Here is a 144,179-nt window from a genome sequence, read left to right as displayed (position 1 = left end):
GTGACACTCAGGCTTAGTTGATCTGAGGCATGTGGGATCTTCCCGGACCAGGGATTGAACCTGTATCGCCTGCATTGGCAGGAGGACTCTTAACCATTGTACCACCAGGAAGTCCTTCAAATAAACTTTTTTGTGCTCTCTATCATTTGGCTTTTAAAATTTCTCAGTAAGAGCTAAGTGTAACTCAACTTGTTTTCAATTTTTGTCTGTATTTGATTTCCACTTTGTTGCTATTTGGCATCTGATTTTGGTTTTACTGTCAGGCTTATATTCGTTGTAGATAAACAGCTAAAAACAAGAATAAAACTAATAATCAGAGTGCTTTGTTTTATCAACTGCAAGAGTCACATCATTCATATTTTAAGAACTCTGAAACTGGAATACATCTTTACCTGATTCAGTTCAGTTCAGCTCAGTCGCTCAATCATGTCCAACTCTTTGCAACCCCATGGACTGCAGCACACCAGGCTTTCCTGTCCATCACCAACTCCTGGAACCTACTCAAACTCATGTCCATTGCATTGGTGATGCCATCCAACCATCTCATCCTCTATTGTCCCTTTTTCCTCCCGCCTTCAATCTTTCCTAGCATCAGGGTCTTTTCCAATGAGTTGGTTCTTCGCATCAGGTGGCCAAAGTATTGGAGTTTCAGCTTCAGCATCAGTCCTTCCAATGAATATTCAGGACTGATTTCCTTTAGGATGGACTGGTTTACTTGATGGCAGTTTACAATCTCTCTTAGGAAGGCAGCTATTGTGAGGTGGTTGGCATCATGTATACACGCAGTCAAAGTGTCAGCAGGCATGGCAAAACCCACTATAATACTGTAAAGTAATTAGTCTCCAATTAAAATAAATTAATTAATTTTTTAAAAAGTGTCAGCAGCAAAACCTGCTGAATGGGTGTCAAAAGGTTGCAAGAAAATCCTGGAGACAGGAGTGGAGTACTCTTTCAACTGCTAGAAATCTATTTTTGTTCAGACTATGGGCAATTTCTCCACAGCTAGAGTCCATGAAGACTGCCTCTACATAGCTACAAAACCATGTTAAGGAAGGCCCTCAGAAAAGGCTTTTTATGATTTTAGTAGTTAATTTAGAAGTAAAGTACTCTTCATGGTACTGAGGGATAACATCATGGGAAGAACTTGGATACTGATGACTAAGTGGAAAAGTGATGAAGATTATAGCTCTGAATTTTGAAGTAGTTTTAGGAATACCTTAACCAATTTATTTCACTTACATTTTCTTTTAATGTATACACAAAGGTGATTTATGATAAGGAAATCTATATTTCATTAAGTGAAAAGTATTCTGCCAATGCATATAAAATTTTAAGGGATAAGAATGCCTTAGGTTACAGTTTAATTAATAGCCTTCCTTCCTCTTTCTTCCTTCTTCTTTCTTCCTCACCTTCTCTTCCTTCTTTCTTCCTCTCCCTCTCTCTTTCTTTCTCTTTTCCTTCTTTCCTTCCTTTTCCCCCTTCCTCCCTGCCTCTCTCTCTCTCACCAAAACAATGGAGTTTCTTACCACTGAAGAACTCAGATCCCATGAAATGAAGTTAGGATGCTAGATGTTACTGCGTCCTCACTGTGTACCAGACACTCTGCAAGCATGTCACATGTATTAACTCATTCAGTTCTCACAGTGCCCTGTGAGATAAGTGCTGCTGCTACATTCATCGTACAGAAAACGAGCAAAGTCTCAGAGGTGAGAATCTGCCTCTTGATGGCTTTTTAGATTTGTGACCCAGGATGCTCCTCTCTCTGGTAGTTCCTTATGAAATGGGCATAAAAAAGCCCACCTCACAGTACTGATGTGAAGATTAAAAAATGGTCTAAGGAAGACCTCAATTCCATGAATTATGATTTCTCTTTCTTTCACTAAGAAAATATTAACATAGTGGTCACTGTTGGTCACCTGCACAGCTTCTATTATCCACTTCCCTCACAGCAGGACTCAGATTTTATTAAGGCATCTGCCACCTCTCCCTCCAACTGGTAAGAACTCTAGGAGGGATCTTTGTTTCAAACTACTCATAGCACCACTCTCTTTACTAATGATGGGTTCAAGAATCCGCTTCCCTGGTGGCTCAGACGGTATAAATCGTCTGCTTGCAATGCTGGAGACCCGGGTTCAATCCTAGGTCAGGAAGATCCCCTGGAGAAGGAACGGGCAACCCACTCCAGTACCTTGCCTGGAAAATGCCATGGATGGAGGAACCTCGAAGGCTAAGCTAAGCTAAGTCACTTCAGTCGTGTCCGACTCTGTGCGACCCCATAGACGGCAGCCCACCAGGCTCCCCCGTCCATGGGATTCTCCAGGCAAGAACACTGGAGTGGGTTGCCATTTCCTTCTCCAATGCATGAAAATGAAAAGTGAAAGTGAAGTCGCTCAGTCGTGTCCGACTCCTAGCAACCCCATGGACTGCAGCCTACCAGGCTCCTCCGTCCATGGGATTTTCCAGGCAAGAGTACTGGAGTCGGTTGCCATTGCCTTCTCCACCTCGAAGGCTAGCAACAAGTAAATAGCAGGAGCATTTGACTCAATGGGGCATAAAAAAAATTTGTGGGTATTTATGGAGAAAGTCATAGGAAAAAAACCTACTTGTTTCTTCTAGACATTTTAGAACCCAGATCTGCGATATAGCCATTTAGCTAGCAGTCTGAGGATGAAGTTGACACATGGTAATGAGACTAGAATTAAGGTAACTGCAGAGAAGCAGAGCTTGTTGGAGTTTTGGATTAAGTCAACCCTGCAACCCACCCCGATTTTGGATTTCCAGCCTTTGAGCCAATTCCTTATTATTCAGACCACCTTAAGCTGGAATTTCTGTTATTTGTAATTGAAAGCATCCTAAGAGAATGAGTAGGTTCAGTTACTTTGCTCTTTCATGTTCCAGGCCCTTGCTAGGTCCTTGGATGGCTAATACACATCCCTGTACTACTATTTTTTTTTTTTTTTAAGCTGAGGAAATGGAGATCAAGAGAACAGAATCAGAAGGTGGCACAGATAAGACATGGACTCAGAATTTCCTCCACTTTTTGTTTCAAAATAAATAATCATAACTGCTATATTCTTCTGAAACTTAAACTTGATATAATTTTACAAACTGTTAAAATTTTGTCCATGGAGGTGTGTTTTGTATGAGGGATGTTTGCTTTTGCTGAAACTGTTTTTACCTAAATATTTAACCTGATTTTCATTTTACCTACTTCAATATCTTCTCCCAAAGTCACTTTTTTTTTTCTTCCTTCTTTATTTTTAAATTTTATTTTATTTTTAAATTTTACATAACTGTATTAGTTTTGCCAAATATCAAAATGAATCCACCACAGGTATACATGTGTTCCCCATCCTGAACCCTCCTCCCTCCTCCCTCCGCATTCCATCCCTCTGGGTCGTCCCAGTGCACCAGCCCCAAGCATCCAGTATCGTGCATCGAACCTGGACTGGCAACTCGTTTCATACATGATATTTTACATGTTTCAATGCCATTCTCCCAAATCTTCCCACCCTCTCCCTCTCTCACAGAGTCCATAAGACTGTTCTATACATCAGTGTCTCTTTTGCTGTCTTGCATACAGGGTTATCGTTACCACCTTTCTAAATTCCATATATATGCGTTAATATACTGTATTGGTGTTTTTCTTTCTGGCTTACTTCACTCTGTGTAATAGGCTCCAGTTTCATCCACCTCATTAGAACTGATTCAAATGTATTCTTTTTAATGGCTGAGTAATACTCCATTGTGTATATGTACCACTGCTTTCTTAGCCATTCATCTGCTGATGGACATCTAGGTTGCTTCCATGTCCTGGCTATTATAAACAGTGCTGCGATGAACATTGGGGTACACGTGTCTCTTTCCCTTCTGGTTTCCTCAGTGTGTATGCCCAGCAGTGGGATTGCTGGATCATAAGGCAGGTCTATTTCCAGTTTTTTAAGGAATCTCCACACTGTTCTCCATAGTGGCTGTACTAGTTTGCATTCCCACCAACAGTGTAAGAGGGTTCCCTTTTCTCCACACCCTCTCCAGCATTTATTACGTGTAGACATTTGGATCGCAGCCATTCTGACTGGCGTGAAATGGTACCTCATAGTGGTTTTGATTTGCATTTCTCTGATAATGAGTGATGTTGAGCATCTTTTCATGTGTTTGTTAGCCATCTGTATGTCTTCTTTGGAGAAATGTCTATTTAGTTCTTTGGCCCATTTTTTGATTGGGTCATTTATTTTTCTGGAGTTGAGCTGTAGGAGTTGCTTGTATATTCTCGAGATTAGTTGTTTGTCAGTTGCTTCATTTGCTATTATCTTCTCCCATTCTGAAGGCTGTCTTTTCACCTTGCTAATAGTTTCCTTTGATGTGCAGAAGATTTTAAGGTTAATTAGGTCCCATTTGTTTATTTTTGCTTTTATTTCCAATATTCTGGGAGGTGGGTCATAGAGGATCCTGCTGTGATGTATGTCAGAGAGTGTTTTGCCTATGTTCTCCTCTAGGAGTTTTATAGTTTCTGGTCTTACGTTGAGATCTTTAATCCATTTTGAGTTTATTTTTGTGTATGGTGTTAGAAAGTTTTCTAGTTTCATTCTTTTACAAGTGGTTGACCAGATTTCCCAGCACCACTTGTTAAAGAGATTGTCTTTAATCCATTGTATATTCTTGCCTCCTTTGTCAAAGATAAGGTGTCCATATGTGCGTGGATTTATCTCTGGGCTTTCTATTGTGTTCCATTCATCTATATTTCTGTCTTTGTGCCAGTACCATACTGTCTTGATAACTGTGGCTTTGTAGTAGAGCCTGAAGTCAGGTAGGTTGATTCCTCCAGTTCCATTCTTCTTTCTCAAGATCGCTTTGGCTATTCGAGGTTTTTTGTATTTCCATACAAATTGTGAAATTATTTGTTCTAGCTCTGTGAAGAATGCTGTTGGTAGCTTGATAGGGATTGCATTGAATCTATAGATTGCTTTGGGTAGTATACTCATTTTCACTATATTGATTCTTCCAATCCATGAACATGATATATTTCTCCATCTGTTAGTGTCCTCTTTGATTTCTTTCACCAGTGTTTTATAGTTTTCTATATATAGGACTTTAGTTTCTTTAGGTAGATATATTCCTAAGTATTTTATTCTTTCTGTTGCAATGGAATATTCAATTCCGTTGCAAAGGAATTGTTTCCTTAATTTCTCTTTCTGTTTTCTCATTATTAGTGTATAGGAATGCAAGGGATTTCTGTGTGTTGATTTTATATCCTGCAACTTTACTATAGTCATTGATTTAGTTCTAGTAATTTTCTGGTGGAGTCTTTAGGGTTTTCTATGTAGAGGATCATGTCATCTGCAAACAGTGAGAGCTTTACTTCTTCTTTTCCAATTTGGATTCCTTTTATTTCTTTTTCTGCTCTGATTGCTGTGGCCAAAACTTCCAAAACTATGTTGAATAGTAATGGTGAAAGTGGGCACCCTTGTCTTGTTCCTGACTTTAGAGGAAATGCTTTCAATTTTTCACCATTGAGGATAATGTTTGCTGTGGGTTTGTCATATATAGCTTTGATTATGTTGAGGTATGTTCCTTCTATTCCTGCTTTCTGGAGAGTTTTTATCATAAATGGATGTTGAATTTTGTCAAAGGCTTTCTCTGCATCTATGGAGATAATCATATGGTTTTTATTTTTCAATTTGTTAATGTGGTGTATTACATTGATTGATTTGCGGATATCGAAGAATCCTTGCATCCCTGGGATAAAGCCCACTTGGTCATGGTGTATGATCTTTTTAATGTGTTGTTGGATTCTGATTGCTAGAATTTTGTTAAGGATTTTTGCATCTATGTTCATCAGTGATATTGGCCTGTAGTTTTCTTTTTTTGTGGGATCTTTGTCAGGTTTTGGTATTAGGGTGATGGTGGCCTCATAGAATGAGTTTGGAAGTTTACCATCTTCCGCAATTTTCTGGAAGAATTTGAGCAGGATGGGTGTTAGCTCTTCTCTAAATTTTTGGTAGAATTCAGCTGTGAAACCGTCTGGACCTGGGCTTTTGTTTGCTGGAAGATTTTTGATTACAGTTTCAATTTCCGTGCTTGTGATGGGTCTGTTAAGATTTTCTATTTCTTCCTGATCGAGTTTTGGAAAGTTGTACTTTTCTAAGAATTTGTCCATTTCTTCCACGTTGTCCATTTTATTGGCATATAATTGTTGATAGTACTCTCTTATGATCCTTTGTATTTCTGTGTTGTCTGTTGTGATCTCTCCATTTTCATTTCTAATTTTATTGATTTGATTTTTCTCCCTTTGTTTCTTGATGAGTCTGGCTAATGGTTTGTCAATTTTATTTATCCTTTCAAAAAACCAGCTTTTGGTTTTGTTGATTTTTGCTATGATCTCTTATGTTTCTTTTGCATTTATTTCTGCTCTAAGTTTTAAGATTTCTTTCCTTCTACTAACCCTGGGGTTCTTCATTTCTTCCTTTTCTAGTTGCTTTAGGTGTAGAGTTAGGTTATTTATTTGACTTTTTTCTTGTTTCTTGAGGTGTGCCTGTATTGCTATGAACTTTCCCCTTAGGACTGCTTTTACCGTGTCCCACAGGTTTTGGGTTGTTGTGTTTTCATTTTCATTCGTTTCTATGCAAATTTTGATTTCTTTTTTGATGTCTTCTGTGATTTGTTGGTTATTCAGCAGCGTGTTGTTCAGCCTCCATATGTTGGAATTTTTAATAGTTTTTCTTCTGTAATTGAGATCTAATCTTACTGCATTGTGGTCAGAAAAGATGCTTGGAATGATTTCTATTTTTTTGAATTTACCAAGGCTAGCTTTATGTCCCAGGATGTGATCTATCCTGGAGAAGGTTCCATGTGCGCTTGAGAAAAAGGTGAAATTCATTGTTTTGGGATGAAATGTCCTATAGATATCAATTAGGTCTAACTGGTCTATTGTATCATTTAAAGTTTGTGTTTCCTTGTTAATTTTCTGTTTAGTTGATCTATCCATAGGTGTGAGTGGGGTATTAAAGTCTCCCACTATTATTGTGTTGTTGTTAATTTCTCCTTTCATACTTGTTAGCATTTGTCTTACATACTGCGGTGCTCCCGTGTTGGGTGCATATATATTTATAATTGTTATATCTTCTTCTTGGATTGATCCTTTGATCATTATGTAGTGACCATCTTTGTCTCTTTTCACAGTCTTTGTTTTAAAGTCTATTTTATCTGATATGAGTATTGCTACTCCTGCTTTCTTTTGGTCCCTATTTGCATGGAAAATCTTTTTCCAGCCCTTCACTTTCAGTCTGTATGTGTCCCCTGTTTTGAGGTGGGTCTCTTGTAGACAACATATGTAGGGGTCTTGTTTTTGTATCCATTCATCCAGTCTTTGTCTTTTGGTTGGGGCATTCAACCCATTTACGTTTAAGGTAATTACTGATAAGTATGATCCCGTTGCCATTTACTTTATTGTTTTGGGTTTGGATTTATACACCGTTTTTGTGTTTCCTGTCTAGAGAATATCCTTTAGTATTTGTTGGAGAGCTGGTTTGGTGGTGCAGAATTCTCTCAGCTTTTGCTTGTCTGAAAAGCTTTTGATTTCTCCTTCATACTTGAATGAGATCCTTGCTGGGTACAATAATCTGGGCTGTAGGTTATTTTCTTTCATCATTTTAAGTATGTCTTGCCATTCCCTCCTGGCTTGAAGAGTTTCTATTGAAAGATCAGCTGTTATCCTTATGGGTATTCCCTTGTGTGTTATTTGTTGTTTTTCCCTTGCTGCTTTTAATATTTGTTCTTTGTGTTTGATCTTTGTTAATTTGATTAATATGTGTCTTGGGGTGTTTTGCCTTGGGTTTATCCTGTTTGGGACTCTCTGGGTTTCTTGGACTTGGGTGATTATTTCCTTCCCCATTTTAGGGAAGTTTTCAACTATTATCTCCTCAAGTATTTTCTCATGGTCTTTCTTTTTGTCTTCTTCTTCTGGGACCCCTATGATTCGAATGTTGTAGCATTTAATATTGTCCTGGAGGTCTCTGAGATTGTCCTCATTTCTTTTAATTCGTTTTTCTTTTATCCTTTCTGATTCATTTATTTCTACCATTCTATCTTCTACTTCACTAATCCTATCTTCTGCCTCTGTTATTCTACTATTTGTTGCCTCCAGAGTGTTTTTAATTTCACTTATTGCATTATTCATTATATATTGACTCTTTTTTATTTCTTCTAAGTCCTTGTTAAACCTTTCTTGCAGCTTCTCAATCCTTGCCTCCAGGCTATTTATCTGTGATTCCATTTTAATTTCAAGATTTTGGATCAATTTCACTATCATTATTTGGAATTCTTTATCAGGTAGATTCCCTATCTCTTCCTCTTTTGTTTGGTTTGGTGGGCATTTATCCTGTTCCTTTATCTGCTGGCTATTCCTCTGTCTCTTCATCTTGTTTAAATTGCTGAGTTTGGGGTGTCCTTTCTGTATTCTGGCAGTTTGTGGAGTTCTCTTTATTGTGGCGTTTCCTCACTGTGTGTGGGTTTGTACAGGTGGCTTGTCAAGGTTTCCTAGTTAGGGAAGCTTGGGTCGATGTTCTGGTGGATGGAGCTGTATTTCTTCTCTCTGGAGTGTAATGAAATGTCCAGTAATGAGTTATGAGATGTCTATGGTTTTGGGGTGACTTTGGGCAGCCTGTATCTTGAAGCTCAGGGCTGTGTTCCTTTGTTGCTGGAGAATTTGCTTGGTATGTCTTTCCCTGGAACTTGTTGGCCCTTGTGTGGTGCTTGGTTTCAGTGTCGGTATGGAGGCGTTTGATGAGCTCACATCAATTAATGTTCCTTGGAGTCAGGAGTTCCCTGGAGTCAGGGTTTGGACTTAAGCCTCCTACTTCCAGTTATCGGTCTTATTTTTACAGTAGTTTCAAAACTTCTCCTTCTATACAGCACCATTGATAAAACATCTACATTAAAGATGAAAAGTTTCTCTACTGTGTGGGTCACTCAGAGAGGTTCACAGCGTTACATGGAGAAGAGAAGTGGGAGGAGGGAGATTGAGGTGACCCATATGAGATGAGGTGGAATCAATAGTGGAGAGAGTGGGCTAGCCAGTAGTCACTTCCTTATGTGCACTCCACAACTGGACCGCTCAGAGATGTTCACGGAGTTATACAGAGACGAGAAGAAGGAGGCAGGAGACAGAGGTGGCCAGAAGGATAAAAGGGGGAAATGAAAAGGAGGGAGACAGATCCAGCCAGTAATCAGTTCCCTAAGTGTTCTCCACCGTCTGGAACACACAGAAATTCACAGAGTTGGGTAGAGTAGAGAGGGGTTAGGGAGGAGATACAGGCAACCTGGTGGAGAAAATGGAGAGCCCAAAGGGAGAGAGAGCAGTCAAGCCAGTAATCTCGTTCCCTAGTGAAAAATGGGTCCTGAAGATTGGATTCTTAAAGGTACAAAATTGGTAACAAATACATAAAAGCAAAAATTAAAAATCTAGAGTAGAGTTTGGGATTTCAAAAATGTGATGTTAATGAAAAGAAGAAGGAAAAGAAAGAGAGAAAAAACGAACAAAGAAAAACAAACAAGGTCACGAAAATTATAAAGAAACTACAGGTACAAAATTGATAACTAATACCAAAAAGCAAAAGTTAAAAATCTAGAGTAGAGTTTGGAATTTCACAAATACAATGTTAAAAAAAAGAAGAAGAAAAATAAAGAGAGAAAACAAACAAACCAACAAAAACAATGTTGCAAAAATTATAAAGAAAATACAGGTACAAAATTGATATCAAATACCAAAAAGCATAAATTAAAAATCTTGAGTAGAGTTTGGAATTGCAGATATACGATGTTATAGAAAAGAAGAAGAGAAAGAAACAGAGGGGGAAAAAAAAGTCACAGAAATTATGAAAAAAACTATAGGTACAAAATTGATAACATATACCAAAAGGCTAAAATTAAAAATCTAGAGTAGAGTTTGGAATTTCAAAAATACAATGTTAAAGAAAAGAAGAAAAATAACAAAACAAAACAAAACAAAACACGGTCAAAAAATTATAAAATATATATATGAAGTTTGCTGAAGAAGAAAAAAAAATAGGGTTTTTTTTTTTTTGCAAAGTAATAGTTACAAAAGTGAAAATTAAAGGACAATAGAGGACTTAAATTTTTTTTTTTAATTAAAAAAAAAAGAAAGAAAGATTGATCATAAAAATAGTAAAAATATATCTAGGTCTTTCTCTGGTTTTGTTATGAGTATTGTGGGTTCAGTTCATTTTTGGCTAGTTCCTTTGTCTGACTTATATTTCTCAAGATCTATAGGCCCCTTCCTATGTAGTCCGTAGTAACCACAGGGTTTTAATCTATGGCCTGTAGCTTCCAAGACGTTTCCCTCTGTTATAGCTTCTTCTGTTTGCTGGTCTCTTCAGTGTCTGGTTCCCGCCCTGACACAAAGGGGACGGCGGAGGACACTATTTTTTTTTAATTTTATTTAGGCTCACTTGTTCAGCTGCGCTGTGGGGAGGGAGGGAGGGATGCTGCAAACAGATAACACTGGCATGCGCTCGCAGTGCCTCAGCCACACTGGGTCTGCCCCCGCTCACGGCGCGTGTAGCCTCCCTGCCCACACTGCTCGGGCTCTAGGTTGTTCCGCCAGGAACAATCAGAGGCCGGCCCTGGGCTGAGCTCCCAGGCCCAAGCCGCTCAGGTTCAGGCACTCGGGTAGTCCTCAGAGGCGCAGACTCGGTTGGGCCTGCGTTTTGTGCTCTTCCCAGACCTGAGCAGCTCAGGTGAGGAGGTGTTTGGCGGGCGCCAATGCTGCGACTTATCGCCTCCCCGCCACTCGGTTATCTGGGTGTAAAACCGGCGCACCTTCTCAGGCAGATGTTGACCGTCCAGACCCCCAAGAAGTTTTAGTTAGCAAAGAAGCCTGCTTACAGTTTTATAGATAGTGTCTCTCTTGGGCTGCGATTGCCCCCTTCCGGCTCTGGCTGCCTGTCACCGGAGGGGGAAGGTCTGCAGCCGGCTATCTCTGTTCAGTCCTTTGTTCTGTGCGCGGGCCTGGCGGTGTCTTAGGTTAGGGCTGGCTTTCCGCGTGGTAGATGTCCCACAGTCTGGTTTGCTAGCCCAAATTATTTCGCTCAGATAGCGCTCAGGACATTTGGGCCCGATTCTTACTCTAAGGGACACAGCCTGCGCCCCGCTTCCCTGCCCAGCCCCCGCTTGCTAATGCCGTGTGCAGGCGTCTGCGCTGCTTTTCCGCTGGGGGAGTTACTGTATGGCTCACAATCTGCGATTTTTAATTGTTTATTTATTTTTTTCTCCCTTTTATGTTGCTCTCTGTGCTTCCAAAGCTCGGCACAGATTCAGCAGTGAGAAGGTTTCCTGGTGTTTGGAAACTTCTCTCTTTTTAAGACTCCCTTCCCGGGACGGAACTCCGTCCCTCCCTCTTTTGTCTCTTTTTTTGTCTTTTATATTTTTTCCTACCTCCTTTCAAAGAGTTGGGTTGCTTTTCTGGGTGCCTGATGTCCTCTGCCGGCATTCAGAAGTTGTTTTGTGGAATTTACTAGACGTTTAGATGCTCTTTTGATGAATTTGTGGGGGAGAAAGTGTTCTCCCCGTCCTACTCCTCCACCATCTTGGCTCCTCCTCCAAAGTCACTTTTTTAAAAAAAACTGCAGAGCCATCTACATTTTATTGTTGCTCCTGTGTGGATAGCACAGTGGGTGTCAGGCTGCCATTACAAGATACCACATGCTGGGCAGCTTAAGTGGTGGAAATTTATTTCTCACAGCTGTGGAGGCACAAAGTCCAACATCAAGGTGTCAGCAAACTTGTTTTCTCCTGAGGCTTGTCTCCTTGACTTGCTGATGGCTGTCTCTTGCTGTGTCCTCCCAGGGTCTTTCCTCTGTGTATATGCATCTCTGGTGTCTCTTCCTCCTCTGAGAAGGACATGAGTCCTAATGGATTAGGGCTCCACACTTAAGACCCTTATTTAACCTTGATTAACTCTTCAAGTAGCCAATCTCCAACTACAGTCATACTGGGGGTTAGAGCTTCATTATATGGATTTGAGGGGGACATAGTTCAGTCCATAACACTGGGCAGTCGTGGCACCCTCGTGACCTGGAAAGTGAGTGTCCTGTGGGAAGTAGCCACTCCTTGACCTCTCAGTTCTGCCACAAGGATGGCTCGGCACTGTCAAGGCTGACTTTTTGATTCATGCTTGGAATACAAACCGTTAAGAGAAATTTTCCAATTTTAAAGATCGGCACTAATTCAAAACTATGTCTGTGGCTGGCTACTCGTTTGTGAAGTAGGCAATCACAGTAGATTTATAATGGTGGCCTGTCCCATTAGACTGTCCTGCTCCTCACATACTCCATCCCTAGGTACCATTTCAGTGGAAATACTCATAGAGCATTTGAGTTGTACTAAATCAGTAGCCCAGCCCCTCTCATCCATGGGTCAGAGGTCATTTAGTTGTCATTCATTATCTCCCAAGTCCCTGAGATTGAGTGAGTTGAGTTTTGAGGAGTCAGCTATTCTTCAACAGACTTATAAACTGTAATTGGTTCCACTGAGATAGAAACATATACTATATTTAAAGAATCAATAGTCTCAGTCAATTATTAAAGTAGGTTAATAGCTACTGCATGTCCAAGGACTAATGCTGTGTATGCAGTGATCCATACCCTACTTTAATTATGATTGGTCTAGGTCCTTAAAACACAGGGCATTGTCTAGATGAAGTAAGTAATGACTTCCTAATGATAAAAAGTAATGTGTATATACAGGGACAGTGAGAAAGAAGCAAGTAATTAAAAGAAAAAACTAGTTCATCACAGAAATGCACCTTAACAAAGAATGTTAAGCTGGAGAAGTTTTTCTTTCTTTCCCAGTTTAATGGTCTTGGCTGAATTTTGGGGTTTCAGGGTTTGGGGTATCAGAAATTAAAAAAGGTACTTGGTTAGAGAGACCTGTCTGAAAGATGCAACAGAAGGTAATTGGCAGGTGTCCAGGCAAAGATGTTCATCATGATGATGTGAAGTAAGAGAGTAGGCAACTTAAAGAGAACTGAAAGCCAGGTGACAGGATGTACTAGAATAATCCTGGGTCAGCAAGATCCCCTGGAGGATGGGCTACCGACTCCAGTATTCTTGGGCTTCCCTGTGGCTCAGCTGGTAAAGAATCCGCCTGCAATGTGGGAGACCTGGGTTCAATCCCTGGGTTGGGAAGATCCCCCAGAGAAGGGAACGGCTACCCACTCCACTGTTCTGACCTAGAGAATTCCATGGACTATATAGGCCATGAGGTCACAAAGAGTCAGACAGGACTGAGCAACTGTCGCTCACTCACTCACTCACAGAATAGTGTGGGGTCCAGGACTCTGAGTTGATAGAGAGGGTTGATGTGGGATAATAAGTGCTCCGATCCTTTGACTTAAGGTTAAACAATGCTGAACAACCATTTCAGCTCTAGAACTCCCTGCATGTTGCCAAGACTTTTGTTGTTACTTATGTTCAGTAATTCTTTTTGCTCAACCAATTTCCTTTTTTCTCATAGACTTCAATTTTGAGTTAACTCTGTTCTGCACAGAATCATCTTGGTCTGTTTCCAAGGTAGCCTGACCTGAGATATTTCTCTTCTCTTGCTGATAAGAGAGGTAAGTGTTCCAGGTGATACAGCTATGAAATGGCAAAGCCTCAGTTCATCTGGGTCCGTGAGTGGAACAGAGCCTTGTAGATCTGAAGTGGACATGTGAAATAAGTGAGAAATAAACCTTATTGTATTAAACCACTGAGATTTGGGGTTACTTTGCCACTGCAGCCTAACCTTGCCTGTCTTGACTAATACATATATTCTCAGTATTACCCATGTCCTTAGTCCTCTGGGTGGGTTTCTGCCTGAAGTATCTGAGTCCCTGTTTTCAGGCCATCTTCAAAATGTTCCCACTAGCCTTTGTCAGTCCCAAGACAATACAGAGATTAAATAATAGAGCCTGTATATAACTCAGTTCTGCCATGAGACTTCAAATAATTTTGGCTATAATTTTCTCTGTCAGTAATGTGATGATCTACTTAATAGACAAGATCACTGCAGGCCAACAAAGTATACCAAGGCTCTTTGTCTGTTCTATATTCTGTGATTCTCCCAAGTTTGTTGGAGGAAGGGGATAGGTGGAGAAGAGGAGAGAAATAGGGCAGTTGGCTCCCTATGCCTCAATGCTTACAGCATCTGACTGTCAGGATTTCTTTATGAGTTATCTGTAGGAAGAACTTTGATGGCCTTTCACCCGAGTGTGGCAGAAGTCATCCCCAGTGTTTGCAGTAGGGCTGAATTCCTGAGCAGTACAGGTGGGGTATTAAGACTTAATATATCTAATTTGGCCTTTGTTTCACACTAAACTAAGTAATAAGGAAAAGCTTGCAATCTTATTAGGGTGTTCCAAGGGAATATACCATCTGGTTTCCCCCACCCACAGTTCTTCCTTGTATAGCCTTGGTGAAGCCAAGCTGTGTTCTCTAGAAATTCCATTCTTGTCCCCTTAAGGAAGGACTACCTATTCCAGGTAGAAGTTCAGCTCTTTGGTTCTTCTTGTGTTTTGTAAACCTTTGCATTTTAGTCTTTTCCTAGGTATGAATGGTTGCTCCAAAGTAGGTAGATGGGAGAGTTAAATCCAATAGGAAGATTCTCTGATTCCAGTATGGTCTCTTCATCAAAGACTTATAACTGGGCTCTACGTGAGCTATTTGGAATCAAGTACATTTTACCACATGGATAATGAAAAAGGGAGAGTCCTTATGTGAATTTAACTTTGACTCCTCTCATTTGAAATAATAACCAAAGAATTACTGGATTAAGGAAGTCTGATTACTTCCTGATGACATTATAGAGCTTCAGACTAGGCCAAGAAGTTCTGAGCTATGTGAAACAAATGGTATCAACTCCAAAGAGATTGATTATTTTTCTACATTCAAATATTTCTTTTGATGAGGTGTTGGGAATTCATTCTGTTTCAGCAACAAATGTGTACATTACAAATTTACACATTTGTAACAGCTTAGGCTACAAAATCTTCATTTTTCCCCTGGATCTTTAGTAAGTTAAGAAACAATTATAATTTTATTTATTGAGTAGTTGCTATCTTCCAGGAAGTTTGTGTGTGTGTGCTCAGGTGTTTAGTTGTATCCGACTCTTTGTGACAGCCAGGCTCCTCTGTCCACAGAATTCTCTAGGCCAGAATACTGGAGTGGGTTGCCATTTCCTACTCCAGGGGATCTTCCCAATCCAGCGATCAAACTCTAATCTCTTGTGTCTCCTGCATTGGCAGGCAAATTCATTACCATTGTGCCACCTGGCAAGTTTACATACACTTCACTATTATATACACACAGAAACTCATTTTTACAGATGGGAAAAACCAGAGGTTAATTAAGTTTCTTAAGGTCACTCTATTATTCATTGTACTCAGCATAGTGAGTGTTAAAACGCATGTCTCTCTTATCTACTAATCAATCCTTCTCACCATTATACCCACTCACCTCTCTGTAATGAATAAAGTTTGTAGGAATCACTTATCCTTTAGAGATTTCATTATTGATGTCTACATTAAATGGGATTGCAAGTTATTTCTCAGTGTGAGAAGTACAATTACAGTTACTCAAACATGAAGCAACTTACTTTAAAACTATTTTTATTTATTTATTTTTTATTTATTTTTTTTTTAAATTTTATTTTATTTTTAAACTTTACATAATTGTATTAGTTTTGCCAAATATCAAAATGAATCTAGAATGTCATAGGACAAAAGAGTATGTACAGAAAAAATATTGAGAAAAATCTGAGACTTCTAACTGGACAAATACCATCAGCTGCATAACTTTCACTTACTGAGCTTTTATTCTGTGGCTAAGGCTGTGCTAAAGGGTTCTTATGAATTGTCATTTAATTATCAGGACAATCCTAGTGGATAAGAACTGCTATTATTCCCACTTTACAGACAGGGAACTGAGATACAGCGAGTTGAATTATATAGGTCATATAGCTAATAAGGGGTTTTGCAGGTGGCTCAGTGGTAAAGAACCCACCTGTCAATGCAGGAGGCATAAGAGATGCAGGTTTGATATCTGGGTCTGGAAGTGGCAACCCTGGAGGAGGAAATGGCAACCCACTCTGGTATTCTTGCCTAGAGAATCCCATGGACAGAGGAGCCTGGCAGGCTACAGTCCAGGGGGTCTCAAAGAGTCGGACATGACTGAAGCAACTTCACATGCATGCATACAGAGCTAAGAGGTGGACCCAGAATTGAACTTGGGCAGTCTAACTCCAAATATGTGCCCTTAGTTATAAGGAGCTTTTGTAGGATAATTGTACAAAGAAATTTAAAAGTGCTTTGGTTTTTAAATCTAAATAATGGATGGACTTTCATCAACAGTAATGTATCAATATTGGCTCATTAACTGTGACAAGTATATACTAATATACACTACAAAGGGGGGGGGAACTGAGTGTGAGGTATATGGAAACCCTCTGGATTACCTTCACAATTTTTCTGTATATCGATAACTGTGCTAATGTAAAAAAGTTTATCAAAAATTAAATTCCTTCACAATAAAATGCAGTCTTATCTCAGAAAAGAAAAAAGAAAAGTTCTTGTGGATACATAAGAAAGATTAAGATACTGTTGGGCAAGCATGAAGAACAAAGTGACTCCAACAGAATCTGAGGATTTTTGACAAGGGATGATGGATAAACGAACACTCTGGAACTTCTCTCTCTTCCCTACACATGAAATGAATCATGGCTCTTTTGAGAATGTATCTCACATTTGATGTCCTAAAAATAGAGGATTAACTAAAATTCAGGGCTTCCCTGGTGGCTCAGATGTAAAGAATCTATCTGAAATGCAGGAGACCAGGGTTCAATTCCTGGGTTGGGAAGATCTCCTGGAAAAGGAAACAGCAACCCACTCCAGCATTCTTGCCTGGTGAATTTCATGGACAGAGGAGCCTGGTGGCCTACAGTCCATGGGGTCGCGAAGAGTCAGAAATGACTGAATGACTTTTACTTTTAGCTAAAATCAGACACTCCATTTCTGAAACCAAATTTTGTAGAAGGATGGGTTTGTTACACTTGGTCCTTGACTGTCTGGAAACCCCAGAGACCCCAGGATCATCTCTCTGATGCTCTTTTTCATCTTCCTGGGAACTAATTGTTTTCACGTGTGTGTGTGTGTGTGTGTGTGTGTGTGTGTGTGTGTGTGTGTTAGTCACTCAGTCGTGTCCAACTCTGGGACCCCATGAACTGTAGCCCACCAGGCTTCTCTGTCCATGGAATTCTCCAGGCAAGGATATTGGAGTGGATTGCCATTCCCTTCACCAGAGAATCTTTCTGACCCAGGGATTGAATCCTGGTCTCCTGCATCGCAGGTAGATTCTTTACCACTTGAACTACAGGGAAGTCCTATGTTTTCACATAACCCATAGAAATATCCGTGTTATTTTATAAGATTTGTCTATATGGCTAGATGTAAAGAGAAGAAAGACAGTGAGGGAAATTCATGACAAGAGATTGCTCAGCAAGGAAACTTAATCCTGCTGAGAGAAGAGAAGGGTTCCTTCCAGGGCTCCACTGCAGAGAGGAGTGTGTTAGTTCCTGGGGAGAAGTTAGGAAAAGGGAGTTGAAAGCCTATACACTTGTGACATTTTGGCCATTTCTCTCCAATAGTGCACACCTGTGGCACCCCACTCCAATACTCTTGCCTGGAAAATCCCATGGGCGGAGGAGTCTGGTAGGCTGCAGTCCATGGGGTCGCGAAGAGTCGTACACAACTGAACGACTTCACTTTCACTTTTCACTTTCATGCATTGGAGAAGGAAATGGCAACCCACTCCAGTGTTCTTGCCTGGAGAATCCCAGGGACGGGGGAGCCTGGTGGGCTGCCATCTATGGGGTCGCACAGAGTTGGACACGACTGAAGCGACTTAGCAGCAGTGCACACCTGCTTTAAAAGTCCATACTCCATGCTGTAGCCAGAGTGAGTTTCCTAAATAACAAATCTAATCACATCCCTTTCCTTCTTTCATCCTTTCAGGAGCTCTGCCTTGCTCTTTGTATAAAGTCCAGTCCCTCTTAGATGACATCGAAAGCTCACTTCTGCGGGCATGTCTCTTATCTCTCACCTTCTCACACTTTATAATCCACCATAGTGATCTCTTCGGATTTTCTCTGATATGCCTTTCTGTCTTTGGCACCTCGCTCTCTCCACAGGCCAGCATCTGCAGCTGAACAATAGAGAGACTGGCCCATCAAACTCCTGATGCACTGAACTACAGAGTAGGACCCCACCTAGGGTGCTCCTTTAAGTGACTGATATGCTGAACTACAGAGTAGGACCCCAGTCAGGGGGGGCCCTCTATGTGCTTGATAGGCTCAACAACAGAGAAGGACCCCAGGCAAGGGAGCCCTCTAAGTGCCTGAATAGGTGGAGCTACAGAGAAAGACTGGCCAAAGAGGCCTTCTGATCGCCGGCTGCAAGAGGCTCGAAAAAAGGCTCTGATAGGGCCAGAACTCCTGTGGTGGAGACAGCCCACGTCGCTGCACACTTGGTGTCTCCAGGGTCTTGGCAAGCCAAGCAGCTGTGCCACCTTTATGCTCAGCTCTCACTGGGGCAGAGCTACCGCAGGCAAAAAAAATGTCTTCCATCTATGCACACAGGACTGCTTTGGTAGTGTCCAACTCTTTGCAACCCTGTAGATGGTGGCCTGCCAGGCTTCTCTGTCAGGGAGGGAGGTTCTCCAGACAAGAATACTGGAGTGTATTGGCCAATACTGGTTGCCATACCCTTCTAGAGCACTATATTTCCTGCTGCCCTAGCTGCCACCTCCCCTGAGTACCAGGTGCTGCCAGAACCCCTGAAACCTAAGCAGCTGCACCACCTCCACACCTGACCCTCACAGGGGCAAACCCAAGTCCTCCAGGGAAGCCTCAGGAGCAAACCCCAGTGGATGACAATTGAAACCCAAGGACAGCATGGCTAAGGAAGAAGACCCATAACCTTCCCACCAGCTGTACAAGCTGCAGATTAAATCCACACGATCAACTAGGCAGACTCTGTACCTATGGAATATATAAAATGTCATTGAGTACTCCCACAAAAGAAAACACACTAGTTCTGATAGCCGTGGAGGCATCAGCTGTTGGAGGCAAGAACATACAGGAGTAGGACCAGATTAGAATCTGAGCTGCCCCCACAGCAGGTCCAGAGATCAGTACAGTGTTGGAGGGCATCCTAGGGAGGTGAGGTGGACTGTGACTCCCAGCCAGAGAAAGGACTCTGACAGCAGGGACTCAAGAAAAACATTTATTATTCTTATGTTTTGAATTGTTCTAAAGATTCTTTTGGACTTTTTTTTTTCTTTCCTCCCCTCCCCACCCCCCACCCCCGGCCTCTGTTGTAGTTGTCAATTTTATTGCCACTAAGAAATCTAATTAAGCTTACATTTTCTATTGTTGTTATAAACTTCTGCCTCTACATTGGGCTTTTGCAGTTCTGTGGAGTTTTACTTTTTTTCTTTTTTCTTCTCTCTGTTTTTAATTTTAATTTTTAATATTTAAACCTATTATTATTTTTAATACATTTATGCCTGTGTTTGCTTTTATGATGCTCTTTTCCCCTTCAAGTTAATCTTTAATGTATATAAATCTTCTTTACCTACCCCTATTTAACTTTGCATATTATTCTTTCTTTCTTTCCTTTCCTCTCAACATATTTGTTAGTTTTGCTTTCATTGCTTTATTCCCCAATTGGCACCTTGCTTTAGTTTTGTTTTGCAGTTTGTGCTTTAGTTAGTTTTGTTCTGGTAGATATAATTTTTGGTTTCCTTAGTTTGCCCAGTCAATCTATTATACTTTATTTTTGTTTGGACTGTTTTGATTTTGCTTATGGGTGTATATGTATATGTGTATATTCAGTCACACCTTTTATTGTTGTTATAAACCTCTGCCTCTACATTGGGCTTTTGCAGTTCTGTGGAGTTTTCCTTTCTTCTTCTGTTTTTTGTGTTTTTTTTTTTCTCTTTTCTATAATTTTAATTTTTTAAACCTATTATATTTTCCTACATTTATTCCTTTGTTTGCCTTTCCTACTGTTCTTTTCCCCTTTCAGTTAATCTTTAACGCATATAAATCTTCTTCATTTACCTCTATTTAACTTTGCATATCTATTCTTTCTTTCTTTTCTTTCTTTCCTTTCCTCTCAACATATTTGTTAGTTTTGTTTTCATTGCTTTATTCCCTACTTGGCATCTTGCTTTAGTTTTGTTTTCCAGTTTGTGCTTTAGTTAGTTTTGTTTTTAACTGGTAAATATAATTTTTTATTTCCTTTGTTCACTGGGTCAATCTTCTGTACTTTATTTTTGTTGGGCTGTTTTGACTTTGCTCTTGGATGTATATGTATATGTGTATATTCCATTATTTTAATTATTATTTACCTGATTTCGTAACTGCCATTTGTCTGGGGTTCATCTTTGGTTTCTCATTTTTGGATATTTGCTTTAATCTCACTTAATGCCATAACAAACCACTTGTGGAATCTTCGTTCCTGACCAGAGATCAAGCCCTGAGCCTTTGGAGTGGCAGCACTGACTTCAAGACCCTAGACCAGAGAACTAACCCTAGGGAGTGTCAAATAGTGAGAACTCACACAAAGGAAACCACTTGAATACAAGATCTGGCATCACCCAGCCATCAGCAGCATCCTGTCCAGGATGCCTCATCTAAACAACAAACAAAACAAAAATACAAACCCAATCATCATCAGACAGGATTACCACCTCACTCAGCCTTGCCCATCAGAGGAAAGTCAAACAAACAAACAGAAACTCAGGACAAATCTCACCCTATACAAAGCTTACACAAACCACTGAACCAACCTTAGGAGGACAGAAACCAAAAGAAAGAAAGAATTCACCCTTGCAGCCTGGGAAAAGGAGACCTCAAACACAAATAATGAAAAGCCAGGGAAATACTACACAAATGAAGGAACAAACTAGAAACACAGAAGTCCAAATAAATGAAGAAGGAATAGGCAAACTACCTGAAAAAGAATTCAGAATAATGATAGTGAAGATGATTTAAAAAAAGCCTTGAAAACAAAATGCAGTAAATGCAAGAATCAATTAGCAAAGACCTAGAAGAATTAAAGAATAAATATACAGAGATAAACAACACAATTACTGAAATTGAAAAATACTCTAGAAGGAATCAATAGCAGAATATCTGAAGCAGAAGAACAAATCAATGAGCTGGAAGATAAAATGGTGGAAATAACTTCTGAAGAGCAAAATAAAGTAAAAAGAATGAAAAGAACTTAGGATAGTCTCAGAGACCTCTGGAACAATATCAAATGCACCAACATCTGAATTATAGGGGTCCCAGAAGAAGAAGAGAAAACGAAAGGGTATGAGAAAATTTTTGAAGAGATGATAGTTGAAAATTTCCCCAACATGAAAAAGGAAATAGTCAATCAAGTCCAAGAGGCACAAAGAATCCCATACAGGATAAACCCAAGGAGAAACATGCCAAGACACATACTAATCAAACTAACAAAGACTAAACACAAAGAAAGAATATTAATAGCAGCAAGGGAGAAGCAACACATAACATACAAGGGAAACCCCATAGACTTAACAGTTGATCTTTCAGCAGAAACTCTGCAGCCAGAAGGGAATGGCAGGAAATATTTAAAGTACTGAAAGGGAAAAATCTACAACCAAGATTAATGTACCTGGCAAGGATCTCATTCAAAATTGATGGATAAATAAGAAGCTTTTTAGACAAGCAAAAGTTAAGAGAATTCAGTACCCCCAAACCAGCTTTACAACAAATGTTAAAAGGACTTATATAGTCAAGAAATACAAGAGAACAAAAAAGATCTACAGAATCAACTCCAAACAATGAAGAAAATGGCAATAGGAACATATATATCAATAATTACTTTAAATGTAAATAGATTAAATGCTCCAACAAAAAGACACAGACTGGCTGAATGGATACAAAAACAAGAACCATATTTATGCTGTCTACAAGAAACCCACTTCAGACCTAAAGATACATATAGACAGATTATACTACAAAGCTACAGTCATCAAGACAGTATGGTAGTGGCACAAAAACAGAAATACAGACCAATGGAACAAGATACAAAGGAGGCAAGAATATACAATAGGGCAAAGACAGCCTCTTCAATAAATGGTGCTGGGAAAACTGGACAGCTACATGTAAAAGAATGAAATTGGAACACTTCCTAACACCATACACAAAGATAAACTCAAAATGGATTAAAGACCTAAATGTAAGACAAGAAACTATAAAACTCTTAGAGGAAAACATAGGCAGAACACTCAGTGACATAAATCAAAGCAAGATCTTCTATGACCCACCTCCTAGAGTAACAGAATCAAAAACAAAAGTAAACAAGTGGGACCTGATTAAACTTCAAAACTTCTGCACAGCAAAGGAAACTATAAGCAAGTTGAAAAGACAACCCTCAAAATGGGAAAAAATAATAGCAAATGAAACAACTGACAAAGGATTAATTTCCAAAATATACAAGCAGCTCATACAACTCAATACCAGGAAAACAAACAACCTAATCAAAAAGTGGGAAAAAGACCTAAACAGACATTTCTCCAAAGAAGACATACAGATGGCTGACAAACACATGAAAAGATGCTCAACATTGCTTATTATTAGAGAAACGCAAATCAAAACCACAATGAGATATCACCTCACACCAGTCAGAATGGCCATCATTAAAAAGTCTACAAAGAATAAATGCTGGAAAGGGTGTGGAGAAAAGGGAACATTCTTGCACTGTTAGTGGGAATGTAAATTGATACAGCCACTATGGAAGATGGTATAGAGATTCCTTAAGAAACTAGGAATAAAACCACCATATGACCCAGCAATCCCACTCCTAGGCATATACCCTGAGGAAACCAAAATTGAAAAAGACACAAGTATCCCATTGTTCATTGCAGCACTACTTACAATAGCTAGAACGTGGAAGCAACCTAGATGTCCATTGACAGATGAATGGATAAAGAAGTTGTAGTACATATACACAATGGAATATTACTCAGCCATAAAAAGGAAAACATCTGAGTCAGTTCTGATGAGGTGGATGAACCTAGAACCTATTATACAAAGTGAAGTGAGTCAGAAAGAGAAAGTTAAATATAAAATTCTAACACATATATATGGAATCTAGAATAATGGTACTGAAAAATTATTTACAGGGCAGCAATGGAGAAACAGACATAGAGAACAGATTTACAGACATAGAGAACAGATTTACAGACATGGGAAGAGGGGAGGAGAGGGTGAGATGTATGGGAAGAGTAACATGGAAACTTACATTACCATATGTGAAATAGATAGCCAACAGGAATTTGCTGTATGGCTCAGGAAACTCAAACAGGGGCTCTGTATCAACCTAGAGGAGTGAGATGGGGAAGGAGAGGGGAGGGAGGTTCAAAAGGGAGGGGATATATGTATACATATGGCTGATTCATGTTGAGGTTTGACAGAAAACAACAAAATTCTGTAAAGCAACTATCCTTCAATAAAAAGTAAATTAAAAAGAAAAAAAAGAAAAAGAGTCCAAGGACAGATGTAACCTTTCTAGCTTTAAGAGTCCAAAGACAGAACGTCAAAGCTTTCTTAACATGCCCCTAGGTCCCCTTTCCTTTGTGTAATTTATCTTCAAAGAGTACTAACAAAGCCGACGTTGGGATGAGGGAGTGTGTCACCAAACACCCACTAAAGACAGGGACACGGTTTCCTGTACAGCAGCTCCCTTTACTTTTCAGAAGCCTTTTATTCCCCTTTGCTAATAAATATTTCTGTGGCTCCCAGGGAGGAAAGTTTGATTTACAGCCAGCGCCCTGCCTCCTTAGCTGGTCTTGGCAGTCTCACAGCAAAGCATATGGTAAAACTCAATAAATATTTGTTGAATTGAATTATCTTGGTGGTAAGGGAAATGAATTCTGTAGAGCTCCAAAAGCCACATTGGTTAGGAGGTATGTTTATATTTAATCAATTTAGAACCCTTGGGACTGGAAATATGATGGGTAAAAATTGGCCACAGCAATCTCTTGTCATGTATTTCCCTCATTGTCTTTCTCCTCTTTATCTCCAGCCACATACACAAATCTTATAAAATAATGAAGATATTTCTAGGGGCTATGTGAAAACAATACAGTTGATTAGAGTTTGGTGGTCATTTGGGGCTGTTTTGGTCGCTACCATACTGTGTATATTATGGAGCATTAGACTGAGCGCTCACAGGGTTCCCACGATGACCGGTAATGGGGTTCAAAGAACTATAAAAACCTAAGAAATCTGATTATACATTTTTTGCTCATTTACTTCCCTGTATTAGCCAATCACCTATGCTGAAATGATAACAGATTGGGGAAAGATAGGATGACCCATTGTTCTTTTTCTTTTCAGTTTCCTTACTCATCCATAATCATCTATAGCCTAAGGTAGAAGTTGGTAGAATTATAACAAGGAGGGAAATAAAAACAGTTGAGTTCATTCTGTGAACAATTTCCACTGTTCTGTTAAGAATAAAATACAAATGCTTGTATGAGCTACAGAAATAGGAATTGTGCAATTTCAGTGATTCTATGTATGAGCTAAATGCTCTTATATTTGTGTTTTAAAACTGTCATTGCACCATAAAAGATAAACAGTAAAATTCATGCAAATAATTTCGATTTCAAATTTTTCTTTGCTGAGAACAAATTAAGTAGCAAATAAACATCATGACAAAGTGAGAGAGAAGACAGGTAGAAAGGGACTTTGCCATCTGGTTTTCTAACTACAGACCCCATATTTTCATTTTACGCTGGGACTTTCAAATTTTGTTGCTGACCCAGGTAACTAGGCTGGTGATGAGAATGGTCATTCACTCAACAGACATTGAATGAGTGACCACTAGTGCCCAGACCTAAGGAATTAGATGAGAGAGAGAAGGAGAACGGAGTCTACGAAGTAGAAAGTGAGAAACTGAACCTGGGGGGCACAAACAAGTGTCCTTAAGGTGAGAATCTGTCATAAGTTGGGGTGGCTGCTTCTGTTGCCCCTGGGAGACACTGAGGGAAGATTCGTATGGATGCTACCTGGAGCAAGGCTCCATTTAGTGTTGGAATCTGTGCTGAGTCTCCTTGTTTGGAACTGGCATGAGAGACCACTTACCTAAATCACTAGAGTCTGTCACTGATTATTCTGGGTTCTAGTCTACTCCTAGTATTGCCTGCCACCCCCCTGGTAGATATGTTTCAGATGTCTCCTAAATTAACTGAAGGTATCAAGGTATCAACATGGGCTATTGATCCATCTCATTCCTTCCTAACCCATCCTTACAAGGAGCTGATAGAATCAAGCTCTTAATAACATGCTTTTGAAAAAGGACAGGATCCTGCTTCCTTTATTATTATTATTATTATCGGCCACACCACATGTGGGATCCTAGTTCCCTGACCAGGGATGGAACCCATACCCCCTGCATTGGGAGTGCAGAGTCTTAACCACCAGACCATCACGGAAGTCCAGGACTCTGCTTCCTCAAGTTAAATAGTCAGCCTCCTCTCTGTCCTAATCTCCTTGTGAGAAAGGCTGGGATCTGGGACCTGGGACACTTTGCTGCAGTGCTCGCACCTGGACAAATGTCTTCTGGTACAAGAAAATACAAAGAAATCATATGGGACTAACAATAGCTGTGTGCATGCCCGGTTGGAGCAAACTATAGACCACAAAATACAAAAAGAGCAAAAACCCAACTGCCACAGCACAAGCAGGGTACAGTGCCTGCCCCCTGTACATGATACCACCCAAGGGGTTGGCAAACCACCTAAACTACCCCTTCAGCCCAACCCATGGATCCGCCGTACCCTCACCCATAAAAGGAACCAGCTCACTGTGCCCCTCTCAGGGAACAAGCAAGGGAACCTGTTGCTTGTCTTTGTTCTTTCCTGCTGCAGCAGTGGCCCTACAGCTTTGCCTGAATTATTTGTCTGTCTCCTTGTCAATTTCTATTAATTAAGAAAGGTCAAGAACTGTGGTCGGTAACACTTAGTCATGAGGCAAGATGCTCTCGTGGCTTTGATATCCTCCTGTTAGGATCAAAGCGGCTGTGACAGCTACACGACCCTCAGACTGTGGCTGACGGTTGTGAAATCCTTGACTCAGCAGCTTACTTATTAATAGAAAAAAAATTCAAGAAGTTGAGATGGAATTTGAGTCCTCACCAAATAAGCTGAACATGTCCCCATTCTTATCAGTCCTATCCAATCATGCTTCTTCTAGAATATTTCTCTCCTCAATGGCCCATAGGCCCCAGAGTTGTTGACTCAGATGCAGGAACTTATATTGCCTTATATATTATTAAAGTTTGATCATTGCTAGTGGTGGACTATTTTCTATTAGCTGCTCAACTGTTTTGTCCTATTAAAATAATTTTCAGTAATACTAAGAACTAAAACTTTCTCGGGACAGGATATACTGTTAGAAAAATGCTCCTATTTTTTCTTAGAAGGGTACTTGCTTGGTATAACCACACTTGGCATTCACTCTGCTTTCCTCCCTTTTTCAAACTGAGTTAATCACAAGTGAATCAAAAGACAATGACGCTGTACAAATGATGTCCCATGAGATAGTGAGAGGGTCAGAAGCTCTCAGCAAGCATTTCTAAAATTCCATTGCTTCATTCATTCATTTAGTCACATACTCAATATTTACTGAGGGCTCGCTGGGCAGTGAGGTGGAAAGTATTCAGACTCTATCAGAGCTTTATAATAGAGTGTGGATAACATTCCCATTGTTAACATGAGGGTAAGGACAAAGAGAACAGGGTGTACTGACTTGTCCTGGTTGATCTGAATGCATGTTTATGAACTTATACATGATCAAACTATTGGAACACCTTGAGAAAACATTATCCCACAAACCATATATTCATAAAAAAAAATGTGACCATCTTCAGCTCAAATTCTACTCTCCAGAAAAGTCGTCATTAACGAGATACTCCAATTTTAGATTAGATCTCCCTGTCATTCTCTCTCTTGCACTCTTGTTACTGAGCTTCGTAGAAATTATGTACCTTTTAAATTATGTGTTTATTTATTTAATACCTCTTCCTTTTCCAAACTGCCAGCTCCATGAAGGAAAAAACAGAATCTATTTTATTCACTATTTTCCTTTACTTCTCTCCCTCTGCATGCACTAGAATGAGAGTTCCCTAAAGACAGGGGCTAGGATAATTTTCTTTAATATCCCCAGTTTCTGGTGGCCCTGGAAAAGCAAAGAGGCCAGAATATCCACGACCCCCTGGGTTTTATGTATGGAAGGGAGGTGTGGAGAGGTGCAGGCTTCAAGCACAAGTAGAATGTGAAGTTAAAATATTGCTAAGAACTCAATGTCACTAATTATCAGATCAGATCAGATCAGTCACTCAATCGTGTCCAACTCTTTGCAACCCCATGAATCACAGTACGCCAGGCCTCCCTGTCCATCACCATCTCCCGGAGTTCACCCAGACTCACGTTCATCGAGTCAGTGATGCCATCCAGCCATCTCATCCTCTGTCGTCCCCTTCTCCTCCTGCCCCCAATCCCTCCCAGCATCAGAGTCTTTTCCAATGAGTCAACTCCTCGCATGAGATGGCCAAAGTACTGGAGTTTCAGCTTTAGCATCATTCCTTCCAAAGAAATCCCAGGGCTGATCTCCTTCAGAATGGACTGGTTGGATCTCCTTGCAGTCCAAGGGACTCTCAAGAGTCTTCTCCAACACCACAGTTCAAAAGCATCAATTCTTCGGCGCTCAGCCTTCTTCACAGTCCAACTCTCACATCCATACATGACCACAGGAAAAACCATATCCTTGACTAGACAAACCTTTGTTGGCAAAGTAATGTCTCTGCTTTTGAATATTCTATCTAGGTTGGTCATAACCTTCCTTCCAAGGAGTAAGCGTCTTTTAATTTCATGGCTGCAGTCACCATCTGTAGTGATTTTGGAGCCCAGAAAAATAAAGTCTGACACTGTTTCCACTGTTTCTGCATCTATTTCCCATGAAGTGGTGGGACCGGATGCCATGATCTTCGTTTTCTGAATGTTGAGCTTTAAGCCAACTTTTTCACTCTCCACTTTCACTTTTGTCAAGAGGCTTTTGAGTTCCTCTTCACTTTCTGCCATAAGGGTGGTGTCATCTGCATATCTGAGGTTATTGACATTTCTCCTGGCAATCTTGATTCCAGCTTGTGTTTCTTCCAGTCCAGTGTTTCTCATGATGTACTCTGCATATAAATTAAATAAACAGAGTGACGATATACAGCCTTGACGAACTCCTTTTCCTATTTGGAACCAGTCTATTGTTCCATGTCCAGTTCTAACTGTTGCTTCCTGACCTGCATACAAATTTCTCAAGAGGCAGATCAGGTGGTCTGGTATTCCCATCTCTTGAAGAATTTTCCACAGTTTATTGTGATCCACACAGTCAAAGGCTTTGGCATAGTCAATAAAGCAGAAATAGATGCTTTTCTGGAACTCTCTCGCTTTTTCCATGATCCAGCGGATGTTGGCAATTTGATCTCTGGTTCCTCTGCCTTTTCTAAAACCAGCTTGAACATCAGGAAGTTCATGGTTCACATATTGCTGAAGCCTGGCTTGGAGAATTTTGAGCATTACTTTACTAGCGTGTGAGATGAGTGCAATTGTGCGGTAGTTTGAGCATTCTTTGACATTGCCTTTCTTTGGGATTGGAATGAAAACTGACCTTTTCCAGGCCTGTGGCCACTGCTGAGTTTTCCAAATTTGCTGGCATATTGAGTGCAGCACTTTCACAGCATCATCTTTCAGGATTTGGAATAGTTCAACTGGAATTCCATCACCTCCACTAGCTTTGCTCGTAGTGATGCTTTCTAAGGCCCTCTTGACTTCACATTCCAGGATGTCTGGCTCTAGGTCAGTGATCACACCATTGTGATTATCTGGGTCATGAAGATCTTTTTTGTACAGTTTTTCTGTGTATTCTTGCCATCTCTTCTTAATATCTTCTGCTTCTGTTAGGTCCATACCATTTCTGTCCTTTATCGAGCTCATCTTTGCATGAAATGTTCCTTTGGTATCTCTGATTTTCTTGAAGAGATCCCTAGTCTTTCCCATTCTGTTGTTTTCCTCTATTTCTTTGCATTGATCGCTGAAGAAGGCTTTCTTATCTCTTCTTGCTATTCTTTGGAACTCTGCATTCAGATGTTTATATCTTTCCTTTTCTCCTTTGCTTTTTGCTTCTCTTCTTTTCACAGCTATTTGTAAGGCCTCCCCAGACAGCCATTTTGCTTTTTTTGCATTTCTTTTCCATGGGGATGGTCTTGATCCCTGTCTCCTGTACAATGTCACGAACCTCATTCCATAGTTCATCAAGCACTGTATCTATCAGATCTAGGCCCTTAAATCTATTTCTCACTTCCACTGTATAATCATAAGGGATTTGATTTAGGTCATACCTGAATGGTCTATTGCTTTTCCCTACTTTCTTTAATTTAAGTCTGAATTTGGCAATAAGGAGTTCGTGGTCTGAGCCACAGTCAGCTCCTGGTCTTGTTTTTGCTGACTGTATAGAGCTTCTCCATCTTTGGCTGCAAAGAATATAATAAGTCTGATTTCGGTGTTGACCATCTGGTGATGTCCATGTATAGAGTCTTTTCTTGTGTTGTTGGAAGAGGGTGTTTGTTATGACCAGTGCATTTTCTTGACAAAACTCTATTAGTCTTTGCCCTGCTTCATTCTGTATTCCAAGGCCAAATTTGCCTGTTACTCCAGGTGTTTCTTGACTTCCTACTTTTGCATTCCAGTCCCCTATAATGAAAAGGACATCTTTTTTGGGTGTTAGTTCTAAAAGGTCTTGTAGGTCTTCATAGAACCGTTCAACTTCAGCTTCTTCAGCGTTACTGGTTGGGGCATAGACTTGGATTACTGTGATATTGAATGGTTTTCCTTGGAAACAAACAGAGATTATTCTGTCGTTTTTGAGATTGCATCCAAGTACTGCATTTTGGACTCTTTTGTTGACCATGATGGCCACTCCATTTCTTCTGCGGGATTCCTGCCCGCAGTAGTAGATATAATGGTCATCGGAGTTAAATTCACCCATTCCAGTCCATTTCAGTTCGCCGATTCCTAGAATGTTGACATTCAGTCTTGCCATCTCTTGTTTGACCACTTCCAATTTGCCTTGATTCATGGACCTGACATTCCAGGTTCCTATGCAATATTGCTCTTTACAGCATCGGACCTTGCTTCTATCACCAGTCACATCCACAGCTGGGTATTCTTTTTGCTTTGGCTCCATCCCTTCATTCTTTCTGGAGTTATTTCTCCACTGATCTCCAGTAGCATATTGGGCACCTACTGACCTGGGGAGTTTCTCTTTCAGTATCCTATCATTTTGCCTTTTCATACTGTTCATGGGGTTCTCAAGGCAAGAATACCGAAGTGGTTTGCCATTTCCTTCTCCAGTGGATCACATTCTGTCAGATCTCTCCACCATGACCCGCCCATCTTGGGTTGCCCCAGGGGCATGGCTTAGTTTCATTGAGTTAGACAAGGCTGTGGTCCTAGTGTGATTAGATTGACTAGTTTTCTGTGAGTATGGTTTCAGTGTGTTTGCCCTCTGATGCCCTCTTGCAACACCTACCGTCTTACTTGGGTTTCTCTTACCTTGGGTGTGGGGTATCTCTTTACAGCTGCTTCAGCAAAGCGCAGCCATTGCTCCTTACCTTGGACGAGGGGTATCTCCTCACTGCTGCCCTTCCTGACCTTCAATGTGGGATAGCTCCTCTAGGCCCTCCTGCGCCCACGCAGCCAGAGAAATGCAAATCAAAACTGCACAAAGGTATATCACCTCACATTGGTCAGAATGGCCATTATAAAAAAATTTACAAACAATAAATGCTGAAGAGGGTCTGGAGAAAAGGGAACCCTCTAAGACTAAGACTATTCCCTCTAAGGAGGGAATGTAAGTTGGTACAGCCACTATGGAGAACAGTATGGACGTTCCTCAAAAAATTAAAAATACAGCTACCATATGATCCAGCAATCCCACTCCTGGGTGTATATCCAGAGAAAACTATAATTCAAAAAGATAAATGCACCCCAATGTTCATTGCAGCACTATTTACAACACCAAAACATGGAAGCAACCTAAATGACCATCAGCAAAGGAATGGATAGAGAAGATGTGGTACATATACACAATGGGATATCACTCAGCCATAAAAAGAATGAAATCATGCCATTTGCAGCATCATGGATGGACCTAGGTTGTCACACAGAGCAGTAAGTCAGAAAGAGATAAATATCATATGATACCTCTTTTATGTGGAATCTAAAAAAATGGTACAAGTAAATCTGTTTACAAAATGGAGAGTCGCAGATGTAGAAAACAAACTTATGATTACCCAGGGGGAAAGGGGGTTGAATAAACTGGAGACTGGGATTGACAGATACACACCGCTATATATAAAATAGAAATAAGGACCTACCTTATAGCACAGGGAACTCTACTCAATACTCTGTAATTGTAGTACTCTGACCTATATGGGAATAGAATCTATAAAAGAATGGATTATATGTATATGTATAACTGACTCACTTTGCTGTACTGTAGAAATGAACACAGCATTGTAAATTAACAATATTCCAATAAAAATTAATTAAAAAATACTGATGAGAAAACTCTGCCTCTGCTTACAGGACAATACGCTTCACTCTTTGTTACAGTTCTGCCTTTGGCCCCCACTCTCACTGCTGCCTGGCAGTATTGCCCTTTCTCTCACGATAATTTTACTAATAATGATGAGAGTTTAAACTGACATTTATTGTTCTTTAATAAGTATTTGTGCTATGTGCTCACTCATGTACAACTCTTTGCAACCTCATGGATGGTAGCCTGCCAGGCTCCTGTGTCCATGGGATTTTCCAGGCTAAAATACTGGACTGGGTTGCCATTTCCTTCTCCAGAAGATCCTCCTGACCCAGGGATGGAACCTGTGTCTCTTGCACTCCTGCACTGGCAGGCAGATTCTTTACCACTAGTGCCACCTGAGCCCACTTTATGTCAATTTAATCAAATACTATTCTAAGTAGTTTATACTATTAATTAAATAACATGCTTGTGTTCCCTGGAGGCTGGAACTGTGTCAGAGTCTGACTTCCAGAAATCTGAAAGAGATTTCCTTGACCTGAAGATTAAATGACTCCTAAGTCAGCAGTGTACCATGACATTAGAAGCATCCATTTGTCCCAAGCTTAGATGGAATCAATTGTGTTCCAGTTTTCCAGTAAGGTAGAAATGTGGGATGTGGATGTGACCTAGGCTTTATTCCTTTTTGACTCTAATTATTTGGAAGCAACAACCTGGGCATTGTAAGAATCACTCATCTCAGTTCAGCAGGAATAAATACCTCTATTGATTAACAATGTCTGCCACACACGTGGATGAGGACGACAGCAGTCTCCTACTGCATTCACCAAAACTAGCACTTCTGCAGAGAAGACAAATTCTCCTTCCCAGCCACACAGCGGGAAAAGGGTGGAGTTCAAACCTTATCTACACAGAAGAGAGAAGGTAACAGCAAGACTTCCCTTCCCTTTTTCCAGAAAGTGAAAGTGAAAGTGAAGTTGCTCAGTCATGTCCAACTCTTTGTGACCCCATGGACTGTAGCATACCAGGCTCCTCTGTCCATGGGATTTTCCAGGCAAGAATACTGGAGTGGACTGCCATTTCCTTCTGTCCATGGGATTTTCCAGGCAAGAATACTGGAGTGGACTGCCATTTCCTTCTCCAGGGGATCTTCCCAACCCAGGGATAAAACCCAGGTTTCCTGCATTGCAGACAGAAGCTTTACCGGGTGAGCTACCAGGGAAGCCCTGGCCAAAAATATGGTAACAGAGGTAGTATAAGAGAAAGAGGTGATGATGAAAAGATGAGCTCAAAAATGTACAAAAGAAGAACTGAGAGTTGCTTTCTCTACAGTGGCTTAGTATTTTTAGCTTGTCACACACCCTTAGGAAAATTTTCCCTGAACTCTCTTTGCTCTGCTAGTCTGACCTCATATTCAATAATTCTATGATTATTGCTATTTAGTTGCAAAGGCATGTCCTACTCTTTTGCAACCCCATGGACTGTAGCCTGCCAGGCTCCTCTGTCCATGGGGATTCTTCAGGCAAGAATACTGGAGTGGGTTGCCATGCCCTCCTCCAGGGGATCTTCCCAACCCAGGGATCAAACCTGTGTCTCTTACATCTTCTGCATTGGCAGGCGGGTTCTTTACCACTGAGCCACCAGGGAAGCCCATTCTATGATACTACAGGATTTTTTTTTTTTAATATACATTTACTTTATAGAACTAAGCACAGTTTGTAAGTATTTCAATTTAAGATCAGTTGAAAATTTTATATACCTCCCACTAGACTATGAGCTGACTGAGCTCCATGAAGGCTGAAACTCTGTTTGCATCAGTACTATTTTAAACCTTTGTCCTCATATGGAACCAGAGTCTTGGGAAAGGACATGGCTTCCTCCCTTCCCCAAACCCATATCAGGGCCAAGCTGCTATTGAAAATACTACATGAACAATAACTGCTCAGTAATGGTCTTATGGCAGAGGGTACATGGCATATTGTAATCAAGGAAACATCTGGATACATAATTGAAATATAATTTAGGTTTTACATCAGGGCTGTTTTGGTTATCTGTTGGGAGAGATCCATGGTAATGGTATAAACATTTGCTGGGAATCAACCCACATGAATCTCCTTCTATTAGTGAAAGCCATATGGCCACCTTTCAAGCTTACCAATGCCTGGACATAAGAAATCCTCAAATAGTGCTAGCTTGCCTCTTTACCCTTTACTGTTTAGCTCCCCCTTGTATTCATTTATATATGTATGAATATATCTTTTCCCCAGGTATAACCTATTACTTACAGACTCTGAGAGTGGAAAGGGGCCCCCAGGATCATCTAGTCTAGTGGTTTATAAATTATATTTTTGAGGGTTTCCAGGGACTCATGTAGGACTATCCAAAGGATGAAGAGATATATGGACTGACCTGTCCCAAATCCAAATTCCAACAGTGACATTCTGGTCTATTGAATTCAACTGGGATAGCCTATGAATGTGTCACTAAGAAACGTTCAGTGCTAAAAGAATGTTTGGAAATCACTAAGTGTTCCAGCCCTTGTTTTACAGACGATGAAACAGCAACAGAGAGGGGAAATCAGCTGATCAAAGCCACACAGAACACTGAGACACAACCCAACCCAGGCCTCCAGACTCCGAGGCAAGACACTTGGAATTCTGTTCTCAAAATGTTCTGCCTCTGGCTTCGAACTCTTTCTCAGGAAAACAGCTTTTCTAGTGGATTTTTGTCTGAGGGACAGCACAGTCAAAAATTTCTGATTCTATTCATTTAGGATTAGATGCTTAGGTTGGCTGGATTCTCTAAGACACTACTGAATACAGAAATAATTGAGAAGTGTCTCTAGGCATAAAATGGCAGAAAGTATGGGCAGAATTGAAGTTGAGCTTCAGTTCGAAAAAGTGCACTACCACCTGGGGAAAGGATGTCTGAAATAGACTATAAGTGGCCAAGAAAAATCCTGGAAAGCTGGCTGCAAGAATAGCATGCTAGTCAAGGGCAGAAAACCCCATTTGTGTTTGTCATGGGATCCAGTCACGGAAAATAAACAGTGTGCGGGATGGGGCACAATAAAACTCCAAGTCACAGCACCCTGGGCAGACGGTCCCTCTGGTCCTTGGCAATACTCTTCTTAGAAAAAATGCTGTTCCATTTGTCAGCTCAGCAGCAGAAGGATGGAGATGAATTGGGGGACCTTCTGAGCAGAGCGATGAATGAGATGAATAATTGGCTTCTAGGGGAAAAGGTGAAAATGTATAATGCTTTTGAGGGACTATCATAATAGTTCCCTGTTACAATGCTAGAAACCAGGGACACACACCTAGTGGGGAGTGAAATTACTTGGATGCACAGAGATTTGGTGGAAAATGATTGTATATGATTAAAAATATCAGAAAATAGGTTACACTAGCGCTAAAGTTTTAGTAGAGAGAATCAATTTATCAGCAAATTGAGTCACCATGCTAGACATAGGAGCAGCTTCCTACAAAGTATAAGATATGTACCTTTTCTCATACACTTTCAGTTACAGGATGCCTCCAACCAAACCATTTTCTTTTTTCTCAAACAATATTTGTTCTCTCCTGAGTGCACCTGCTGTTTCTTTTGTCTAGATTAGTCCCTGTTTATCTCATGCTTTTGAACTGTGGTGTTGGAGAAGACTCTTGAGAGTCCCTTGGACTGCAAGGAGGTCCAACTAGTCCATCTTAAAGGAGATCAGTCCTGGATGTTCATTGGAAGGACTGATGCTAAAGCTGAAACTCCAGTACTTTGGCTACCTCATGCGAAGAGTTGACTCATTGGGAAAGACTCTGATGCTGGGAGGGATTGGGGGCAGGAGGAGAAGGGGATGACAGAGGATGAGATGGCTGGATGGCATCACCAACTCGATGGACATGAGTTTGAGTAGACTCCGGGAGTTGGTGATGGACAGGGAGGCCTGGAGTGCTGCGATTCGTGGGGTCCCAAAGAGTCGGACACTGAGCCACTGAACTGAACTGATCTCATCTCCCTCCCCATTGAGAGACTGGCTCCTTCTTCCTATTCAGGTCTCATGCTTCTGTGAAAATGTCACCTTCCCATCTTTTAAAATGAAGCTTTGAGTGGTTGAGTAAGTTGAAAAGTATCACACAGTGTCTCACTCTGCTGCTGTTGCTGCTGCTAAGTCGCTTCAGTCATGTCCAACTCTGTGCGACCCCATAGACAGCAGCCCATCAGGCTCCGCCATCCCTGGGTTTCTCCAGGCAAGAACACTTAAGTGGGTTGCCATTTCCTTCAATGCATGAAAGTGAAAAGTGAAAGTGAAGTCACTCAGTCATGTCCAACTCTTCACGATCCCGTGGACTGCAGCCCACCAGGCTCCTCCATCCATGGGATTTTCCAGGCAAGAGCACTGGAGTGGGTTGCAATTCCAATCTCAATGCTGGTTTACTCCATAAGAAATACATAGTAATATTTCAATTAAAGAAAAAATAGTTTATTGATATCATAGGAGACAGAGATGTAAGACCCTCCCATCATAAGTCTGGGAAAGGTCAACCAAAAAGAAAGTGTACCTGGAGACCACAAGTCATCATCTGAGGTATCCTGAAGAAAGCTTTATGGCAAAAATAAATGGGGCCCTGTGAGAGCCACCAGTTTATAGAATGCCAAATGGTTGGGCTTTCTATAAGTTTTACCAAAATAATTATATATAGGACTTCTAAGGGCTAATCATCAGTTTCTGATATAATTTTTGGTACCAGGAAGTGGGTCAAGTATGAAATAATCACATACATAATCATATCCTATATTTATGATGCTATGTATATGCTATATATAATGCTAATATATTTTTATACATATAATCATAACCATTTACATATCTATATATCTATCTAGCTATCCACTTTATTTTAAGGAAAATAGTTCATATGATTGTGTGGGAAACCTGAAATCTATCAGGCTGGAAACTCAAGCAGGATTTCTACACTGCAGCTTTGAGGCAGAACTTCTCTGGAAAATCTCCGTTTTTGTTCTTAAGGCCTTTTAATTGATGGGAAAAGGCCCATCTACATTATTGACAATAATCTCCTTCACTTAACATCAACTGGAAATGTTAAACACATCTGCAAAACATCTTCATAATACCACTTAGGCTAGTGGTGATTAAATAACTAGGTACCAGAGCCTACCCAGGTTGACACATAAGACTAACCATCATATGTGCTTGTTTCTATACTTTCTCCATTTCCTGCTTACTTCTCTTAACTCTGAAAAAGGAAAAGCACACATGACAGTTCAGGAGTGACTTCATCAAGAATCTTAAGAACAGAACACGAATTTCTTTCCATTTTCAATGCACATCATTATTTGGGGGATATTTCTTCAGAGGTCGCTCTTTTGGGAGCTGGTATTGGTATTGGCTTTTCTTCATCTCTCATTCTCTCATATATTCATTCTATAAATATTTATTAAATGCCACCAGGCTCTAGGGGGTGGAAAAGTCTTCATAAGTCAGTGCTTTCTGCAATGCTGGAAGTGTTTTAAACCCATACCATTTAATATAGTAGCCACTAGCCACATGTGGCTATTGAACATTTGAAATATGCCTATTTACGACCGAGAAACTGGATTTTCATTTCCATTTAATTTTAACTAATTTAGATTACATTCAAATGCCCAGATGAGATTATAGCATTAGGCAGTGTAATTCTAAATTACTGAGTTTCTTTTTACTAAGATCTATGCATAAACTGGAGAAGGCAATGGCACCCCACTCCAGTATTCTTGCCTGGAAAATCCCATGGATGGAGGAGCCTGGTAGGCTGCAGTCCATGAGGTCGCTAAGAGTCGGACACGACTGAGCGACTTCCCTTTCACTTTTCACTTTCATGCATTGGAGAAGGAAATGGCAACCCACTCCAGTGTTCTTGCCTGGAGAATCCCAGGGACGGGGGAGCCTGGTGGGCTGCCGTCTATGGGGTCGCACAGAGTTGGACACGACTGAAGCGACTTAGCAGCATGCATAAACTGGATTCTAATTTTTGCTCCAGAGAATGTCAGAGTTAGAAGGGACTTCAGGGGTCATTTGGCCAACCTGCTTTTATAGATGGGATACAGAAGTCAAACGAGTTGCTGAAGATTAGAGCTTGTTAGCAGCAGTGCATAACCCAGAGCTTGAACTGACTAAGTCTCAATCCAGTGTTTATTCCCTTCGTCTGCACTATCTCTCCATCTAATTAGACCATTTGATTTTCCACTTTCAATCTCCAGTCCATTTTGACTATAACAAATGCTTCTAAAAATGTAATTCAACCACACACATGGTTTCAGAATGATTACATTTTGGAATGATTTGGCACTTTATCTTTCAGAAGCCAGTTGGCTTATGACATATGTATTGCCTCTGCACTGTTGCCAATGGGATGTTCTCCCTAGCCATGTGTGACCCCTGTACGCTTTATTGAAGACAGAAAACCATTCTATTTGCATAGAACTTAATCTTCAGTATTTTCTTTGGAGGAAATGCTACTTGGCCCACATGACACAGTTTTTGACATGGTACTTTCTTTGATAAATCTCTAAGTAATAGAAAAAAACAGATTTTTTCTTTTTGTAGATTCTCCTAAATTTTTTTTCACTTGGCTACTGATTGACCTTTGTACTACGAATCTTTCTTCATTCATTTCCACTGTGCAAAGTAGACAGATTTACACTGATAGATACCTTTGCCTGGACACCATCCTTGTTAAAATAAACTAGAAAATATTTTGCATTGTACTGCTCAGATATGCAGATGACACCACCCTTATGGCAGAAAGTGAAGAGGAACTAAAAAGCCTCTTGATGAAAGGTGAAAGAGGAGAGTGAAAAAGTTGGCTTAAAGCTCAACATTCAGAAAATTAAGATCATGGCATCTGGTCCCATCACTTCATGGGAAATAGATGGAGAAACAGTGGAAACAGTGTCAGACTTTATTTTTTGGGCTCCCAAATCACTGCAGATGGTGATTGCAGCCATGAAATTAAGATGCTTATTCCTTGGAAGGAAAGTTATGACCAACCTAGATAGCATATTAAAAAGCAGAGACATTACTTTGCCAACAAAGGTTCATCTAGTCAAGGCTATGGTTCTTCCAGTGGTCATGTATGGATGTGAGAGTTGGACTGTGAAGAAAGCTGAGCACCAAAGAATTGATGCTTTTGAACTGTGGTGTTGGAGAAGACTCTTGAGAGTCCCTTGGACTGCAAGGAGATCCAACCAGTCCATTCTGAAGGAGATCAGTTCTGGGTGTTCTTTGGAAGGAACGATGCGAAAGCTGAAACTCAGTACTTTGGCCACCTCATGTGAAGAGTTGACTCATTGGAAAAGACTCTGATGCTGGGAGGGATTGAGGGCAGGAGGAGAAGGGGATGACAGAGGATGAGATGGCTAGGTGGCATCACTAACTTGATGGACGTGAGTGTGAGTGAACTCCAGGAGTTGGTGATGGACAGGGAGGCCTGATGTGCTGCAGTTCATGGGGTCGCAAAGAGTCGGACACGATTGAGTGACTGAACTGAACTGAACTGAAAGTGGGGTGTCATATTGACTCTGCATTTAATGTATTATCTAAGTAAAAATATAGGCCACAAAGCATCAGAGGAAAGTCTACCTCATTCTTTTTAGATAAAGTAAATAAAAAAAAATAATGGCAATCTGTAGTTGCAAGAATGGACTCATGTCTTGGAATGTGCACTGGATTAGGGAAGCAGATGGACCATGTCTCTGGGATGAGACCGATTGAATAATATCATTTTGAACATGCTTTGCCAACAAGAGATTTTCTGTCATCCAAGATCCATTCAGTTCAGTTCAGTTCAGTCACTCAGTCGTGTCCGACTCTTTGCAACCCCATGAATCGCAGCACGTCAGGCCTCCCTGTCCATCACCAACTCCCGGGGTTCACCCAGACTCACGTCCATTGAGTCAGTGATGCCATCCAGCCATCTCATCCTCTGTAGTCCCCTTCTCCTCCTGCCCCCAATCCCTCCCAGCATCAGAGTCTTTTCCAATGAGTCAACTCTTCACATGAGGTGGCCAAAGTACTGAGTTTCAGCTTTCTCACCGTTCCTTCCAAAGAACACCCAGAACTGATCTCCTTCAGAATGGACTGGTTGGATCTCCTTGCAGTCCAAGGGACTCTCAAGAGTCTTCTCCAACACCACAGTTCAAAAGCATCAATTCTTCAGCACTCAGCTTTCTTCACAGTCCAACTCTCACATCCATACATGACCACTGGAAAAACCATAGCCTTGACTAGACGGACCTTTGTTGGCAAAGTAGTGTCTCTGCTTTTCAATATGCCATGATCCATTACTGAAGATGAAATTCTTATATAAGCTAGAAACAAGGATTGTTATTTAAGGGAAGGAGGTGATACTATCTGTCGGTGCAGAGTTTTATGATTTGGGGCCAGACTTCCAATCCACTATCTGTGATTGACACAAGGATTTGAGTTCCTTCATTTCTCTGAGAGGTGAGTCACCCATCCATTGCTGTCAGAGAACCAAATTTATACTAGATATTTGAGCCATAAGCTCAACTCCTCCAAATCTGCTCTTCTAAAAAAAAAAAAAAAAGCAATAGTTAATACCAAAAAAAAAAAAAAAAAAAAATCTATGGGATGAGATAAGTCATTACAAAATCAACTACAATTTAGACAGTGGTTTGGAGTTGAGATAACTATTTTTATTTTGTTTTTATGCAATAGTCTCAAGAGTTATAGTAGTGTAGCAAAACCAAGTCAATTCAAATGACCTCTCCTTCACTCTCATCACCTCTACCATTCCATCACCAACAGTTTCAGTTCAGTTCAGTTCAGTTGCTTAGTCGTGTCTGACTCTTGGCGACCCCATGGACTGCAGCATGCCAGGCCTCCCTGTCCATCACCAGCTCCCAGAGTTTACTCAAACTCATGTCCACTGAGTCGGTGATACCATCCAACCATCTCATCCTCTGTTATTCCCTTCTCCTCTTGCCTTCTTCAATCTTTCCCAGCATCAGGGTCTTTTCAGATGAGTTAGCTCTTTGCATCAGGTGGCCAAAGTACTGGAGTTTCAGCTTCAACATCAGTCCTTCCAATGAATATTTAGGACTGATTTCCTTTAGGATGGACTGGTTGGATCTCCTTGCAGTCCAAGGAACTCTCAAGAGTCTTCACCAACACTACAGTTCAAAAGCATCAATTCTTTGGTGCTCAGCTTTCCTTATAGTCCAATTCTCACATCCATACATGACCACTGGAAAAACTATAGCCTTGACTAGACAGACCTTTGTTGGCAAAGTAATGTCTCTGCTTTTTCATGTGCTGTCTAGGTTGGTCATAACTTTTCTTCCAAGGAGTAAGTGTGTTTTTATTTCATGGCTGCAATCACCATCTTCAGTGATTTTGGAGCCCCCCAAAATAAAGTCTGACACTGTTTCCACTGTTTCTCCATCTATTTCCCATGAAGTGATGGGACCAGATGCCATGATCTTAGTTTTCTGAATGTTGAGCTTTAAGCCAACTTTTTCACTCTCCTCTTTCACTTTCAGCAAGAGGCTCTTTAATTCTTCTTCACTTTCTGCCATAAGGGTGGTGTCATCTGCATATATGAGGTTAGTGATATTTCTCCCAGCAATCTTGATTCCAGCTGTGCTTCTTCCAGTCCAGCATTTCTCATGATGTACTCGGCAAATAAGTTAAATAATCACAGTGACAATATACAGCCTTGACATACTCCTTTTCCAATTTGGAACCAGTCTGTTGTTCCACATCCATGTCTATCTGTCGCTTCCTGACCTGCATACAGGTTTCTCAAGAGGCAGGTCAGGTGGTCTGGTATGCCCATCTCTTGAAGAATTTTCCACAGTTTATTGTGATCCACACAGTCAAAGGCTTTGGCATAGTCAATGTTTTTCTGGAACTCTCTTGCTTTTTCGATGATCCAGTGGATGTTGGCAATTTGATCTCTGGTTCCTCTGTCTTTTCTAAAACCAGCTTGAACATCTGGATGTTCATGGTTCACTAACTGTTGAAACCTGGCTTAGAGAATTTTGAGCATTACTTTCCTAGTATGTGAGATGAATGCAATTGTGCCGTAGTTTGAGCATTCTTTGGCATTACCTTTCTTAGGAACTGGAATGAAAACTGACCTTTTCCAGTCCTGTGGCCACTGCTGAGTTTTCCAAATTTGCTGGCATATTGAGTGCAGCACTTTCACAACATCATCTTTTAGGATTTGAAATAGCTCAACTGGAATTCCATCACCTCCACTAGCTCTGTTTGTATTGATGCTTTTTAAGGCCCACTTGACTTCACATTCCAGGATGTCTGGCTCTAGGTGAGTGATCACACCATCATGATTATCTGGCTGGTGAAGATCTTTTTTGTATAGTTCTTATGTGTGTTCTTGCCACCTCTTAATATCTTCTGCTTTTGTTAGGTCCATATCATTTCTGTCCTTTATTGAGCTCATCTTTGCATGAAATGTTCCATTGGTATCTCTAATTTTATTGAAGAGATCTCAAGTCTTTCCCATTCTATTGTTTTCCTCTATTTCTTTGCACTGATCAATGAGGAAGGCTTTCTTCTCTCTCCTTGCTATTTTGGGGAACTCTGCATTCAAATCGGTATATCTTTCCTTTTCTCCTTTGCTTTTTGCTTGTCTCCTTTTCACAGCTATTTGTAAGGCCTCCTCAGACAGCCATTTTGCTTTTTTGCATTTCTTTTTCTTGGGGATGGTCTTGCTCCCTGTCTCCTGTACAATGTCATGAACCTCCATCCATAGTTCATAGGCACTCTGTCTATCAGATCTAGTCCCTTAAATCTGTTTAACAATTTGCTCTGAAGTAAATATTTAGTGATGTATAAGGTGCCTGACTTTTTAGGGCAAAAAGATTTAAGGGAATTTATTCTTTAATATTTATCAGCATCATTTTATATTTGTATAATGTTTTATTTTGATAAGTAAAACTATCTTTCTCCCTAAACCAACCTTGGGGCACTGATGGAACAATGGAAACATTTAAAATAATCTTCAGCAGTATGAATAAAATATAAACCACACCTCCTAACAATATTTAATGTTTTAACTTTTATTTAAGTTAATGGAAGTTTTGCCTGCATAAGGACTGCTGGATGGGAAATCTATAAAGGAGGCCAATATTTAAACAGGCTAATTAAAATCAAATGCTCCCAAATGAGAAGAATAAACAGAATGGTGTTTAGAGTGATATGAAACAATGGCCACAGCTGGTGTAATATATTACATGAAGCCTTTTCTTGTTTAATTTAGATAGAAACTCCAGAGATGGCTTCAAGGAGTGAATTGTTAGTACTGCTTTAGCAAGAGACTGGAAGATGCTCAAAGGAGGGGCCCTGCTGAACTGATGAATGGAGAATGACCCCTCCCCTCACTGTCTCATTAGATCCTCAGAGCTGCCCTAAAAATGTTTAGAAAACCACCACTATCCCTCCTTTAGTGATCATGATGCCAAAGTGAGGATCAGGTAGGTAGCCTGCCTCAATCATACAATTTCTTTGGGACAGAGGATTCCAAAAGCTGCTGAGAAACCTTAACCCTGGGTGGATAAGGTTGGACCTCTGATATTTAGTACTATTGGCTCCATGCATGAAGATAAAACAATTGTCAAGATGTTGAGCCACATTTCTAAGAGTTGAGCAACATGAGATTTAAAATGTCCTTATGGACTCCACTAACAAATCAAACATCTATTATGAAAAGAAAAGCCCCTATTTCCTGGTGTCAGTGTCAGCACTTCATTTGACAATTCTCTTCCGTCTATATCAGTGTCACTCTCTGGCAGGCCCTCTCCATGAGGCGGCAACTCTCTAATTTCATTAGAATGGGGAAGGAATGATTCCCCAAAGAAAATTAAGATATCGTTATCAGAAAAAGCAGGGAATAATGATGCGACAGGGAACAACTGCCCTCTAGAGGTAAGTTAAAACAATCTTCATTTTATAAATGAGAAAAACAAAACTCAGAGGGGTCAAATAGCTTGACTAAGAAAAAGACAGTGAGGATCAGTAGAGACAAAGTCCTTAGTACTAAGGACCTGATCGCTGAGGCCCTGATTCCTGAGGTTAAGAAAAAGTGTTTCATTCACCTTGGAAGAAAAGCTATGATGAACCTAGACAGCGTATTAAAAAGCAGAGACATCACTTTGCCAACAAAGGTCCATATAGTCAAAGCTATGGTTTTTCTAGTAGTCATGTATGGATTTGAGTGTTGGACTGAGCACCGATGAATTGATATTTTTGAACTGTGGTACTGAAGAAGACTCTTGAGAGACCCTTGAACAGCAAAGATGTCAAACCAGTCAATCCTAAAGGAAATCAACCCTGAATATTCTTTGGAAGGATTGATGCTGAAGCTCCAATACTTTGGCCACCTGACGTGAAGAGCTGACTCATTGGAAAAGACCCTGATGCTGGAAAGGATTGAGGGCAAGAGGAGAAGGGGGTAACAGAGGATGAGATGGTTAGATGGCATCACCGACTCAATGGACGTGAGTTTGAGCAAACTCTGGGATATAGTGAAGGACAGGGAAGCCTGGAATGCTGCAGACCATGGGGTCACAAAGAGTCAGCCATGACTTAGTGACTGGACAACAACAACATCTTTTAAATCCATGCACTGAACATAGGAAAAAACAAGAGAAATAACTAACCAGATTTTATAAACATCCAGGAGTCCCTAATTTATTTTGGCTGAAAAGTTTTTGTTCACCATGTTTAACGAATGGCCTCTTACTTGACAATGCTGAAGCACTCATTTAAACTACAACATCTGTATTTACATTTGCTGAAGCCACACTGTTATTAAGTTGAAAAACTGCTATCTCCACAGTCTTGAGTGCTTTCAACTTTGCCTACCAAGGTAAAAAGTCATTAACAGAAAGCCTTAGTGCTGTTAAGGACAAATACTGAGAATTCAAAGAAGACATTCTTTTGAGGGGATAATCTAAGAAGAATTACCACTCTGGATATCATTCAGAAAACAGCTTCATAGAAGAGCCAGCTCAGCATTTATAGTGATTAAGAAGCTTAGAATTACCCTTTCTTTATTGACTTTTCCAAACCCTCTCTGTTTTTGAAAAAAAAAAAAAAAAAAAAAAAGCTGAAGTGCAAAGCATTTTGTTCACTTAAAGAATTTCTGAAAAATTTTTTGTCCCCATTACAGTTTCTGAGATATGTATACCTAGTAAGAGTCTTAGAATAAAAATATGTTGATTAAAACCCTCCTTGAGAGGATGATAGAAGACCTCGCAAAGAGTCAGACACGACTGAGCGACTTCACTTTGAGAGGATGACAGAAGACCTGGCTGCTCCTGATATCTGGGGTGGGCTCCAGAGAGAGATGCTGAGACTTGTTCAAATTCTCTCCTCTCCTCTGAATTTTATAGGAATTCAGCAACATTCACTTAAAGAAAAGCCATAAAATTAAGTGGAAACAGTAGTCTAACCATGTGCATACTCTCATTGTTGCTCATTCAGGGTGACAGATTTGAGGACTTCTTTCCAGTCCTTCTTTCCAGCTTCCCTGGTGGCTCAGAGGGTAAAGCATCTGCCTACAATGCCAGAGACCCAGGTTCGATCCCTGGGTCAGGAAGATCCCCTGGAGAAGGAAACAGCAACCCACTCCAGTACTCTTGCCTGGGAAATCCCATGGACTGAGAAGCCTGTTAGACTACAGTCCATGGGGTCGCAAAGAGTCGGACATGACTGAGCGACTTCACTTCATTTCACTTCCAGTCCTGAGTGCCAAAGAATTGATGATTTTGAGCTGTGGTGTTGGGGATTCTTGAGAGTCCCTTGGACTGCAAGGAGATCCAACCAATCCATTCTAAAGGAGATCGGTCCTGGGTGTTCTTTGGAAGGAATGATGCTAAAGCTGAAACTCCAGTACTTTGGCCACCTCATGCAAAGAGTTGACTCATTGAGAAAGACCTTGATGCTGGGAGGGATTGGGGGCAGGAGGAGAAGGAGACAACAGAGGATGATATGGCTGGATGGCATCACCGACTCAATGGACATGAGTCTGAGTGAACTTCGGGAGTTGGTGATGGACAGGGAGGCCTGGTGTGCTGCAATTCATGGAGTCACAAGGAGTCGGACATGACTGAGTGACTGAACTGAACTGAACTGAACTGAACTTCCAGTCCGATGGGTATAAATGCCAAAAAAGATAATACAAGTAGGACCAATGACATCAGGTTAGCGCGTGTGCCTGTGCACCAGGAGGCAGAGCATGGTGACCCAGAGAACGACAAGATGCTCTCCCAGGTGTGGACAGCACATGTGCAGAGCAAGAATGTGGAAAAAGCTGGGAGTGAGGGATCTTCAGGAGGCGACAAGACGCCAGGACATGGACGAGGCACACAACAAAGTTTCCCCTCTTAGGGGATAAAGTACACCAAGTCCCAGTGCTTCCAAGAGGATCAGGGAACTGGCTGAGAAGTGTGTGTTCTTGACAAAGCTCAAAGTAAGTGACTATGGCGACTGATGTGGCATATGTGTTTCTATATTCAAATTTACACCCATTTCTGCAATTTTGCTTGACTATTTAAGGAATAATCATAATCACAAAGCTACATGTATATCCCCTTCTTGGAGCTTCATGATAGCCCTGAGAGATAAGATAGGCAGATCAGGGCAGGTAACACCATTCTTACTGTACAAGTGAGGATGCCAAGGTCTGTTAACTGATGTTAACAGATTAACTGACATTCACTGATTTGCCAGCATTAACTGCAGACGAGTCTATGAAATGTAGTCAGGAAACATAGCATAGTGATTAACTGCTTAGACTCTGAAATGAAGTCTAGAATCTAATTGCTTAGACATTATGTCCTGGTTCTCCCATAACTGTCATGTTGCCTTGGAAAGTCACCTCAGTGTGAGCCCCAGTTGTCTCAACTAAACAAGGGGTTATAATAAAACACACCTTCAGATCTGCTGGGGATAATACAATTACATACATATTGCACTTAGCACAAAGTCTGGCCTAAAGTGAGTATTTGGTCAGCATGACTAGCTATTATTACTGTTGTTTTCAGGCAGGTTAGCAAGGTAGGATGGAGAAGGCAATGGCACCCCACTCCAGTACTCTTGCCTGGAAAATCCCATGGATGGAGGAGCCTGGTAGGCTGCAGTCCATGGGGTCGCTAAGAGTTGGACACGACTGAGCGACTTCCCTTTCACTTTTCACTTTCATGCATTGGAGAAGGAAATGGCAACCCACTCCAGTGTTCTTGCCTGGAGAATCCCAGGGACGGGGGAGCCTGGTGGGTTGCCATCTATGGGGTCGCACAGAGTCGGACACGACTGAAGCGACTTAGCAGCAGCAAGATAGGAAAGATAGGAAAGATAAGGAGTCAGTTATCAGAAATGGTGTTCAAGTTAGGGCCTGGGGCTCTGGGATTTGGGAACAAAGGAGAAACCGAGTTATCAGAAGTCAGGCAAAATATAAGATCAGACTAAGTAGAAGGCCTCTGTTGCTTGCCTATTCAATATCTCTTCCCTCTTCGTTCAGTCACACTCCCCAGGTTTTTTTAGGGTCCTCCTCCTTCAACTTCTTGGTGGCTGTGCTTCAGGGGGGTTGGATACTCCCCGAGACCCGACTACATAGAAACCACACTCTGGCCCTGATGGGTTTAACCTTGAGCAGGTGGATGAGACTGAGGGGAGGAAGTGGTGGGGGCAATGGAGGATGAGATGGTTGGATGGAATCATCAACTCAATAGACACGAGTTAGTGCAAACTCTGGGAGATAGTGAAGAACAGGACAGCCTGGAGTGCTTACTTAGTCCATGGGGTCACAGAGAGTCGGACACGACTTACCAGCTGAACAGCAACAGGTGGATGAGGCTAACCCAATTAGAGTGAGTCCTGAGACTTTCTTGTGAATGGATAGAATAAGAGGCCTTTTTCTCCCACTGGGGCTGCTGAGCAAGTACAATGCAGGTCTTGCCACCTGAGGGGACACTGAGTCCCAGCTACACAGTTGGAGGAATCTGGACAGGAAACCAGCTCTGCTCCTGGTTGAGGCTTCTTTTTCCCCTTTACAATTGGAGAGTTTTTAATTCTCAGTTCCAAAATGTCTTTCTTGCATAACATCTGGAAATGTCATAGATAATGAGGCTAACCTGTGCCCAGGTGGGTGAGAGGAAGGCTGTGGAAGTTAAGCAGCCAGCAGCAGCTGCCCTGGGTCTCTCTGTAAAGAGTGGGCAACTTTCCTTCCCCTCCATTCTAGTTATTGTCCTCCCCCATCCCTGCCAACCCCACTTCCAGAAAAATGTACCTGCTACTAAGCGTTTGCGAAAGTAACAGTGTTCCTGGGTTAATTTATAAATGGCAAGGGCTTTTTATAAATGATTTCCTGAGGCAGAGTCATATCGAGAGAGTGTCCTGTGCCCAGACCTTGAGAGATGGGATTCTTAGAAAATGTTTTACTGTGGTTTCTGTCGCTCTATCTCACCAACTGTTAAAAACATTTTAATTAAGCTCTGTTGTATGTATCCCTTCTCTGAATCAAGCCTTTTTTTCATAGTTCAGTTCAGAACAATTAAATATTTCATTTGAAGTGCAATCCTCTGTTCTCCACCTTGACTTAATAGGAAATGAAAGTGTTGGAATGGAGGAAAAACTCCGAGAGACTCGGCCAAGTGTCATGATCTGGTCTGAGAGGCAGAAAGCCCAAGCTCTAATGTCAGCACTGCTTGAAAGGCTGGGTGCAACTCAGACTTCTTTTCCAGAGTAAAAATGAGAATGCTGAAACGGGTTTATTTCACTGAGCCTTGGCAGGGGGTATTAGGGAGACAGAGTCTTCAAAGCACACAAAGAACTTGGGGAAAAAAATCTTCATGTTACTTAGGGGGTCAAGGATATATTCTGACGGATGCAACTATGTGAGCAAAATGTGTTATTATGGACTCACAAGCTATCACAGGCTGAACACTGGGGTGTCCCAGGAAAGCTCCTGCTCTGCAAGTCCTTTATTTTTTCATCAACTATGATCACATGGAGTTCCGCACAGTCAGCACCTTGTTTCACTGCTAGATTAATTCATTAACTTACTGCTTATTTCCTGCGTGTTTAACTATTTGTGTAGCACTGTGCATGCTAAGTTGCTTCAGTCATGTCTGACTCATTGTGACCCTATGGACTATAACCTGCCAGGCTCCTCTGCCCATGGGGATTCTCCAGGCAAGAATGCTGGAGTGGGTTGCCATGCCCTCCTCCAGGGGATCTTCCTAACCCAGGGATCAAGCATCCATTTCTTATGTTTTCTGCATTGATAGGCTGGTTCTTTACCACTGATGCCACCTGTGAAGCCCTTCAAGCAGCACTAGAGACACCAAAAGTGGGACAGGAAAGGTTGGTCATTCCTTATTTCATTAATGCAACAAATATTTATTGAGCACCTGCTATGAGCCAAGCAATGGAGATATAAAGATATGAAGGATGATGGTATCAATATCCCCTAGGAGTCTGTCAGAAATACAGAATTTCAAGTACAACCTCAGACAATATTAACTCAGAATTTGTGTATTCACAATATCTGCAGGAAATCTGTGTGCTCATGAAAATAAGAAAAGTGCAGCATTAGGAAGGTGTATGTCATAATGGAGTTTATTGGAAAAAGAATGGACTAGTAGTCTAGAACCCTGGGAGCTAGTGGTTGCCAACTTTCTGCTCTGATGCTGGCTATTGAACTGAAGCCAAGTCACTTATCTATGTTATGACTCAATGCATTATCTTCAAAATGGAGATAATAATATTTGCCATTCCTCTCTCTGGAGCTATTGTGAAGATCAGATGAGAAACTAGTTTCAAAAGTGTTAGTGGCACCCAAAAGAAAAGGATTGCTGTTGTATACAACATCGAAGGTTTAGAGAAGTTTCTGTGGATCGTGCCCGGCTGCATTGCCAGAAACTGGGATTTGATTCTGATTTAACAATTGCCTGCATTATGATTCTCCGTTAAGGCATTCTTATCTCTCGGATTCAGAGATGTGAAAAACGGGTTTGTTAAGGCGCCAGCACATTGTCAGGTTTTGGTGCTTTTTAGCTATGCATTTATGGAGATAGTCCTGGTAGACATTTTAGGTATTCAACTCAGTTTAGTAAAACTTTTTAAGGACTTGACTACTGGGAAAAACTCTTGGGTAATGCAGGCTTGGTTCCCCCTGCACCCACAAAAAGTTTGTTTTAGTATGATGATATAATATACAAAATCATTAAAATTCATGGTACAATAATGTAGTTGCTCCGGGAGAGGGTCAGACAATAGGTGAGGACATTGGTAGAAGAATAAAAGCAAAGCGATTTGTAAAACCAGAACACGACAGATTAGAGAGACTATATTTTTCTCATTTGCTCCCTTAACAAGCTCTCAGCACAGCTGGGGCACAGGACATCCACAGGCAGTAGAGTAATCCATCCCTAGATCACTAAAAAGTGATGACCCAGTTCCAGGTGGGAACACACACCTTGTCTAATTCATCATCAAATTAGAGAATTCAGACACAGAGCACTTAAAAATGGGGGCTCTTTTCTTCCTCTATGTTTCATAAAGTTTCCCAGGGAAGTGCTATCATATTGCCTGTCTACAGCTAGAAATAATTGTTAGGGGAAATTAAATTAAAATCTGGATGAGAAAAACAATGTTCATCTGACAAGGACTATCACGGAACCCCTGTATTCAGGGTACCTAATGTGATTGCAGCCATGAAATTAAAAGACACTCCTTGGAAGGAAAGTTATGACCAACCTAGACAGCATATTAAAAAGCAGAGACATTACTTTGTCAATAAAGGTCTGTCTAGTCAAGGCTATGGTTTTTCCAGTAGTCATGTATGGATGTGAGAGTTGGATTGTGAAGAAAGCTGAGCACCGAAGAATGGATGCTTTTGAACTGCGGTGTTAGAGAAGACTCTTGAGAGTCCCTTGGACTGCAAGGAGATCCAACCAGTCCATCCTAAAGGAGATCAGTCCTGGGTGTTCATTGGAAGGACTGATGTTGAAGTTGAAACTCCAATACTTTGGTCACCTGATGCGAAGAGCTGACTCATTTGAAAAGACCCTGATGCTGGGAAAGATTGAGGGCAGGAGGAGAAGGGGATGACAGGATGAGATGGTTGGATAGCATCACCAAGTCAATGGACATGAGTTTGGGTAGATTCTGGGAGTTGGTGATGGACAAGAAGGCCTGGAGTGCTGTGGTTCATGGTGTCGCAAATGTCGGACACAACTGAGTGACTGAACTGAACTGAACCCTCCCCACTGGCCCTTCTTCTGAATTGCTAATCAGATTCCACAGCAGGGCACCAGAACCCAAGGGAGTATACTTGGTGGAGCAGCAACGATCTGGTGATGATAGAATCTGGAAAATCAATCTGGAGGAATTAAGTATTATGACTGAACACTTAAGCTGTGGGGTAATCACTATAGCGAATTCTCCCATCAAAGATTAAGCTGACCCCTGTCAGCCTTAAATCCCTGGCCCTCCCATTAAACAGTGTTTCATTTTTTAAAAGTGAATTAACTGGCTGTTTCCCGAGCCAGAGGCTCAGGATTCTGACTTCAGCAGATTCTCAGCCACACGAGCCCTCGAGACTGGGGGCTACTAAGAAAATGAGTAGGGACAGAGTGACAGAAAGCTATCCTTTTGTAGGTTATGCTTCCCTGGCCACGGAATATCCCATAGCTATATGAAAATGACCAAGTCAGTCCTCCAGAATGACTGCCAAGGAAGCATCAGAAATAAGAATGAGGACATTTGAATTACATTCTGGGCTGTATAAGATAACCACCATCTTTGGTGATTTGTAAGTGATCTCTAAGTGGAACACCAGCAAGAGGGCCTTCCGTAGCACTGCAGGCAGACTTGTAAAATAGCTACAGGTTATCTTTGCCAAGTATCGCCCCGACTTTGCCCTCCCATCAGTCTTCTGTTCCAGTTCTCTTGGTTCCTTTTAGGGAACTTACTTCTTCCCTTGTGCACCCTTCACCCTGGATCCTTCTGGTCACACCCCCAGGTCTTTCAAGAGCCTTGTGCTATTTTTAATAGCAGTGTGTGTTCATGTCATATGCATTCTTTCATGATTGTCGCTTTCCTTTGCTCCACAGGTAGGCATTGAGCACCTTCTATGTGTTAGGCAGAAGACAAGGTCCTTTCTCTCCCTGAGATTCTTTTTGGGTAAGGGAGACAGATGCTAAATAAATAAACAGATGAAATCTTTTCATTAGCAACAAGTAGAAGGACAGTTCTATAGCTACTGAAGATGTGATAAGGGTTGGGAGTGAGTTTCTAGACTGTTGGGTAAATGCTCATTGAGGCTGTGGGAAATGAACTGAGAAGTAAGCGATGAGAGGAGGCCAAGTATCCTGCGATTTGGAGAAAATCCTTCCACACAGGAATGGCAGGTGCAAAGCCTAGGACACTGCTCCCTGTCCCTACTACTTTGTAGATTTTAGGCTCTCAAAGATTAATGTTGGATCATTTTAGAAATGCTTAAGGAGGGTGGGATGAATTGGGACATTAGGATTGATACATGTATAGATTACCATGTGTAAAACGGATAGTTGGTAGGAAGCTGCTACAAAGCACAGGGAACTCAGTTTGGTGCTCTGTGATGACCTAGATGGGGGGTGAGGTGGGAGTGGCGAGAAAGGGGAGGGGAACAGAGGCCAAAGAGGGAGGGGATATATGTATACATATAGATGATTCACTTCATTGTACAGCAGAAACTAATACAATATTGTAAAGCAATTATAGTGAAAGTGAAAGTCACTCAGTCATGTCCAACTCTTGGCGACCTTATGGACTATACAGTCCATGGAATTCTCCAGGCCAGAATACTGGAGTGGGTAGCCTTTCCCTCCTCCAGGGGATCTTCCCAATCCAGGGATTGAACCCAGGTCTCCCGCATTGCAGGCAGATTCTTTACCAGTTGAGCCACAAGAGAAGCCCGTAAAGCAATTACAGTCCAATAAAAAAGGAATCACCCTCCCCAAATAGTTTCATAAAACAATGGAAAACCATTTTTTAGCTATCATCATGTTTGTCCTCCTAGAAGGGTTTTCCTTTGGAGAATTTCTCATTCATGTGAAACAGAAAGGTTCTTCTGAATAACACAAAACATAACAGTTAAAATAACAGCCAGCACCTAGTGTTTTCTGTTTTCCAGGCTCTATTCTGAGCACTTCATTCATATTGACTCATTCAATCCTTGCACAACCATGTGTAGTGGGTAACTGCCCAACATCGTTTTATGAATGAAAAACATGGAGGCACTTATGTTAAATTCCAACACTTGTAAATGGGTGGATAATCTGGGAACTCTGAATATGTAACACCACCTCCAAAGAGTTTCAGACATGGAGTCACATTCCAGAGGATAGGATTTATTAATAACTAAACTCATTTCTGCAGAATATGCCAACGGCTTCCATTGTTTGGGAGGAGGATGCCTTATCAAGAAAATTTATTCTCGATAGAGACTGCTATAAAGCCACAGAGAGGTTTTTGACTTTTAATTATTAAACAGTGAAATAGAATTTCAGATGAATCCCTCAGATGTAATTTATATTGTAATGTTTTATATTGCTTTATGTACAGATGTCAGGAAAGATGGCTCTAAATGAATTTTATAAGATGAAAAGGAGAACCAGAGGTCTCAGCTTAGAGATGAAGACCCCTCTGGTTTTATCTCAGCAGGGAGCCACTAGCATATCAAGAACCATGATGATGAAATCTTCATTGAAACCTAAAACGGTCAGAGGTAGAAGGCCTTTCGACCTAAATATTTGGCTTTTACGGTAAAATTGTAAGTTAATGCTACCAGCAAGGTATCTCTCATTTTTCTCTTTTTATTACATTTGCCTTTTCCTTATGAACATGAGCAAGAATTCATTTGTTACAGGTTACCAAATTGTGTCACTACTTTTATCCTACCTTTGTAAAGAATTTTAGCTCTTGCAAATTTAACTCAGAAACCTTCTGGGTCCAGATATTGTACCCCCTCTCCTTTTTTTCTCTTTCTCTCACAAAAAAAAACCAAAAAACAAAAAAAAAACACCTTTCAAAACAACAGTTGCTCGCAAATTGAGTAAAAGCAACTGCCCATCTGTTATTATTGGTCTTAGAAAACTATAAGTTGTCTTTATAATTTCTCTTCAACTTTTGACATACAACTCAAAACATCTTTTCACAGACAGGTTATGTGGTTCTTTCAAATACTGTCTAAAAGCTCTATAAAGAGATTTTATTAAATTCAAAGCACAGACAACTGATCCTCTTAAAATAATTGCTGCCTTAGTGATTCAACATGTGAGCCCTGCCATTTATTACACTTTTAAGTGAACTAATCTAAATTAAAATCTTCTAAGATCAATAGCTCATTTTTTTAAACCTCAGAGCATTCTCAATGCATTACCAGACTGGATAAGTCATATTTTCAGAACTTGAAAGCCTACAGCAACCCTCAAACTAATGTAGATTTGGAGTAGTATTTCACTACACGTTCCCCCTCTCTTTTTTGTGCAAACATATTAAAAGAGATCAGTCAACCAAAGTGTAAATGTCTCCAAACATATCCTGTTCATTCTCTATGCATACCTTCTCACTTGAAAGACATCATCATTTTCTTTTGATGTGTGAAGCTATTCATCGGCCTGGTCTTTTATTACCTGAACAACAATCTAAGTCATTCATCTTTTCGCTGCTATTAGGTGATGATAAAATTCTGGTGAATTTATATAGAGAAAATAGTGGAAACAATTCAGTTAAAGTTGAAACTCACTCAGAGTTTGGAAATCAGGCAAGTACCTCTGAGGCCCAAAGTCATGACAGGCCCAGTGTCATGGGGAGTCAGAGACGGTAGAAGACAAGTGTGGCCCTTTCCTTTGGCTTCCATGGCAAGTAATAATGAAGCCCTAACTTGAAAAGGACAGATCCAGTTTTGATCACCTTTATCAGTAAGAGTGTTCTGGAAAAGGTTCCAGGTAGGCTCTACTTACAAGCTAAGACACTTTATGCTAATGAAACATTTGAGACCAACCCTGAGCTAGAATACTTTGGGAGTCAGTTCACACTGCTCTTTTCCATCTTCATGATTTGTTTTTATTTATTTATTTTTATTTTTGGCTGCATTGACGCACTTCGGGTCTAGAGTGCGCCAGCTCAGTAGTTGTGTCGGGTAGGCTTAATTGCTCCACAGCATGTCAGTTCAGTTCAGTTCAGTTCAGCCGCTCAGTCCTGTCCAACTCTTTGGGACCCCATGAACCACAGCATGCCAGGCCTCCCTGTCCATCACCAACTCCCAGAGTTTACTTAAACTCATGTCCATCGAGTCAGTGATGCCATCCAACCATCTCTTCCTCTGTCGTCCCCCTTCTCCCAACTTCAATCTTTCCCAGCATCAGGGTCTTTTCCAATGAGTCAGTTCTTCGCATCAGGTGGCCAAAGTATTGGAGTTTCAGCTTCAGCATCAGTCCTTCCAATGAATATTCAGGGATGATTTCCTTTAGGATGGACTGGTTGGATCTCCTTGCAGTCCAAGGAACTCTCATGAGTTTTCTCCAACACCACAGTTCAAAACCATCAATTCTTCAGTGCTCAGCTTTCTTTATAGTTTAACTCTCATATCCATACATGACTACTGGAAAAACCATAACTTTGACTAGACATATCTTTGTTGGCAAAGTAATGTCTTTGCTTTTTAATATGCTGTCTAGGTTGGTCATAACTTTTCTTCAGCAGCATGTGGGATCTTATTAATACTTCCGTAACCAGGGATCAGACCTGTGTCCTTAGTATTGCATGGCAGATTCTTAACCACGGGGCCACCAGAAGTCCCTCATCTTCAGAATTTAGACTGAGTTTGCAAACAAGAAAGAAGACTTCTGCCCAGTGTCAGCGTTCTGGCTGCTGAAGTAACTCTGCATTTGCAACTTTCAGTTTAATCAAAGAGGAAGCTAAGGGAAATGTGAGAAGAATACATTCTCTCAGGAATTGTTCTACCATCTTAACCTGACCACCCATTCAGCCCTTCTTCCTTCCTCTGTATTGCAACCTTCCCTGCTCCCCACTCTAATATCACATCATCTGGTCCTAAGTGAGGTCATTAAGCCTAAGTTTCATTCTGCATGGCTAATACCCCATTCTTAAGATGCTCTCAGGAGGCCTAGTGTCTGTAGAGGTGGTAGAAGCTACAGTACTAGGAAGGCATGGTGCTATCTGAGCATAAAATGCCAGGTGTTTTTACAGCATTGTCTATGGTATGTGGGCTTTTACTGAAATGGAAAACAGGGTGTCAGAATTTCCATTTGCATCTGATGCTGCTTCATTGGGTGTTTATACTCATGCTAGTTACTTTTTAGTAACTAAGGCTTAGAAGCAGTGATGAGACTGGCTTTTGTGTGGCCTACATACTCTATTTGGTTTACACTAGGGTCTTAATGTGGGGGAAATGAGATCAAGAGACCTATTTGCAGCTGCAAAGATTGGGCCCTGGCACCTTTAATAACAGGTAATATATTTTGAGGCGAGTTAGGCAATATTCTAAGTACTGTTCATACATTATCTCATTTAATAATCACAACAATTCAGTAAATTAGATTCTGTCATAATCACTGACCTTTTACAGCTAAAGACCTTGATTATACCACTTGCCCAAAGTTCCTTAGCTCATGCAGGGCAGAACTAGGATTCCAAGCCAGGTTTTCTGCTTGTATGACTCATACCCTTAACCACTGCCATACAGCCTTTCCTTGTCTATATCATCATAGCCTCCAACAGCTGGCTCACCATCTCTGACTCTTCATCAGAGGTCCGACACCCACTGAAGGCCCCAGATGAACTCATAATTGAGACAGGAAAATTTGAAGACTTTCACGCTCTCATTTATTAGGACTTGGTATTAGGTTCTACACAACACTTGATCTCTAGGTGCTCTCCTAATCACTCATGGAAGCCCAAGTCTCCCTTCTGACACGTGTGGACCAAAGGGCCTTGCAGGGTCCTTGTGTCCTTAATGATGATCACAGTCTGCCTTTATCCCATAGAGGACCTCAGTCTCCATTCTCCTCCACAGAGCTCTGCTCCTCTGTATGGGAATCCTTGAATCACTTGCTCCCTAAACCATTACTGAGATTGCCAGGGTTTCTGAAATGTCCTGGGCATTTGTCTCTACCATCAGAACACACACTGCACAGCACAGGGGACTGGTGGACTTGGTCACCACTGCAGCATCAGCAGTGAGCATGGTGCTTGGCACAGAGTTGACAGGCAACAAACATTTGTCAAATGAATGAAAGAGAAGCTTTTGCATCTTCTGTCTCACTTTAGAGGGCAGATTTCAGGTCAGGCTCCATCTCCTCCACCTTCACTATTTACTCCTTGCCACTGAATAATTAACCACCCTCTCCTGGGCTCAAATTTTAATATGTAACAATAGAAATGATGCGCCAACTTTTAAGCTTTCCCATTTACTCAGATGACATAGAGACTAAAGGTCTCTTCCCCTGACCACCAGCCTTCATGTTTTAAGAATATGGGGAACACATGTATACCTGTGGTGGATTCATTTTGATGTTTGGCAAAACTAATACAATTATGTAAAGTTTAAAAATAAAATTAAATTAAAAAAATAAAAAAATAAAAATATGGCTTCCTGATTTCATGCAATGAATAAACAGACATCGGAATTAGACTAATGATACTTATATAAACAGACCATCAATATTAAAATAACACGATGGAATCTTTACATGTAAATTAATTAGAAACCTGAACTAATTTCATTATTAGCCACTAATGCCTTGGGGAGATGATCATACTTCTTGAAATACTGAAATGAAAGTTTATGGTATTTTTTGTGTGTAAAGCATCATGAAAATGTCATAACATAGAGCAGTATTTGGTTTTCAAAATTATACTTAAAGAAATATTTCACTTCATCATGTTTAACAGATTTTTTGAGGTATGATTTATTACTTGTTTTATGTGTTCACTTCAAGGCTTTTTAGTACATTTATACAGATATGGAATATAGTCCCTTTCTAATTTAGAACTTAATGTTTCATTCTTAATATACCTCACATACAAGATAGTTGCTTATTTTAATTTCTCAATTCACTTTGAGATGTAATAGTACAGACCACTGAATTGACACTGAAGATACTGGGAACTATCAATGAGGAAAATGAACAAAGAACCCGCATTGGGTCTTGTTGGCCAGTAATCCTGTATATTGACTTGTCATGGGGAAACCTCCCCTCTGTTTGCACTTGAGAATCAAGTGTTTGGTTAGTTGCAAATTGATAGGCTCTTGATAGGCAATGTCCAAAGCAGAGGCAAAGCTCGGGAAGCCAATGGATGGGCAGAATGATCCACTAATTCCCATGAACAAATTCTCCAAAAATGATGTGTTTTCAGGCTGTGAGACTCAGAGAGAACACTGTCAAAAGGTAGAAACTGTTTTTGGTGCTCAGTCCCCTGAGAGTAAAATATGGTAGGGGATGTAGTCTTTTACTGGAGGGAGAAGTAAGTAAGGATTGTGCCAAGCCTTTGTGATAAGAACACTGTACAGTAAGCCCCCTACATATGAACTTTCAAGCTGCAAACTTTCAAAGATGTGAATTTGCATCTGGTTCTAGCAAGGCGCCAGAACCTGTGCCATCGATGTCAGGCATGAGTGAAATTTCACCTTGGCCTCCATCTCCTATTGCTGACCATATACTGTCTCCCACCTCCTCTCCCTCTTCCAGTCAGTAACTCTTCTCACTTGTTCACTTGATGCCAGCCCCTGTATGCCAGCTGTTGTACTATACTACTATACTTTTCAAGGAACTACACTGTAAGATTTTAAAATGTTTTATTCTTTGTGTTTGTTTTTTATGTGTTATTTGGGTGAAAAGATCTTCATGACCCAGATAACCACAATGGTGTGATCACCCACCTAGAGCCAGACATCCTGGAATGTGAAGTCAAATGGGCCTAGGAAGCATGACTACAAACAAAGTTAGTGGAGGTGATGGGATTCCAGTTGAGCTATTTCAAATCCTAAAAGATGATGTTGTGAACGTGCTGCACTCAATATGCCAGCAAATTTGGAAAACTCAGCAGTGGCCACTTTTTCAGGACTGGAAAAGGTCAGTTTTCATTCCAATCTCTAAGAAAGGCAATGCCAAAGAATGCTCAAACTACCACACAATTGCACTCATCTCACACGCTAGTAAAGTGATGCTTAAAATTTTTCAAGCCAGGCTTCAGCAATACGTGAGCCATGAATTTCCAGATGTTCAAGCTGGTTTTAGAAAAGGCAGAGGAACCAGAGATCAAATTGCCAGCATCTGCTGGATCATCAAAACAGCAAGAGAGTTCCAGAAAAAAAATCTATTTCTGCTTTATTGACTATGCCAAAGCCTTTGACTGTGTGGATCACAACAAACTGTGGAAAATTCTTCACGAGATGGGAATACCAGATCACCTACCCTGCCTCCTGAGAAATCTGTATGCAGGTCAAGAAGCAACAGTTAGAAGTGGACACAGAACAACAGACTGGTTCCAAATCGGGAAAAGAGTATGTCAAGGTTGTATATTATCACTCTGCTTATTTAACTTATATGCAGAGTGTATCTTGTAAGATGCCAGGCTGGATGAAGCACAGGCTGGAATCAAGATTTCCAGGAGAAATATCAATAATCTCAGATATGCAGATGACACCACACTTACGGCAGATAGCGAAGAAAAACTAAAGAGCCTCTTGATGAAAGTGAAAGAGGAGAGTGAAAAAAGTTGGCTTAAAACTCAACATTCAGAAAACTAAGATCATGGCATCTGGTCCCATGACTTCATGGCAAATAGATGGGGAAACAATGGAAACAGTGAGAGACTTTATTTTGGGGGGCTCCAAAATCACTGCAGATGGTGATTGCAGCCATGAAATTAAAACATGCTTACTCCTTGGAAGAAAAGCTATGACCAACCTAGACAGCATACTAAAAAGCAGAGATATTACTTTGCCAACAAAGTTCCATCTAGTCAAAATTATGGTTTTTCCAGTAGTCATGTATGAATGTGAGAGTTGGACTATAAAGAAAGCTAAGCACTGAAGAATTGATGGTTTTGAACTGTGGTGTTGGAGAAGACTCGAGAGTCCCTTGGACTGCAAGGAGATCCAACCAGTCCCTCCTAAAGGAAATAAGTCCTGAATATTCATTGGAAAAACTGATGCTGAAGCTGAAACTCCAATACTTTGGCCACCTGATGTGAAGAACTGACTCTTTGGAAAAGACCTTGATGCTGGGAAAGATTGAAGTTGGGAGAAGGGGGACGACAGAGGAAGAGATGGTTCGATGGCATCACTGACTCGATGGACATGAGTTTGAGTAAGTTCCAGGAGTTGGTGATGAACAGGGAGGCCTGGTGTGCTGCAGTCCATGGAGTTGTGACGAGTTGGACAGGACTGAGAGACTGAACTGAACTGAACTGGGTGAAAAGTATTATAAACCTATTACAGTACAGTACTGTTTAGCTGATTTAGTTGGATGTACAAACATGCAGAACTCATTGTAAGTGGGGGACCTACCTGTATAAGTTAGAAGAGGCCAGGTAATGCTGCAAAAACAAACAAGCCACGGATCCCAGATGCTCACAGCAGCAAAGATTTGTTTCTCCTTATTTTATAAATCTAGTGCAGGTCAGGAAGGAGGGTCTGCTGATTCACTGTTGTCTTTCAGGCACCCAGGCTGAGACAGATTCAAGTTATACACAGGTTTTTATGGATGTCACAGCAGGGCAAACAGTACTGGGGGACCTCACACTGGCATTTCAATATCTCAAACAGAAAGTAATTCACATGACGTTCAATCTCAGCCCATTGCACTGAATTATCATCCAGTCTCTAGGGGGCAGAGAAGTCTACCCATGTGTCCAGAAAGAGAGGAGAATCAAATATCAGGAAATGGCAGTAAACATCACCACATATATAGCACTATTTAATGAAGTGAGAGGGGAAATATTGTAATACTAAAATTCTAGCATCAGAATTACATTCAGTAAGAAAATTCTTCTCATTTGGGAAAATACCCCAATAAGCATCTCAGTGTGAGGGTTGAGAGCTGACTAACCAGGCAACAGAAAATAATCCCTGGATTACTCCAAGTGTGATAAATTTAAGAATTTGCTATGATTCTATGAGGAAGAAGAGGAAAAAAAAGAATAAAGAGACAGATGTCAGCAAGATGCAGAGACAGATGAGATGTGTAAAAGTTCATGGAAAACCTTAAACCCTTTAGTAAGATAACTGAAGTCATGAGAACAAGGATGACTACTGTTCCAGGTTAGACTTTTCACATGGCTGCAATTTAACTCCTTCATCTTTGTCTTCAGTCTTCAGTAAGTCTGTTACCTTCATCTATGCACTGTATGCACAGATTTCTTCTGTGAAAAAATGAAGGGGAGTTTCTTTTCTGGTTTAACACAAAAGCAGAACCTGAAGGCAGACATTCTCCCATTCTTCCTCATGTCCTTTCTGTTCCAAGAAAGTTGCCAAAATAAAGGGAAGATGATTTCCATTAACTATGGAATTGGGGGTTAAAGCCAAATCTTTTAAGGAGCCAGGAGATTCCCTGTTGGTTATATCCACATAAACTCAGGATTTTATCAGGATAAAAAATGTGGGTATTTAAGAAAGTTTTTTGTTGCATTTATTGAGATTCTTGGACCTGGTCCCCAAATCTAGAAATGTAACTTGGTTTTACAGGTTATAGTTCTTTCCTTTTTACTTTTTCCATCCTCTTTTACTTTTCATTATTCCTCTCCACTTCACATGAAGAGACACCACCTCAGATTTTCATGATTCTAATGTGGTCAAGTGGAGCAACCAGGAGTTTATGCCACCATTTTTTCATCATTACTTCTGGAGTCTTAGATAACAGGTATATTTTAGGAGTTTCTTTTCAGCTCAAAACAATTCACCAAATGCTGGTATAACTGGATACACACCTGGAAAACTAGTGCCATCAATGGGGTGGCGTTATGGAGTAACGACTTCTATCACCAATGGCTCCCAAGACTTGAGAAAACAACTTGGCTAGGACACTTGGAAATGCAAAGCATCCTGCACCAGATTTTGGCAGGTAGCTGTGCCCTCTTTTAATTTCAGCTGCAATTATAAGGATAGTAAAATGGAAAAACAAGTATTTGTGCAATGAATGGGAAAAGCCAATTAGTTTTGCACCAATGAGAAATAATGCAGAGCTCCTCATGTCATCTTATAAAATTGGCTCTTTCCACATATATTTTTAACATGTGTATATACTGTCCAAATGTACTTAGAATTTAAATAGCACTGGAATATTCTGTAAGTTTTAGTAAAGTAAAGGAAATAAGCAATAAAGTTTCTGAATTTTAAGAAGAAAATTATAATATAATCTAGGTGTATAGTAATTTAGTAAATATCAGAGTTGTGGGTTTTTTTGTTTCCATAAATATGTTCTTCATGATCTTCTCTTCCCTCTTTCTGTCTCCATTTGCATCCAAAGGAAGTATAGATATATCTAAGATTTACCAGCTAGCAGTGCAGTTTCAAGTTTTAATACAAGAATTGATGATTTTTAACTGTGGTGTTGGATAAGACTCTTGAGAGTCCTTTGGACTGCAAAGAGATCAAACCAGTCAATCCTAAAGGAAATAAGTCCTGAATATCATTGGAAGGACTGATGCTGAAGCAGAAACTCCAACACTTTGGTCACCTGATGAAGAACTGACTAATTAGAAAAAAACCCTGATGCTGGGAAAGATTGAAGGCAGGAAGAGAAGGGGAGAGGATGAGATGGTTGGATGGCATCATTGACTCCATGGACGTGAGTTTGAGCCAGCTCCGAGAGTTGGTGATGGACAGGGAAGTCTGGCGTGCTGCAGTCCATGGGTCGCAAACAGTCGAACACGACTGCGTGGCTGAACTGAATTAAACCTTTGGCAGCTCCAGGTTTTTTTTTTTTTTTTTAAGGCAGAAAAGTCCACTCTATTGTAGCTTTTTTCCATCCTAGTTGAAACTTGACAACTAGATCTGAAAGTACTTTGTGATTTTTTTTCATATTTGATAAGGCACAATTGCCTATCTGATTACAGGCTGATTTTACAAATGAAGAATTAATATGGATATCCTTTGTTCACTGAGAAATTACTATTAGCTTTAAATGTGAAATTCGTTTATTATAAATAATTGAATTTAATCTTTATAACAGTCCTATGAGAAAAATTTTATTGTCCCCATTTTATAGATAAGAAAACAGGTTCATAAAGGTTATCATGGCCTGGCTAGTGAGTAGAGAGATACACAAGTCTACATGAGTTCAAAAGGCTTACTCTGGGATCGACATGTACACACCACTATATTTAAAATAGATAACCGACAAAGTCCTACTGTATAGCACAGAGAACTCTGCTCAATGTTATGTGGCAGCCTGGATGGGAGGGGAGTTTGGGGGAGAATGGATACACATATATGTATGGCTGAGTCCCTTTGCTGTCCATCTGAAACTATTACAATATTGTTAATCAGCTCTACTCCAATATAAAATGAAAAGTTAAAAACAAACAAACAAAAACTAGCAGGCAAGCAGAGTTCCCAGAGATGGTATCATGCAAATTAATTTTAACTTCATCTTCACATGAATTAAGAGAACCCCAAAGAATCTGCCTGCAATGCAGGAGACTCAGCTTTGATCCCTGGATCAGGGAGATCCCCTGGAGAAGGGAATGGCTACCCACTCCAGTATTCTTGCCTGGAGAATTCCATGGACAGAGGAACCTGATGGGCTACAGTCCATGGGGTCACAAAGAGTCGAACATGAATGAGCACCTAATACTTTACTTTCAACACTTAAAAAAAAAAAAGGCTTACTCTGAATCACAAGTAATTACAGTACTCTGAATGTAATTCTTATTTGTATCTTTCATTCATCCATCCAACCATTCATGCAATCATTTATTTTTCCATTCATTGAATTCTAAAAAATCTTATTATTCACCCACTCTCCCACCATAAACCGGATACTGTGTACCAAGAATAGGGGATACAACAGTGTGAAACAGCAAAGTCCCTGATCCCCCAAGAGCTTACATTCCTGTAGCAGTAGATGAGACCTGAAATAAAGAACAAAGAGGGTAACATGCATGGTGAGAAGAGCTCTGAAAGGAATGAAGAGTGCACTGTGAAGAAGAGAGATTAGGTGTGGCTGAGACCCCACCGCTTTTCACAGGGAGGTCGGAGAAGGGCTCTCTGAAGAGGGGCTAACTGAGCTGAGACCCTCAAGATGAGAAGGCGGCATCCACGTGCATGGCCAGAAGGAGCAGTGTTCCAGAAGAGCAGGCAGGGTTGGGGAGGTGTCTAGGAGGGCCAATTCCAGGCAATGGAAGCTTATTCTTATGAGTGCCCATTTAAAAATCCAGATAACTTGTTCAGTGGAAAGTATCCACAATCAATTCTACACCATGCTCTTTTCTAGAAGACAGGTCACTGAATGTGTCCTCTAGTTTTTGTTGATTAAATTAAGACCACCATTACATCTTCAGGTGTTCACTTTAGATAACTCTCAAGCCTATTTATGTATGTACCACATTTATTTTTGAGACCTAGGAGAAGGGAGCCTCATGTGGGAGTTCTTAGGGGAAAATAATGGGCAAGTCACACATCTAATTAGTTTTTTCACATTATTTAATGTCTTAGTTACTTTTTTTTTGGTAGCCTTCCCATTTCCTCTCATCTACTGAATAATAAGTTGCTGAGTGTTTGTAAACACTGTGCTGAAGAGTAATAACTGAAATTCTCCATAAAAGAGATCTGCAGTGTAGAGTGGCAGGGTAATTTTGCCCTCAGGGTGTTGGAAGAGATACTGCATCTTGAGCACTGTCGTTACTCCCACAATTAGAGGAAGCCAGACAAGATCCGCCTTCCTGTGACATTCCCCTGAAAGACAGGAACATATTTGGATTCATATGGCAAAATAAATGTTTCACTTGAAATGGTCTAACTCTTTCAGAACAATGTTATAAGCATCAGTGTCTGTCATTACAGGCTCTAAGAGAGAGATTTTCTTTTCAGAGCTATAAGCAACTGTAAGATAACGCATGATGTGTGGTATTATTTTTGATTGACAGAGCCAGATCTGATAATCCAAGAGGCCAAGATAAGAGCTGCTAATTTTTAATGTTGGTGTACAAAATGACTGGGGATGGTGATATTCACTTTAATATTCACTCTGTTCAGGTTTTGTGGGAGAGTATTGTATATATATATACACATACATAGTTAGTAAAGTCCAACTATATATATATATATATATATATATATATATATATATTAAAGTCTCTCTGTTGTGTCTGACTTTTTGCAACCCATGGACTGTAGCTTGCCAGGCTCCTTTGCCCATAGGATTCTCCAGGCAAGAACATTGGAGTGGGTGGCCATGCCCTCTCCAGGGAATCTTCCTGCCCAGGGATCAAACCCATGTCTCTTACGTCTCCTGCATTGGCAGTTAGGTTCTTTACCACTAGCACCACCTGGGAAGCCCATGATACACACATATATTCAAGTATAAATATGTCCTGGGATGTGTTTGCTGGTTTGTAATGACTATGGTATGTCACCCAGTACTGGACCAAATGGATTGCTTTTTAAAAAAATTTTTCTGATGTGGACCGTTTTAAAAGTCTTTATTGAATTTGTTACAATATTGCTTTGGTTTTATGTTTTGTTTTTTTGGCTGATAGGCATTGGGATCTTAGTTCCCCAATCAGGGATCAAACACGCATCCGCTGCATTGGAAAGGGAAGTCTTAACCACTGGACTGCCAGGGAAGTCTCTGGGTCGCTTTTCAAAGGCAGTTCTCCCCCAGATTATAAATTCTTAGAAAGCAGGAACCATGTCTGTCCAATTCACTAGAGCTTAGGATGAGCTTGGGGCTTAGCCATTAGCAGCAGAAATTTCATCAAGGCTTGGGAGGGAGAGGAGGATGAGATGAATGTCAACTGTTGGATTGAACAAAGAGTTGAGTTGTCTCTGGGGGCCTCTGGCTGTCTTCTTTTACTTTTCTCCTAATGAAGAGCAACTGCTGTGAACTTTAGCCTGTTCAGTTTGCTGGTAAACAGAACATGAGGTGGGATGTGGAACTGGACTTGCTGGCTCGTGGAGGTTGTGGGACAGCAGCCACAACTATTAGATTGTCTTGGTCCAGTAGGGAGAGGACAAGCCTGGGAGTCTCCCAGCAAGAGCAAAAGGAAAGACAATAGCTTTATTATTGTTGCAACCTTAGTATTCACCAGATAGCACTCTCATAAAAACCGGGTGAATTTGGTTTAAAAAGTGTGTGTAGGACTTCCCTGGTGGTCCAGTAGATAAGAATCCACCTGCTGATGCAGGACACATGGGTTCGATCCCTAGCCCAGGAAGATCACACATGTAGCCGGACAACTAAGCCCCACATTGCAACTACTGAAGCCCGTGGGCCATAGAGGCCTTGCTCCACAAGAGCAGAAGCCATTGCTATGAGAAGCCGGGCACCACACCTAGAGAGCAGACCCCACTCACTGCAACTAGAGGAAGTCCAGGTGAGGCAATGAAGACCCAGTGAGGCCTAAAATAAATAAATACATTAATCTTAAAAATTTAAAAATAAAAGTGTGTGTGAAAGAACTTTTAGGTCAGTGAAACTGTGTATGTTACTATAATAGTGGACACATCCCATTATACATTTGTCCAAACCCAGAGAACGGACAACACCAAGAGTAAGCCCTAATGGAAACACTTTGGGTGTAAAACAGATATGCCCCTTTGGGAGGCATGTTGAGAATGGGGGAGGCCTCTCATACGTCGGGCAGGGGGTGTACAAGAAATCTGCACCTTCCATTCAATTTCTCTGTGAACCTAAAACTGTTGTAGAAAAGAAAAAAAAAGTGAAGTGAAAGTGTTAGTTGCTCAGTCGTGTTCGATTCTTTGTGACCCCAAAGACTGTAGCCTGCCAGGCTCCTCTGTCCTTGGAATTCTCCAGTCAAGAATACTGGAGTGGATAGCCATTCCCTTCTCTAGGGGATCTTCCTGAATCAAGGATTGAACCCAGGTCTGCACTGCAGGCAAATTCTTTACCATCTGAGCCATCAAAGAAAAGACAGTCTATTAATAATTAAGAAATGACATGTAAATAATCAACTGCTGACAAGCTTATAAATCATTCCTCAAATACACATGAATTTGGACTACAAAAAAAGTTTGTGTATGTGTGCCCATAAATGCACAAAAAATTCCATGAAGATATTCAGAATATTCTTAAACTTGGTTTATTCCCTCTATCTTAGCCTAGGATGTTAGGTAGGAGGATTTACCATCCATTGTCAATCTTCTTGAATTTTAAAGATGTTTTGTTGTGTATATATATTATTTTTAAGTTAAAATATGTTAAAATTTTTTATATAGGTGGTATTTAACTTCTGGTATGTTTTACTGCTTTTATCCATAAACGACTTCTAATGTATTTAAACATATTAAAAACTTTGGAAGTGTTTTGTTATCTCTGAAGGAAGAAAGGGATTATTTTTACTCAGAAGAGTCTTATGAAGTGGGTTAGTACTATCATTCAACATTTCTGGCTAGGAAATTGGGGTAGAAAGGAGCAAATGTATTCACTGACATATTGAAAATTTGTAAAAAGGACAGAATGAGAACTTGCAGCAGCTAAATTTACAAACTGGGTGTATTCAGCACAACAGTATGGTCAGTGTAGCAGTGAAATCAGTTAAAACTGGGTGGCTGGGCTGGATGCAGGTGTCAAATAAGCTAGCCCTGAGGGCAGTATCTTCTCAGAAGAGGGTAATGCAGGTGAGTATATCTTACTGTCTAAGCCATTAGCTGGAAATTAAATTGCATCTTCAAAGCAAAGAGTTTGAATTAGTAGGAAATAACCAAGTGGGATGCCCGAGGCCTGTAATCTGATCAGCCAATATTGGAAAGGGTATATTTGGGCAGACAATGACTCCACTATGTTCAAATATTAGAACTAACCAGTATACCTCACCTTAGTGGGGGGGTCTGGTCCTTATTAAAAAGAGAAATGACTATTTCATATTGTTGTTGTTTAGTCGCTAAGTTGTATCTGACTCTTTCGCGACCCTGTGGACTGTAGCACGCCAGGCAAACCAAACGAAAACAAGCATATAAATACAGAGAACAGAGTATGGGTTACCAGAAGGAAAAGGGGGTCAGGGAAGGACAGAATGGGTAGAGTGGAATTAGCTATATAGTGCAGAATGAAAGCTAAATTTGGGGGTGATAAGCATGCTATAGGATATACAGAAATAAAAATATAATATTAGGGGCTTCCTTGATGGCTCAGTAAAGAGTCTCCCTGCTAATGCAGGGTACACAGGTTTGATCCCTTGTCCAGGAAGATCCCACATGCTGTGGAGCAACTGAGCCCCTGCACCACAACGATGGAGCCAGTGCTCCAGAGGCAGGGAGCCGCAACTACTGAGTCCACGTGCTGCAGCTACTGAAGCCCTTGCGCCCGACAGCTCATGCTCTGCAACAAGAGAAGCCCCCGCAATGAGAGGCTCATGCACCACAGCTAGAGAGTAGCCCCCACTCACCGCAACTAGAGAAACGCTCCTGTGACAACAAAGACCCAGCACAGCCAAAATTAGTATTAACTAAATAATGTTAAAAAATACAATATTGTACACACGAAACTTATATAATGCTTAAACCAATGTTACCTCAATAAAAAATAAATTAAAAAAGAACTATTCCCCATTTGCAGACAGCATCATCCATAACAATGATGATTCTAGGAAGTGATGGAGAGTTAGTACTCACTGGGACATTACATTAATCATAGAATACAATTCTCCTTCTGTTTCCTTCAGTATGGCCAAGGGGTATCTGAGTTTACTATTTACCAGCTCTCTTGGAAACTAACTTGTGACTAGGAAATGCAGGTTATGACAAATTCCATTCTAACCAACTTGTATCAAAAATTCACCAGACGGTTTTGCCATATTGATTTTTGTTGCATAAATAAAGCTAACTATAGAAGGACATTAATTGCCATTGTCTTTGCCTTGGGTATCATTTCTGTAGCAGTTTAATCTGAATGTTTATAAAGTTTAAAATGAAATGCTTATTCAGTGAATGATGAATTATCACAATTTTGGTGCAAACTCAGAGAAAAATCTTAGTTTTAGATTCTGAAGGCTAAAGGAGAATATTATCTTAGGCACATAAAAATCTGCTGTCAAAGACAATATTTTTCAATGATGTGCTATTTGTTAGCTTGTTATAATTATATATTTTTCTTCTTTTTCAGAGTTAGCTGACTGTGAAGGAAATGGAAATTCCCATCATTTCTCACTGACAATATCTGGGTGAATGAATAGCGAGTCTTGGGGTGCAAAAAGTAATACGATGCCTAACTTGCTGTACTGGATGCGACTTCAAAGGACTCCTACCCTGGCAGTGGTGGTGAGCTTTGCTCCAATTGGATTAGAAGCATTTAAAAATGTGGATTCACTGGATGCAAATTCACTAATGCCAAAAGAAGAGATGAGTTAGCTGAGATGCCCTGTAGTTGCGCTTCCAAGCAGAAAACCCAGCTGCTGTCCCCTGATGCACTTTGAGTTTGACGTAAAAAGCGATGGCTCAGTCTTTCAGGGGAAAGCTTTGAGGAGGCTTTTGTCTTGTCTCCTGGACTATCTCCTGAGAGGCAGGCTTGTCAGCCTCAAGTCAAATAAATCCAGGCTTCACGATTTGGAGGAGAAGATGAGCTGTGCCTTTGCTCTCCTGGCATTCATCTGGGGACTTGCTGTGAAAATCCTTCTCCTAGGACAAATTATCAGCCCCTCAAGACTTCACTAAAGCAAAGTAAACTGTACTCATGAAAATTAAATGGAGGCATTCTAGATAATGAAAGAGGGCGCTCTTTCTTTCTCCCTCTCTTTTTTTTTAGATTCAGGAATTCAGTGCTTTGGTTTTCAGTGATGCTCTGTGCATTTATAGATCAAAGAGCTGGAATATTAGGAAGCGTGCTTTTGTTTGCCTTTCTTATTCCAACACCTTAAAATCATGGCTTAGGTCCTTGGGGCCTTCTCTTGCTTGCCAATGCAAATAAAATAAAGAAGAGAGACATGCACTGTGATGAGAATATGAAGCCAGCAGAAAACTGCCCCAGAGTTTGCAAGACACAATCATATGTAACTTGGGAGGTGTGTTTAAGAGTTAACTAGTTTAAGTTGCAGAAGACTTGGAAAAGGAAGCATGAGACATGTAGACTAATCAATAAAATATACACTTCGTAAACATTTAAACCACCTAGCCTCAATATTTCTCCCCACTAAAACACTGCTTGTTTATTTTTGTATTATTTATTTGCATCTATCACACTTAATAAAATATTTCTTTTATTGTTTTAGTATCAATATTTTATCAAGTCATTTTTTTCTCAACAAATACAAGTTGCATTTGCACTGGAACATTGTTACAGCTCATCTCTTTAAAATTAAAAATGCCCGACCCCCTCCCCTGCCCAAGGAATTACATAGTCCCAATTTATCAAGAAAAAAAATAAAACTCAGATGGCTTTCTGTACATTTTCAAGTAAAGTATGAAATATTGGCAGATGCTTTTTATACACGTTCGCTTTAGAGTAAAATGAAATTTTCATAATGTTCTTTAAAATACAATCCAATTAAATTTCCAGTGTGTTTACAAGCTCCTGGATGGAACTTTTGAAAAACTCACACTGTAGTAATAACCATAAAACCACCTTGCTAAGCAAATGCTACCCAACTTAGAAATAATACCTTCACAGTCTGTGTGGGAATGCATAAGTCTAGAATCTTTAGTAGGTGATTATGTTGATGGAGTCTGCATTTTCTCTCCTGTTGTGTCCTCTTTATTGAGGACACATCTGAATGGCACTCTACTACCACACGGGAAGGAGAGGGCAGGCACAAATCTCTTATTTGAGAAAGTTCATGCCCGAGAATTTGAGGCTTCTACTCAGAGTCATCCAGGTAATGGCAGGTTCAAGTTCCCAGGTCTTTTCCCCAGAAACCTCTACTTCCATTTCTTGAGTTATTCTTAGCCTCTACTAAGACTGGGGTCAATTTCTACTGGACAGCCAAGATATTATGCTTAGACATGGCCAATTACATAGCAGCTCACATCTAGATAAAATTGGTTACATGGCAGATACTACATGGAGTACTGTTATATACAGTATCTCTTTTACTCTTCATAAGACCTCTGTAAGATAGATTCTAAATAATGTCATTTTACAGATGAGAAATTGAAAACCACAGCAGTCAGAAAACTTGTTCAAGGAAAGAAGAAAAGGGTCAAACCAGAAACCGAAACCAAGTCTGTCTATACATTTGAATAGACAGAGGAGCCTGGAGGGCTACAGTCCAAGGGGTCGCAAAGAGTCAGACACGACTGAACCGACTTAGCACGCATGCATTTGAAAGTCCATACGTTAAACCACTCTGATGCATGAATCCCCAAAACATTATGTTGAGAGAAGGAAACCATATACAAAATATTGCACACTGTCAATACCATATGATTCCATTTTTATGAAGTTCAAAAACAGGTGGAACTAATCAATGGTGACAGAAATCAAAGCTATTGTTTCTGTGGGGTAGGCCACTGTCTGGACAAGGGGACAAGAGAAATTAAAAGACAAACAAAATCACTCCATTCCACTGCCTCTACACACAACAAGGATACAGACAGAGCAAAAATCCACATTTGTATTTAAAAACAAGCACATTTTCATATGTCTTTGTAAAGAACAGTTATATGCAAACAACATGAAGTATTCCTGAAATAAGAATTTAAATTTGGGGAAGGCAGATTGTGAGAACTCAGTACTTTAGTGTGTAGGGAATGATTACAATGCTTTTGCATACACACATCCTTTCTGCAAGTAAAATAGCAAACCATGTGTAAGACACATGTGTAAGTTATTTTTCCAGATGTGTTAGCTACCACGTGTAAAATCCTATTAAGAAATTTTTGTTGACAACAGCTAGCATTGGGGAGCAGAACCAGATCTTTGGTTGTGTCAGTTATGTCCTTGTGGCTGATAGAATATTTATTCCCAGAGTTAACTGTTATAAATTGCATTTTGCCCCTTCAGTTGCTACAAGCTTGTGATGGAGAGTGGGCGGAGAGGACAACCTGTAATTCAGGATGGTTTGAAAGCCGGTTGCCTAGGAAACTGGGATACGCAGCAAAATGCCCACCAAAACCAACTGTCAACAAGATAGGGGGTTTTCTTTTTTGATCTGTGTTGCTTTCCAAACACGTATTTTGTGACTCACGTGGAGTGGCATCTGATTTGGGCCATTAACCCCTAGTAGTCAGTGTAGGCCTAAGTGGGCCAAAGGTTACATTTTTCATAAACAATATACTGACAACATATTGGAGGAAGGGGAATTATGGTGCAGTTTAAAAGGGGTTTATAAGATAAGATAATCAATAGGTGAATATTTTATATAACATGCATGCAATTCTTGATCATAACTTTACAACTAAATTTATAGCAGCAAAACTTACTTTTCTTTAATATGAAAATTTCATTTGTTGTAATCCACTATTCCCTGCTGTTATGCTACTTATACCAGAAGCTTTGATTTACAGTCAAGTAATTATCATCAAGGGTAGTACTTGGGAATTCACAAATCTTTGATGAAAATACTACCTAATTTCCCAGTACTTTCAAAGTATATGCACACTTAACTTTTTATTTTTAAATGTGTCACACATGCACACAATGCATTTTAGAAGTATGGCTACATGTGTGTGGGGTTCCCTGGTAGCTCAGATGGTAAAGAGTCTGCCTGCAATGCAGGAGACCCACATTCGATCCCTGGATGGGCAAGATCCCCTGGAGAAGGAAATGGCAACCCACTCCGGTGATCTTGCCTGGAGAATTCCATAGGCAGAGGAGCTCGGCAGGCTACGGTCCATGGGGTCGCAAAGAGTCAGACATGACTGAGTGACTAACACACACAAACACACACACACTCACACACACATGTGCATATATATTTAAGTAAAATCATATGAAACTGCTGGGTCTACAAAAATGGCAATTTTATATACTTCAACTCATGAGCAATCATATAATACATTTTTTCTCTCACCTTTTTTTACTTGGATCCCTGTTTCCTCTTTTCCCACTTCCACCTTACCCTGTCTATATCAGCTGTACTCTGCCCTTCTCACATATCCCCATGCTATCCTCTTCTCATGGCAATTCACATTAATAACCATGTATGTATATATCTCCATACTCATGGAATCATGAACTCAGGTCTCCTGCATTGCAGGCAGATTCTTTACTGTCTGAGCCACTAGGGAAGGCCCATGGAATCACAAACAGGTACAAATATATCTGTGCATCTGTATGCGTGCCAGCCACCAAACTCATCATGTGAAACCTCAAACTTCCAGATTGCTTTTTTCTCTGTTGAAGGCTATCGCTAAATACTCTAATTCCTGCATTTGAATAATACTTATCTCCTTTTCTTGGCACTTATCTTTAAGGGATTTTAGCCTGGTTTTAAGTAGTTGCTTCACTTTTTTGACACTCATTCACTCGAATTCTCTTTCTTTTATTATATGCTAGAAACTAATCACAAATATTCAAGCTGCAAAGTATGGCAACGGGTTCACACAATCGATTAGTCATTCTTTTTTTTTTTTTTTTTTTCTTTTTTTTTTTTTTTTTAATTTTATTTTATTTTTAAACTTTACATAACTGTATTAGATTTGCCAAATATCAAAATGAATCCGCCACAGGTATACATGTGTTCCCCATCCTGAACCCTCCTCCCTCCTCCCTCCCCATTCCATCCCTCTGGGTCGTCCCAGTGCACCAGCCCCAAGCATCCAGTATCGTGCATCGAACCTGGACTGGCAACTCATTTCATACATGATATTTACATGTTTCATCGATTAGTCATTCTTTCCTCGTTTCTTACTTCTGCCTCCATAAAATAACCCATTATTTTGCAAAGTTAAGAATAAGGATGTAAGAGAAGGAAATACTTTAACACCAGACCCAGAATTTCTTCTGTGAAGAAAAATGGCCTCCCAGAGCCATTTCTCTGGTTTCCATCTGTCAGAGCAAAGTTAATGATCAGGTAGGCAGTGGGGCCGCATGAAGAGACCTTAGAATTCATGTTAGAGAGGAGAGTGTTTCAAAGCTTAAAAGAGACAAGGGGTACAGCTTTACAGCAGATGTCATAGAAAACCTCAGCCACTCAGTGAAAGGTGACTTCTCCCCTCACTGTCTATAGTCATTGCCATTGAATTCCACTCTCCTTCCAGGAGATAATATTGATTTAATGGTGGGAGATCTCTGCTCAGTAACATGGGTAAATCTCCAGGGTGCTGGGCCACTGGGCTACTCCAGGGCTACACCACTCTGAGTTTTCTCACTAGGGAATTAGTCTTGACAGAGGGAGAAGGAGCTCAGGACTAAGAGGTGGAGGGTCTATGCCCTCTTCTCCACTCTGCCCTCGCCTGCCCCTGCCTGCATCTCCATAGTTCTTGGGTGGTGTTTGGCTCACACGTAAAGGTCTGCTGTGTGACCAGGCTGTTGTCCTTGGGCCATGGTCCTTTCTCTTATTTGGAAAGTTCTTTGTCATGAAATAAAAGGTCAATTCACAGGAATTTGGGGGTTGAAGTTCTCTCAAGATCAAGTGAGAAGACTCCATTTCTAAGATCTGTGATGGGTTTGCCTGGTAGGATCAGCTTGGGCCAGTCTTTTATCCTCAGCCAAGGGCCCCCTGGTTAGGCAGAGCACAGATCATTCTAGTTCTTGTGTGACTGAGGGCTGTTATTTATTTAGAAGCTGAGACTGCCCTCCTCCTGCCTGTCAAAAGGGTTTCAAAGCTGCCACACCAGGAACTGTTTCAGATTACAAATTTCAGTGACTAATGACCCGTGTCCTCGCTTCAGTAGTGAAATCCCCAAATGGTCCTAGAAGAGAAGAGAAGTAAATCGTGACAGCTGCTTAGAGGGCATTTTAGAACTAAATCCCAGGAGAAATGCTTTTAGGTTCCAAGAGAGACATCCCCACTGAAGAAAAAGAAAATGAAAAGAGAGGGGGGAATAGTAGTATCAGAAGGTCACTGTTTGCAGCTCACTCAGGTGTGCTCTGCAGACCAACCCTCTACATCAGCGATTAGTAGTTGACCCTTGAGCTCCTCTACCTCCCAGAAAGCACAACAGAATCAGGTATCATGGGAAGTACACACACACACACACACACACACACACTCACACACACAATCCATATGTTCCTACCTGCAAGAAACAAGTTTCTGTGGGTGAGAGAATGAGGCCAGGTGATATTTCAAACAGAGTGTAATTTTAGCAGATCTATCAAGAACATTGATGTGGGAGGCTTCTTATTGTAATCCCGGAAGTCTTTTCATTTTTCCTTTGGAAAGTGTGAGAATAATTGTAATGCTGCTTCACTTCCAAAACTGGACAGTGAGTTAAAGAGCAGCAGTCGCTGACACAACAACAGTAACAACAGCAGCCAAAGCTTTTATCCTGGCCACCATGGAGTTTCTTGAAAGAACTTACCTTGTGAATGACAAAGCCACCAAGATGTATGCCTTCACACTAGACAGGTAATAGACATCTGATTCTGCTTCACAATTTTCTGTGTCTTGAATATTCACAAAGTCCCTAGATCCTACTGCTTCAGACTTGGAGACTTCTGCTGTTGCAACCCGGGGGCATTTTGCAAAATTTTATCAACCGTTGATCAACTTGTATAACTTATATTCTGAAAAGGTCATACTCTGTACAGTTGATTTGATTCCTTACATATCCTGAGAGCATGAAGGATACATCTTATTAATATATTTTTATCTGTAGATTTTCTAAAAAAATTGATATATACAATCTAATGTGTTTACCTTTCTTTCCCTCAATTATTCCCACTTTTAAGATGGTAAATTTTAGTAAATTATATTTAGAAAGAATTAAGGTTTTTTTCAGCTATGTGGCAAATTGTGGTTACACTAATCTTAATTGCTGTTTGCTTAATTATATAATATCATTATCAAATATTCACACCTAGAATAAATATAGCTGAGTTTAATGTTCTACCTAGCTCTAATTCTTTTTATTATCTTCCACAGTGTATTCATTCACTTCCCCCTTATTTAGCAATTACTGATTGAACACATCTGGATATATAATGAAAACAAAAACATTCCTAGTCACAGATCTCTGTCTTCTTGAAAGTTTGAGTCTAATGTAGAATGTGTTTGAGAAATAGGCAATTACAAAATGGCATGTGTTTATTCTAGGAGCATTCAGTAAGAATATCTCAAGGGAACCTAGGTCTTTGCTGGACTTTGGGAGCCAGAGAAAGCTTTTCAGCAGTGATAGACTGAGAATTGAAAAAGAAAAAGGAGTTAGAGTGAAGTTAGGGAAACCCTACATAGACGGTAGGGTTACAAAAGTTTGCCTGATTGAGGTAATTTCCCGGTAAAGATAGAGGCAAATAAGAATAAGATTTTGGTGCGTTTGGGGAATTCAGTCCAAGAGAAACGTACTCAGAATACATAGATAAATGAATGAGAATCTGTATTAGGAGTGGAATTTAAGAGAATACATACCCACAATAGTATGTTTAATATTTTTGTGCATTTCATGAAGCCAAATTAATATTCCAAAGAGTAGTGGCATTGTGTTTGATAGCATCAAATATTCGAGCAACTGCAAAGGGACTTTTCCTTAGGATATTTATAACTTTGCTTAAAAAATATACAATACTAATGCATATATATGGAATTTAGAAAGATGGTAACAATAACCCTGTGTACGAGACAGCAAAAGAGACACTGATGTATAGAACAGTCTTATGGACTCTGTGAGAGAGGGAGAGGGTGGGAAGATTTGGGAGAATGGCAGTGAAACATGTAAAATATCATGTATGAAATGAGTTGCCAGTCCAGGTTCGATGCACGATACTGGATGCTTGGGGCTGGTGCACTGGGACGACCCAGAGGGATGGAATGGGGAGGGAGGAGGGAGGAGGGTCCAGGATGGGGAACACATGTATACCTGTGGCGGATTCATTTTGATATTTGGCAAAACTAATACAATTATGTAAAGTTTAAAAATAAAATAAAATTTAAAAATATATATACAGTAAAGAATCTAGCACATTATCTCATATTGTAAGAATTATTTTTTCTTGGAAAATAATATTAGATGTGATTTATTGAGATCATAAACAATAAAGCCTCATGTTAGGTCAGCAGAAATTTTAAACAACAAATTGTTAACACTATGGACACTATTAATAGAGCATTTCTACATGATGGAATTAATAGTATTTCCCTTCTCATTAAAATAGACCATTTAGCTCTCTGTGATGCAAATAAAGCAACTGTTTATGGTTATAGGGTCTCATTCACCTCATATATGGGTACAGTTTTCAGGATACAGTGATGATAAAAACTGTCAAGCTCATTTTTACTTTCTTTTCAAAGAGAAACAATAGAACCTATAGGACTCCTTGTCTTCACTGCCAAGGAAACTTTTAGCTGAGGTAGTATCAGTCCTCTAAGGGAAAGACATGTAGCTCTCTGTTCTTATGGCCTGATTCTCCCAAGGTTAGAGCCTGGTGGGGGAACTAAGATTCCACAAGCCACATGGGTGCTGCCAAAAACAACAAAAAAATTCCAAAGACACTTGAACCCACATAACATTATTTATCCTAATCCCTCATTTTGCCACATAGGAAAGGGAATTCCAAAGAGAATAAATACCATTCTTAAGGCTGGATGTCTGATTATAGCAGAGTTGGGATGTGGACTCACACCTCCTGTTTGTGAATTCTGTCCCCCTCCCCTCCCACTCTCCTGCAGACACACTAAATACAAAGCAATAAAGTGCTGATGTACTGATATTTGCTATAACATGAATAAACCCTGAAAGCATTATGCTAAATGAGAGAAAACTACATAATGTACGGGTCTCTTTGTAGAAAATATCCAAAATAGGCAATTTTATAAAGACAGAAAGTAGACTAGTGGTTTCTTGAGGTAGTACTGTCTGTGAGAAGATTGGGGATTTACTGGGTATGGAATTTCTTTTTGGGGTGATGAAAATGTTCTAAATTAGATTGTGGTGATGGTTGTTTGAGTGTGTGTTAGTCGCTCAGTCCAGTCTGACTTTTGCAACCCCATGGATTGTAGACTGCCAGTCTTCTCTGTCCATGGGATTATCCAGACAAGAATACTGGGGTGGGTGCCATTCCCTTCTCCAGGGGAACTTCCCAACCTAGGGATTGGATTGAACCTGGGTCTCCTGCATTGTAGGCAGATTTTTTACCATCTGAACCACCAGGGAAGCTTTATTTGGATATCAGATTAGTTGCTCAGTCATGTCCAACTATTTGTGACCCCATGGACTGTAGCCCGCCAGGCTCCTCTGTCCATGGGGATTCTCCAGGCAAGAATACCAGAGTGGGTAGCCATTCCCTTCTCCAGGGGATCTTCTCAACCCAGGGATCAAACCCAGGTCTCCCACATTGCAGGTGGATTCTTTACTGTCTGAGCCACCAGGGAAGCCCAAGAATATTGGAGCAGGTAGCCTATCCTTTCTCTAGGGGATCTTCCCATCCCAGGAATCCAACTGGAGTCTCCTGCATTGCAGGCAGATTCGTTACTAACTGAGCCACCAGGGAAGCAGCCTATTTGGATATAAATAGACATATATGTAAAGTTTCAGTGAGATGGGTAGAAAATTGTTTTGAGTGACTATATTACTTATTTAAAAGTAAACTTTGAAAACCAGTCACTCTCAATAGCTTGAAGTGCTTAATTAAAATACACTTACATCTATAGTCTGAACTTTCCCATATACCACTCTTTTAAACCTTTCCTCTCCCAGTCACTGCCCATGATACCACACGGCCTCTGTTACTGTCGGCTGGTTTGCCATGTCCCCCCTCTGCTAGGACATAAAGCTTCTTAGATCAAGAGCTTTGTTTGTATCAAGGACATGGTATCATTATCACCTTTGATGGGGCAGATGTATGATAGACATGCAATACATTTGTTGAATGGATGAATACATGAAGTGGTGGAAATGCCATGGTGGGACCTAAGCTTTTATTTCCTCTCCCAACAAGACTAGTTATTTGAGGTTCTTGGGAAAAGTAATGTTAAAGTACAAAAACAAAGTGATTTTATGTAGTCAACGTATACATAAGAGGTTAAAAAATTATCTAGTTGGCCAAAAATGTTGAACAATCTATTTGGCCGGCCCAATATTACCAGTTCCACTTCAAAGGTATAGAAACAAAAACGTTTAACCTCTAAAACCAAATGAAAATAAGACACAAATTTAAAAAATAAAAATGATTCTCCAAGGTCACAAAATAAAGCTCCACTCTTTAATTCCTTTTTAAAGGGATGAACTCAAAGTTCTAGGCTACTGATGTCAAATTTTCTAATGTTTCATTATTTTTCTTCTCTGTTTCTACCTCCCCCTCTCCCGCCTTTTTTTTTCTCTTTGATGCTTCAGTAAATTTCTTTGCTCCACCCTATTGCTCCTGCTCTTCAAAGCCTCAGCCATATTTGAATGGGTGGGAATTCTGGTGATTTACTCCTTGACAGATTCACATTTCATTTTTTTATATATTCTAGCATTTGCTTTCTAGAACCTATGTTTTAAAATTCTTAGAATTTGCATCACTTTCAGACTGAGGGCCTGTCCTACATCTAGAGATAGTTAGATCACTTTGGTCTTATGAGACGATGAGGAATATATTTTAACTTCGGTTTTTAACTTCTTTTGGAATTGTAGACCCTTTGGGGAGTTCAGTGAAGATGGTGGGCTCCTGCCTCTCCCGATAAAACACATACATATACATGTATGAACACACTACATCCAATTTCAGTACCACTTTTGGATTTCTGGCTTTTCTTGCTTCAAGAAACAATCTCAGCTCCTGTCCTTGTCTAGGACAAGGCAGCAGCATTAAAAGTAAAAACTGGCCAGGTTTTGTGCACTTTTCCTCTTGTGGCATTGCACACAGGCTGTGCCTCTGGTAGGAGTCCTGTCATGCTCTGCCTTCAAAAATGCTCCAAGGTAAGTTCACTCACCACCTGGTTTTCTCTGCCTACAAGGTTATGCAAAACAGAAAATAAAGCAAAGTAAACCAGTGATCATACGAACAATGCCAGAACATTCGGTGACCCTGTCCGTCTCACACTGCCTTCTCAGCACAAAGAAAAAGCAAACCTTCACCATGCTCTCCTATTAGTTCTCTGGCTCCGCTGAGTCAATGACCATTGGTGACTAACATTACTATGCTATATGGTTGCTAATTATCAGTGTGTAAAACATTACAAAGGTGAAAATCTATAGATATAGGAACTATATGTGTCTTTTGCCCAATGGTTCTTATTCCAATTAGATTACTTAGAATTCTTCAAAATCCTGAGTGCTATTAACATCACCAGCAAAAGCATTCTGAAGCCAATTTGTCAACATACATGAAATTCCTTAAAATGTAGATATTCTTTAACCAAGTAATTCCCCTTTCAGGATTACATTTTGAGGAAATAATAATATATTAAGTAAAGATTAAATATAAGGATATGAATCACAGCAGAGCTTATACAAGCAAATAATTGGAAGATTCAATTATTCAATTTTAGGAAGTATTGTGACATATCTATACTAAATATAATGTTCTCTATATTGAACTAATGACATAGAATATTTATTAAATTGAGAAAATGTTAATAATATATACAGCTAAAAATTAGGTCCCAAAGCTGTATCTTTGGTAGAATCCCCAGCCCACCCCCACTGAGTTGCAGTCATGTGATCTGGGTAGAGTTTACCCCACTCTCAGCTCTAGGAGTCAGTGTGGTTGGGTTTAACTAGTCTTCTGGCTGTAACAAGGTCTAAGCCAATTAGCCCATCCATATTCCTCTGGCTTTAAAGGCTGGCCAAATCAGCACGCAACTCAGGACTCCTGTTTAGCAGTTGGGAGAATGAACACTCTTTCTCCCTGTATAAGAAAATACAAGTACACAGTCCTGATTACTGTGGGCAACTGTTCCACTTTATGATAAATGTTAAGCCTGCGGTAAGAGTAGTAGAGAACTGCAGAGCAATGGCTCTGGAGCTTTGATAAATCAGGCCTGATGCCTCTAGATGTTTTCAGCTGAAAAACTAATAATTCCCATGTATTGATCTACCTAGCATGAGCTTTGTTTTCTGTACTTGCAATGAAAAACATTCTAATTAATATGGACTCGAAGAAAAAAGTGAATCACAACAAACTGAAAAATTCTTAAAGAGATGGGAATACCAGACTACTTTATTTGTCTCCTGAGAAACAGGAAGTTAGACTATTAACTATTTAACAGGAAGTTAAATAGTTAGAAGATGCTCAGTTACATGCTTAGTTCCATAGTTAGACATGGAACAACTGACTGGTTCAAAATTGGGAAAGGAGTACATCAAGGCTGTATATTGTCATCCTGCTTATTTAACTTGTATGCAGAGTACATCATATGAAATGCCAGACTGGATGAATCACAAGTTGAAATCAACAGTTCTGGGAGAAATATCAACAACCTCAAGATATGCAGTATTATCACTCTAATGGCAGAAAGTGAAGAGGAACTAAAGAGCCTCTTAATGAAGGTGAAAGAAGAGAGTGAAAATGCTGGCTTGAAACTCAACAGTCAAAAAACTAAGATCATGGCATCCAGTCCCATCAATGCATGGAAAATAGAAGGGGAAAAAGTGGAAACAGTGACAGATTTATTTTCTTGGGCTCCAAAATCACTGTGGATGGTGACTGCAACCATGAAATTAGAAGGCACTTGCTCTTTGGAAGAAAACCTATGAGGAGTCTAGACATCATATTAAAAAGCAGAGACATCACTTTGCCAACAAAGGTCTGTATAGTCAAAGAAGTGAAAGTGTGAGTCTCCCAGTCATGTCTGAATCTTTGCAACCCTGTGGACTATAGCCTGCCAGGCTCCTCTTTCCATGGAGTCATCCAGGCAAGAATACTGGAATGGGCTGCCATTTCCTTCTCCAGAGGATCTTCCTGAACTAGGGATCGAATCTGGGTCTCCTGCATTGTAGGCAGATTCTTTACCATCTGAGCCACCAAGGAAGCCCTAGTGGGCTTAGTCAATGCTATGGTTTTTCCAGTAGTCATGTACGGATGTGAGAGTTGGACCATAAACAGGCTGAGTGCTGAAGAACTGATGCTTTCAAATTGTGGTGCTGGAAAAGACTCTTGAGAGGTCCCTTGAGAGGCTGCAAGATCAAACCAGTCAATCTTAAAGGAAATCAACCCTGAATATTCACTGGAAGGACTAATACTGAAGCTGAAGCTCCAATACTTTGATCACCTGATGTGAAGAGCTGACTCACTGGAAAAGACCCTGATGCTGGGAAAGATTGAAGGCAAAAGGAGAAGGGTGTGGCAGAGGATGAGATGGTTAGATAGTATCACCGACTTAATGGACATGAATTTGAGCAAAATCCAGGAGATGGTGGAGGACAGAGAAGCCTGGTGTGCTACAGTCCATGGGGTCACAAAGTGTTGGACACGACTTAGTGAGTGAACGACAGCTACAACTAAGTTAAAAAAGTGCGTTTATATATTACAAAGCTAAACAAAAACTATCAATAATATTTGTCTCTTGGAAGTATGTTTATTAGTGATTTTTCCCTCTGTTTTGTACCTTTTTGTAATTCCAGTTTTTCTATAATGAATATGTATGCTATTTTATTCAGAAAAATATATAATGATAATTAGAATTATACTCAAGAAAATTAGAGATACCAAAGGAACATTTCATGCAAAAATGGGCTCAATAAAGAACAGAAATGGTATGGACCTAACAGAAGCAGAAGATATTAAGAAGAGGTGGCAAGAATACACAGAAGAACTGTACAAAAAAGATCTTCATGACCCAGATAATCATGATGGTGTGATCACGCACCTAGAGCTAAGACATCCTGGAATGTGAAGTCAAGTGGGCCTTAAAAAGCATCACTACGAACAAAGCTAGTGGAGGTGATGGAATTCCAGTTGAGCTATTTCAAATCCTGAAAGATGATGCTGTGAAAGTCCTGAACTCAATATGCCAGCAAATTTGGAAAACTCAGCAGTGGCCACAGGACTGGAAAAGGTCAGTTTTCATTCCAATCCCAAAGAAAGGCAATGCCAAAGAATGCTCAAACTACTGCACAATTGCACTCATCTCACATGCCAATAAAGTAATGTTCAAAATTCTCCAAGCCAGGCTTCAGCAATACATGAACCGTGAACTTCCAGATGTTCAAGCTGGTTTTAGAAAAGGCAGAAGAACCAGAGATCAAATTGCCAACATCCACTGGATCCTAGAAAAAGGAAGAGAATTCCAGAAAAACATCTATTTCTGCTTTATTGACTATGCCAAAGCCTTTGACTGTGTGGATCACAATAAACTGGAAAATTCTGAAAGAGATGGGAATACCAGACCACCTGACCTGCCTCTTGAGAAACCTATATGCAGGTCAGGAAGCAACAGTTAGAACTGGACATGGAACAACAGACTGGTTCCAAATAGCAAAAGGAGTATGTCAAGGCTGTATCTTGTCACCCTGCTTATTTAACTTCTATGCAGAGTACATCATGAGAAACGCTGGACTGGAAGAAGCACAAGCTGGAATCAAGATTGCCGGGAGAAATATCAATAACCTCAGATATGCAGATGACACCACCCTTATGGCAGAAAGTGAAGAGGAACTAAAACGCCTCTTGATGAAAGTGAAAGAGGAGAGTGAAAAAGTTGACTTAAAGCTCAGCATTCAGAAGATGAAGATCATGGCATCTGGTTCCATCACTTAATGGGAAATAGATGGGGAAACAGTGGAAACAGTGTCAGATGTTATTTTTGGGGGCTCCAAAATCACTGCAGATGGTGATTGCAGCCCTGAAATTAAAAGACGCTTACTCCTTGGAAGGAAAGTTATGACCAACCTAGATAGCATATTGAAAAGCAGAGACATTACTTTGCCAACAAAGGTCTGTCTAGTCAAGGCTATGGTTTTTCCAGTGCCCATGTATGGATGTGAAAGTTGGACTGTGAAGAAAGCTGAGCGCTGAAGAATTGATGCTTTTGAACTGTGGTGTTGGAGAAGACTCTTGAGAGTCCCTTGGACTGCAAGGAGATCCAACCAGTCCATCCTAAAGGAGATCTGTCCTGGGTGTTCTTTGGAAGGAATGATGCTAAAGCTGAAACTCCAGTACTTTGGCCACCTCATGAGAAGAGTTGACTCAATGGAAAAGACTCTGATGCTGGGAGGGATTGGGGGCAGGAGGAGAAGGGGATGACAGAGGATGATATGGCTGGATGGCATCATTGACTCGATGGACATGAGTTTGGGTAAACTCCAGGGGTTTGTGACGGACAGGGAGGCCTGGCATGCTGCAGTTCATGGGGTTGCAAAGAGTCGGACATGACTGAGCAACTGAACTGAACTGAACTGAGAATTATAATCATAAATATCATTTAAGCCAAAACCATCAGATCTTTTTTCTGGATGGTGATAAGACCAATGAAGTAACTCTTCAAGTGGAGGAAAATAATTTATTTCTATCTTTATGCCTTTCAAAGCCATGAATGCAAGTTCTTCTAAGAATCTTATTAATGCCTTCTAATAAGTTTAATAAAACCATAAGCCTGAGTAGTTCAAGATGACTGTGGAGGTAAACTTTAGTTTTAAGCGTACTGATGTTTAGATAGAGAGGCAATGTGGGCACAGTGCAAACAAGGCTGAGCTTGGAGTCCCAGCTCTGCCACCTCCCAGCTATCTGACCTCAGGAAATTACTTAAAGTCTCTGAATCCTAGTTACTTCAGTAAGAAATGTGTTGTTTGTTGTTTAGTTGTTCAGTTGTGTCTGATCTTCTGTGACCCCATAGACTGTAACCAACAGGCTCCTCTCTGTGGCACTGGATTAATGTCATCCACAATCTTTGCATCTGTGAAATTCTATATTTCTATAAATGGCTTCATATTTCTATGAATTCTTTATACTTGAATAGAACAAAAATGCACTGTCTCTTGGGAAGTACAAGTAGGTTTAACTCTCATGGGGCTTCCCTAGTGGCTCAGTGGTAAAGAATCTGCTTGTCAAATGCAGGAGATGTGAGTTTGATACCTGGGTTGGGAAGATCCCCTGGAGAAGGAAATGGAAAACCACTCCAGTATTCTTGTCTGGGAAATCCCATGGAGAAAGGAGCCTGGTGGGCTATGGTCCAAGGGGTCTCAAAGGAGTCTGACATGACTTAGCGGCTAAAGAACAACAACAACAAACTCTAATTACAATTTTGATAGATCGGTAGAGATTTCTACAAAGCTGTGTTAAAGGTCCATATGGACTCAGCAGGAAAGAGTGCTATAACCTATTAACAATGTGACTGTTGGGAAGAAAGACAGTGATGGCATGCCACAGTGAGTATTTCCATCACCAGGCTGGCTCATACACACATTACTCATTAATAATAATAATAATCTCATCACTGCCCCTTTCTAAATTTATAGCAGTGCCCAAAATCTTTTCAGTGAAGTAGCTGGGAAGGAAATGGATCAAAATGTATTTGCTTCCTTTCTCCTTTTTTTTGATCTCTTTTAAAAAATGAATTTATCTTTGGCTGCACTGGGTATTCCTTGCTGTGTGTAAGCTTTCTCTAGTTGCAGCGATCGGGGGCTACTCCTTGTTGCAGGTGCGTATGTTTTTTTTTTTTTTTTCTTCATTGTGGTGGCTTCTATTGTTGCGGTGGGTTCTCTTGTTGTGGAGCATGGGCTTTAGGGTGCTTGGGCTCAGTAGTTGTAGCTCGAAAGCTTAGATGCCCCACTGCACGTGGAATCTTCCTGGACCAGGGATTAAATCTATGTGCCCTGCATTGTTAGGCAGATTCTCAACCACTGGACCACCAGGGAAGTCCCTCGTTTGCTATCTCTTAATTAGAGCTGTGGGTGTGTGTGAGTGCTTAGTTGCTTCAGTCATGCCTATGACCCTATGGACTGTAGCCCACCAGGCTCCTCTGTCCACAGGATTCTCCAGGCAAGAATACTGGAGTGGGTTGCCATGCCCTCCTCCAGGGGATCTTCCTGAGCCGGGGATCAAACTTGCATCTGCCTGCGTCTCCTGCATTGCAAGCAGATTCTTTCACACACTGAGTCACCTGCAAAGCCCTAATCAGGGGTTCAGTTCAGTTCAGTCGCTCAGTCGTGTCCGACTCTTTGTGACCCCGTGAATTGCAGACACCAGGCCTCCCTGTCCACCACCAACTCCCGGAGTTCACTCAAACTTACATCTATTGAGTTGGTGATGCCATCCAGCCATCTCATCCTCTGTCATCCCCTTCTCCTCCTGCCCCCAATCCCTCCCAGCATCAGAGTCTTTTCCAATGAGTCAACTCTTCTCATGAGGTGGCCAAAGTATTGGAGTTTCAGCTTTAGCATCATTCCTTCCAAAGAACTCCCAGGACTGATCTCCTTTAGAATGGACTGGTTGGATCTCCTTGCAGTCCAAGGGACTGTAAAGAGTCACTAAATATGAGTTTGCTTATATAAAAACAAAACTTTCTTGAAACTGAGAATTCAGAAGAGAATGTCTTGCTTGTTCCTTACACTGGATGTTTCACCTGGAAGGAGCTGTGAATTCTAAGTTCCGAGCTAGTCAGCAAATGTCCTCATAGCTGTTCTGAGAATGCGTAGGGCTGTCAGTGAGAAGTTTGTTTGCAACCATGTTCACTTCTTGCTTCTGTCAAACTTGTCCACAGCGTGGAACTCCAGCAGAAACCCTTGAATAAAGATCAGTGTCGTGGAGAAAAGCCAGAGGAGCTGGAGGCAGGAGCCATCCATCACTGCCACCACAACCGCAAGGCCACAGAGGACAGGGCGCAGGAGCAAACCTGTGCCGAGTGGAGGCTCCGCGCTGCTTCAGGAGTATGCTTAGTTTTCATGATTGCAGAGGTCGTGGTATTTCTCAAAACGTCTCCAATTAAACAAGCGAATGAAACCCCCGCATCATTACAGGAGGGTTGTCTAAAGTGTTTCTTTTAAAAAGAGACTGAGTATTTTCTGTACACTTAAAGTAACAATATGCTCATTGTAGATAAGTTGGAAAATAGAAGGAAGCAAAATAATATTCATCAAAATCCCACAATCGAATGATAATATTATGGAGTATTATGGAGCCAATAACATTATGGAGTATTTTTGTACAGTATATTTTCTATTCATAGCTCACACATTTTTAAAATATAACTGAGAGCATGCTGAATGCTTTTTGCCATGCCATCAAATAATCTTCAAAAAACATTTCTCTGCCTGAAAATATTCTATAATATGCTCTTGTGATTTTTCATAACCATCTCTCCATTGTTAGAAATTTAGGGAGTTTTTTTCCTGCTTATGGACAATGATACAGTGAAAAATCTTGATAAAACTCTGCCTGCTTTTCTGGTTTATCCCTTCAAAGAGATTCCTGAAAGTGGAAATTGTTAGTTGAAGAATATGAATATTTTTATTACTTCTTTGTGCACGTTGTCAAACTGCTATCTAGAAAGCTTGAAACAATTCCTGGGTCTGCCACCTTTGCAGAATGACTCTCTCCAAATCATTACTAGAATTTATTTCAATCTTTTAAAAATCTTTGCTAATGTATAGATGAATATGCTTTATTTTAATATGCATTCCTTTGTTACTGTTAATATTATTTGCATGTTTATTAGTGATCTCTATTTCCCTCTGCTAATGTATTAGTGATCTGTATTTTGTCAGATAATTTGTAATTCTCTATATTGATCTCTGGGAGCTCTTTATATATTAGGATCTTAAACTTCTGTTACATTTGTTATAAGCACTATTCTAATTTGTCATTTACTTTTTTAAAATTTTGGTTTAATTTTTGGTTTGCCTTAGAGAAGTTTCAAATTTTATATAGGTAATTCTATCAAACATTTCATTTTGAACTGATTTATTTTATTATAGTAGTCTTCCACTATTTTAGTGCTTAGTAAGCCTTTCCTATCTATGGAGAAGATAAATATCACTGTGTTGTTCAATTTTTCACATTTAATTTTAAATTGATATGAAATTATATATGCTCTCAGGATTGAAAATTCTCTTTCTAACGAGCTAACCAAGATTTCAGCATCATTTATGGAATAGTTCATTATTTCTTCCATTGATTTTTGTCCATATTACTTTTTTATTTTCTTTAAATTTATTGTTAATTGTAGGATAATTGCTGTACAATGCATTGGTTTCTGCTGTACAACAACGTGAATCAGCCATAAGTAGACATATATCACCTCCCTCTTGAACTTAATAGAGTTCGGTTCTGAGGTGTTTTATTGACCTGTGTTGCTGATCTGTTGGCAGTTAACATATTAATGTAGGTTTACATGTTGTAATGTCTGTTGTTCTTCCCTCATTATGCTTTAACAGAAAAAAAATATAAAGCTGTTCACTCCTGTTTATTATTCTAATTGAACATGAAAATAATTTTGTTCAGCTTCCTTCAAAATTTAATTATGATTTCATTGTATATTAATTAATTTGGGAACACAAATCTTCTTAATATACTCAGTTTTTCCTTCTGGGAATACAGTATGTTTCCCCATTTACCCCAATACTCTACATCTCTCTTCAAGGTTCTGTGGTTTTAGTTTGCTTGTTTAAAGACATGGCCAATCTATTTCTTGCAAGGTTTATAGCAGTTTTGTGTGTTTCGTTTATTCTTTCCAGAGGTCAGTGAGGTCTCCCTTTTCTCACGTCCTACTTTGTAGATCATTACTTATTGTATTTTGGAAAGTTTTCATTTTGTATATTCACTTTGAATTCGATAATGTATTTGAACTACTGCCATTCCAAATGTATCTCAGTTAATTTTCCTTGTTCCTGTCATCCCTCCTCCCCATCCCAGGAGATAACCCTCTTTTGTTCAAAGATGTTTATTTCTCCTTGCTTTCAATAGTTACTTCTCTTCTGTATGTTTCATATTTTTATCATGTTAAATAATATGTTAAATCAAGTCATATGTTCAACTATTTAACTGTTAAGTGAAATATTTCCTGAGGGGTTAAGTATTTTTATTATGTTAACAAAGTATTCTTCTTGTCCTCCTAGTTTTTTAATGGTTAACAAATAATCAAGGATGAGTATTGCCTTTTATCAAAAACCTGTTAAGTTCATTCTGTTTTAAAACGTTTGGCCTATTGTCGATGTGCGTTGTATTAGGAGATCACCATGCATTTCTGACATTATGATGACAACAGCTAATATTTATTTATGCTTACTATGTGCTGGGAGCTGCAATGAGTGCTTTCCATGAAGTACCTTACTTAACCTTGATGACATTCCTGAGAGATAGGTCCTATTATAAATTGCAGTTTATAGACCATAAAGCTGAAGCACAAAGAGTAAAGTATTGACTTTAACATACCTATCAGTGGCAGGCAGTTTGAATCCAGGGCTTATGTTCTCAGGCTCCCATATGGTGCCTCTGAACTTGACTTGGTGGACCATCCTCTCAATGCATTGCTCAATCTGAGTCACTGATACTTTTTTGGGGATTTTTATACCTTTTTTCATCATTGAAATTTAACTATAGCTTTCTGTTTGGAACTACTTTTCTAGGTTTTTGAATCTGAATTATGCATATTGAAATGAAAATTTTAGTTTTAATAATTTCCTTTTTATATAAAAAAGCTGAAAGTTTATATGGCGTTGAAATTATCCTTTCCTTTTTAAGAACTCCCTAATAAATTTTCTGACTTCAGAGACATTCTTGGATATAATCTTTTGATATATTTTAGCTTCTTTCTCATTCATGGACATATCAAAAATTTCTACTTCTTGAGTAAATTTTGGTTATTTATAAATCTCTAAATTGATTCATCTCAGAAATTGTAAAATTTATTATCATACAATGGAACATGATAGTCTCATATTGGTACTCTCTTTAATCCAGTTCCTTTCTCATTTTAATACTGTCTGTATATTTTTACTACTTTTCCTTAATATTAACTTCAGTTCAGTTCAGTCACTCAGTCATGTCCGACTCTTTGCGACCCCATGAATTGCAGCATGCCAGGCCTCCCTGTCCATCACCAACTCCCGGAGTTCACTCAAACTTACATCCATTGAGTCGGTGATGCCATCCAGCCATCTCATCCTCTGTCATCCCCTTCTCCTCCTGCCCCCAATCCCTCCCAGCATCAGAGTCTTTTCCATTGAGTCAACTCTTCTCATGAGGTGGCCAAAGTACTGGAGTTTCAGCTTTAGCATCATTCCTTCCAAAGAATACCCAGGACTGATCTCCTTTAGAATGGACTGGTTGGATCTCCTTGCAGTCCAAGGGACTCTCAAGAGTCTTCTCCAGCACCACAGTTCAAAAGCATCATTCTTCAGCACTCAGCTTTCTTCACAGTCCAACTCTCACATCCATACATGACTACTGGAAAAACCATAGCCTTGACTAGACAGACCTTTGTTGGCAAAGTAATGTCTCTGCTTTTCAATATGCTATCTAGGTTGGTCATAACTTTCCTTCCAAGGAGTAAGCGTCTTTTAATTTCAGGGCTGCAATCACCATCTGCAGTGATTTTGGAGCCCCCCAAAATAACATCTGACACTGTTTCCACTGTTTCCCCATCTATTTCCCACGAAGTGATGGGACCAGAGGCCATGATCTTAGTTTTCTGAATGTTGAGCTTTAAGCCCACTTTTTCACTCTCCTCTTTCACTTTCATCAAGAGGCTTCTTAGTTCCTCTTCACTTTCTGCCATAAGGGTGGTGTCATCTGCATATCTGAGGTTATTGATATTTCTCCCGGCAATCTTGATTCCAGCTTGTGCTTCTTCCAGCCCAGCATTTCTCATGATATGCTCTGCATATAAGTTAAATAAGCAGGGTGACAATATACAGCCTTGACGTACTCCTTTTCCTATTTGGAACCAGTCTGTTGTTCCATGTCCAGTTCTAACTGTTGCTTCCTGACCTGCATATAGTAGGTGTCTATTTATTTTATTGGTAAATATTTTTATTGAATATATTATTTTACTTTTCCTTCTGTTTTCTAATTCACAATCCTTGGCTTTAAAAATATTTTTACTTCCTCTATGTTTCTTTTGTCAGAGCTTTAGTCTTTACTGGATCTTTTAATATCTTAAGTTATATTCTTATTTAATATATTTATATCCTTTTTTTATTAATAACAAAGCTATGTATAGTCAAGAACAATCTAAAGGTTTTGGTATGCTATATTATCTTATAATGTTTTTACCAAAATAATTTAAAATAACATTATAAACCACCTATATAGTTTTTGCCATAAGCTACTAGTACTCTTGGGGCTTCTCTGGTGGCTCACATGGTAAAGAATCTGCCTGCAATGTGGGAGACCTGGGTTTGATCCCTGGATTTGACCCCTGGGGTGGGAAGATCCCCTAGAGAAGGGAATGGCTACCCACTCCAGAATTCTTGCCTGGAGAATTCCATGGACAGAAGAGCCTGGCAGGCTACAGTTCAGGTAGTCACAAAGAGTCAGACATGACTGAGCAACTAACAGTTTCATTTTTCAATACCTCTCTTACCACTATTACTTGTTACATTCTCTTACTGATATTTTGGCTTCATTTTCTCTTTATTATCCCAAATGGGTGCTAAATTAATAATCATCTAAGGCTAAAGGAGAATTTGCTAAGCTATTTTTTTGTACTACAATAGCAAGCAATCAGAATTAATTTGTTTCTTCAAGCTATTGAGTCTTCTGACCTATACACATAGACTTTCATAGCTTTTGGAAACTAGAAAACTTGAGGAGAGCTTGTTGTTGTTGTTCAGTCACCCAGTCGTGTCTAACTCTTTGCAACTCCATGGACTGCAGGATGCCATCTCCTGAAGTTTGCCCAAGTTTATGTCCATTGCATTGGTGATGCCATCCAGCCATCTCATCATCTGACACCCTCTTTTCCTTCTGCCCTCAATCTTTCCCAGCATCAGGGAAGAGAGCCTAGACCCTTAATCAAATTCAAGATGAATCCAGAGTTGGTAAATAACCTTCTAGTCAAATTAAAAAAAATTAATGCCATATAATTTCTAGAGCCAGGGTAAGTCTTTTGAATGAATGACTTAATAACTTGATAGAGCTGCCAAGAAGTTACTTTTAGCAGCTCCAATCTGGAAAGCTCCTTCTGGAAATCCATTGATATCTATACTGGAGAGGCATTCTTTTTTATTAAGGAAATTTCATGAGATTGTACACAACTTTCAATTGCTTGTATAAGAGATCAACAACATGGAAAATCTAAAAAACAGAATCCATTTGAAACATGATATGAAAAAGTGACATTCTGGAAATTCATAGCCTTACAGATAAAGTACTGGTACCACCCCCCCCCATACTATCTAAGCAACCAGGGTAGCCTGGCGTACCACAGTCCATGGGGTTGCAAAGAGTTGGACATGACTTGGCGACTGAACACACATACACACCACCCCCATGTGAACACACCTCGCAGGATGCATAAACTGGCTTGTTTTCTCCACAATTTTATTCTATTTCTTTGCCCTGAAATCATGTGGATGCTGAGAACAGACACATAATCTCCCCGGGTGATGTCTAATTAATATTCTGGAATGAGATGGTCTTTCATTCACAAAACTCAGTTTCCTCTTTGTACCTTTCCAGGCCCTGTCACTTTGTTTCTAAAATGACATATTTTTAGAGGGGAAATGAGAAGCTACTCACTTTGAGAAAGCAAATCAATCTCCTTTCCTTCTCATTTCTAATAATTAGTCTATGAGTTCAAATCTGGCTTTAGAGTCAGAAGAAAGTGATGGTGTCAGTAAAGGAATTCAATGGCTACTGACAGAAAATCATTTGGAATTTGAATTGTATTGAAATTGAGCTAATTTTCTTAAAACATTGCTCTCTTTGTGTTAATTCTGTCTTCAAAATTCTCCAGTGGCTCACCTTAGCCGTTTCAGTCCTTTACAACCTTTTCCCCATCACGGCAAGAGCAGGAAATTTTCCTGAGCACAGAGATAAACTGACAAGTATCCTTGCAGCAGAAAGAGGCTGACTCTGGGGCTTTCTCTGTGTTAAGCTCTACTTGACTGCCCCGAGTGAAAAGAGATCAATGCATTGGAAAACTCTGGCATCCTGGACAAAGTGAAGAATTCTACTTTGGCTTTCAAGTTATTCCACCATCTGGCTGCCAAACTATCAATCTTCTACTTTTACTACTTCCCTATATGACGTTTCTTCTGTTTCAGCTATTTATTCATTCTATGCAAAATAATCATTGCACTTTAAGGTCTCTGTAACCTTTGCTTATGCCTTTTGATTTAAATGGAAAAGCCCTCTCATTCTCTCTACTCGTCAAAACCCTGACCATCATTCAAGACCCCAACTCACAGCTCACCGCCTTTCTAAAACCATTTTTGACCAAGTCAGAGGAAACAAGTAGTGTTATTAGATGACTTTTGGGAATCCGGAAGGTCCTCCTGCAGGATGTGGGTCTGAACAAAGCCCTGAAGGATGAGTAGGAATTGAAAGGTGGCAAAGAGGGAGATGAGAAGGGCCTTTCACATTCAGGGGCTTGCATGTGGCCCAGGAGATCATAAATATCAGCTTCACCTGGAAAGATTTTGAGTGGGTAGGTCAGCATCAGGACAAGAAATCTGTATTCTTACAAAGCAAGTCAAGTGATTCTGATGTGTAGCTATATTTGGGTGCCCCTGTTTGCACTGGACTGGCATTACCTGTCCAACAAGGTTTTCTCATACTTACTGTCCTGGTGGCAGCTCTGGTCCTTCTGGCCCCAGCACTGCAAGTTCACCGGCCAGTGGGATGTGAGATGCCAAGCTGGATAAATCAGGGCCTCTCGGTCTTTATACAAGGAGATTTGGGAAAAAGCTCTCTCGTTTTCCTTTAAAACACTATGCTGAAATGATATAAACTCAGAGACCCACTTTTTTTTTTTTGCTGAAAGGGAGAAAGTTTGTCTTCAGCAGAAAAATAAAAACCAATAAATTGGAGCCAGAGCAGAGCCCCAATAAGATTTTTTGAACCTTACGGTTAGGCTGTACCTGATCCAATCCCACCCAGATTTATTCTGTTATTTGAGCCAATAAACGATCACTTTGCTGTTTGAAGTAGTTTGCATTGGGTGTTTATGTTAACAACTGAGAGAACCTGAGGCAGTGGTACGCGGTACAACGTGGTTAGTGGAGAATGAAACTAGAATGGTGGTTGAGGGTTCCAGAAGTCTGAGTAGCCTGGCTGAGGAATCTGGATTTATTCTGGAGGCCTTGGGGAGTAACTGACATTTAAAACAGGAGAGAACAAGGTCATAAAGCTGTGTTTAGAGAAAGAACTGGCCACAGGGTACAGAGCAGATAGGAAGAAGGAATTAAAGGAGGCCACAAGCATCGGCGTGTCCACTGCGAATGGGCCTCTGAACCTACTGAATTGGAATACTTTCTGATTGCTGGTGAAAGGTCCTAATTGTAGAAAGGCCATTAAGCAGAGTTATACTGTATATGTTAATATGCACCTGTATTTAAGAAGACAGATATACAGACACAGAGACCCCACAGAAGTAAGCTCAAGTATGGCCATTTCTGGAAGAAAATGAGAGTGGCCAGGAAAAGACATCCTGAGGTAGGGCTGTTAAGAGTTAAGCAAGGATGGAGGAAGCACTAGCTTGCTGGACAGGAATAGAGAGCTGGCAGCAGGCTGGGGAAGATGGGAAGTATCTCAGAGGCAGAAAAAATTCTCTCTTAGTAAGAGAAAGCCAAAGCTGGGTGGTGTGACAACCACAAGCTTGATTAAGAAGGGTACCTGTTTTGTACTAGAGCCAGAGTGTCTTAGTGGCTTAGGTTACTTATATTTTTTGAGGTTCCTGGTACTAAAAATTTAAGAAAATGTGCCAAAGCAAACTGTGATGTGTGTGACATACTTTTAAAACAATGACATCATGAATTTCTGACATAACATTATATATAGTGTAATAATGCTACTCATAAACAATTTTTAAAATATGACTTAACAACATATACTGGGAGTAGTCTAGTTCTAGGACACAAGACTGCAATTGTCAGATGAACACTCAGTTCTCTCCATCCTGTCAGCATGCCTCTGCTCTTCATGAAGAACATCACGAGTGCGTGACATGAACTCTCCAGATCTGAGGTGAATATGAGACCCAGACCCAACATCTCCCCTGCTTGTCTAAGGTCGTCTCCACCCGCCAGGCCCTAGAAGAGTCTGTTTCCAGGATGCAGTCCTTAACGCCTCTCCTACATTTCTCTCTCTCAGTGCCTCGCTCTCTACACTGTGTCAAGTACTCCAGGAATATGACTGTTGCTGCCTCGCTTCATGCCGGTATTGCAATTCCCTTTGGCTATTCCTGCTGTGTCTTAACCTTCAGCTTCTCTCGGCTCCGAGTCATCCTCCCTATTACTGGCAAAGATCTCCTGCTTAAATACAGACCTGAGCATGGCATAACCTTGCCTCAAAATCATAGAAAGATCCCTCTCCCCCACGGGATAACATTCAAGTCCTTTAGTGTGATGTGTGACACCTCACAATGGGCCCAAGCCACCCTTCCTGTCTCGTTGCCCATTATTCCTCCAACACTCCACCCCTCCTGGTGTTGTTGTTCAGCTGCTAGGTCGTGTCTGACTCTCTGTGACCACATAGACTGCAGCATGCCTGGCTCCTCTGTCCTCCACTCTCTCCTGGAGTGTGCTCAAATTCATGTCCATTGAGTCAGTAAAGCTATCCAACCATCTTATCCTCTGCCACCCACTTCTCCCTTTGCCTTCAATCTTTCCCACCATCAGGGTCTTTTCCAATGAGTCAACTCTTTGCATCAGGTAGCCAAAGTACTGGAGCTTCAGTTTCAGCACCAGTCCTTCCAATGAATATTCAGGGTTGATTTCCTTTAAGATTGACTGGTTTGATCTCCTTGCAGTCTCTCAAGGGACCACTGAAGAGTCTTCTCCAGGACAATTGGAAAGCATCAATTCTTCAGCACTTAGCCTTCTTCACGGTCCAATTCTCACATCTGTACATGACTACTGGGAAAACCTTAGCTTTGACCACACGGACCTTTGTCGGCAAAGTTTCACCCCTTTTACTTTTCAACGAAGATGCCCTGTTCTTTCAATTCTCTCTGTTTTTGTTCCTGCTCTTATCGCTTCCTGAAAAACACTTCCTTTCTAGTTAGTTCTTACTCATCCCTTCTGAGGAAAGTTCTTCAGGGCTCCCAGTGACAGTGGCTTTCTGATCCCTTTGCTCATGTCGCCTGTCTTCTGGACAGTGAGCATCAAACGATGAGATCACTGCAGAGAGGGCCTGTGCTTCGTTTCACTTTGTTTATCTTTGTACACTCTGCCCCTGCACTGTGCACCATAAGGGCTCCATACATCCAGGCGGGATGATTCAATTAATTGTCAATAATATCCCCACGCTTTCAGAAGCAAATGCCAGTTCAGCCAAGCTGACCTCTTAAAAACAATTTACTCCATAAGACTCAGAATGAGGGCCCACAGTTTTCTGGACTGTTATTATAAGAAGCTCAGATGGTTGTAAAATGGTTCTCAGTTCCTGGGTCTCCATACAAACATGCTTCTTCCAAAGTAAGTCCTTTTTCTTTCCCGGGTGCCTCCTGACTTGGCTGAGTCTGTGGAAGAACTCCTATAAGATGTCATTTCCTTGACTGAAGCTACGATTTTAGCCCAGCATACAGAATCATCACCATCACTCATTGCTAAGATTGTAGCATGCTGCTTATCTGCATGTAGTCATTCCTCTGGGAAGAAATAATGCATTATTAACACAGCTTTATTATCAGGCCCAAGTTTGGCAGACAGAGCAACATTAGAGGATAATTGGAAGGACAACTGATTTGTTAGCAAAATGTTGCTTTTTGGCTAATGAATCATTCCGATTTTTGCCCTGACGGCTCAGTAACAAGCTTGAAGATGATTTTGCTTCAGACCATTAAACTTTGACAAACCAGTTATTAACTACAGCTAGAGCCAGCAATCTGTGGGGATTACTGCAATTATGAACCTTATATGTAATTTTTTAAAATCATTAGTTGAGACAAGGTGAGTCTGATGATGGAGGGGCTGATGACTGACAGACTCCACCACTTTGCAATACACAGGGCGATAAACAGCTTCGGGAGGACTAATCCATCAGCAGAAGCGCTTTGCTGGGAAGATGGAACAAGAGCAATAAAAGTTATTGCACTCAAGCAACAAGCCCTGTTTGAGAAAAGACAAAGCTGCTCTTTGACTTCTGTTTTAGAGGTTGGAGGTCTTTTCTCAATGGAGAACTAAACGGGAGTGCAGGGAACAAACCAAACAGACAACAAGGCGGGTCTCCTATGGTCTGGGTTCCCTTCCTATGCTTTACTGGATTGCTGCTGCATTCAAGAAGATCATACCAAGTGAAATAAGTCTGAGAAAGTGAAATATCATATGATATTATTTACACATGGAATCTAAAAACATGATACAAATGAACTTATTTACAGAACAGAAACAGTCTTGCAGACACAGAAGATAAACTTATGGCTACCAAGGGGGAAGGTGTGTGTGTCAGTTGCTCAGCCGTGTCTGACTCCTTGAGACGCCATGGGCTGTAGCCTGCCAAACTCCTCTGTCATGGGATTTTCCAGGCAAGAATACTGGAGTGGGCTGCCATTTCCTTCTCCAGGAGATGTTCCTGACCCAGGGATTGAACCTGGGTCTCTTGTGTTGCAGGCAGACGCTTTACTGTCTGAGCCACCAGGGAAGCCAGGGGGAGATAAATTAGGAGTTTGGGATTAACATAAATACACTACTATATATAGGATAGATGATCAATAAGGACCTACTGTATGGCACAGGGAACTCTACTCAATATTCCATAATAATCTATATGGGAAAAGAATCTGAAAAAGAATAGGTATATGTATGTGAACAACTAAGTCATTTTGCTGCACACTTGAAACTAACACAATATTGTAAATCAATTATGTTCCAATATAGAATAAACATTTTTTAAAAGGATCTCATTGGCAGGTGCCTGTCTTTTCTTCTTACTCCTCCCCAATATTCATTTCAAGCCCAGGTGGTTAAGATAAACTAATGGAGCAGAAGGAAGTAGTGAAGACTACGGTAAAATTACACATCAAACAATAACACATCAGTGGGCCGGACTGTGTCATCCGGTTTACAGACAAAGTCCAGGCCCTCAGTCTGGAGACCCTTTCAATCCAGCCTGCACCTCTCCAGTCTCATCCTATTATACTTCCCTTTTTGAATCCTTTTGCCCCAATCTAACTGGAATGTTCTTCAAATGTGCCCCACTTTCTAATCTCTGTACTTTATAGCTCTCCCAGGAATGGCCTCTTTTGTGCAATTCATTTCTACATGTTCAAATTCTACTCACCCTCTCCATCTCAGTTTCCTTACTTGTCAAAACAACGTAGATTATATCCAAGTTAAGACCCTTTCTCGTCTTCAGTTCTGTGAGTCTGAGGCGTTTTCACCAAACTGTGGTTAGTACACATATGATCTGGTGGCACCGTGGGGCCCTAACCCATTTCCTATTCTGTATCCCCCTTGGTGGGCATGTTGCTGGGAGTCTTGCTGTCATCACGGATGCTGCCCATCTCTTAATTGACCTGACCAGTTTCCTGCTCAGTCTCTTCTCCTTGTGGTTGTCATCAAAGCCCCCCTCCAAGCGGCTAACCTTTGGATGGCGCCGAGCAGGTATAGTTCATTAACTGAGCATCGAGGCAGAGTAATGCTGCAGAGTCCAATCAAGGACAAAAATGGAAGGGGTGAAGCAAAGCTTTGTTTGAAAATCCCTTAGAGGCACACCTCTGGTGCACGGAGTGAAATAGACATGCATATGGGGCTGTGTGCTCTCAGTGCTAACGCCACTAATAGCCAGATTCATGGCGGCTACCTCTACACCAATGGGGCAACAGGAACACGCGCGTCATTTTAGCAGCCACCTCAGCCCAAGAATCTCAGTGTGTGGTAACAGCCACGATGTTATTCATTAAACGACTTGGCATCTGGGAGAGAGGGTGGGGTGAAGCTTCTGACATTTTGCAAAATCAAGCACAGAGAGCCCAGAGAGTTGGAAAGACTGAAGAACTTCCCATAGAGGGGTTGGGAATAGAATATGGACTTTCCAGTTCACATGGCATTTAGCCATTCAGTGGATGGCTCAGCTGGATATCTTGTTTAAACAACCATCAACAACCATAAGAAAAGGAGAAGGAAGAGGAGGAAGAGGGGAGGAAAGTTTACTTTTCGTCTCTTCCTAGAGCTGGGTCTTTGATGGGTGGTGGCTTGCTCTTGTCTAGGAAGGGGACCAGGCATGATGGGGCTTTACAGTCCAGCAAATTTTTACTGTGGCTCATTTTTACAGTCCACCCATCTCTTCAACACATACTGCCTCTCTACTTCTCCTCCTTTGTATTATTTCTTATGTCAGAGGAATAAGAGGAGCTTCTGGATGAATGTAAAAATCATTTATACTAAGAGTTACAACTCCATATTTTCACACCAGTTGAGAAGATCAACGTGAAAGAGACCTGAGGGCAGGGCTTTGGCCAACATGCTAACACAGACAGCCTTCACTAAAAGGTGCCACTAGACGCAGACCACAGGTTGTAGCCTGGTGATTATGAACTGTGGTTTTTCACGCTTAGAATGATAGAAAGTTCTAATTTCATGAGATGAGATGGTTGAGTGCCATTTCTGACGCAAAGGACATGAAGTTGAGCAATCTCCGGGAGATGGTGAGGGACAGAGAAGCCTGGCATGCTGCAGTCCACGGGGTTGCAAAGAGTTGGACATGATTTGGTTTGACTGAACAATAACAACAATTTCATGCCAAATAATTTATCATCAGAGGTGTTTTGCACTGTCTTTCCTTTAACATTCAGAGAAAGAGAGGGAGAGGGAGAATTGAGGAAATAAACATCAATAAAAGGACTTGGTGACATTGTGAGTTAAAGATGCTCTTCAGTCCCTAATAGGGCTACATTTGGCAAACATGTACCTTTGACTGAGTACCCATCATTGATCCTCATAAATTTTTACATGTATTTTACCCTTTCTGATACCATTGGTCAAAGCTGTTTTGTAAACACAGGGAGGACTCAGAATTTAGATTGCTACTTGAACTTTCTCCTCCTGGCCACGGAGGTCAGTGAGAACTGACACTCCAGAAGGCCAGGGCTGCTCAACAGAACTCTCTGTTTCAAGAGAAATGTTGTACAATAGATAGTACACTATGGCCATGGAGCAACTTAAATGTGGCTAGTGCTAGTGAAAAACTGGATATTTAATTTTACTTTAAATTTAAACAGCCACATTGGATCGATGGCTACCATATTAGGCAGCACCTAATGGCACCCCACTCCAGTACTCTTACCTGGAAAATCCCATGGATGGAGGAGCCTGGTGGGCCGCAGGCCATGGGGTCGCTAAGAGTCGGACAAGACTCAGCGACTTCACTTTCACTTTTCACATTCTTGCATTGGAGAAGGAAATGGCAACCCACTCCAGTGTTCTTGCCTGGAGAATCCCAGGGACGGGGGAGCCTGGTGGGCTGTCGTCTATGGGGTCGCACAGCATCGGACATGACTGAAGTGACTTAGCAGCAGCAGCCACAGACATATAGGTGAAAATCAACTAGTACATCAAACATATAATTTCATGGATAACTTTGTTTAGGAAGAAGGTAAGTATAAAAAATGAGTTTAGGTAAAGATAATGTTAATACATGCACCCAATGTTCATAGCAACAATATTTTAATTTCCACGATATAGAAGTAACCTAAAGTGTCCATCAACAGATGAGGTGATAAAGATAAGATGGGCGCACGTGCGCGCGCACGCACACACACACACACACACACACACACACAATGGAATACTACTTAGCCATAATAAAAGCGGAAATTTGCCATTTGCATCAACATGGATGGACAGGGAGGACATTCTACTAAGTGAAATAAACCAGACAGAGAATGAAAAATACTATATGATGCCACTTATATGTGGAATCTAAAAAATAAAACAAAGTAGGGGAGAGGGAAGGAGGAGGAGCATGATAGGGATAGGAGATTAAGAGGTACAAGCTGTTATACATTAAATAAGCTACAAGGATATACTATACAGCACAGGGAATCTACCCAACATTTTGCAATAACTATAAATGGAATATAACTTTAAAAAATTTTGAATCACTATCTCATACACCTGAAATTTAATATAACTTTGTCCATCAACCATACCTCAATAAAAGAGTAGAGTGTTAAGTTGCCAATGAGACAGGGGGCATGTGGATATAGCAAAAATCATAAATTGTGTATGTAAATAACTGAAGTCTGGGAAATGAAATGTTACATTACTCTACTTAAAAGGGGGGAGGGTCAAAATTATGGGATGTGGCTGACCACTGACTCACAGAGTGAGAGTTCCAGAAAAACATCTATTTCTGCTTTATTGACTATGCCAAAGCCTTTGACTGTGTGGATCACAATAAACTGTGGAAAATTCTTCAAGAGATGGGAATACCAGACCACCTGATCTGCCTCTTGAGAAATTTGCATGCAGGTCAGGAAGCAACAGTGAGAACTGGACATGGAACAACAGACTGGTTCCAAATAGGAAAAGGAGTAGGTCAAGGCTGTATATTGTCACCCTGCTTATTTAACTTATATGCAGAGTACATCATGAGAAACACTGGACTGGAAGAAGCACCAGCTGGAATCAAGATTGCCGGGAGAAATATCAATAACCTCAGATATGCAGATGACACCACCCTTATGGCAGAAAGTGAAGAGGAACTAAAAAGCCTCTTGATGAAAGTAAAAGTGGAGAGTGAAAAAGTTGGCTTAAAGCTCAACATTCAGAAAATGAAGATCATGGCATCCGGTCCCATCACTTCATGGGAAATAGATGGGGAAACAGTGGAAACAGTGTCAGACTTTATTTTTCTGGGCTCCAAAATCACTACAGATGGTGACTGCAGCCATGAAATTAAAAGACGCTTACTCCTTGGCAGGAAAGTTATGACCAATCTAGATAGCATATTGAAAAGCAGAGACATTACTTTGCCAACAAAGGTCCGTCTAGTCAAGGCTATGGTTTTTCCTGTGGTCATGTATGGATGTGAGAGTTGGACTGTGAAGAAGGCTGAGTGCCAAAGAATTGATGCTTTTGAACTGTGGTGCTGGAGAAGATGATTGAGAGTCCCTTGGACTGCAAGGAGATCCAACCAGTCCATTCTGAAGGAGATCAGCCCTGGGATTTCTTTGGAAGGAATGATGCTAAAGCTGAAACTCCAGTACTTTGGCCACCTCATGAGAAGAGTTGACTCAATGGAAAAGACTCTGATGCTGGGAGGGATTGGGGGCAGGAGGAGAAGGGGATGACAGAGGATGGGATGGCTGGATGGCATCGCTGACTCGATGGACGTGAGTCTGGGAGAACTCCGGGAGTTCACCGGAGACAGGGAGGCCTGGCGTGCTGCGATTCATGGGGTCGCAAAGAGTCGGACACAACTGAGCGACTGAACTGAACTGAACTGTAGGGTTTTAGAACTGATCTAAAAGGTTGAGTGAAAAGATCAAGGTGAGGCTTAAGGAGCTTCTAAGTAAGCAAGCATGCTTTGCTCAGTGGAAAGCTTGAACACTGTCTTATCTTTAAATAGTCATGCAAATGCCTTTATTCTGATACTTTTCTTCCTTACTCTTGCCCATAATATGCATTTAGAGTGTTGACATACCTTGGAGTTTGCCTCTGTATTTATAGTATGTTGGGTTGGCAAATGAAACTCATTTTCATTAAGCCTCTGAAACCTTCCCTTTTTACTATTTTACAGCGCTGGCAAGTTGTAAATGTTTTATGGCAGAATTAAGAGTTTCTAAACACATTTTACCCTTTGTGTCTCATTATTTCATCTCTTAATAACTTTCAATCATTTTAGCACCTGTTTAAATTAAAATCCCTCAGGAAAACAGCAAGGGCAGGCAGCAATTAATATGCTTTAAAATTTTGCTGAAAATTACTTAGTAATATGGAGCATAATGAACTAGTATTTTATGAATGCAACAAGAAAGTGTCTCATCTTAGTACTAAAATTCATCCACACTTCTGCTTTGTAAATGACTAAGGGAAGTACTGTGGGGCCTCTTTTCTTTGGTGGGGAGGTGGAGCATTAATGTCTTATGAGTCTTGGGGAGATTAAGGTGGTTCGCGGATTCTTTGTGCATGGGTGTCTCTGTGCTTGTATCCCTAGAGATCCTTGGGCCCTGCTATCCATCCTGTGCATCTGGGTGGTGACAGGTGTGCTGGTGCACCTGGCATGTGAACGCCTGCTGTACCCCAATTACCAGATCCAGGCGACTCTGATGATCATCGTTTCGAGCTGTGCAGTGGCAGCCAACATTATGTAAGTAGCCCTGCACTCTGCCCATGAAGCTTATCAGGACAGAGATTTGTGGGGGTTTTGTTGTTGTTATTGCTTGTTTCCAATTCCTCCACTAGTGAGGATGGTAGAGACCTGACAGAGTGGTCAAATGGCTCTACGACCGAAGAGCAGACTGCTTGTGCTAGTTAACATGCATTTTAATCTTCTCTTCTAAAGCTACCATCTTGAATGCTTCCTGTGTGCCAGAGACTGCTAAGATCTTTTGATTTACATTATCAAGCTCAATGTTCACAACACAAATACTTTACAGATTAGGAAATTGAAGCTCAGTAAGGTTAAATAAATTTCCAATGAGGCAGTGCAGAGGAGGATTTGAAAACAGATCCACCAAACCCAGAATTGAGCTTCTAGCCATTCTACTCTCTCACACAAACAGTGTGAGAGTTCCACGTGGGATGTGACTTACCCCTCTCCTGTTTTTGCTGCATGAACACATTATGGGTTCCCAGAGACCTGGGTTGGAAAGGATCATAAATTTGTTTACTTCAGCCCCTTTTTACTTTTGAATTCCCTTTTGCAATATTCCCATAAAATGGTCATTGAGTGAAGAGTGAAGTTGCTCTGTTGTGTCCGACTCTTTGCGACCCCATGGACTGTAGCCCACCAGGCTCCTCCATCCATGGGATTCTCCAGGCAAGAGTACTGGAGTGGATTGCCATTTCCTTCTCCAGGGGATCTTCCCAACCCAGGGTTCGAACCCAGGTCTCCTGCATTGCAGGCAGACACTTTAACCTCTGAGCCACCAGGGAAGCCCAAATGGTCATTAGTTTTATATATATTTTAACAGAATAACAGGGAATTTATTTCTCTCAAGAGCAACCTATATTATCTTTGCATCATTATGACTGCATGAAAATTCTTCCTTAAACTGAGTTAGCTAAATTCTCTCTTTAGTTTCCATCTATTGGTTCATTCTCTTATCCAGGCAGTCTTGAATCATTCTCATAGGACATCTGATCATTGCCATATTGGTCTGGTCTTCTTAGATGAACTGTTTGATTACTCATGACAATGGGGCATTGAGGCCAGGACTTTGACCCTTTTTGGTTGATTTTATCTTTCCTATTTGATAGTCTGATTTGGGGTAACCTTACTTAAAACTCTGTTATCTATCTATCTACCTATCTACCTACCTACCTACCTACCATCTATGGTAGACACAATAACGACCCCTCAGGGGTTTCCACATTGTAACCCTTGGAACTCCTGAATATGTCAATTTACATGGTAAGAGAAACTTTGCAAATGTGGTTAAGGATGGATCTTGAGATGGGACGATTATCCTGGATTATCCAGACAGGCTCAACATAACCATAAAAATCCTTATAAGAGGGAAGCATAAGGTCAGAGGGGAAAGAAGATGGTGCATTGCTGACTTTGAAGATGGAGGAAAGGGCCTGAAGTCAATGAACAGAAGTGACCTCTAGAGGCTGGAAAAGGTAAGAAAATGAATTCCCCCTGGAACCTCCAGAAGGAATGCGGTCCTGCCCACTTTCTGACCTCCAGACCTATAAGATAATACATTTATGTTGTTCTAAGCCACAAAGGCTTTGTGGTAATTTGTTATGGCAGCAACAGGAAACCCAGATACCATCTATGTATCACCTGTCTTGCAATGTAACATAATATATGCAATCAGGTAGGTTCACGCATAAAAGTGAAGAAGACAGTGAGAGTAGAGTGGCATTTTAAACAGTTTTTTTTTTTTTTTTTTTTTTTTAAGAGAGGGTATAAAGGAGTCCCTGGAATTAGAGGACAATCTGAGCATGCATACTTTGAATAAGCTCCTCTAGGTACTCTCATATCCTGACCTTGTACCTGCTTCAGTTCCTTACTTCTTAGTTTGGGACCCATTGCTCAAAATCTTTAAGATTAACAATCAGAAGAGTGGTATTTGATCTGCTGTCACTGATGAGATCCGTAATTCCACCCAGTTCACTTGAAAATGCATTTCACATTGGCAGTGGGATAAAAAGTATGGAGAGATCAATACAAGTCTATCACTCCTGCTGCTGCTGCTGCTGCTGTTAAGTCGCTTCAGTCGTGTCCTAGGAGACAAATAAGCCAGGCCACATGTCCTGCTGACTGTCATCATCTTTGCATAATAAGAACAATATGTCCCCAGGACAGCAGTAACAATAAAAATATTAATAATTTCCCAAGAGTCGTTGTCATATAGGATGTGTCCATGCTGCCTAAAGATGAAAATGCACCAGTTAACTACCACATAAACCTGGCACCTTGATGACTGAGGCTGACTTTCTGAACAGATACCATCCACATCTTCTTTTTACTGCAACTGCTTTCAAACTCTGAGCCTAACATTGCAGGTGATTTTCATACTTACAAAGACCAGGGAATTGAAAAGCACTGACTTCCCTGCACAAGGAGGTAATTTTTATGGATAAACACCCTGAGTGACTAAAACGTTTACTTAGAGAACTGGGATTACAGATTTCAAGTGCTAGATGCTGCATTGTCTGACTACAGAGATATATGAACCATAATTTGGGAATAAATCTATTCCTTGGGAGCCCAAAATTAGGGCAGAAAGTTCTAACAGAAGTTGCTAAGGGATTCTAGGATGAAGGTTATTGATAGAGCCTTAAGGCTAAGTTTTCTCTGCCTGAAACATTTCCTCCTCTCCTAGCCCATTTAACTCTAGTATAACCTTTCAAACCCAACTCAATTGCTTTGTCTGTCTAACTAAATCAGACTCCCTTGTTGTACTATCTGTAGCACCAGTTCTTAATAGGCTTAGTATAATTAGAATTTTCCATTTATGTGTGTCTTTTTAGAAGCTCCGCCATCTCCATCATACTTAAAGTTATAATGGGGAGGGGCCATGTCTGTTTTCACCATTATGCTCCAAGTACTTAACAGTGCCTGGCATATAAAATCCCTAAATAAGTTTTTTTTTTTAATATAAAATGAGTAAAAGAATGAATGACAATGGAATGAGCATACATGGCAGGCCTAGAAAATGCCAGGCATACATGGCTGTCTGAAGAACTTTAAATGGTAGCTTCTAATAGAAGGTGAATTTCTGCTCAAACACTAACAATATAAAACCTTTTAGATTATGTAATGGTCAAATCTTGATGAATAGAAGTCACTCTGCTTTGTGACGATGGCCTGAGATTTAATAGACACTTTACCTGCAAACAGACTGGGGTATGTGGCACTGAAAAATTATTTTTTTTACACCTTTGTTCCAAAATGCTCAGAAAGTGTTTCTTGGCAAAACGTTAAGAGATATTACTCCTAAAGTTGTAGATAAACAGAATTGGGTACATAATTTAGAAAGCCTACCACTAATCTCTTGGAATTGGATTAGAGACGTTAAATTTTGCAATATGTTATACAAACATAAAACATTTATATACATGAATATATTGCAGTTTTGATAAATAGCTACATATTTACACAAGCACATTACTCTCATCATTGGCCATTAGGGAGTGATTCACATTTCAAGTTCTAGTGGAAATGAATAAAATCTAGTAAAATAAAAGTTTAAAAAATTCAACCTTGATGAAATTCACTGCTTATTTTGTTGTGTTGCTTTCTGCTGCTTTTTGCATTTGAAACCAGCACATTTAATTAAGCTCCCACCAAAGCTCACCTTTAAGTCTAGCTCCGTGGACCCTTGATAAATGATATTTCCCCACCTCATTGTTAAATACTTGGCATTTACCTAACAGATGTAACTCTCTAGTTTTAAAATGAAACACAGTAGCATTAACTGGGCTTCCCTGGTAGCTCAGCTGGTAAAGAATCTGCCTGCAATGCAGTAGACCCCAGTTTGATTCCTGGGTCAGAAGATCTCTGGAGAAGGGATAGGCTACCCACTCTAGTATTCCTGGGCTTCCCTGGTGGCTCAGATGGTAAAGAATCTGCCTGCAATGTGAGAGACCTGGGTTCGATCCTTGGGTTGGAAAGATCTCCAGGAGGACATGGCAACCCACTCCAGTATTCTTATCTGGAGAATCCCCATGGACAGAGGAGCCTGGCGGTGTACAGTCCATGGGGTCACAAAGAGTCGGACATGACTGAGCAACTAAGCGCAGCACAGCATTAATTAGAAAGAGAAAACTGATGTGAATCTTCAATGTCTGTCCTTGTGTGAAAATGTTTAAATTCTGTGATACCCCTGTGTTCAAAATTACTCCAAAATAGTCCATTATAAAGCAGCAATGTTTCAATCCATTGCCATTTTGGATAACACAGGCTGTTGTCAACATGATACTGCAAAGATTTTTAAGGGTTAATCTCATGTGTGCCAAGAACATTGTTTTTTCTTTCAGACTAAGTGTGATTTTACGCCAGAAATGCCCTGCCCACAATCACAAAGAAGTGCAAGCCAATGCCAGTGTCAGAGCTGCTTTTGTACATACCCTTGGAGATCTATTTCAGAGCATTGGTGTGTTAACCAGCGCGCTTATTATCTACTTTAAGGTGAGTATATCGGAGTCAACTCACTGTTCCAGTGACTTTATAGATTAGGTGGTACATGATCTGGCCCTCCATCATTACTTTAAATGGGGATGGACTGCCGATTTGCCTACACAAATTACTTTACAAGGTGTAAACAAACAAAACATTCAAAGCTCGAAACCTTAGATTTTCCAAATTCATAAGAGCTATGTCTTTAACTATACGGCTGCCAGTCTTTTAAGAAAGCAGTTCTTTTGTCCTGGGGTTAAGGTGGACAGCAACCGGACCATGAAAAACTTAGGGTTCTTAGGTTACAAGCAACAGAAAAGGTCTCTAGCTCACTTAAGCAAAACATAGATTCACTGACTGAAATTTATTAGAGGTACTCCTCTAAGAAAGCAAGGTAGAAATAAGGGAAACTTTTGGTATTCAGATGTCAGAAACTATCCAACTTCTATCCCAGGCACCATGCTGAAATGAATGTACATGTGTGTGCATGCTCACTCAGTGGTGTCCAGCTCTTTGCAACTCTATGAACTGTAGCCCATCAGGCTCCTCAGTCCATAGGATTTTCCAGGCAAGAATACTAGAGTGGGTTGCCATTTCCTCCTCCAGTGGATCTTTCCAACCCAGGGATCAAATCCACATCTCCTGCATTTGCAGGTGAATTCTTTACTACTGAACCACTTGGGAAGCCTGAAATGAATGTGATTCAGCTAATTTTTTTTCCTCTTCTTGTCACTCTGCTGAAAATTCATGTTTCCGGGAAATGGAACCCAATTGATGTAGATTGGGTCTTGTATCTGTTGCTTGGCTGGGGAGGGTAGAGCCGTTGACTGACTCTTCCACAATGGGAGGGAGAGAACTTCTTTCCCAAAAGAACTGAGTTAATGGAAACCTGGAGTAGATCTGGGTGAGCCTCTGACCCTAAACAAATATTCACTATAGCTCTCTGTTTGGTAATTACAAGAACTAGAAGAGATGGGTGAGGCCAGAGGTACAGGCAGGCAGGTAATGGAGGAGAGGGACATTTATCTCTGTCCATTTGCATCATGACTCTCCATTTAGCAGGGACTCTATTGTTTTACTAAAAAACTAAAACATGTGAACAAAAATTACAAAGACTTGTCTGAATTCAACTGAGGAAATCCTCACTGAAAGCTTTAAGCTTAAGGCAAAATTGTTCAAGTTGTACAGGTGAGTAGAGTTTGAGAGTACTCTTATCAAGGTCCCCCTGGCCGAGTTTTTTAGAAGTAATGGGGCACAGAGTTTTCTGTGGCACAGAACTTCATCAAGGGCAGAATAGCAAATGTTTCACCCTGAGGCCAAGGGCTCCAGTGGTGAGAGGGCGTGAGAATGAGGCCTCAGTGTATACTTTTTGGACTGTATCAAAGATGCCTACCTTGAGTCTGTAACATACTTAAGAGAGAAAGATATAAACTGACCCAGTCTGCCAAGACCAAGCTCTGGCTGTACCTTGGTCACATGCAACCTCTGAGCAGATGATTCCCTTTCTTATCATAATTAAGGCTGAAAAGTCACTGAATGCTGTGCCCATGCGTGCATATTTTCATCCATCCTCTCTACTTCTATTAATTTTAGAGACATTAAACAAGGCCTTTTGAGGGAGCACTCAAGGATATCGCTCCTCTTCTTTTTTATCCTCATTTAAAAAAAAATTGGCAGCACTGGCTTTTCCTGATCTGAAAGAATAGCACTGAACATGTATACAACCATATGTAAAATAGAGTGCAAGTTCGATGCATGAAGCAGGGCACTCAAAGTCAGTGCACTGGGACAACCCAGAGGGATGGGGTGGGGAAGGAGGTGGGAGGAAGGTTCAGGAAGGGGGGACACATGTATACCTGAGGCTGATTCATGTTGATGTATGGCAAAAACCACCACAATACTGCAAAGTAATTAGCCTTCAATTAAAATAAATAAATTAATTTAAAAAATTTGGCAGCACTGGGTTTTCATTGCAGTGAGCAGGCTTTCTGTAGTTGTGCTGTGTGGGCTTAGTTGCTCCATGGCATGTGGGATCTTAGTTACCTGACCAGGGATCAAGCCTTAGTCCCCAACACTGGAAGGTAGCTTCTTTACCACTGGACCACTGGGAAAATCCCTCTCCTTCCCTCTTAAATTGTAAGGAGAACATGTCCTACGGTCTCCCTTTCTTTAGTCATTGAGAGTTGAAAGCTTAGAAGAAGGATTATGTCTTTAGGAAGCCTTGTCTCTGATTGGGATGGTAAGTGTCAGGAGGGTGAATGGGTGACAGGAAAGGAAGGAAGCGTGGGGCTTTACTTATTTTATCAATCAGACTTTCTGCAGGGGAGGCCTGGATTCAATGAACTGAAATTCCTTTTTTTTTTCCTAGCCAGAGTATAAGATGGCAGACCCGATCTGCACATTGATCTTCTCTGGCCTGGTTTTGGCCAGCACCGTCACTCTCTTAAAGGACTTCTCCATCTTACTCATGGAAGGTAGGAGTGATTTTCGTATTATTTCCAGCATGTGTGTTTTCTCTTCCCTATAACCACAAAAGGAAATGACCTCAAGGCATGCTCACTGTGAGCCTGCATTATAAGGAAAATGTAAACTTAGAAGGAATTTTTATGAATCCAAGTACTATGAGTTTTATTCATATGGGAATAAACAAAAAAGAATTGGCTTCTATTTCTTCTCTAGCAACTATCATATCATATGGCATAGTATAAAAGCAATATGTACAAATACTAGAGACAAACAGTGAGGGAGAAACAGCAAAATGATACATTTATTCCTAAATATATGGAAATTACCTAAGAAAGATTGTGTAACTCTTTTGGGCAGCATTATAACTACTATGATACTGAAAAGGTAAAATGCTTGTTAGACTAGGCCAGCAGTTCTCAGACATTAGTGGCATCAGAACCACTTGGAGGGGCTGTTAAAACAGACTGTGAGGCCCACCGGACAGTTCCTGAGACAGTAGGCCTGGATGGCATGGGGCCTGAGAAATCTGAATTTTAACAAGATGTTGATGCTACTGCCTTGGGGACCGTACTTTGAGAACCACTGGACTAGTGTTTTCATATCACTTTAGGGGTTCCTCCACGAGGGCACGGGGAGGGGTCCTTGGAAAATCCAATCACAGCTAGAGGTTTGCATCCTATCAAACATTCAGATGATCAAAAACACCCAGATGTTAGCTGAGCTGCTCTCTTCTGTCCAGCACACTGTGATAGAAGGTGGACACAGTCTCAGAGGGCAGCTGCCTTCGCAACAGTTCCTCCTTGCCTAGCTTAGCCTTCACTGCAGAGGACACATGAAGGCTTTTGTTCTCGGCCAGCACTGTAATCATTGGTAGGTGATGGTGCTGACCACAGCGAAACAGGAAATGGAGTCGAAAGTCCTTGTGTAACAAGTGAACGCCCTCGCTTGGCAGGGGACAGTGTATTTGTTTAGGTCCCAGATGATTCCACCTCCTGTCCTGGGGGCTGAGTGCCGAGCTGCAGCTGTTGCTGCTTTTACAGAAGCTATCGAAAAGAGACAAACGCATATACAATTTAGGATGACTATATTCAGTGTTCTCTCTCAGTACACCTCTTCTCTCATGATTATCTTTTTTTTATGTAAGGAAAAGTGTAGCTAATTATTGAAAGTCCTATCAGATAGGCAGGTAACTCCTACATGGAATATACTTATTTTTAAATTAGGTTTTCAAATTAGGTTAGCATAAAATAATACTTGTACTTGATAAAATTTAAATATATATGTGTGTGTGTGCGTGTGTGTGCTTAGTTGCTCAGTCATGTCTGACTCTTTGCAACCTCATGGACTGTAGCCTGCCAGGCTCCTCTGTCCATGGAATTCTCCAGGCAGGAATACTGAAGAGGGTTTCCATGCCCTCCAGAAGTTCTTCCCAACCCAGGAATCAAACCCAGATATCCCACATGGCAGGCCGATTCTTTACTGTCTAAGCCACCAGGGAAGCCCAAGAATACTGGAGTGGGTAACCTATCTGTTCTCCAGGGGATCTTCCCAACCCAGGAGTTGAATCAGGGTCTCCTGCATTGCAGGTGGATTCTTCACCAGCTGAGCTACAAGGGAAACCCATATTACACTGCTGCTGCTAAGTCGCTTCAGTCGTGTCCAACTCTGTGCGACCCCATAGACGGCCTCCTACCAGGCTCCTCTGTCCCTGGGATTCTCCAGGCAAGAACACTGGAGTGGGTTACCATTTCCTTCTCCAATGCATGAAAGTGAAAAGTGAAAGTGAAGTTGCTCAGTCCTGTCCGACTCTGTGCGACCCCATGGACTGCAGACCACCAGGCTCCTCCGTCCATGGGATTTTCCAGGCAATAGGACTGGAGTGGTGTGCCATTGCCTTCTCTGATATTACACATATATATGTAAATGGAAAGGCATAAAATGATAAGACGTCTCCCCATTTTTTCACCTTTAAATTCTCAATCTTATTCTTCAAGCCTAACATCTACTAATAAGGTAAAAGGCGACATATATCTTTCCAAAAACATCTATGCATTTACACATATATGTATATGTAATAAAACACGTGTGTGTGCTGTTGCTACTTAGTTGCTAAGTTGTGTCTCACTCTTTTGCAACCCCATCCCAATCAAGAGTACAGGAGTGGGTTACCATTCCCGTCTCCAGGGAATCTTTCTGACCTAGGGATTGAACCTATGTCTCCTGCTTGACAGGCAGATTACTTACCACCAAGCCACCAGGGAAACCCTAAATATGTGTATACATATGTGTGTCTATATACATGAGTGTGTGTGTGTGTGTGTGTGTGTGTGTATAGTGTATGTGTATATGTCTTTTTTTCATACAAACAAGATTATACACGTATTTTGTTCTGCACCTTGTTTTTTTCAAGTAGAAATCTTTCCATATTAGTAAACACATAGATAACCTCTTTCTTTTTCATGGGTACAAAGTATTCTATTGTTAGCATCCACTTGCTTATTGATGGACATCACAAATAATGCTTCAATTATATTCTTAGCACTTATATCTGTGGAATAATTCCTAGACATGTATTGCTGTTTCAGAAGTTATGGACCTTTTAAAATTTGACAGATACTGTCATTTCTACCAAACAGACCATATTAGTTTTTTCCCACCAACAGTGTATGAGAGTGCTCATTTCTTCCCAACCTCACCATCACTGGATATTATCAAACTGTTGATTCTCCTCTAATCTGATAGGTGATTATATTATATCTTATTGATTGTATATGTGAATCTAATTATGAAACCTAGTGAGTGATTTTTCATATACGTATTAGCCTGGGTCATTATTTTTTTGAACACTAATTTGGGTATTTTTCTGGATGCATTAATATTTTTGTAGGCTCTCCATCAGAAAGAAAAAGGTTTCTAGGATGTGATGAACACTGAGGTCCATGGGAACATGTCCTCTTGCTTGTCAGTACTGTTTCATAGAGGAAAATAAATAGGAGTAGACTTGCATTCTCCATAAAAGTAAAGTGATAAAAGGAGGCAAGAGAAAAAAGAGGAGTGGGATCTTGACTTCATCTCAAGAGTCCCAGATGAATGACAGCAGAAGGTCAAAGGAAACTCTCCAGGGATGACACATTAGGCATAATTGTCGCCTTTGTGTTACAATACCTGGGGTCTAGTGTTTACATAAGACTTCACACCTAGAGGAGGGATCTTAGAGTCTGGCATCCCACTTACCCATGTGGCCTTACAAATTCTTCTTAACCCTTCTGACTCCCACTTTCTTCTCTAAACAGTTCTAACACTGATTAGATCTTTAAGTTTTATAACTATTAAATAAGATCATTACTAGAAAGTGCTTAGCACAAACCTTGGCCTATAGTAGCTTCTCAATAAAGGTGCTAATATTATTAATTATTTTATTATTGTGTAACATTTTCACCCATGACTATATGCACATTCTATGGCTAATCTGAGACAAGAATTTCTTTGTTTCTAGTACCCTGAGCTTTGTGGCGCTCATAGAGTAAAAAATCATGTTGACCAGCTGTTTGTTCTATGAAAAGATATAAAATGGGATAAAACTAAACTCAAACTGTACTGAATTTTAAGTTAGCTCCAAGGAGGGAATCCCTATAAGCAAGGTTCTTAAATTCTGAAAAAGGAGGGTTAAGGATTCCCTATTCCCTTTAAGAAAGTGGTTCTAAACTGGCAGCTCATTACAATCATCTGAGAAGCTTTTGAAAAATACTTATGCCCAGGCCCTAGACCCAGAGATCTTGATAGATCTCTTGATAGATCTTGACAGATTTAATAGAAGCTGGCTTTGATGGTTTTTTTTAACATGTAGGCAAGCTTGAGAACCACTTCAAAGTAGTGGTGCCCAGTAGCTTGTAAATACTCGTGCAATGGGTCTCTACTTTGGCTCTGTTAGAATCAACAAATGAGTTAAGAAAATGCTGATGCTGGTCTTATCCCCAGAAAATCTGATTTAATTGGTCTTGGGTGTAACCTGGCCATTGGGATTTCTTAAATCTCTGGTGACACTAATGTGCATCCAAGGTCAAGAGCCACTCTGAAAGCATATGGATTTCAGAGCCTCATCCAGAGATGTTTTCTTTAGGAGAATTTTAATGGAGCCAAGGCATATTTATTTACAACCAACACACCAGGTGTTTATGTTGTATGTATATAATTGAAGTGGAAGCTAAAAAATGTTCGTCCTTAGAAAACTTTTCTACGGAATCCTCTTTGGATCATCTTTAGTTGACAGAGATTTACCTATCGCATCAGATGGCTTTACCACTGTGGTGCTAATTGACTTGATTTTCAAAAAATTCTTATATCAACCTGATACTTTTTATGATTTTAACCAACCATTGACTTGGTTTTTCTCTCTGTAGCCAGCCAAAGCAAGTGCCTTTATATTTTCAAATCCTGTCATCTATGTGACAATCCTTGCAATGTTTGAAAACGATCATTCTACTTCCCTTCACCTTCCCATCTCCAGGTGGAGACACTCCAATTCCTTCAGCCCTAAAACATAGCTGACTGGCTGCCGAACTCCCCACCTTCATGCATGTCCCACACTATTCCTCTAGAAACAATGATGAGAGTCAAACTACTACATTCTGTGGCTTGAATAGTAAACCCTTAATAATGTACTTAAAATAATAGAAATTCTACAGACAGAATAATGAGAAGGTATTATAACATTAGGATCTCCTATTATCATAGTTCGCTAAGGGACTGGTTGGATAACTAACAATTGTATAGCAATAGAGTTTACAAAGGACAGATTTTTTCTGATATGTTTTCAGAGTCCCCAAAGGACTCTGTTAACTACATATTGCTTTTATTATACCTATTTTACTACAAATATTCTGAGGATTAGAGAAGTTCCAAGTGTTGGGTAAAATTCAAAATAGTTGTAGTCAGAATGCCAACCTAAGATTATTCAATACCAAATCCCATGTGATTTCACTTTGCTTTCCAGATAATTACAAACGTAATTGGGGGAAATAATACACTCTGGAAGTGAAGGGTGATGACTGTCTTGATGGCTGCAGAGTAAAATCTGCAAATGCTCTTTGTGAACCTGTGGCTGATGGCAAAAACAGGTGAATCTGCTTTCGTAAACATTTGAAAAGAGAAACCATAGATGGAGAGGGCAAGGTAGTATTTTAGTAAGGACTTTGCAGCCCCAATTAATCTTTGCACTGAGCCATATTTCATGAGATAACCCACTAACCCCGGCCTCCTGTTCTCTCCTCTTGGCAGGTGTGCCAAAGCACCTGAGCTACAATGGCGTGAAAGAGCTCACCTTAGCAGTGGATGGGGTGGTGTCTGCGCACAGTTTGCATGTCTGGTCGCTAACAATGAACCAAGTGATTCTCTCTGTTCACGTTGCTGCAGGCCAGTGAGTTTGTAAACATCCTGGACAAAAATTCAGTCATATCCTATAACGTCAATAATTTCCCTCCTCTTGGTAGAGCAGCCCTGAGTGTCTGTTGCATGCCATAACAATTGTAATGTGTTTTATGTGACCAAGGGCCTTTGAAACCCCCTTCCCCGTGCCAATGTCGTCATGGCAACAGAGCTACTTAATGACCACCCTGGAGGTCGAAGGTAGAGGTTTAGAGAGTAGAATAAAAGGATAAAAAGCCACCCAAGCTTCAAGGTCTTAAATTCTGTTTGACTTGATGTCCTATTGGTTAAAGGAGTGGAATGAATTTAACAAGAAACCTTCACTGATTATCTTTAGTGTGTGAGATGTTTTACCCTAGCATCAAAGAGAGAAAGGTGAAGGAGACACAGGTCCCATCCTTAAGATTCCAAAAAGGTAAAAGATATACTAGTCAGAATTAATGATGGTTCCATTACTGGATGGTTAGCAATTCTGTAACCATGTGAGATAACTCTTGGGATGTGAGGTTTACCCTAAAAACTACTTTGTCAAGTAGAAGGTGATTTTGCTCATGATACATCCTAGGGCTGAGAAAATGGGCAATGGCTTGGGAGACAGCTCAGACCAAGAATGATATATTAGGCTGCTGAGAAATAACTCATGAAGTTACTTAGAGGCAGGATACAGGAAGAGTCATTGGAGGACTGTGCTTTCTCAGACATCCTCATCTCAGCTGAGAGGCTTGGGTCTGGCTGCAGGGAATTTACAGCCTCCCCTACACCAATATTTCACTGCAAATGGAAGGATCTAGTAAACACTCAGGTTACTATGGAGGGAACTTCACAGCCTCCTGATACCTTTTGGGAAAAGAGAAAAAGACGGCAGAGAGGGCTGCTGCTCTAAATGTTTCCTGGCTCTTGTCACCATCCTTGAGATAAATTGTGATTATCTATAAGGCTGAAAACTCAGAGAACCCAGGGAGCCAGTGAGCAGGGCTGTATAAGAAACAGTAGTTCTGACTTGGCTTTTTCATGGCTTATCTCCTCTGTCGCACTCAGCCCCTAGGGACGCCAGACCCCAGAGAGGACTGTGGGCAGGAAGTTCCCATAGTAACAGGGCGCTTTGCAGCCATGTCTGTATAAGTGTAGCTGATTGTCAGACCCATCATGGCTCCTTTCAAGTGCACTGCCTGGGCCCTACCCCAGCAGCAGAGACAAAGTACTTGAAGCCGGAGATGAGCCGTCGCCTGTGTGTGTGCAATCAGTGCCAATCTCTCTCAGTTCTTTATCAACAGCAGCCAGCCGGGAGAGCCAGGTGGTTCGGAGAGAAATTGAGAAAGTCCTCAGCAGTCGCTTTCCTGTGCACTCACTCACCATTCAGATGGAGCTGCCAGCCGACCAGGATCCCGCCTGCCTTTTATGCGAAGACCCTCAGGACTAGCCAGTGGCTCTGCCAGCTCCCCAAGTTTGACAGGCCACTGCGTGCTGCTCCACAGTTTCTAAGAAACCAACAGAAGAAATCTGAGAAAGTCATGATACAGTATGATGCACACTGTAGCTCCATCCACCATAAATGAAAACGTGCTTAGATTCATCAGTCAATTGGATTCTCCATTCATGGGTAGCTGTGTTCATTCTAGAAATGTATGTATAGATTATTCTTGACTGGGGCTGAAATAACAGCTGTTTGTAACCGCAGGTAATAGAAAGTTCACCTCCCTTCAGTAACGCATCCCCGGGCTGAACGGGCAAAGCCGAATTCAGGAAGGAGTCTTACCAGGAATCAGTGGCAAGGAAAGAGTCACAAAAATTTTTCCAAAACATGAAAAGCAAAAGTAAGGAGAGCCGAATCAGGGGTCAAAGCGAATCTGGAGGTCCAGTATTCTTGCCTAAAGAATCCCATGGGCAGAAGAGCTTGGCAGGCTACAGTCCATGGGGTTGCAAGAGCCGAACATGACTGAGCACACAAGTACGCATGCATGGCTCTTTAGATATGTCCCCTTATTTCATTCTGCTAAGTCTCTTCAGTTGTGTCCAACTCTGTGTGACCCCATAGACAGCAGACCACCAGGCTCCCCCGTCCCTGGGATTCTCCAGGCAAGAACACGGGAGTGGGCTGCCATTTCCTTCTCCATATTTCATTCTAATGACTTTTAAAAAAGTTGAAATTAATACCATCATTGTATAGATAAAGCCATAAAGGTTAAGTGAATCATGGCATTGAAACATGTAAAATATCATGTATGAAACGAGTTGCCAGTCCAGGTTCGATGCACGATACTGGATGCTTGGGGCTGGTGCACTGGGACGACCCAGAGGGATGGAATGGGGAGGGAGGAGGGAGGAGGGTTCAGGATGGGGAACACATGTATACCTGTGGCGAATTCATTTTGATATTTGGCAAAACTAATACAATTATGTAAAATTTAAAAATAAAATAAAATTAAAAAAAAAAAGATAAAAAAAAATAAACATCTTTTTCAACACAGGCTATGGGCAGTAAACCAAGCTGACATGCTCTTTGCCCTCACAGAAGTCTTTCCCCTTTGGGAAGAGACAGTCATTACACCAATAAACACCACCAAGAATATACTACTAATAGCAGCAAGGGATATGAAAGGAGAGGGGCTGACTGAGGTTGGGGAGGTCCATGGAGGGTGTCTCTAAGAAATGGCATCTAAGAAGTAAGTGAAAGCCAAATGCACTGTAGAAGGAAGCACATTCCAGAAGAAGCAAGAGAATGAGGGGACACCCTGAAGAAAGAAGTGGGTGCATCTGAGGAACTGGGGAAGGTCCTTGTGGCTAGAATGTACTAAGTAAAGAGTGAGTTAAAGAATATGAAGGACCAGAAGCTGGAGAGGGACTTTCCTGGTGGTCCAGTGGTTAAGACTTTGTGCTCCCAATGTAGGAGGCAAGGGTTCAATCCCTGGCCAGAGAACTAAGATTCCCACATGCCACATGGCATGGCTAAAAGAGTTTTTAAAAAGGCAGGACAAATAAGCAAGTCCAAGTAAGAAAGTAGCTTAAACCAGATCTATTTTGACCAAAATCCCATCTATGCTTTCTCTTTGAACACTTTTGCTTTATTTTGGTTGGGGTGGAGGGGCTGTTTCTTTTTGATCAAGTAATCCGCATTGACAATCAGCTGTTATTTCAGAAGTGCCTGCAAAAGAGGAGCCTATGTTCCTCAAAGGAATGAGATGAACAAATTGCTGTGTTTAAAAGTAAAGGCCTGACAGGTGCTTCTGTAATACATCTGTCTTATGAGGCACTAGTACTGTGTCCGCGCAGGAGTCTGCTAAAGAAAGAGGAAGCCTAAAGGACTGGAAGTGGTTGTGGGCCAACCTCGACCTTGGAGACCCTGAGTCATGCCAGTGACGTGGGACATGAAAGGGACAGAGGAGCAAGGCGGTGGAAACAGGGGACTCTGTGGTAAGGAATGAACGTTAGAAGGAATGAGAAATCTGGTCAGTCCCTTCCGTTGTCTTCCAGATCTGTGACCTTCCACTGCCATTCCATTTCTCTGAGCTTCAGATTCCTCATCTGAAAATGGGAATTATATTTTCATCAATGGGTTTCTGTTAGAACTATGTGGGGTAAAAATGTAAAGAACAGGTTCTTTGTGTGGTAAAAATTGAGTGCTCCATAGATATTCTTCTCAATCCAGAGTTTCTCAACCATAGGAATCATCATTTGGGGTTGGATCATTCTTTGTTGTGGATGGACTGTTACAACACAATGGCAGAAAGTTATTCTTGTGCGTCATAGGAGGTTGAGCAGCAACCCTGGGCTCTACCCACTAATTACTGCAAGCACTCTCCAGCACACACACACACACACATACAGAGACTAAAAAGGAAAATGGCAGTTGACTGGGGCATGGAGGTCTTGGCACTCAGGATGACTCAGAAGTGGCACTTTAGGCACCGCTAAAAGTGCCTTTTGACCAGAAGTCAGTGGGATGAGAGGAAGTAATCTGAGGCTGCTCCTTACATGCCAGGTCCACTTCTGTGCACGTTCCAGACTCTCCAACAAGGGGACAGGAGCATTTAACATGACTCGTCTGAGGCAAGAACATTTTTTGGGCTGTGGTTTTCTCCTAGACAGGGTTCCTGTGTCTACTGCCATGGACACACAATCTCATTTTTTCTCTCCTTGCTTTTTTGGTAGATAAACCCAGACAAAAGTGTCTCCTTGCTCCAGGCCAGTCACGCTTCTCTCCTTTCTTTTTTTTTTCCTTTTCCAACCTCTCTGAGCAGAGAGCTGAGTAGGTGAGTCAGGCCAAGGCCTTCTGTGCAAATCTGGCCATCCATCTCTCCTCCCCAGCCCACTCCGTCTTTGCCCAGGGAGAACTGAATGTGCTGGTTTCAAGATTCAAACAGTAGAAAGGAAAGGGAAGTCTCACTTCAGCTTCCAGCTGGAGCAGTGTGTTCTAAACCGGGAGGCACTTCACTGGGTTACTGGGTCCTGCTTCAGATTTTAAGGATGTGGAACTTTGATATGTATTCTGCTATTATTCTCTGCATGTCTTTCACCTGTAGAGAGTATCATAAAGTAAAGATGTGCAGGCCTCAATGGGTCTGGTTTGGAACTTGAACTTCTGTATGTTTTAACATACCCAGAGATGATTCTAAAGAACAGTCTAGAAGAGCCTCAGCCAAAGGAAGTCACTAAGTGGGGGATTCAGACACACACCCAGGAACCTACAATGATATCTAAAGTTGCAACCATGTGGATGGGGTAGGAAGGGAGCACAGAGTGGTGAGGATTGTGGGCTTGGCGACTGAGACTTCACGTCATTAAGCTGACAGCCACACTGGAGTTTGAATGATATAGGAAGTTTCTCCAGGCAGATGAAGAAAAAGGTCTTCTAGACAGAGAAAGCTACGTGTAAATCATGCTTGTGTTTTCCTGCTGGTTTTTAATTTGAAAAGCAGAATATATGTGGCAAAGAAAACGATCAACTCTGTGATGTTTAAAAATGTAATTTTTGGTACTTTATCATTATTAACATTGAAGAGAACAGGAGTTCTGCCTTTGATGATTTTTCTGACATTGTCAGCGTCTAGCAGGGTGCTGGAAACCTGGCAGGCATTAATAATTGCTGAGGCAATGATTCTGGGGCCTTGTCATTATTTTTTATTTACTTTTGTGTTTTTCTGAAATTCTGAGGGCAAAGGAAACATTGACCTTGACTGAGGAGGTCACATGTGTGCCATCTCTGCAAATCAATCCACACCGCCAAAAGACCTACTTAGCATTCTGCTGAGGGCTCACCCTGCTCCGTGGAGACGGCCAGGCATGCCCCCCACCTGGGGAAACAAGCTTAGGCAACCAGAACGAGAGGTGCTGGGGTTCCTAGTGGCTTCTGCCTCAGCTGGCTCTCGAAACAGAAGGAATGGTGCACGCCAACTCAGTCTCCCGTCTCTAGGGCTGCCGTGTGGTTTTGCTTTTCCATACTTTGTACAGGACGGAGCTCTAACGGATAGACGACCTGGCAAGCACCCACGTTCTAGGGGCACTGTCTGCTCCGCTTTTCTCTGAAATTGTGTTAATATTCAATTCTATGTTGCAAATACATCGAATGCCAGGTCACCCCAAGGGAGATGGACTTGTATGTTAACCAAAGGCAGCACCTCGGGCTCCCAGCCATTTCTGCTCTTTCCCTGAAATTCTCCTTCTTTAGTCAACTAGATTGAAAATTCTGGATGGTAGATGTTTTTGTGTTAAAGTCAAGACAACCTGAAGTGGGGTTTTTAAGGATTTGAGATGAAAGAGCAGCTACCACCAGGGGATTTCATGTGCCAGGCATCAGTGCCCAAGGTCTCCCCCTCTCTCTCTGCCCCCCTCCCTGGCATGGTCAGAACTCCAGGCCATTGAACTGACTGCAACAGTGCAGTAGAATTCTTTGCTTAGTGCATGGTATTTTCTCTGGCTACTGAAACATTAATGATCTTTCATGTCTTTCAAAGCAATAGGCTTTATTCTGCAGAATACTAAAATCAAGCCAACTCCACTGCCACCCTCCATCCTTACTATGCTTCACTGTTATCTAGTAACCAGTCAAGATTTACCTAGGGCTCCGTGGTGAGGTTAGGGCCCAGAAAAGAAATGTATGTGTTCCATATGTTTGGTTACAGATGGAAAATGGGAATGCTGAAGGACATGAAGGAAAGAATGCTTATCCTTTGAACAGCAGTTCTGTAGATTGCCTGAGTCTGAGTCTTAGCCCTTCCCTTCATTAGCTCCGTGACCTCCAGCTAGTGATTTAAATGCTCTGGCCTTGTTTCCTGATCAGTAAAACCTCCCTATTGGGTTGCATGAGAATTTCATAAATAAGGACTCAGAGGTTGGATTTGTGTATAGCGGGTAGTTAGCACTCAGTATCTTAACTGTTACTGTTGTTGTGTACAAAGTGAGTCTGTATGTATATGTCACCGAAATTCGTATCATGCCAACTTTTAAAAGATTTTGAGTCATCAACATACTCCCGCAAGAGAGTGGTCAAATTATTGGTGAGAATTAAACAGTCCTTTCTCTCACAGGGAGTGATTGAGGCTTGCTGAGATAAAGGCTTATCTGAGAGAGCGTTACCTAGTAAGGGAGTCCTGGAATCATTAAAATAGTTAAGTCCCTTTCTGACATGCTCTGAAAACTTCTACTTTTATCTTTGAAGTAAAAGCTGAATGAGGCATTCCGAGTGCATTTATTAGCACTGTTTAACTGTCCAGTTCCATGAAGGCAGTCACAGGACCCCTCCCCCGACCAGACCTTGTACCCTGTTCCTATGAAACATCACTTCCTTGGTTTTTTGGTGTCTCTTTCTCTCAGGGAGTTGAGACTTGCTCTTGCTAGGTGCATTTCCTTCTGCTGGTCTCTCAATTGTCATTGCCGTATTTGGATCATTTACTTACCTGTTAAATTTTTAAAAATTAATTAATTTATTTTAATTGGAGGCTAATTATTTTACAACATTGTGGTGGTTTTCACCATGCACTGACATGAATCAGCCATGGGTGTACAGGTGTCCCCCCAACCTGAACCCCCTTCCCACCTCCTTCCCCACCCCATCCCTCTGGGTTGTCCCTGAGCACCAGCTTTGGATGCCTGCTTCATGCCTTGAACTTGCACTGGTCATCTATTTTACATATTTACCTGTTAAATTTGGAAAGCCAACAAAGGCTTTTAGCACTCTAGTATCAAAAAAAAAAAAAAAAAAAGTGTGCTTGGGCATACACATTTTATAGGTTCTTGGAGAATGTCGCTTTCCAGCGCCATCCCCACCCAATGAAATGGGAGCCAGAGAACCCTGCAAAGAGACAGACCTCATTTTCCACAATTAGCTTTCAAATACCTTCAGGAAATCATTTTCTCAGCTCATCTCCCTGTATTCCCTGTTTGGGATCACAGGGCAATCTGCTTAAATGACTAATTACAGAAATCATTAAAGGCACCAAGCAAATGTTGGCTTTGACTACCCACAACCCCAGTTTTACAAGTCCTGCCTGGCCTGACAGTGATGAAACCACTTAACAGTCCAGCGCAGGCGGATGTTAAGGGAAAAAAGAAGGTGACCATATGTGGTTCAGTTTCCTAACTTTCAGATTTCACACTTAACGTTTGTCATTCTGTTACTGGGCACCTGTTTAAATTCTATTTTAAAATGTTAATGTATGTTTAAGACAAAATGAGGAAAAAGAGAGTTTGGATTAAGTCGTCATCTTTTGATCACTAAAATCATGACAGAAAATATTTATTGTGACACCAATCAGGACTGTATTGAGAGGACATACATGTCCACTCTCAGTCTTTTAATGGAGGGAAGAACACATTTGAGGAGTGGATTGGTCTAAGAGAGATCAAAAGGTGATCTAAGAATCAGAGGCACTTTTGAACATGCTGGTCATTGCTATGAAGCCCCAGTGGGGGTTAGACATTGGTGGTCAGAATCTATGGTAGCCCTTGACAGTTGTTAAAAACTGAAACACACTTGAGCTTCTTCGGCCATAAAGGCCAGGAAGTGCTGAGAGATGTCAAGCTGAATTGCACTCTTTTCAGGTGTGTCAAGAAAGCCCCAGGGGACAATGTATCAATATAATTGCCCTACATTTCCTTTCCTCAAAGGGGTGCCCATTTGCTGAAAACATAATTGTCCTATTTGCAGCCATTAAAACCATATGATTGGTGTACACAGTCCAGTGGCACCATCAAATGTTATGTCCCTAGACCTGTAGAGTTTCAGAGTGTTTGGGGTTATTACAGAAGCAAGGGTGCCAGCCATTCTGAAGATATTGTAAAGCATGGTGAGTTAACCTGTACAATAAAATCAGCATCAGATGTGATTTGGGGGTTTTGTTTGGAGTTGAACTGCATTTTTCAAATGGAATTCAGTAGGAATTTCATCAACTAACTCCCTGTTTCTTTCCGATCCCCTCTCCTATTTTTTGCAGTGATGAATAGGGGATTTTCTTTGGCCTGAACTTGGGATTTTATTTCTGTTACTGTCCCACTCTCCACTCCAAATGTGTCTCTGACATGGCAGAATCCACAACCAGAAAAATATGAGTACCCTGTGTTGACATTTCATTAGCGGAATACATTCTATGAATAATTAATAGCCCAAAAAGATGAAGCCTCCTTTTCTGGTTTATACTGTCTCATAGAGTTCAGCACCTTGTATGAATTTGGATGAGGAAAGGACAGTTCAGATTCACCTGGCTCAGTAAGCCCTGAATTCATAAGTAAGAAGCAGATTCTTTTTCCATTCAATCACCTTTCCTTTATAAACAGAAAACCATGGAGAAGATTTTTCAGGATCTTGAGATGAGATCATCTTTAATGTTGACTAAAGAGAAAATTCTGAGAGGGGCAATTATTTTTCTTCTTATTATCATAATTAATATTATTTTGATAGCTTTTAAACACCCTAGACTTTACCATTTATACTCCAACTATGGATGGTGTTTTATGTGGGTATAAACATTTGCACAATATATACTTCAGTATACAGATCTTAAAGAAAACTTCTAATTCCACCCTGAAACTTTTCATTAATTTATTAACTCATGTAATCCATTTTTTCAACTGATTTTACTAATATTTATTGATCGAACACACCAGCCATAGTGTAAGGGAGTATAATATTGCTTAGATACATAATCTAGAAGACTTTTCTTATATCGAAGATTAAGAAATGACTGAATAAACCTCAGAGGTCCTGAAAAACATCTTAATACTCATATGTTAGACATCAACTCTGAGAAGTAAACATATCTGCATTCTTCCTTAAAAAATGTATTTTATAGAAGCATTGCTCAGGTGCAATCAAATCATGAAATCAGTCCCATTTCCTAATGAAATTTTACTGATGGCTCTAAAATATTTCACTTCATTTCTCTCTCCAATTACTGAGGTATCAGTGCTTCTCACTGTACAATAGAAATTACTGGGCAATGACTTGAGGATTAGATAAGCTTGGAATGTTAGTGCTGGAATATATAAGAATGAAATACTTAGTAATAAATTTATCTAAGGAGGTAAAAAAAATCTGTACATTGAAAACCATAAGATACTGATGAAAGAAACTGAAGAAGACACAGATAAATGGCAATGTATCATGTGTTCATAGATTGGAAGAATTAATACTGTTAAAATATCTATATTACTCAAAATTATCTACAGATTCAATGTAATTCCTATCAAAATTTCATTGCAGTTTATCACAGAAATAGAAAAAAAAATCCTAAAATTCATACTGAGCCACAAAAGACCCTGAAAAAATGAATTGCAATCTTGAGCAAAACAAAACTGTAGGCATTACACTTCCTGGTTTCAAAATATATCACAAAACAACAGGAATCAACAATATGGTACTGGCATAAAAACAAACTATAGACCAATACCACAGAATAAAGGCCCTAAAATACGTCCATGCATTTATGGCCAACTGATCTCCAGTAAGGTACCAAGAACACACAATTTGGAATGTATAGTCTCTTTTATCAATGATATTGGGAAAACTGGAGATCCATGTGCAGAAAAATGAAATTGTATCTTCATTTCACACTGTGTACAAAATCAACTCAAAATGGATTAAAGATTTAGAGGGAAGATCAGGAATTATAAAACTACTTGAAGAAAACATAGGGAAAATCGTTTGACATAGGTTTGGGCAATAACTGTTTTGGATATAACCCCGAAGGTGATTATAATGCAAATTTGTAGGACCTGACAAAATTTGGAAGGTGTTTAAAGTAAACTGCATTGAGATCATGCATATAAAATGCTTAGCATAGTATCAAGTTTGCTAGCCCAGATAATAAGTGTAAATTCCTCTCCTATTGTGGGCCTAGAGGAGCTATCCCACGTTGAAGGTCAGGAAGGGTGGCGGTGAGGAGATATCCTTCGTCCAAGGTAAGGAGCAATGGCTGCGCTTTGCTGGAGCAGCCATGAAGAGATACCCCACGCCCAAGGTAAGAGAAACCCAAGTAAGACCGTAGGTGTTGCAAGAGGGCATCAGAGGGCAGACACACTGAAACCATACTCACAGAAAACTAGTCAATCTAATCACACTAGGACCACAGCCTTGTCTAACTCAATGAAACTAAGCCATGCCCGTGGGGCAACCCAAGATGGGCGGGTCATGGTGGAGAGATCTGACAGAATGTGGTCCACTGGAGAAGGGAATGGCAAACCACTTCAGTATTCTCGCCTTGAGAACCCCATAAACAGTATAAAAAGGCAAAATGATAGGATACTGAAAGAGAAACTCCCCAGGTCAGTAGGTGCCCAATATGCTACTGGAGATCAATGGAGAAATAACTCCAGAAAGAATGAAGGGATGGAGCCAAAGCAAAAAGAATACCCAGCTGTGGATGTGACTGGTGATAGAAGCAAGGTCCAATGCTGTAAAGAGCAATATTGCATAGGAACCTGGAATGTCAGGTCCATGAATCAAGGCAAATTGGAAGTGGTCAAACAAGAGATGGCAAGACTGAATGTCGACATTCTAGGAATCAGCGAACTGAAATGGACTGGAATGGGTGAATTTAACTCAGATGACCATTATATCTACTACTGCGGGCAGGAATCCCTCAGAAGAAATGGAGTAGCCATTATGGTCAACAAAAGAGTCCAAAATGCAGTACTTGGATGCAGTCTCAAAAACGACAGAATGATCTCTGTTCCTTTCCAAGGGAAACCATTCAATATCACAGTAATCCAAGTCTATGCCCCAACCAGTAATGCTGAAGAAGCTGAAGTTGAATGGTTCTATGAAGACCTACAAGACCTTTTAGAACTAACACCCAAAAAAGATGTCCTTTTCATTATAGGGGACTGGAATGCAAAAGTAGGAAGTCAAGAAACACCTGGAGTAACAGGCAAATTTGGCCTTGGGATACAGAATGAAGCAGGGCAAAGACTAATAGAGTTTTGCCAAGAAAATGCACTGGTCATAACAAACACCCTCTTCCAACAACACAAGAGAAGACTCTATACATGGACATCACCAGATGGTCAACACCGAAATCAGATTGATTATATTCTTTGCAGCCGAAGATGGAGAAGCTCTATACAGTCAGCAAAAACAAGACCAGGAGCTGACTGTGGCTCAGACCATGAACTCCTTATTGCCAAATTCAGACTGAAATTTAAGAAAGTAGGGAAAACCACTAGACCATTCAGGTATGACCTAAATCAAATCCCTTATGATTATACAGTGGAAGTGAGAAATAGATTTAAGGGCCTAGATCTGATAGATAGAGTGCCTGATGAACTATGGAATGAGGTTCGTGACATTGTACAGGAGACAGGGATCAAGACCATCCCCATGTAAAAGAAATGCAAAAAAAGCAAAATGGCTGTCTGGGGAGGCCTTACAAATAGCTGTGAAAAGAAGAGAAGCGAAAAGCAAAGGAGAAAAGGAAAGATATAAACATCTGAATGCAGAGTTCCAAAGAATAGCAAGAAGAGATAAGAAAGCCTTCTTCAACGATCAATGCAAAGAAATAGAGGAAAACAACAGAATGGGAAAGACTAGAGATCTCTCCAAGAAAATCAGATACCAAAGGAACATTTCAAGCAAAGATGAGCTCGATAAAGGACAGAAATGGTATGGACTTAACAGAAGCAGAAGATATTAAGAAGAGGTGGCAAGAATACACAGAACTGTACAAAAAAGATCTTCACGACCCAGATAATCACGATGGTGTGATCACTGACCTAGAGCCAGACATCCTGGAATGTGAAGTCAAGTGGGCCTTAGAAAGCATCACTACGAACAAAGCTAGTGGAGGTGAAAGAATTCCAGTTGAGCTATTCCAAATCCTGAAAGATGATGCTGTGAAAGTGTTGCACTCAATATACCAGCAAATTTGGAAAACTCAGCAGTGGCCACAGGACTGAAAAAGGTCAGTTTTCATTCCAATCCCAAAGAAAGGCAATGCCAAAGAATGCTCAAACTACTGCACAATTGCACTCATCTCACATGCCAATAAAGTAATGCTCAAAATTCTCCAAGCCAGGCTTCAGCAATATGTGAACCATGAACTTCCTGATGTTCAAGCTGGTTTTAGAAAAGGCAGAGGAACCAGAGATCAAATTGCCAACATCCGCTGGATCATGGAAAAAGGAAGAGAGTTCCAGAAAAACATCTATTTCTGCTTTATTGACTATGCCAAAGCCTTTGGCTGTGTGGAAAATTCTTCAAGAGATGGGAATACCAGACCACCTGATCTGCCCCTTGAGAAATTTGTATGCAGGTCAGGAAGCAACAGTTAGAACTGGACATGGGACAACAGACTGGTTCCAAATAGGAAAAGGACTACGTCAAGGCTGTATATTGTCACCCTGTTTATTTAACTTATATGGAGAGTACATCATGAGAAACACTGGACTGGAAGAAACACAAGCTGGAATCAAGATTGCTGGGAGAAATATCAATAACCTCAGATATGCAGATGACACCACCCTTATGGCAGAAAGTGAAGAACTAAAAAGCCTCTTGATGAAAGTAAAAGTGGAGAGTGAAAAAGTTGGCTTAAAGCTCAACATTCAGAAAACGAAGATCATGGCATCCAGTCCCATCACTTCATGGCAAATAGATGGGGAAACAGTGGAAACAGTGTCAGACTTTATTTTTCTGGGCTCCAAAATCACTGCAGATGGTGACTGCAGCCATGAAATTAAAAGACGCTTACTCCTTGGAAGGAAAGTTATGACCAACCTAGATAGCATATTCAAAAGCAGAGACATTACTTTGCCAACAAAGGTCTGTCTAGTCAAGGCTATGGTTTTTCCTGTGGTCATGTATGGATGTGAGAGTTGGACTGTGAAGAAGGCTGAGCGCCAAAGAATTGACGCTTTTGAACTGTGGTGTTGGAGAAGACTCTTGAGAGTCCCTTGGACGGCAAGGAGATCCAACCAGTCCATTCTGAAGGAGATCAGCCCTGGGATTTCTTTGGAAGGAATGATGCTAAAGCTGAAACTCCAGTACTTTGGCCACCTCATGCAAAGAGTTGACCCATTGGAAAAGACTCTGATGCTGGGAGGGATTGGGGGCAGGAGGAGAAGGGGATGGCAGAGGATGAGATGGCTGGATGGCATCACTGACTCGATGGACATGAGTCTGAGTGAACTCCGGGAGTTGGTGATGGACAGAGAGGCCTGGCGTGCTGTGATCCATAGGGTGGCAAAGAGTCGGACATGACTGAGTGACTGATCTGATCTGATCTGATTGTGCACAAAAATAGAATAAACTGGGAAATTGGGGACATGGGATGGAGAATGGGATACAGTAGACAGAAGGGTAGGAGGTTGAGGATAATAGAGTAAAATGATTCATAAGTTACACATATCTTGGATAGAGGACATTGAAATAACTTGATGCAAGTACAGTAACAGACGGCCATTTCCCTCCATTACTAGCAAAGCCAATAGAAATTGGAGCAGTTTAATACTAATGCCAGGGTAGGGCAGAATTTAAGTCACCCTAAAACTGATTTTGCTTTTTAATCTACTTGTTTATTTAAAGTGATTTTAACAGTTAGGATGTGCCAGGCTCTGTGGTAGACATGAGGATCCAGGGATGATGATGGTACCTATATTCTAGTAGGGAATATGGACAATAAAGAAATAAAGACATAAATAAGACATTTTCAGATGGTGCCAAGTGGCAAGAAGCAAATAAAAGCAGATGATATGGTATTGACCAGTGTGGGATATCTACACAGGGTGGTCATGTAGGTCCTTTATGATCATGTAGGACCTTTATGTAGGTCCCTGGCTTAGCCCAGATGTTAGGAAGGAGCCAGTCATGCACAATGGTGGAGGGAAGGGGAGGCAGCATGTGTGAAGGCATGAGGCAGGAAGAACTGGGCGTGTCTGAAGAAAAGAAAATAAGGCCAGGGGAAGAGGGGCATGCTGGGCTCAGCTGGACAGAGCCCTGCACACCGCAGGGAGAAACGCTGGAAGTTTAGTCAAAGGGAAGACCTCCATTGGATGGAAGGAGGAATTACAGCAGAAACGTGCTGTGTATGCTGCGCTTAGTTGCTCAGTCGTGCCCGACTCTTTGCGACCCTATGGACTGTAGCCGGCCAGGCTCTTCTGACAATGGGATTCTCCAGGCCAGAATATTGGAGTGGATTGCCATGCCCTCCTCCAGGGGATCTTCCCAACCCAGGGATCAAACCCAGGTCTCCTGAATTGCAGGCAGATTCTTTACCATTTGAGCAGAAAAGTGGTTTGCTACAATTCTGCAGCTTTGTTGTTTTGGCAAAATACATTTTCAAACAAATTCATCAAAGATTTATCAAGTATCAAAAAATCCCTGTAAAGAAATGCTTTGTTTTTAAAAATACAAACACACACAGACACAGATATGCCTTAAAAGTGAAAATAAAATGAAACAGGGAAAAATAAAACCAAGTATGGGTTTATTTTATCACACCCGTATGTGCATGCTAAGTCGCTTCAGTCGTGTCTGACTGTTTTTGACCCCATGGACTGTAGCCCACCAGGTTCCTCTGTCCATGGGATTCTCCAGGCAAGAATACTGGAATGGGTTGCCATACCCTCCTCCAGGGGATCTTCCTGACCTAGGGCTCAAACCTGAGTCCCTCATGGCTTCTGCGTTGGCAAGCGGGTTTTTTACCACAAGCACCACCAGGGAAGCCTTTATTTTATTACCATCTTATTTAAATGGTGCTGATGGCAGACAGCACAAAAGCTCTGGAAGGGAGATCCGTCTCAGGATCATGGAGATTCACTAGTCATTTAGTCAACCTGGCTCCCACCTCTACCTAATGACCCTCCTGACACTGGTTATGGGTTGTAGTTCCCTGAGTGTGGTGTTTAGCTTACTGTGTGTGTGTGTGTGTGTGAATTTTAAGGCATGAGTTCCTTTTCTGGGTCTGTAGGAGCTGTCCCCTTTCTCCATGCAACCACCAAGGAAAAGTCATAGTACCCATACAATCCCCACCATTGACTTCAAGGCCCACAGCCTATCCATACCTGGTCTGGGACAACTTGGCCTTTCTCTAGAGAAGGAACTGTGAAGTTTATTATTTACAAACCTTATTGCCTTTTAAAAAACTACATTCTGAATATATTAATCTCACACAGGGTTAAAAACTAGCCTGCTCAGTTGAGGTTGTCTGGTCTGATTTCACCTTCCAGTTTCATCTATTATCACTGTTCACAAGTATTCTGTACTTGTAACACACTGAGCATCTCACCTGTTCATGAGCAGGCCATCACAGTTCACAGCTCTGGGCTTTGGCTCATTTCCCTCCCTAAGATGCCCTCCCTTCCCTTTTTCTCTTCCTAAAAAAATCATATTCTACAGATTTCCAGTTATACAACAAACAAGTTCTGGGGATATAATGTACAATAGGGTGACTATATGTAACAATAATGTATTATACATTTGAAAGTTGCTGAAAGAGTAGATCTTTAAAGTTCTCGTTATAAGAAAACAAAAGTGACTATGTGAGATGATTGAGATTAACTAAATTATTGTGGTAATCATTTTGCAACATGTACATATGTTAAATCATTATGTTATACACCCTAAACTTAAAAATATTATATGTCAATTATATCTCAATAAAACTGGAAGAAAACCAAAACAACAAAATCTCCTATTCATCCTCCAGAGTCTTGCCAAAGATTGAATCTGATGTTATTCTGCCTTATTCTCTCAGAAAGTTAGTTCATCTACCTTCCTTGCTTGTTTGACTGTTTGTAGGCACTTATCACATTCCACAAAAATATTTATTTATAATTATGACTTTTCCAATTAGATTTTGAGTCCCTTAAAAGCAATTATCTTTATATTAAAATGAAAGTCACTCTTTTCGACCCAATAGACTGTAACCCACCAGGCTCCTCTGTCCATGGAATTCTCCAGGTCAGAATACTAGAGTGGGTAGCTGTTCCCATCACCAGGAGCTCTTCCTGACCCAGGGATAGAACCCAGGTCTCCTGCATTGATTCATTACCGTCTGGGCCACCAGAGAAGCCCAAGAATATTGGAGTGGATCTTCCCAATCTACGAATCGAACTGGGGTTTCCTGCATTGCAAGCAGTTTCTTTACCAGCTGAGCTACCAAGGAAGCCCATGGTAGCTTTTTATTTTCCCCTAGAAACTATCATTGTGCCTAGCATCTAAGTAATCATGGGATAGTTTGTCAAATGAATGATTATGGAATATGTTATTGTTCAGTCGCCTAGTTGTGTCCGACTCTGTGACCCCATGGACTGCAGCACGCCAGGCCTCTCTGTCCCTCACCATCTCCCAAAGTTTGCCCAAGTTCACATCATCAACTTCTAAAACATAGGAATGGCTCATGATCTCTGATCACACCCTTAAGGAAAAGGAGTGTAGGGAGCAGATGGGAATAGGTGGAAGTAAGTTAATTGGGATAGCCATCAACAGAGCCAATTGTGTTCTGTAAATTATTCACAGCTAACTCTGGAGTGCTATCTCCCCATAACTAAGATGGGAATAAGAATCTCCCTTCAGTTGTTATGGAGACCAAATGGGATATCAGAGGTGAACTGTAAATCGTCACATGTGCATGTCTGCATGCTCAGTCGCTTCAGTCGTATCTGACTCTGCAACCCTATAGGCTGTAGCCCACCAGGCTCCTCTGTCCATGGAATTCTCCAGGCAAGAATACTGGAGTGTGTTGCCATGCCCTCCTCCAGGGGATCTTCCTGACCCAGGGATCGAACTCACGTCTCTTACGTCACCAGCAGGCAGGTTCTTTACCACTAGTGCCACTCACGAAGCCCTAAGTTCAGTTCAGTTCAGTCGCTCAGTTGTGTCCGACTCTTTGCGACCTCATGAACCACAGCACGCCAGGCCTCCCTGTCCATCACCATCTCCCAGAGCCTACCCAAACTCATGTCTATTGAGTCAGTGATGCCATCCAACCATCTCATCCTCTGTCATCCCCTTCTCCTCCTGCCCTCAATCTTTCCCAGAATCAGGGTCTTTTCAAATGAGTCAGCTCTTCGCATCAGGTGGCCAAAGTATTGGAGTTTCAGCTTCAACATCAGTCTTTCCAATCAACAGCCAGGACTCATCTCCTTTAGGATGGTCTGGCTGGATCTCCTTGCAGTCCAAGGGACTTTCAAGAGTCTTCTCCAACACCCATAGTTCAAAAGCATTGATTCTTTGGCACTCAGCTTTCTTTATAGTCCAACTTTCATATCCATACATGACCACTGGAAAAACCATAGCCTTGACTAGACGGACCTTTGTTGACAAAGTAATGTCCCTGCTTTTGAATATGCTGTCTAGGTTGGTCATAACTTTCCTTCCAAGAAGTAAGCGTCTTTTAATTTCATGGGTGCAATCACCATGTGCAGTGATTTTGGAGACCCCAAAAATAAAGTCAGCCACTGTTTCCACTGTTTTCCCATCTATTTGCCATGAAATGATGGAACCGGATGCCATGATCTTCGTCTTCTGAATGTTGAGCTTTAATCCAACTTTTTCACTCTCCTCTTTCACTTACATCAAGAGGCTCTTTAGTTCTTCACTTTCTGCCATAAGGGTGGTATCATCTGCATATCAAAGCCCCAAACCATCATATAATCAGCAGCTATTATTATTATTACTAACTGCAGCAATTACTATAGGCACTATATTGTAGAGATTATATAATAGATTTATCTCTTTCCACAAGAGTATATCTGCCTCCTCTCTCCAACCTTCAATCTACCTAAAACACACACATACACACTATTTGCTTGTCTGAGTTGCAGAGAATTGCTTACTGAGATCTTCCTTTAAGGCTACTTGACCATAAGGCTGCAAATCCATGGAGACTCAGAAATAAATCTTCCAGTGGCAACTGCTGTTATCATTTCAGTAAACATTGACTGAGCAGTTTTATATGCCTAGCCCTGTATCTGAGGAACTCAAGGTGATGCAATGGAAAATGAGGTAGAGTGTCTGATCTCAAATTCCCCCTGCCCTAGCACCAGAGGCTAACTTTATAATACAGGGTTCTAATTGGAAGGTCTTGATTAACTTGTGGGAATGTTGACACAATTAGACATCTCTGAATGCCATATACCTGGCTGAAGCAGGTAATGAAGTTAAGAAAGTAATTACAGGATGCATTCTGTGACTTAAAATAGAATTCTATCACTAATTAACATGTTGGAGGAGACAGCTTCTATACTAATGTTACATTGGAATTCAGGATACTCTTGACCTTCAGACAATTTTTAGAAGGTTTGGAAGTCAAGGGCTGGGTGCTTCCAGAAGGTACGGTTGGCTCAAAAAAGCTTGACCACTTTCCTAACAAGAAAACGAACCTGGCATCTATTCTATGAGAAGTATTATTGGAGTGACAAAGCCACAAACCACCTCCCCACCCCAAACGTGTTCAGGCTCTTAAAGTGAGGGTCTGGCAGCAGTGTTTATTCAAATTAGGGTTTTGCTTTATTATAAAGGAAAATCTCTACTTTCCAGTGAATCAGTCCAGCTGACAGGAGTGAAGTGAAGCAGAAGAAAAATCACCGTCCTGATTGATGTGGGCTTCGGTATACATCACACACCTCTTTAGGAGGAATTAGCATCTCAGACAGGAGGGCTTGGAGAATTTTAACATTAAGTTGATTAGAAGCCAAATAACTTAGTTTAGTCAGAGGCCCCACAGGCTTCCTGAAGGCCCTGTCTGCACTGGTCCAGATGGCCTTTTTTGGCTGTGCTACCCTCAGCCACACATCCAGCCAGCTTCATGTTCCAGCTTCACTCAGAGCGAGAGAGGCTGCCCCCACCTCCTTCTGTGCCCCACAAATGCCACCCCATCTTAGTGCTCAGTGAGTCTGCACTAACAGCCTGAAATTGGCATGTCCGTTCAGGAGTCTTGGAGAAAGGACTGGAGACACTGAATTGATGGCTGGAAGGAGAGACTACAGTTAACCTTTTCTAAAGGATAGTCACAATAGTGATACATTGTTGACAATAACGTTGATAATAACATTATTAGGGCCTGGCAAGGTGTCAGGTACTGGGTTGAGAAATTAAATAAATGTTCTTATTTGACTGTCAGCTAAATTTTATGACGTATGTATGATAACCTCCATGTTGTTCATGCGTGCGTGTTCAGTCGCTTCAGTCGTGTCCGACTCTTTGAAACCCCATTTACTGTAACCCTCAAGGCTCCTCTGTCCATGAGATTCTCCAGGCAAGAATACTGGAGTGGGTTGCCATGCCCTCCTCCAGGGAATCTTCCCAACCCAGAGATTGAACCCAAGTCTCCAGGGTCTCCAGCACTGCTGGCAGATTCTTTACTGCTGATCCACCTGGGAAGCCCAACCTCCATGTTACAGATGGGAAATAGCTCAGAGGGTATAAATGAACTTCCCAAAGCTAACACATAATAGAACTAATTCAAGCCCATGTTTGTGATATTCCAAAATGCACGCTCTAAAACTTTATGCCCCTCCCCAGCTTGTTATAGCTACATAAATAACATGAAAACTGAGTTGAGGGTCAAGAGGAGGACTTCAGGGAGTTCCCTGGCTGTCCAGTGGGTAAGACTCTGTGCTTCCACTGCAGGGGGTGAGGGTTCAATCCCTGGTTGGGGAACTATGATCCCATATGCTGCACAGTGCGGCCAAAAAAAAAAAAAAAAAGAGAGAGATAGAGAGATGGCCTTCAGTTCCCTTGTTTAACATTAAAGAAGCAAAATTTCTTGGTGAGGTGACAAGGTGGGATTGAGGTGAGTAGACTAGAAGTGAAGAAAGTCAAGTAATGCTTTTTTTCGTTTTTTGCATTCTCTCTTCTGGACCCACTATCCTGAGGAGTAGTGAATTCTGCCTCATTTGAAAAAGGCAATTGTACTGATCATAATGGTGATGATGATGACCATACACCTTCAGAGGAAATTTTAGCAGCTGTTGAATAATACTCACAGTATTACTGAGGGTCATTAGCTATGGAATTATAACTGCAACCCACACATTCTTGAAAACACTGAATGACCTAAATAACTCACTGATCTTGAATATGGCCTCAATTTTTCTACTTAAAGAATGAGAAACTAGAATTTTGTTTATGTACATGCTGCTGCTGCTGCTGCTAAGTCGCTTCAGTCGTGTCCGACTGTGTGTGACCCCATAGACGGCAGCCCACCAGGCTCTGCCGTCCCTGGAATTCTCCAGGCAAGAACACTGGAGTGGGTTGCCATTTCCTTTTCCAATGCATGAAAGTGAAAAGTGAAAGTGAAGTTGCTCAGTCGTGTCCAACTGTTAGTGACCCTATGGACTGCAGCCTACCAGGCTCCTCCATCCATGGGTATTGGAGTGGGGTGCCATTGCCTTCTCTGGTTTATGTACATAGGTGTGTGTGTATATATATATATATATATATATATATATATATGTATTTGGATATAAATATACATAATGTTTCAGTGAGATGGGTGGAAAATTGTTTTGAGTGACTGTATTACTTATTGAAAAACACACTTTGAAAACCAGTCACTTTCAATAGCCTGAAGTGCTTAATTAAAATATATTTACATCTATAGAGTATCTATAGTGTCTCAACTTTATCATATATATAAAATACACAAAACAAAATTAAATGACTAGCTTTTATTTACAATTTCTCATACTCAGGTATTGGGGTGGGGAGGAGTTTTATCTAGAATTTCAGAAAAGGCACATTTGCTTATCAGAATGATTATCACTACTCTATGGCACAGTTCATGTGGGGAAAAGAAAAGCTCAAAACTTTCAAGCCTTTCCAGCCTTCATTAAAGATGGGCTTGCAGTTGCTAAATGATTCACAATTACTCAAGGGCCCAAGATCTGGGTTTGATCTTGTGCAGCTCACATTAAAATTATTAGACTGTGATAGTGGAAGCAGAGCGCAGGATGGTTGGGCAGGTGAGAGGGGAAACCCTCACTAAGTATAGAAAATGTTATTAATCCAAGGTTTGCTATAAGGCGGAAAATGCAGAGAAGGTGTATGACAGCTTAATGGAAGTTCTGAAATATGGACTACTCCTATTTTTGCAGAGTCTCTTAAGTGCAAAATGTCTTACAGACACAGAAAGTACTTTGGCCAGTGATGGTTGCATTTGTCAAAAGGTCTCCTCTAGCTTTATGTACTCAAGGCAGATAGATGAACAGTAATTTCTTCTTGAAATCTGAGTCTACTCTTGTTCACTCACATATCCAACTGATATGACTGATGTATAGAACATGCTTACCCATGCACTCTTCTCTGAAACACAAAGCTAATCATTACAGGTCGTGTCAAGTTCAGCTGGGTTCTGGAGCCAGACTGCTTCGGTGTAAATCCAAGTTCTCACCGAAATTTTCTAACGATGAGCTTCCCCAAGTACAAAAGACAGAAGATCAGATTTCCACCCATAGAGTTAACATATATAAAGTGCTCTTAGAATAAACTCCTTTGTCAACCATAGGATAAACTACAGTTGACAATGTCTTCCATGACCCTTGTCTCCAGCCTCACCTGGTACCTCTTTTTTCCCTCTGTTCTTATTTCAGCCACATTTCTACTCATCCCAGCCTTCTCCTTCAGGGACTTGGCATTTTCTATTTCCCTGCCTGGAAGATTCTTATCTTCTTTCTCACAAAAAAGGGGCTAAATTTTCAGCCAAGTCTTGATTTAAAAGACACTCAATTAGGCCTGGTGTAGATTCCCCCATATTGTACCCCCATAGCTTCTTGAACTTCTCTCTGTAGCATTAATTAAATATAGACCTTAAAAATATCTGTTCCATGTTACCCTATGTTGACTGTAAGTATATACAAGCAATGAATGCAGTATCTGACATTTAACAGAGACTTGAGAAATATATTTTGGCTGAATAAATGAATAAATAAATGCTATTTGGCTACGGTTGGTACCCTGTGTTACATAATAATAAATACAGTTTTCAGTTTATCAATATGCACCTGTTATTACAAGTCTTTGGAGAAACTTTTTGAGATGATAGATAGCTTTACTGCATAAATTGTGGTGATGGTTTCATGGGTGTACACTTATCTCCAAACTCATCAGGTTGTACCCATTAAATATGTACAGCTGTTTGTATGTCAACCATAACTCAATAAAGTGGTTCTAAAAAAATTCAACTACACTGCTTCTAACATGTTTTATAGATCCTAGTAGCTATTTATGTGTCTAACTCCCCACTAGATTCTATAGTCTTCAAAGACAGAAGCCAGGGGCGGAAATATATTGAATCTAATATAAAGTATGCAGGAATTATTTAAATGAAAAATAATAACAAGGTTGGTTAACCTGTGTTCTACACAGCCACCTGGCCTAGTGAACAACAATCACAGCTATAAAGGAAAGTCTGATGGGCATGAACTCAAATTAGAAGTTGACATTTTAGGGGTGTTGTGACTTACAATGATCTGAGTGCTGATAGCGCCCAAGGCTAACAGCATGGCATCTGACCTGGCCATGCCACATTCCTGGTAAGGAGCCATGCCCTCTGCTGCATGTCACCTGTCACTCTGTTCTGCTCCTTTGTTCTGGTTGCTCTCAAAATACTTTCCACTCAGAGTCAGCCTCTCTCAAGTTTCCACATCCTCCAATGTGTCTTTCTTCCCAGGCATGATCTAAGCGCCGTGATGGGGCTTCATGCCGGGTGTATGGTTTATCTTTATCTGTGTTCTGCCTGCCTGTGACTGTTGGGTCCCTAAGAGCTGCAGCTTGAGCATCTCTGGGTAAAGCCGCCAATAATCTCGGTCCAGGGTTTCAGTCTAGCACTTGTGCAACATGCAAATCAGCTTGATCTTTGTCTCTCAAGGAAAAACATGGAGAAGCAGTTAAGAGTATGAATAACTGAACCTGGGTTTAATTCTGCCTCTGCCATGTATTAGCTACATGGCTTTAGAAGTCAGTTTCTTCTATTTTTAAAAGCGCTGTCTTATAGCTTGTCAACAGCATTTAATGAGACAATGTGTATAAAATGATCAAGATGTTGGCAAGTATTATTACTACTATTACTATGATTATTACCACTACCACTGTTACTACTCCTACCACTACTACTGTTATTAATACGTACTACGATTATTATTTCAAGTTGATCATGAGCTGATTGGATTTCACCAATCGATATGACATATGGCATGTGTCCAGACACCATTGTCCTATGGTTGAAAGTACCCTAAAATATCTGAATAGATGGTTCTGTACTCCTTAGGGAAGCCTTCAGGCAATTCTTCAGAATCTCCATGCTGATGGGAATGTTGTGGTTCAAATAATGTTGAAGGAGAAAAGGGAAGATAATAAGTGAAGACAGATGAAAGACTTGTAAATTGGAAGTTATAGTTGAGAATCACATGGAAGCCCTTGCTGTCTATTTCACAAATTAGTGTGCTTTTTAAATTTCCTAAAAGTTTAGCTCCACCAACTAGCAAGTCAGCAGGAAGCAGGATTTCGGTGAGTTTCTTGTGGATACTCTTCCTTTTCATAATAATCCATTTTGTAAGTATATAAACACACATATGATATATCTTCCTGTACAAACATACAGGCTCCTGTTTGGGAGTCGATTTTTAAAATTATCCTTTGAGAGCATAGACAACTTCACCCCAGGGCTCTTGGGACCAGTGAAGAACAGACAGGGGCATGGTGACCCTCATTAGATATGGTTGTCATCCTGTCCTCCTGCCAAATCGTGACTTGTAGCCTTCAAATGGAGGGCCTTTCTCCCGGTGTCAGGGTTTGAGCAGCACTTTAGGCTCCTAAAGCAGAGGAGCCACTAATAAGGGTGTTTCTTATGGGATTTCAAGATAGAATGGTACATACAGAATTTTCCATCTTGGATGGCTTGTTTGAAGTTTTAATCTGCTCAGCTGGGCATGCGTGTTGATGGTAAAGTGACTGACCCAAGTCTTGACTACCTATTCCGGATGTGAGACTAGGTTAGGGGCACATTTACCTTATCTACCTGTAGGGCTTCCCTGCTCACCTCCTCTGGACAAGGGACCCACTGTCATGCTGATTTATACTTCATCTTTCAGAGAACTTGTAGGTCAGGTCGTACTGTTTCTTTAAATTAACAGCGCTCTTGCTCAAGCACAGTTATACCTGGAGGCTAGAAACTATTGGTTTGGTTGAGAAGTTCCCTTTCCTAAGGGCCCTGGTAGTCTGATCCATTGTGCTTCATCTCAATTTTGTTTAGCATGATCAGGATGCCCCACTCTGGGATCCAACAAAGTGTGAGTCCTAGGGATTTGTAAGTACCATTCTGAAAAGTCACCATATAAGTGAAAATAAGCTAAGCATATAGAAATTTGGAGAAGGAGCTATAAAAAAATATAGAAAATATAACTGTCAGTGGGGTATCTGATCATTAAACCCCTGTAATTTTTTACTATGTTGAATGCAAAAATAAGAGAGGAATGTGGGTATCGATAGCTAAAATTACTTTCAGCCCTACTACTTTCAGAAATGGGCTACTTGGAATATGATCCAACAATTCCATTATTGGGTATATATCCAAAGAAAATAAAAACACTAATCTGAAAAGATACAATGCACCCCCCAAGTGCCTAGTGGCATTCTTTACAATAGCCAAGATAAGCGTCTATCAGTAGATGAATGGATAAAATGTGAAATATACATACAACAGAATAGTACTCAGCCATAAAAAAGAATGAAAATTTGCCATTTGCAACAACATGGATGATCTGGAGGGTATTATGCTTAGGGATATATAAGTCAGACCAAGAAAGACAAATACTTTATGTTATCATTTGTACTTGAATTCTAAAAAATGAAAAAAGTGAATATAACAAAAGAGGAACAGATTCATAGTAGAACAGACTACTGGTTATCAGCAAGGAGAAGGGAGTGAGGAGGAGCAAGATAGGGGTATGGAATTAAGAGGCTTAACTATTATGTATTAAATAAATAAGCAGCAAATACAAAAAACTAGTGACTATAACAAAAAAGCATACACGCAGAAATAGAGAAAAACCTAGTGGTTAGGAAAGAAGGAAGGAAGGGAATATAGGATTAGAGGATTAAGAGGTACACCCATTATGTATAAAACAAGTTGCAAGGATATATTGTACACACAGGAAGTACAGTCAGCATTTTAAAGAAACTATAAATGCAGTATAGCCTTAAAAATTGTGAATCACTATATTGTACACCTATAACATACAATATTGCACACAACTATATTTCAATAAAATGCAAGAATAAATAAGTAAATAAATAAATAAACTACAAGGACAGATTGTACAACACAGGGAACATAACCAATATTTTATAAGAAGTATTTGAAGTATATTTGAAGTATTTATTTGAAGTATAACCTACAGAATATTGAATCACTATGCTGTACACCTTAAACTAACATAATGTAAATTAAACTTCAATTTAAAAATTACATAGAAAAATGTATGTTAAAATACTAAGGAATAAATATGACATTAAATTGCACACACAATATGCTCTTAATGGTGTAAAAATATGTAATGCGATTAGTAAATTTTTGCTAATTGCTTAAAAAATAAAGTAAAAATGGGCTACATGGAAGAGCAATATCTAACGTGTACTCTCTCCGGCAATTCTAAGAATTGTCTATGATTTGCTGTATATGTACCTGCCCACTGCACAAAACTCAGATACTTTCAGAAATATCCATGTTAGAGCACAGGCTGTGAGAGTCTCATGGGGAAGTTAACGCATGTTCGACCAACTGCTTAGTGATACGTGATTCTGATGACTCAGAAGTTACTTTCCTGGGAGTCAGAAATTTCCTATACAATGGAATACTTTGTGCTTGTAAACACCAGGGCTTCCTTGGTGGCTCAGTGGTAAAGGGTCTGCCTGCCGATGCAGGAGACACGGGTTCTACACCTGATCCAGGAGGATCCTACATGCCTCAGAGTGACTGAACCTGTGCTCTAGAGCCCCCGAGCCTCAACTGCTGAGTCCACGGGCCACAGCTGCTGAAGCTCACGGGCCCTAGAGCCTGTGGTCTGCAATAAGAGAAGACACCTCAATAAGAAGCCCTCGCACTGCAACTAGAGAAAAGCCCGTGCAGCAACAAAGACCAGGCACAGCCAAAAATAAATAAATTATAAAAAATCAGCACCAAAAGAGGTTATTTATTTATGACAAATTCAATAAAACATGTTTAAAAGCATTTCAAAACAAGATGGGGAAACAGTAGCTGCTACACATGGGATTAAAGTCACTGGGTGGGGCCTGGAGTCGTTACAGCCTGACAATAATCCCAGAGAAAGTTCTAGAGCCCCTCCTCCCAACATAACTATGGAGATTCTGGTCTCCATTTAACCCCTCGACTCACAGATCCTATTTGGGGCTGTCCCACTCCAGTACTCTTGCCTGGAAAATCCCATGGATGGAGGAGCCTGGTGGGCTGCAGTCCATGGGGTCACTAAGAGTCGGATACAACTGAGCGACTTCACTTTCACTTTTCACTTTCATGCATTGGAGAAGGAAATGGCAACCCACTCCAGTGTTCTTGCCTGGAGAATCCCAGGGACGGGGGAGCCAGGGGGCTGCTGTCTATGGGGTCGCACAGAGTCAGACATGACTGAAGCGACTTAGCAGCAGCAGCAGCAGCAGCAGCATACCAGGGGTGGAGGACAAATGCAGCTTTTCCACTTCTATAGGTGCTGCTGCTGCTAAGTCGCTTCAGTAGTGTCCAACTCTGTGCAACCCCATAGACGGCAGCCCACCAGGCTCCCCCGTTCCTGGGATTCTCCAGGAAAGAACACTGGAGTGGGTTGCCATTTCCTTCTCCAATGCATGAAAATGAAAAGTGAAAGTTAAGTCGCTCAGTCGTGTCCGACTCTTAGTGACCCCATGGACTGCAGCCCACCAGGCTCCTCCATCCATGGGATTTTCCAGGCAAGAGTCCTGAAGTGGGGTACCATTGCCTTCTCTGCATCTACAGGTGAGGGAAGTGATATCACCTAAGACTGCAGTCTGTGTTCTCTGTCCATGTCTTCCATCAAGCTTCCTGGCCAACTCTAGGACTCTCAGGCTATTTGTGACTCTTAGGATTCTGCTTTCTCAACCTCAGAAGCCTTCTGTGGATGGATACTTAGAAGTTTCCAGCACACTAAATATGACTTCTGCTGTCTTTGCTCTTTTGACATCAAGCGAAGAAAACGTGTTTCAGTCCAGATGGTGCCAGTTGACACATTGGCACCTAATGTAGCATGATACCATAGTGTTGACCCAATGCACATTATGGGTAATGGTCTCAGATTTTGCTTTGGAAAGGAGAATGCAGAAGAGTTTGGAGGGGAAAAAACTTGTAGTAGTGTGAAAATCTAAGGTTTTTTAATTTATTTTTTATTTTTTTTAAACTAGAATTAAACATGCATATATTATCAATGTAATAGTAGTAGTATTAATCTTTTATTAAAAATACAGAATGTGCTATTAAAATAATTGTTTATTTTATATACTTTCAATTTTTCAATTTTTATTTTCTTTTTTACAGCTTTATTGGCATATATACAAAAAATTGCATATATTTAATATATACATGGGGCTTCCCAGGTGGTGCTAGTGGGAAAGAACCCTCCTGCCAATGCAGAAGACCCAAGGGATGTAGGTTCGATTCCTGGGCCGGCAAGATCCCCTAGAGGAGGGCATGGCAATCCACTCCAGTATTCTTGCCTGGAGAATCCCATGGATAGAAGAGCCTGGTGGGTTAAAGTTCATGGGGTCGCAAAGAGTTGGACATGACTGAAGGGACTTAGTACAGACACAATGTATATATACTGATGAGTTTAGACATAAGCATATACCCATGATAACACTACCAAAATCAAGGTAATAAGCATATCTGTCACCTCCAGAAGATTTCTTGTGACCTCTTGCTTTTGTTTGTTTTGTGTGTGTGTGTGGCAATAGCACT

At 40.8% G+C, this 144,179-nt stretch overlaps 1 protein-coding gene across 1 annotated transcript; it reads left to right on the top strand.

Annotated features, from left to right (window-relative positions):
* The first annotated feature begins 75,404 nt into the window (after positions 1–75,404).
* SLC30A8 (solute carrier family 30 member 8) lies at positions 75,405–117,215 on the top strand. Its single transcript, XM_055546864.1, has 8 exons — positions 75,405–75,475; positions 86,684–86,880; positions 98,538–98,687; positions 103,245–103,395; positions 107,742–107,892; positions 110,249–110,354; positions 115,624–115,758; positions 117,045–117,215. The coding sequence occupies exons 1-8, from the start codon at positions 75,405–75,407 to the stop codon at positions 117,188–117,190; spliced, it is 1,107 nt and encodes a 368-aa protein (XP_055402839.1). The 3' UTR covers positions 117,191–117,215.
* Positions 117,216–144,179: the final 26,964 nt, after the last annotated feature.

The sequence above is a fragment of the Bubalus kerabau genome, chromosome 14 (assembly GCF_029407905.1).
Source record: "Bubalus kerabau isolate K-KA32 ecotype Philippines breed swamp buffalo chromosome 14, PCC_UOA_SB_1v2, whole genome shotgun sequence".
NCBI lineage: Eukaryota > Metazoa > Chordata > Mammalia > Artiodactyla > Bovidae > Bubalus > Bubalus kerabau.
The sequence above is the reverse complement of the archived record's forward strand: the minus strand, read 5'-3'. Positions and strand labels throughout refer to the sequence as shown.

Excerpts from the sequence above, each read along its gene's own strand:
- SLC30A8 (XM_055546864.1), top strand. The coding sequence starts at position 75,405 with ATGGAGTTTCTTGAAAGAACTTACCTTGTGAATGACAAAGCCACCAAG. Across the intron at positions 98,688-103,244 it reads CTTTGGATGGCGCCGAGCAG|ATCCTTGGGCCCTGCTATCC; the intron begins GTATAGTTCATT and ends GTATCCCTAGAG. Across the intron at positions 103,396-107,741 it reads GCAGTGGCAGCCAACATTAT|ACTAAGTGTGATTTTACGCC; the intron begins GTAAGTAGCCCT and ends TTTTTCTTTCAG.